We start from the raw sequence: 144,179 nt of genomic DNA, 5'->3' as shown, positions 1-144,179 counted from the left end.
TTTATCAGCATGCACAAAGAGACACAAGTTAGCCAAAAAAAACGCAACAAAAAGGCACCTAAACATGTGCTTTTGCCGCAGCTTCTTTCTTGCCAAGAAATCAGGTTTTGCTGCAGAAAAAAAATGCCCAGTGTGAACTTAACCCTTACACTTAGCTGTGGTCTCTGCAGTACAATGAGACAGCAGACAGTACGTCTCTGGGAGAAAATATGGAATATCGGAATTTCTATCCATCCGATATTAATGAGGCGTATATTGTCGGCAGCGGGATAACTAGGCAATCATACACATATTTTCTCATAATCATAGCCGCCACCAAAAGGCCCCAAATCCATTGGGGCCATATAAGAATCAGTAGCTAGGCCATGTTTGGTCTCTACAACAATGAACAGAAGTATGCGGCAACACTCACCGATCCGGATGCAAAATCTTTTATTGAAGACTCTTAGACAGACATCTCAAACGCGGTCCGGGACGGTAAACCAGGAAGGAGGTGAGCAGGATGTGACGACGGCCGTTTCGCGCTTACATCAGCGCTTCAACGGGTCCCGTTGAAGCGCTGACGTAAGCGCGAAACGGCCGTCGTCACATCCTGCTCACCTTCCTGGTTCACCGTCCCGGACCGCGTTTGAGATGTCTGTCTAAGAGTCTTCAATAAAATATTTTGCATCTGGATCGGTGAGTGTTGCCGCATACTTCTGTTCATTGTTGCTGGTTCATCCTCATTCCTGCGAGCACCTCTACCATGACCCTGGATCCTGTTTCAGCGCTGAAGGGACTGTTACCTGTGCGTGGTCCAGCAGCAGCTGTGCAGTCATAGCTTTGTTTCTTGTTTTGTGCATGTTTGGTCTCTACACCTAGATAAAATCCCGATAGAAAAGATGACATCAGTCTCGACCTTCTGCGGTCGCACTGTGAGGAGTTATTACATAAATTGGAATTTCCTAAAATTATGAAGTTAATAATTATAAAATTGTGAATGGAGTCCAGCCCACAACTGGGACCTTGTGAGGTCATCATAGAGGGGTGTGTGGGTGGGACATGTTCGTACAGAGAGTTACTTATCTTGTGTATGTAGGGACTCCGTCTTGACGGCCAAATCGAAACGCTCTCCTTTGGCTAAACTGAATCGTCTCCGCGATCGGTGTAGTAAGTTCTCCCTTTTATTTTATGCAACGGTTTATGCTGTATTGTTTTGTCCACTTTGTAAAATCTTTTGTATATTTTCATAAACACTGCCTTCTTTTGGATTAAATATAAAATTTAATAGCTCTGTTCCTTCTGTTCTATAAACTACGACTCGAAGCCATAATCTACCGTAACGGTTTCTATTCGACCGAAACAGAGTGGTGATGGTGTAGGGTAGTGCGGGGTTATCAGAGGATTAGCTGTGACTGTACCTGGGTGTGTACACATTTTACATGTGTTGAGATGTGGAAGTGTATATGCCGTACGCTCAGCGCTAATTTTCCGATAGCCGGCCTAGTGGTGCGAAAAGGCTGTGGCCGTCTCTGATGATCATTGGCCAATCGTGTAATTGTCCGGACGATAGGAGGCAGCAGAGAGCTGTTCGCTCCAAAGATCACAGCGGGTGGTACTCGTGACATTCCCGGCCTGTGATATCAGGGATTTGTGGGATTAAGAAAGTCCTGACAAATATCGGGATTCCTAACAGGACTTATTCAAAACGAAAGTTTAGGGTATGGCCAGGCACAGCTGTGCGATGGCAGCATGGAGAAACTCCCTTCACTGCAATGACTGCGCTTCGAATCTGATCACCTGCAGCTACTGTAATTGGTTGGCACGATCAACCAATTCACTATTGGTTAGTATCTTTAATTTTCTTGCTAATTGAGCATCTGCCACGCTGCCTCTGCACTGTCTGGACGCGCCCTAAGGTGATTTTTTTTTTTAATCTTGTATAGCAAAATCATGTGTTTGCGGTTGCTCATTTTAATTAGGACTGTCACACACATGATGGGTACTCTTTAATAAGGCTACTTTCACACTAGCGTCGGGAATGGCCCGTCGCTGTGCGTCGGGCCGACGTTCCCGACGCTAGCGTGGTCTCCGCCGCACAACGGGGGCAGCGGATGTATTTTTCCAACGCATCCGCTGCCCCATTGTGAGGTGCGGGGAAGTGCGGGGAGGTGGGGGCGGAGTTCCGGCCGCGCATGCGCGGTCGGAAAAAGCGGACCGTCGTGAGCAAAAAACGTTACATGTAAGGTTTTTTTCTCCCGACGGTCCGCTAACACACGCCCAAGCGCGCAAAACGGACGCGACGTTTGGCAATGCGTCGCAAATGCGTCGCTAATGTTAGTCTATGACGAAAAAACGTATCCAGCAAGAACTTTTGCTGGATGTGTATTTTCGGCAAAACAACGCATTTGCGACGTATTGCAGTTAACGCTAGTGTGAAAGTAGCCTAATAGTGTGCACTTGGCCATACTTTATAAGAATTGGAAAAATATTTTGAAGTAACAATTTTTGTCGAGGAGGGCCAATTCAGAAGACTTCATTTGGATCCATCTGCTCTCCCTGCGCACAATGAGTGATTGTCAATTCACGAGTGATTTTTCACATGTACCATAGGTAAGCGAGGGGTGAAAAATAGTCTTGTCCATTTGTGAACAATATGGTACCGAATGGCTGATGACTAATGATGCAAAGGAGCGCATGGAGCTGTACTTCGTTCCAGTCATCTGACTTACCTGAGAAATCCCACCTTCATATGAACTTGGCCTCAAAATTATCAGTAGAGCTTTAGCTCCGGTTTAGTCTGATTTCACACACAGCATTTTTTTTTACTACTTTTTTTTTAGCATCAAAATCTGTGGGGTCTATAGGAGAATAGGACTTGGGAAAACAACGTTATTGGGTTTCCTGGTGTTTTTCCTAAACGTAATGCGCTCTAGGTGTGGTGTCTTTGTCATTTTTTTCATAAACCTTTTATTGGGAAAGAAAATATGTATATATTAAAAGTACTTGAAAATGGTCTGAACAAAGCCTTAGGCCAGAGTCACACTTGCGTGTGCAATGTGAGAAACTCACGCATCAATTCCTGGCACTGCCACCGGCACTTGCGACCCGAGCGTTCGACTGCATGGAAATACATGTAGCCACACACTCCGGTCCCAAGGACAAGCGGCAGTGCCGGGTATTGATGCGAGAGACTCATGCGAGTTTCTCACATTGCAGACGCAAGTGTGACCCCGGCCTTAAAAGCAAGTACTGAAGATCGCGGTCAAAGGAGCGTTAAGAATTATCGCAGGGGGTTAATCCTTTATTCCACTACGCGTTTCGACTGTTACAACCGTCTTCATCAGGTGGCAATATAATTAAATCAAACGGAAGGAGTATTTAAAGTGACAGGAACAAAAAAAAATTAGGAATAGAACAGCCAATCAAACTCCGTTATATAAAATGGTGGTACAAATATATATATTAAAAAAAAAAACACTACAAAAATAATTAAAACAATGAGTCCATGTGTACAATGAAACAATAAAGAATAATGATTAAAATACATATAAATTTATTAAAAAATACATATAAAAATTTCACTTTTTTTTTTCTCTTCCCTCCTTCTTCCTTTTACCTTCTTGCATTTTCAATAGTGGGATTCAAACCGTCAGGGGCAAGTGTGCCTAATTTTAATATCCAGTAACTCTCTCTGTTAATTAAGCTCCTGTACCGATTGGGGACATTATCTGATATCTCCAGAATCCGACCTTTTCTCACCTTTGAAACTACTAAGACTCTTACTGTCGCTCTTATTCATTCTCATCTGGACTACTGCAACTCTCTTCTGATCGGTCTCCCTCTTACCAAACTTTCTCCTCTCCAATCCATCTTAAATGCGGCAGCCAGGGTCATTTCTGTCCAGCCGCTTACCCGATGCCTCCATCTTGTGCCAGTCATTACACTGGCTACCCATTCGCTACAGGGTCCAATATAAACTCATCTCTCTCACCCACAAAGCTCTCCACAGTTCTGCACCACCTTATATCTCATCTCTATCACCCTACACGTGCGCTCCGTTCTACAAATGACCTAAGACTAAGACCATAATCCGAACCTCGTGCCTCCGTCTCCTAGACTTCTCTTGTGCTGCGCCAGCTCTCTGGAATGCACTTCCCCCGACGATCAGGCTGATACCTAGCCCCGACCTATTCAAGCGCGCTTTGAAAACCCATCCCTTCAAACAAGCCTACCACATCAACTACTCAGTAAACTAACTTTGCCCTGTTCCCTCCTTCCAAATATTCTGAATCTGCACCATACTATTCATCTGTCTCCACACCCTCCATGCACTCGATAACTGCACTTGATACTTGGCTACGGCACTTAAACACACGGGCTGATGACCAGATCATGCAGCTTTATATGAAAATCCAATTTTCACCAATTGTATCCCCCCCCATTTCCTTGAAGATTGTAAGCTTGCGAGCTCCTAATATCACTCTTTAAATTGTCTTAACTTGTATTGAATTTGTCTGTACAGTACAGACCAAAAGTTTGGACACACCTTCTCATTTAAAGATTTTTCTGTATTTTCATGACTATGACAATTGTACTTTCACACTGAAGGCATTAAAACTATGAATTAACACATGTGGAATTATATACTTAACAAAAGAGTGTGAAACAACTGAAATTATGTCTTATATTCTAGGTTCTTCAAAGTAGCCACCTTTTGCTTTGCTGACTGCTTTGCACACTCTTGGCATTCTCTTGATGAACTTCAAGAGGTAGTCACCGGGAATGGTCTTCCAACAATCTTGAAGGAGTTCCCAGAGATGCTTAGCACTTGTTGGCCCTTTTGCCTTCACTCTGCGGTCCAGCTCACCCCAAAACATCTCGATTGGGTTCAGGTCTGGTGACTGTGGAGTCCAGGTCATCTGGCGTAGCACCCCATCACTCTCCTTCTTGGTCAAATAGCCCTTACACAGCCTGGAGGTGTGTTTGGGGTCATTGTCCTGTTGAAAAATAAATGATGGTCCAACTAAACGTAAATCGGATAGAATAGCATGCCGCTGCAAGATGCTGTGGTAGCCATGCTGGTTCAGTATGCCTTCAATTTTTAATAAATCCCCAACACTGTCACCAGCAAAGCATCCCCACACCATCACACCTCCTCCTCCATGATTCATGGTGGGAACCAGGCATGTAGAGTACATCTGTTCACCTTTTCTGCATCGTACAAAGACACGGTGGTTGGAACCAAAGATCTCAAATTTGGACTCATCAGACCAAAGCACAGATTTCCACTAGTCTAATGTCCTTTCCTTGTGTTCCTTAGCCCAAACAAGTCTCTTCTGCTTGTTGCCGGTCCTTAGCAGTGGTTTCCTAGCAGCTACTTTACCATGAAGGCCTGCTGCACAAAGTCTCCTCTTAACAGTTGTTGTAGAGATGTGTCTGCTGCTAGAACTCTGTGTGACATTGACCTGGTCTCTAATCTGAGCTGTTGTTTACCTGCTATTTCTGTGGCTGATGTCTCGGATAAACTTATCCTCAGAAGCAGAGGTGACTCTTGGTCTTCCTTTCCTGGGGCGGTCCTCATGTGAGCCAGTTTCTTTGTAGCACTTGATGGTTTTTGCCACTGCACTTGGGGACACTTTCAAAGTTTTCCCAATTTTTCGGACTGACTGACCTTCAATTCTTAAAGTAATGATGGCCACTTGTTTTTCTTTACTTAGCTGCTTTTTTCTTGCCATAATACAAATTCTAACAGTATATTCAGTAGGACTATCAGCTATGTATCCACCAGACTTCTGCACAACACAACTGATGGTCCCAACCCCATTTATAAGGCAAGAAATCCCACTTATTAAACCTGAGAGGGCACACCTGTGAAGTGAAAACCATTTCCAGTGACTACCTCTAGAAGCTATGGAAAATGGTGACCACGGCACTCAGGGTTTCTATTGGAGGTGCACAAGTTAGGAATCCAACCCGTCAAGTATAACTGAGAAATACTTGGCACTCAGGAGAAATTCGTTGCAAAATTCAGAAATATATTTTATTCGGTGCATCCGGCTCAATTACATATAAACGTTTTCGGTCTGTACAAATAAGACCTTCATCAGATACAGTTGTGAATGCTGCAATGTATATACAAAAAGATAGAAGACAAGAAAATTGCTTTTAAACAAAGATAATGATGCACAATCATATCAAACAATCAAACAAACATATCAAACAAATATCAAAAACATACGATCCATTCTGTACTGTTATGACAGTCTGCGTACAGATAAGAGGAGTGACAGGCAGCACGGGTGACGGACTAGGTGAATCCGGCCTGGAACTGCGTGACGCGTGAATCCTGTTCAGAAGGTGCTGAAAAGTGTACACGTGTTAGGGCTATAATTAATGGGAGTAAAATGAAGAAGTAAGCTGAAGACGTAACATGAGAGTTTTCAGATTTGTAACCATGTGGTGGAACTATAGAAAAATGCATCATCCTAGATAAAGGATACAAGATGTGGAGTGACCTCCCCCAATGACTGCGGGGATCTGAGAGTAGAGTGCACAGTGAGCCGCCTGTAATGGAGGACATAAACACAAATACATAAACAAATGTGATACATAGTGGTGGGAAAAAAATGCCCTGCAGGTTATATGCCAAACAACCTAAGGGGTGACCACCAGACAAACCGGATTCCCGGTATAACTTATATGTACAGCTGCAAAGTAATGGGCTACACGGGGCCCAAGGGAAATACCTGGAGACCATAGGTGGTATGTGCAAGTCACAGACTTAGTAAGATGCTAGCCAGGGTACGGGAGCGCAAGGCGCCTGCAGAGTAGAATAGGGGTACACATGAGGGCTATAAAGCTGCCGAAGATAGATCCAGTCTGACAGAAATTATCCTGGACCTAAACCTCATACCTTAGAGCGTGTGGAGAAGTACGAAGCGCTATAGGGAAGCGAGGTACTCGCAGGGGGGAGGCGCTGTAAAAGATAAGTCAAGGCAGAGGGTTACCAGGGATGGAACCAAGCTGTAGGCAGGACAGAGCCAGCGCTAGGCTGGGACCGAGTGCTGGTTTACCTGAGAATCGCCGCCGTCACGGACGCCGTGCTGTGAAGCAGGGAGGCACTCCCGGGGCTGCTTAGAGGAGCGTGGCACTTCCGGGTATAAAAGCACACAGAAGTGTGTCACCTGATCTCTGACGTCACCGGGTCACGTGACCGGGGGGACCGCGCATGCGCAGAGGGTCGGATAGGGATACAAGCCGGGGATCAGCGCTGTAGAAGCTGGCGCTTGCGCGGTGGGCCCAGGGGCAGAACAGCTGGCTAAGTGAGAGCATGGTCTGATACCTGAATGGCCAGTATGGGTCAGACCGGGAAATTGGAGCTGAAAGATCTAGCTGATGTGAGGGTGGTGGAAATACCCCATAGGTGTCTATACAGTGGTCACCCCGGCTATATAGAGAAATGATTAACCCTCTATATAGGCATATGGTGCATACTATACCGTGTGCGGTGCTCTGTGCGTGGAGTGCATTTAACGGTTCTGAAAGGAAAGACAGACATGAACATAGATTAGTTAAGAGAGTCACATGTTATATTATAGTGTGCACCTAGAAAAGGTGCTAAAATTGCATACAGTAAACAATATACATGTACAATGTTACATAAAAGCCGAGACGTCATAGTCTCTGTTGAGTCCCTTTGGCTCTAAAGTCTGCAGTGTGTAAATCCAGTAAGCTTCCCTTTTAAGGAGTAAACTGACACGACTTTGACCCCTTCTAGGAGCATCTATCTGTTCTAGGACCTGGAAGCGAAGCTGAGAAATGTTGTGATTTTGTTTGGCAAAATGGTAAGGGAGAGGTAGATGTGTTTTATTGCATCGGATCGTGGATTTATGTTGGGCCACTCTGTCTTTCACTGTCTGTGTGGTTTCCCCCACATATGCCAGCCCACAAGGGCATTTGATGACATAGATGACATGTGTTGACTCACAGGTGAAAAAACCTTTTATGGGGATGGCTTTGCCCGTTTGGGGGTGGGAGACCGAAGGACCCTTCTGGACATTACTGCACTGTAGGCAATTCAGGCAAGGGAATGTGCCTTGTCTCTGGGTCTGTAAAAAGGATTGTTTGGGGACTATACTGCTCGAGCCAATGTCCGCTTTGACTAATTTGTCCCTGAGGTTTCTAGCTCGTTTGAAACAGGACATGAAGGGCACTCTAAATTCTGGAATGTTGGGGTAGCTTTTTGTTAGAATGCCCCAGTGTCTCCTGATGGTGGACTGAACCATGTTCGAGAAGGGGTGAAATGTGGAAACAAAAGGGATTCTCTTACGGTCATCTTTGGGTCTGTTTACAGAAACGTTGCGTTTGGCCTCCGTTAAGATACGCTGCGGGTATCCCCTATTGGAGAATTTGTGTTCCATCTCACTTAGTCTGGTCTTTTTGATCTTGTCGTCCGAGACGATCCTGTCAACCCTATGGAATTGGGACTTGGGGATAGAGTTTTTGATGGAAGATGGATGGCAACTGGTGAAATGTAAGAGGCCATTGCGGTCCGTTGGCTTGGTAAATAAATCGATCAAACGAGCTAGAAACCTCAGGGACAAATTAGTCAAAGCGGACATTGGCTCGAGCAGTATAGTCCCCAAACAATCCTTTTTACAGACCCAGAGACAAGGCACATTCCCTTGCCTGAATTGCCTACAGTGCAGTAATGTCCAGAAGGGTCCTTCGGTCTCCCACCCCCAAACGGGCAAAGCCATCCCCATAAAAGGTTTTTTCACCTGTGAGTCAACACATGTCATCTATGTCATCAAATGCCCTTGTGGGCTGGCATATGTGGGGGAAACCACACAGACAGTGAAAGACAGAGTGGCCCAACATAAATCCACGATCCGATGCAATAAAACACATCTACCTCTCCCTTACCATTTTGCCAAACAAAATCACAACATTTCTCAGCTTCGCTTCCAGGTCCTAGAACAGATAGATGCTCCTAGAAGGGGTCAAAGTCGTGTCAGTTTACTCCTTAAAAGGGAAGCTTACTGGATTTACACACTGCAGACTTTAGAGCCAAAGGGACTCAACAGAGACTATGACGTCTCGGCTTTTATGTAACATTGTACATGTATATTGTTTACTGTATGCAATTTTAGCACCTTTTCTAGGTGCACACTATAATATAACATGTGACTCTCTTAACTAATCTATGTTCATGTCTGTCTTTCCTTTCAGAACCGTTAAATGCACTCCACGCACAGAGCACCGCACACGGTATAGTATGCACCATATGCCTATATAGAGGGTTAATCATTTCTCTATATAGCCGGGGTGACCACTGTATAGACACCTATGGGGTATTTCCACCACCCTCACATCAGCTAGATCTTTCAGCTCCAATTTCCCGGTCTGACCCATACTGGCCATTCAGGTATCAGACCATGCTCTCACTTAGCCAGCTGTTCTGCCCCTGGGCCCACCGCGCAAGCGCCAGCTTCTACAGCGCTGATCCCCGGCTTGCATCCCTATCCGACCCTCTGCGCATGCGCGGTCCCCCCGGTCACGTGACCCGGTGACGTCAGAGATCAGGTGACACACTTCTGTGTGCTTTTATACCCGGAAGTGCCACGCTCCTCTAAGCAGCCCCGGGAGTGCCTCCCTGCTTCACAGCACGGCGTCCGTGACGGCGGCGATTCTCAGGTAAACCAGCACTCGGTCCCAGCCTAGCGCTGGATCTGTCCTGCCTACAGCTTGGTTCCATCCCTGGTAACTCTCTGCCTTGACTTATCTTTTACAGCGCCTCCCCCCTGCGAGTACCTCGCTTCCCTATAGCGCTTCGTACTTCTCCACACGCTCTAAGGTATGAGGTTTAGGTCCAGGATAATTTCTGTCAGACTGGATCTATCTTCGGCAGCTTTATAGCCCCCATGTGTACCCCTATTCTACTCTGCAGGCGCCTTGCGCTCCCGTACCCTGGCTAGCATCCTACTAAGTGTGTGACTTGCACATACCACCTATGGTCTCCAGGTATTTCCCTTGGGCCCCGTGTAGCCCATTACTTTGCAGCTGTACATATAAGTTATACCGGGAATCCGGTTTGTCTGGTGGTCACCCCTTAGATTGTTTGGCATATAACCTGCAGGGCATTTTTTTCCCACCACTATGTATCACATTTGTTTATGTATTTGTGTTTATGTCCTCCATTACAGGCGGCTCACTGTGCACTCTACTCTCAGATCCCCGCAGTCATTGGGGGAGGTCACTCCACATCTTGTATCCTTTATCTAGGATGATGCATTTTTCTATAGTTCCACCACATGGTTACAAATCTGAAAACTCTCATGTTACGTCTTCAGCTTACTTCTTCATTTTACTCCCATTAATTATAGCCCTAACACGTGTACACTTTTCAGCACCTTCTGAACAGGATTCACGCGTCACGCAGTTCCAGGCCGGATTCACCTAGTCCGTCACCCGTGCTGCCTGTCACTCCTCTTATCTGTACGCAGACTGTCATAACAGTACAGAATGGATCGTATGTTTTTGATATTTGTTTGATTGTGCATCATTATCTTTGTTTAAAAGCAATTTTCTTGTCTTCTATCTTTTTGTATATACATTGCAGCATTCACAACTGTATCTGATGAAGGTCTTATTTGTACAGACCGAAAACGTTTATATGTGATTGAGCTGGATGCACCGAATAAAATATATTTCTGAATTTTGCAACGAATTTCTCCTGAGTGCCAAGTATTTCTCAGTTATACCTCTAGAAGCTCATCAAGAGAATGCCAAGAGTGTGCAGAGCCATCATCAAAGCAAAAGGTGGCTACTTTGAAGAACCTAGAATATAAGACCTAATTTCAGTTCTTTCATACTTCTTTGTTAAGTATATAATTCCACATGTGTTAATTCATAGTTTTGTTGCCTTCATTGTGAATGTACAATTTCCATAGTCATGAAAATACAGCAAAAGCTTTTATTGAGAAGGTGTGTCCAAACTTTTGGTCTGTACTGTACATGTCCCCACTTAATTGTAAAGTGCTTCGGAATATGTTGGCGCTATATACCGGTAAATAACATTTATTATTATTATTATTATTATTATTAATAATTGATTGTTGTAAGTAACATCATTACTGAATTAATAGATTGGTGTCTATTTGTTAAAGGGTTTATTCAACGTGTCTGGGCACAGACATCAGTTCATATGGCTGGATGCCTTTCATTATTTGCACTACAATGTGTGACGCAGGTCTATGTTGATCGTAAAAAAAAAAAAAAATAAGTTGAATACACAGATGTAAGGAGCAAGTGCAGGTATGCCTGAATGGTTGCGCAAGTGACAGGCACTTAATGAGTTAGGCAATGTAACATCTGACATGTTTGCCTGTAGTATCCTGGAAATGCCTGTATTTGCCTACCGAAACTGTCTTTGTTTCCTCCATTCTTTCTCTGCTCCCCTGGAAGATTTTTTTAGCTGATTTATGATCAGTTAACATTTGATGTAGTCATAAATCGACTTGAAGGATGGTTCAGAAGAATCAAGATAAGTGATACAAACCATGTTATCAAACAAGCTGACTTAACCCTTCCCCGACATATGACATACCTGTAATAATAATAATTAATAATTTTTTTATTTATATAGCGCCAACATATTCCGCAGCGCTTTACAACTTATAGAGGGGAATTGTACAGACAATAGACATTACAGCATAACAGAAATCACAGTTCAAAACAGATACCAGGAGGAATGAGGGCTCTGCTCGCAAGCTTACAAACTATGAGGAAAAGGGGAGACACGAGAGGTGGATGGTAACAATTGCTTTAGTTATTTGGACCAGCCATAGTGTAAGGCTCGGGTGTTCATGTAAAGCTGCATGAACCAGTTAACTGCCTAAGTATGTAGCAGTACAGACACAGAGTGCTATTAACTGCATAAAGTGTATGAGAACATGATGAGAGGAACCTGATTATGTTTTTTTTTAATTTAATGGGCCACACAGGGATGGTTAGGTTAATGCATTGAGGTGGTAGGCCAGTCTGAACAAATGAGTTTTTAGGGCACGCTTAAAACTGGGGATTGGGGATTAATCGTATTAACTTAGGTAACCCTGTAAATCATAATGGGAAAGTTGTTCCCCCAAAGTGACATACAGGTACAAGATGGTGATAACGTGGGCACAGGAGCTGTGTTCAAATTATCACTGCCGGGAGCTTGGCTTAACTAACAGGCAAGCACCTACAGCAGCAGCCAGGATCAGTGCCTTTACTGTCCCTGGCTCTTTAAGCCTAAAAATTTAGAAAGTTGTATGAGGGAGGTGATTGCCCTCCTACCTCATCCCCCCCATAACACAATTATGAGGTGTAGAAAGTCGTCAAGGGGACCAGAGGTCATACAATGGGGACATGACAGGATCCCTTGTAAAAGGTTTTGCTATTTTCAACTTTTAAATACTAGTGTGAAAAACTGGCCATGAAAAGCGAATATACTGCTAACTTGCATTACAACTACAGTAAATGTGGTTATGATCTGCAAAAGGAGAATGAAGTCTAGGCTCATAGAGCAGCACCATTTGGTTTGTGACTGCAATGTGATGAGGACTGCTGACAGAGCTATTTTTGTGGGGGCGGACAGCACAACACAACGGGATGGTAAATGGGTGAGGAAGGCCCTACCGATAGGGAAATGAGGAATGGTTACCTCTTGCTCAAACCTGAGCCTGACCCTGTGTCGGGGTCGTAAAACGACAATATACCCTTCCTTCACCAGTCATTCCAAATTAATATGTGTGCAGGGCATTTGGTACCGGATAAGAATAAATCAGACAGGTAGCTGGTTCAAACTTAGTTAATGCCCCGTGCATCCACACATGTCTGCAGCGGTCACACCAACTGGCTTTATTCTAAAATACACAATACTATATTGAGTGTTAGGGGAAGGCGTGCATTAGGCGGGGTTTAAGCTAGCATCCAGTCTTCCTGATTTGTTCTGACGTCTTCTGGTGAATCCTCCTTTTCTTCACATTCCTGAGTTTCGATTCTGAAGAAATGAATCATCCCTCCAGACACAAACCAGAAACGAAACTGAACCCTGGCGGCCATCTTTAAATACAATTACATTTGCATTAACTAGCAGATAGGAAAAACTTATTGTTTCACAGTATAAGAGTATAAAAAATACAAAAGTATATAAGAAAGTATATTTTCACCTTGACAATCCCCCCTAAACACTAAGTTTTTCCCTTAAAGGAAGATCCTTCGAGACTGTCCATGTGATGGGAAAAGGGGAGGTGGATTTCTTCATCCAGACACCTCAGAAACTCTCCCCTAGCGAGAGGCCTCCAGGCAGCTGAACCCTTCACTAACCTCACATGGAGTTCTCCCACTGTCCCTAAACTAAATCTCTTAGCATCATCTGAGAATGGGGGGTTCTGTCTACTCTCTTGAGGGGGAATGTACTTCGGGATCTCCCCTGGATCAGTACCATTGTACTCTGGTGGATCTACTTCTTGATTGAGGAAGGTGTCAGTCGGAGTTGCTTTGGCAATAACCTTTTTGTACAAGGGAATAACACAACAGAGAATTATCGATTCAATTATAAGGAGGGCAATCAGTACTAAACAAACTTATTGAAGGAATCCCTTGATCCCACCTAACCAACTGGAGAAGAAAGATGTGTCTGCTCCAGCATACCTGACACGTCGTCTTATTGTCCTAATTTGTTCAACTTCTTTAGAAACCTTCAGGTCTTTCGGATCTACATTTCGCCATTCAGGTCTGGCTGTCTATATTTCGTCTCGTAAGTCTTTGGTCATACCGTCAATGAATGTATTTACCAATACTCTGACATCAAGTGGGTTTATGGGACTGTACCTCATGTCTTCCTATTTCAGCTGTAACCGTCCAAAGTATAGCTCTACACTCTCTCCTTTGTCACTTCTGTAGAAAATCTTAATTTGCGTCCTAGCACGTCACCTGTTTTCGTGCTCACTAACTACCTAGGCCTGCCTAGGTGCACTTATACGTCCATCATATTGTCTTTATCTGAAAAATGGGAAAGGTTGGTTCTCAGGGTCAGCCAAATGTTTTTGCGTAACTAACTAGTCAGAGGGCCTCCAGGGATAATACTCCTGTATCTGTCTTACCCTACCTGATGTGGTTGGTTCTCTGGTGGTGGGGAGTGACATGACATGCTGGTCTACAGCTCCTTCCCAAAAGGATTACTGTCAGCCTACTCCTAAAAGTTAATGTCCCCACTATCCGCCAACCACAATCCTGTGTCAGCTTCTTATATCACTGCATGTGATCTTGTCTGGACAGGATTCAGTGTAATTCTCTTAGGTCGGGTTGCAGCACGGGTCATACAAGTGTTAGGGCCCAAGTCCTCAACTATACCCTAAAAGGCATCACAGCTATAATTAACAAATCTTTGTTCACTGTAATATATATATTATTTGATCCATTCAACATTTTTATTAATCTGCACCTGTGGGATTATAGAAGCAAAGCCGGCATAAATCTGGTTCTGGGCTTTAAACTGGTCAGGCACCCCCCTTGGCACTCCAATGGCATCGATATATACTAGTGGATCTTCTTCATAACTCATATGGAGCTGATCAAAACTTCTCCTCTTTCTGGTAGGTTCATCAGGTATCTTTGGTGTACATATATTGTGTATGTTTAATTAGCAAATCAGTATCTAAAGAACTGTTCTCCCTGCAGAAACCTGTCTCGAAGATCCCTACTGGTGTACCTGTAGTGTTATGGGAATTGTAGCAGGTATAATTGTCAGCTAATACGGTTACTTCTCCTGGGACCTTTAGTTTAGGTTCCTTATGAATCAGTGGGACGTAATCTGGGCAATCAGTGGACTTCAAACCTTTCAACAAATTCATGACACAGGCAGTGGTGTCATCAGGAAAAAGCAATGCATGTGTGTAGAGATGTGTATTCGCAGCAGCACAAGCAATACATCCTACAGAGATATTCTGGACTCTTACATTGTATCTCACCCATTCTAACCATAGGTTTTTCCTTGGGGCTGTTTGTGTTTCTATGGAGAAAACCTCTCGCCAACTGAGAGCTGGAATGGGGATCACTTCATTAACTATATTTTGCAAACGCTCACCTGGGCCTAAATTCCCATGGTATCCACTACTAAATACATAATTATAATATCTTCCCAGTACAAACGTCTGCAGATCAGCAGATTGGGGGCTTTCAAGATTCAGGAGGAGGGGGTGACAACTTTTACCCCATTTACAGCCCCTAAGTGGTTGCAGAAGGGCTGTTAGATGCATTCTCCCACGAAGACTCCTACCCGTCCCATCCTTGGGAACATGGCTTCACTAGGTTTATATCCCCAATCTTTCCCTGTACTCCAGGCAGCATCTGACCAATAATAACAATTATTGTTGTATTGTCTGGTAACACACATATAAAACTGGATAGTTCCCTCTACTATCCGTTCAGTCTCAAGGCACTTGACTACATCACAGAAATCAAATCGCCAGATATTCACCGGGGCTGTCAGGTTCACCCAGAGAATAATGGGACCAGAATTCTTATTTACAATAGGGGCCGAAGTGGTAGGGGCGAGGATGGCCCTCAGTTCCAGGATCAAAAACAACAGCAACATTTCCCTTCAGTCACTTCTGTGACTAAACACTGGTTCGGTCTCTTTTACAGTGTGAGGCGTGGATCCAGGTGCTCTTTCCTTCAAGTTTTACTGCAGTGGGGGTGACCAGGATCACCGTGTGGGGTCCTTCAAATCTCGGCTGGAGACAATCTCTGCGCACAAACTTTTTCACATACACCAGGTCTCCTGGCACAAAGGGATGGTGTCCAGGAACCTTGTCTGGGTCTGGAAGAGAACTGAAAACGGTTAAATACACTCTGGCAAGGTGTCCATGTAAGGCCTGCACATAGCTAGTCAAGTCCTGGTACTTGGGCTACAACTGTTGTGGAAAGAAACATTCAAAATTGGGGCTCCTGCCAAACAGAATCTCATACGGTGACAGTCCTGTCTTCCTGTTTGGGGTATATCTTACTGGAAACAAAGCTAGAGGGAGGCATTCTGTCCATGGTTTACCAGTCTCTGTCATTGCCTTCTGGATTTTAGGCTTAAGACTTCCATTTAGTCTCTCCACTTTTCCACTGCTCTGCGGATGGTATGGACTATGCAATGCTTGACTTACCCCCAGTGCTGCCATTACCTCTGACATGATCTCTCCAATAAAATGGGAACTCCGATCGCTTTCAATGACTTCAGGAACTCCATACCTGCATATGATCTCAGCCATCAGTTTCTTCGCCGTTGTCTTAGCCGTAGCTTTGGCAACTGGGTAGGCTTCTGGCCAACCTGAAAATAAATCAATGCAGACCAACACATACTCATACGTCCCTACCCTGGGTAACTGAATTTAATCAATCTGCAGTCTCTGGAATTGGTTAAAGGGGCCGGGGAGTGTGTTTGGATGGGGTTTTCACTGTCCTACCCTGATTATGTGTGGCACATATCATGCAGCTCTGTACCTGCCTTTCTGCGCAGGTGGAAAACCCGGGGGCAATCCATTGTTTCTGTAGGGTGTCACACATGGCCGTCTTCGAGTGGTGCACATTCCCGTGCAGAACCTGTGCCATCATTGGGTACAGTACCTGTGGTAGGCAGACCTTTTCACCCCTCCCCCATAGTCCGGTAACGGTATCAGAGCAAGCCCCTATCCTTTGCCACCTATTTGTCTCCTCCTTACTTGCCTGTTCTTGTAACCGGGCTAAGATGTCTTTCAACACAAGTGGAGATGGTGGGGTGTCTAGGTGATGTACTTGAGAGGCTACAGGAGTGCTTGCTGCTTTCTTGGCAGCCTGGTCTGCCAGTGTGTTACCCTTCGTCCGTCCATCAGTGCCTTTGCTATGTGCCTTTACCTTTATGATGCCTGTTTGGGTGGGAAGCTGTAGTGCATTCATAAGTTGCTGGACTGCCTCAGCACGTTTAAAGGGGTGGCCATTTGCTGTCAGGAAAGCCCTGGCTCTCCAGATAGGCCCATAACCGTGTGTAATGCCAAAAGCATACCTGGAATCAGTGTAGATATTTACAGTCTTACCTTCTGCTAGTTTGCTCTGCTTCTTGTGCAGACATATGAGCTGACATTGACTCTGCCTTGATTACCTCATGTTCTGAGACCACAGCATATCTGGTACAGAAGCGTCCTTGGTCATCTTGGTGACGGGATCCATCTACAAAAAGCTCAAAATCAGCATTAGAATAGGCACACTAGAGACCAGCCGTTTCCTGAGACATCAATTCTAGACAATCATATGGTTTGGAAACCTAATCTTGTTCCTCTGGATCCATTCTAGAAAGAAAAAGTGTCCTTGTTCATGTCACCTACTCCTCCCCCCTTTGGATCCATAGGAACTAGGGGAAAAGTAGCGGGGTTCAGGACAGTGCACCTTTTCAAAGTCTCATTAGTAGGCATGAGAATAGCACACTGAAGTCGCAGCTGTCTAGCCATGGACATGTGGCTAGGTTGTACTTGGTTAAAGATACTATATACATCGTGTGGGGTGTGGACCATCAGTGGGTAATCCAAAACAATCTCTGAAGACTTGTGTAGCAACAGCTGGACAGACAACACGGGCCGAACACAGAAGGGGCTTTGTCTTGCCACCGTATCCAGGCGGCCGCTGTAATAAGCAACAGGTCTCTATTTGTCTCCATGAAGCTGAGTCAGCACACCTGTAGCATGTCCTGCATAGGTGAGCTCTGTCTGCAAGGCAGTCTGCAATACTGTACGGCAGTGTTCGGGTGTCTTGTAATCATATACGGGGCCTGCAGTGTGTAACACTGTATCACAGGGCAAATTCCCTCTTTGGGTGGACATAGCGTCTCCTGGATGCAAGGGGCCATAAGTGGCAAGGTAGGCCTGGCACTCTTGGGCTATAACTGGGCTTCCCTTTTCTAGCTATCTGTTGGGCCAAACAACCTCTATGTGACAGGGTAGAATTATCTGGGTTCACTATAGCTCCTGCCTGGTGGGTAATTATGTCCCCATACCCTACTGAGAAAAGAACCTGGGATCCCTGAGGTGTGATGTAGCAACGTGAATGACAGGGAAACCAAACTTCAGATTCCTGGAGAGTCTAGCTGAAAATTGACATAAGGCAGCTGGGAGGGAGTTAGATTCCTATACAGGGTTAAAGGCGTATTGCAGTGTGAAGCTGGACTCACGTGTACAAAGGAGGGGGGCAGAAGCTGGAGTCTGTTACATGGAGATAAGAAACACTATGACCTCGCAGCTGCAGCGATGGGGGCCAGTGAGCAAGCAAGAATCACTACGGCTAGTGACTTAATCCTTGTCTTTCCTGCTGGGCTAAATTCTTTTGAAAAAAAAAAACTCTTTACTATTTCCAATATATCATCCGGAGTGGAAATCTCAATATCGGGTCTACTACAAAAAAGTATGAATGGGCTTTTTGTTACAGTGAGAATCCCAGATCTTCAAACACTACCATAAGACGCCCATAGAACTTCTCGGCAGTCCAGGATATATTGGTGCCTTTTACCAATCTTTCAATTACTTACAAGTTTTCATCTAAGACTAGGCAGGTCTATTTCACTTTCAATTTCATACAGTACTTAAATCTCTCAGTGTGTACTAAATCAAGGACAGAGAAAACTTTGGAATGCAATACATGGTTTCCCGTCCCTCTAGCCCGCAGCGCCGAGGGGAAAAATTGCAAGCAAATAGCGCAGGGGCTCACTCAGCCCCTCCCATCTAGTAACACGGAGATAAGAACTTCCACTGCATTCTTCAGCGCTGAAGGGAGAGCAAGAGCCCAACTCTATACCCCCCTTTCTCCAGCACGTAGCGCAGATAAGGAGAAAGAAGAAGAAGAAGTGACAAAGAAATCTCGCAGCGGTCTGCTCAGCCCCTCCCCTACAGTACACAGCACTGATACAAAGCTCCGTATCCTCTACAAAGTCACAAATTACAGCAGTTTTCAGACCTAATTTCTACAAAACTTTCCTATAATCCTCCGTGGTCTGGGCGGAGCCCCAAAGACGGTCCGTACACACACACGCGGCAGGTCTCCACCCAGGTTGGATTCTGCACAACACAAACAGGACACTCCTACGCTTCTGGAGATCTCTTTCCGCCGCCATTACAGGGCGCTGGCTGAGACTGCATTTTCATCATCAGTGGCACGGCGGCCATTTTACAATCTATAAGATCACAGTTCAAAGGCATTTTATAACCAAACACGGGCTCTGTATTGTCTGATCCTTCCTCTCCATCAACCTATTTTCATCCTTTGTTCTTTAAGCCTCGCGCAACTCGCAGATAAGCTTCTTGACTGTCTCTTGCCCTCCCGTGACCATTGTCTTGACTTCCACAGCATCCTCATCTAACTTGTGGGGCACGGACTTCTACTTTAAGATACGCAGCTTGGCTCACAGAATACTATGTCCTCCTGCAGTAGGCCACTAGCAGCGATCTTCAACACTGACGTTCTAAAAACACGGAGCCTCTCGCTCAACGTATAAGAAAAAGAGCCTCGCGCTCAATATTCTCTGTCCCTAACCTGAACACCAGTGATTAACAGACTATCCTGCTACGATATTCCAAACCGTTGGGAGGCGGTCTCCTAATGAGAGCCCTCCACAGAAATACAGGTGGTCCCCCTCCGGGACGTCTTAAATTACCTAGTTGGTACAATATCACAGAGGCTGCGTCTCCTATCCCTTTCTCTAAGCTGCCCCACAATCTACAACTAGCTCAATCTTTCACTCCACTTCACTACTAGACAATAGTCACGGGTAGGGTGGTTGAACGGAGTACAATGACCGGTGGAGGAGGTGTGGTGTACAGAGATCGCACAGGATGCGACGTCTCTCAGTTGCTGGTTCAGAGCGTGGCACAGGATCGCATTCGATCTCACCACTCGATCGGTCACCTCCCGGACCCAAGGAGGCCACAGACAAACCAATAACGGCTGAGACACTAGCAAGTGTGACATATACAGTGTACATGATCGCCACTTACCGTGTACGGAGGGTGATCAGTCCTCGAGGTCAGCCACTACGGGTATCATCCACAGACATCCAGGCATGGGTCCAGGGGGCCTCGGATCGCTGGCCATGCCTCACGTTGGTCGCGCCAAATTGTCGGGGTCGTAAAACGACAATATACCCTTCCTTCACCAGTCATTCCAAATTAATATGTGTGCAGGGCATTTGGTACCGGATAAGAATAAATCAGACAGGTAGCTGGTTCAAACTTAGTTAATGCCCCGTGCATCCACACATGTCTGCAACGGTCACACCAACTGGCTTTATTCTAAAATACACAATACTATATTGAGTGTTAGGGGAAGGCGTGCATTAGGCGGGGTTTAAGCTAGCATCCAGTCTTCCTGATTTGTTCTGACGTCTTCTGGTGAATCCTCCCTTTCTTCACATTCCTGAGTTTCGATTCTGAAGAAATGAATCATCCCTCCAGACACAAACCAGAAACGAAACTGAACCCTGGCGGCCATCTTTAAATACAATTACATTTGCATTAACTAGCAGATAGGAAAAACTTATTGTTTCACAGTATAAGAGTATAAAAAATACAAAAGTATATAAGAAAGTATATTTTCACCTTGACACCTGCACTCCCCTAATGTCCTAAGTGGGTCCTTCTTCCCCCCCACTGCCGTCAGGAACCTCGTCCCTCGCTGTCACCTCACCACTGCAGATAGTACAACACAGGGGACAGTGACAAACATGAGACTGACGGTGTAATAACACAACTTGGCTTTAAAGCTTCCTCTGCTGCAAAGCACCGCACAGCCGAATAAAGGCACCAGGATCACAAACTCACGAAACCAGCTGATACACCAGAGCAGCCCTTGAGCTCCTTACTCCAGGTTTGGTCACTGTAGATTGCTCTATCACCGACAGTCAGCTGATGCATCAGGTGACTATTTAAAAGATGGTGGAAGTGGTCACCTCCCACATCAGCTGACTTGGCAACTCTGCAGTTGCAGCAAGGGAAATTGACATCAACCCCTGCTGGCCTGAAGGGAAAAAAGCTACATTTAAATCATAGTGGAACCAGAGCCGCCATGAATCCAAAATGGATTGTGACATAGGAAACACAAAGAGGTCAAATAGCCCCTCCCACATCATCTCTCCAGTGTTTTTCCCTGTCCCTATTGGAATGAAGAGGTCATCCTGTGGTGCTCTGTGCTGGCAGCAGACACTGGGAAAAAGATTAGCTAGCCAGGCAGCAGGAGAACGATTGAGCTTACCTCTCCTGTCCAAACACTTCTCCTGTCTCCTAGACGGACTCAGGACTCCCCTTCCAGTCCGCGCCTTCAGGTAAAGTCAGGGGAGTTCTTCAGGCTGGAGGCCTCTCTGAGATCTCCAGCCCATCTCCTCCCCCCCTCCTTACTATCTTCACCGGACCTGGAAAGAGTGGGACACTGGGCTCCTCTGATACTTTAGGCTTGTCCCATGCTGAAGGGCATCTGACACAGCCTGGTCGCCGGAAGTTACAATAGACTTGGGCACCTTTTTATGATGTGACATCCAGTGGAACGCAAAGGTGGTAATGCATCATGAAGGCGGATGGCAGGAATGACCACTTGTGATTGCATGGGCCTCCTTGCTCTCACACCTGGATGTTGGGGGTGGGAGTCCCTCTAATGAAGAGAAAGGCGATGGGTCCGGTCACCCATATAAGAGCCCCGGATAGAAAACACTTTAAGGTAGGACCAATCCTGTTGTGATTAACATGGGAGTTTTAGGTTCTTCCCGATCCGCATCTACAGAGCTCAGTGCTGTTCCAGTCCCAGTAAGTATTCTGACATTGAGAGTCCTTCTCGATGTTGCAGATATGGTGCATGATAGCTTTATTTCTTCTATCATCTCTTTCAGGGGGACAAGGAACCTGCACAATGGGGCAAATCTAAGGCATCAAGCTGTAAGCAATAGTCCTTAATGGAGGAGATTAAATAGATAGTCCGCCAGGAAATCTAATCTTCCCTGGCATCTTTCTCTCAGCCCACACCCACTCCTAGTATCCATTTGGCGCCTAAGCTGCGGAAGCTTAGCCAGGAAGAAAGAAACTTTGACTCTCAAGAAGGGATGTCTATGCCAGAGGAACTTCTGGATGAAGGCAAACTAAGCCCAAGCGCAGAAGCTTTAAAATATAGAAAATACTATTTCTCTTCTGATAATATGGAGGAACTCCTTAAGGCAGTGAGGAGAATCATGGAGGTAGAAGAGAAGAAAACTACCTGTACTATAAAAGAAGAGATGTTCGGCGGTCTCTAGTCAAGGAGGAAACTGGTATTTCCCATACACGGAAACATCCAGGATCTAGTCTTGGATGAATGGGAATCTCCAGAAAAAAGGTTAAGCACTCCCGCCAAACTGAGATGTTTCCAGTGGATGAGGAAACTGTGGAATGCTGGTCATAAGTACTGAAAATAGACATTCAGGTTGCACGAGTGGCCAAAAAAAACAACCCTCCTAACTAAAGGATTTCCTATAATGGAAAATAGAGCGCCTTTTAAGGAATTCTTGGGAGATTTCAGCAGCTTTGCTGAACACAATCTATATGTGAGTACCACAATCAATGTTCTGCTGGCTTATTTAACTAGCAGGACATCTTTCTACGGGTACTCCCAGAGAAGATATTCTAGCATCTCTACCTCTCCTCCAGAAAGCCATGGAATTTCTGGCAGACGCGTCATCAGAATCGGTAAGCAAGAACGTCAGTTTTATCAAATTCTGTGAGATGCGTGGTTAAAATCATGGAGTGGTGATGTGACTTCATCTATCACTGGGTGTCTAGACTCTGTGCAGGGTGCAATGAAATCTCAAGACTATCAAGGGATTCTAGAGAGAAATGTGCTGCCCAGTGTCAGAAAGCTTGGTCTCAGTCGCAGGTCATGGGTCTTGCAATGGGAACATGTCCCAAAACACACAGCTAAAACCACCCAAAAATGTCTGAGAGGAAAACATTGGACTATTCTGAAGTGGCCTTCTATGATCCCTGACCTAAATCCTATTGAGCATCTTTGGAAAGAGCTGAAACATACAGTCTGGAAAATGCAACCTTCAAACACGAGACAACTGGAGCAGTTTGCTCTTGAGGAGTGGGCCAAAATACCTGTCGAGAGGTGCAGAAGTCTCATTGACAGTTACAGGAATCGTTTGATTGCCGTGATTGCCTCAAAAGGTTGTGCAAAAAAATATTAAGTTAAGGGTACCATCATTTCTGTTCAGGCCTATTTGATGAGTTTTATTTTAAAAAATAATTCTGTGGAAGCATGGTTGAACAGCAATGTCTGACTTTCATTTGTTCACTTTCATAGATTTTTTTATTATTACTTTTGTCAGACTCAAGTTATTTCTGTGACCATTGTGGGTTTTTCTGTCATTAAAAGAGAGGTACCAGCAGTTTTGACCACGTGTGTACATGTTTGGACCAGCTCTCGTTGACCTATTAGGCCTCAGACAAGAAAATGTCACTGCCTGAGCCTAGAAGCTCTAGGAAAATAGAGTTTTTCTCCTATCCTCCACAGAGAGTGAAGATAACCCAACTCTCCTCTCCATGACTTCAGGGCGCCTTAATATCCGGCCTAAAAAGTCTGCTCTCCTTGGGGGTAATCTCTTTAGTTTCGGAAGTAGAAAAAAGTAGGGGACACTATTCCCGACTTTTTCTTACAAAAACAAAAAACAAGTGGGGTTCACCTGATAATAATCCTGAAACCCCTGAACTATTACATTGTATACAAGAGGTTCAAGATGGAGTCCATCAGATCGATGGTACCCCTGATAGGACAAGACTTTGCAATGGCAACAATCGATTTACAAGAAACGTATAATCATGTCCCCATTCACCCACCCTATTGGAAATTTTTGAAGTTCGCGGTTGCCCAAGGAAGACAGTTCAGTATCAATTCAATATTCTTACAGTCAGGAAATCATCGGCGATGCAAATCTTCACGAAGTCTTGGCTTACATCAGAGGACAGAATATTTGCATAATACCATATCTTGACAATTTCCTGCTTGTGGACCCCTCTATACCATTACTTCAGGAGCATCTATAAACAGCAACCCAGATTCTAGTATCCCTGGGATAGCTGGTGAACCACCAAAAATCAGACATAGTTCCCTCCACGACAAAGAAGTTCCTCCGAGTTTTACTAGATTCTCACAGACATCTTTCTTACCCAAAGTAAAACAGATCCAGTTAAGATCAAAAATAGGCATCCTCCGAACCAAGAAATTGATGTCGGTGAGGTTTTCTATGTCGGTTTTTGGCTCCATGACATCTTGCATTCAAACGGTAACTTGTGCCCATGCACATACCAGAGCCTTACAGACCGATATTCTTGCAAGGTGGGATGGGTCCCTGGAATCCCTGGACAAGAAAATCCCAATATCTGATCGGGTAAAAGCCTCTCTATCCTGGTGACTCAGACCAAGGAACCTAAAGAGGGGCCCCAACTGAATCCAGGACCCTCTGGTGATTATAAAAGTAGACTCCAGCAAAAAAGGATGGGGAGCTGTGATCTCCCAAACCTCTTTCGTGGGATTCTGGTCAAGAGAGATCAGTCAGCAATCCTTCACTTTCAGAGAACTAAAGACTGAGGAGGAAGTACTCAAATCAGCAGCATCTCTTATCCGGACCACCCACATAAAGGTCTACTCACACAACATAACTATGGTCACTCACTTCTGCCATCATGGAAGTACGAGATCTGAAGACAATCTCTGCAGGGATATTTTCCTGGGCCGAAGAACACCTTCTCTTCCTATTGGCTTTCCATATAAAAGGATCAGTCAACATCCAGGCCGATTTCATAAGCAGGAGAGATATTATTCCTGTAGAATGGAGTCTAAATCCAGAAGTCTTCCAAATATTGACCAGGAGGTGGGGTTGCCCAGAAGTACAGTATAGACCAAAAGTTTGGACACACCTTCTCATTTAAAGATTTTTCTGTATTTTCATGACTATGAAAATTGTAAATTCACACTGAAGGCATCAAAACTATGAATTAACACATGTGGAATTATATACTTAATAAAAAAGTGTGAAACAACTGAAATTATGTCTTATATTCTAGGTTCTTCAAAGTAGCCACCTTTTGCTTTGATGACTGCTTTGCACACTCTTGGCATTCTTTTGTTGAGCGTCAAGAGGTAGTCACTGGGAATGGTCTTCCAACAATCTTGAAGGAGTTCCCAGAGATGCTTAGCACTTGTTGGCCCTTTTTCCTTCACTCTGCAGTCCAGCTCACCCAAAACCATCTCGATTGGGTTCAGGTCTGACAGTGGAGGCCAGGTCATCTGGCGTAGTACCCCATCACTCTCCTTCTTGGTCAAATAGCCCTTACACAGCCTGGAGGTGTGTTTGGGGTCATTGTCCTGTTGAAAAATAAATGATGGTCCAACTAAACGTAAATCAGATGGAATAGCATGCCGCTGCATGATGCTGTGGTAGCCATGCTGATTCAGTGTGCCTTCAATTTTGAATAAATCCCCAACAGTGTTATCAGCAAAGCACCCCCACACCATCACACCTCCTCATCCATGCTTCACGGTGGGAACCAGGCATGTAGAGTCCATCTGTTCACCTTTTCTGCATCGCACAAAGACACGGTGGTTGGAACCAAAGATCTCAAATTTGGACTCATCAGACCAAGTGTCCATTCCTTGTGTTCTTTAGCCCAAACAAGTCTTTTCTGCTTGTTGCCTGTCCTTAGCAATGGTTTCCTAGCAGCTATTTTACCATGAAGGCCTGCTGCACAAAGTCTCCTAACAGTTGTTGTAGAGACGTGTTTGCTGCTAGAACTCTGTGTGGCATTGACCTGGTCTCTAATCTGAGCTGCTTTTAACTTGCAATTTCTGAGGCTGGTGACTCGGATAAATGTCATGATCTCCATGGCCAGAGAACTAGCATAAGCCTCAATAGGAACAAGCTCTTGGAAGATGTAACTGTACTGACCATGAACTAAACCTACCGCATCATCTAGAAGTAGCCAGGTAGCATGTCCTACTTTTTATCCCTATATGCCCAGCGCCGGCCGGAGAACTAAATAATGCTAGCAGAGGGAAATATAAGACCTGACTCACCTCTAGAGAAATGCCCAAAAAGGAGACAGAAGCCCCCCACATATATTGGCGGTGATATGAGATGAAACAACAAACGCAGCAGGAAAATAGTTTTAGCAAATTTGAGGTCCGCTTTCTAGATAGCAGAAGACAGAAAGCATACTTTCATGGTCAGTAGAAAACCCTAACAAAACACATCCAGAAATTACTTTAGGACTCTGGCATTAACTCATAATACCAGAGTGGCAATTCCTGATCAACAAGAGCTTTCCAGACACAGTAACGAAACTGCAGCTGTGAACTGGAACCAAAATACAAAAACAAAACATGGACGAATGTCCAACTTATCTAGTAGATGTCTGGGAGCAGGAACAAGCACAGAGAGGCTTCTGATAACATTGTTGACCGGCAAGCATCTAACAGAGAAGCCAGGTTATATAGCGACACCCAGATCTAATCAGAACAGGTGAACAGGGAAGATGATGTCACAAGTTCAATTCCACCAGTAGCCACCGGGGGAGCCCAGAATCCAAATTCACAACAGTACCCCCCCCTCAAGGAGGGGGCACCGAACCCTCACCAGAACCACCAGGGCGATCAGGATGGGCCCTATGAAAGGCACGAACCAGATCAGAGGCATGAACATCAGATGCAGTGACCCAAGAATTATCCTCCTGGCCGTATCCCTTCCACTTGACCAGATACTGGAGTCTCCGTCTGGAAACACGGGAGTCTAGGATTTTTTCCACAACGTACTCCAACTCACCCTCAACCAACACCGGAGCAGGAGGCTCAACGGAAGGCACAACCGGTGCCTCATACCTGCGCAATAACGACCGATGAAAAACGTTATGAATAGAAAAGGATGCAGGGAGGTCCAAACGGAAGGAAACAGGGTTAAGAATCTCCAATATTTTATACGGACCGATGAACCGAGGCTTAAACTTAGGAGATGAGACCCTCATAGGGACAAAACGAGAAGACAACCACACCAAATCTCCAACACAAAGCCGAGGACCAACACGACGGTGACGGTTGGCAAAAAGCTGAGTCTTCTCCTGGGACAACTTTAAATTGTCCATCACCTGCCCCCAGATATGATGCAATCTCTCCACCACCGCATCCACTCCAGGACAATCCGAGGATTCCATCTGACCGGAGGAAAATCGAGGGTGGAACCCCGAATTACAGAAAAACGGGGACACCAAAGTGGCAGAGCTGGCCCGATTATTGAGGGCGAACTCCGCCAATGGCAAAAAAGCAACCCAATCATCCTGGTCAGCAGACACAAAACACCTCAGATATGTCTCCAGGGTCTGATTAGTCCGCTCGGTCTGGCCATTAGTCTGAGGGTGAAAAGCAGACGAAAAAGACAAATCTATGCCCATCCTAGCACAGAATGCCCGCCAAAATCTAGACACAAATTGGGTTCCTCTGTCAGAAACGATATTCTCAGGAATACCATGCAAACGAACAACATTTTGAAAAAACAGGGGCACCAACTCGGAAGAAGAAGGCAATTTGGGCAGGGGAACCAAATGGACCATCTTAGAAAAACGGTCACACACCACCCAGATGACAGACATCTTCTGAGAAACAGGCAGATCTGAAATAAAATCCATCGAGATGTGTGTCCAAGGCCTCTTAGGAATAGGCAAGGGCAACAATAATCCACTAGCCCGAGAACAACAAGGCTTGGCCCGAGCACAAACGTCACAAGACTGCACAAAGCCTCGCACATCTCGTGACAGGGAAGGCCACCAGAAGGATCTTGCCACCAAATCCCTGGTACCAAAAATTCCAGGATGACCTGCCAATGCAGAAGAATGTACCTCAGAGATGACTCTACTGGTCCAATCATCAGGAACAAACAACCTATCAGGCGGACAACGATCCGGTCTATCCGCCTGAAACTCCTGCAAGGCCCGCCGCAGGTCTGGAGAAACGGCTGACAAGATAACTCCCTCCTTAAGAATACCTGTGGGGTCAGAGTTGCCGGGTGAATCAGGCTCAAAACTCCTAGAAAGGGCATCCGCCTTAACATTCTTAGAACCCGGTAGGTACGATACCACAAAATTAAACCGAGAGAAAAATAATGACCAGCGCGCCTGTCTAGGATTCAGGCGCCTGGCGGTCTCAAGATAGATCAAATTTTTGTGGTCAGTCAATACCACCACCTGATGTCTGGCCCCCTCGAGCCAATGGCGCCACTCCTCAAACGCCCACTTCATGGCCAAAAGCTCCCGATTCCCAACATCATAATTCCGCTCAGCGGGCGAAAATTTACGGGAAAAGAAGGCACAAGGCCTCATCACGGCGCAGTCAGAACTTTTCTGCGACAACACTGCCCCAGCCCCGATCTCAGAAGCGTCGACCTCAACCTGAAAAGGAAGAGTCACATCAGGCTGACGCAACACAGGGGCAGAAGAAAAACGGCGCTTAAGCTCCTGAAAGGCCTCCACAGCATCAGGGGACCAATTAGCAACATCAGCACCCTGTCTAGTCAAATCGGTCAATGGCTTAACGACATCCGAAAAACCAGAAATAAATCGACGATAAAAGTTGGCAAAGCCCAAAAATTTCTGAAGACTTTTAAGAGAAGAGGGCTGCGTCCAATCACAAATAGCTTGAACCTTGACAGGATCCATCTCAATGGAAGAGGGAGAAAAAATATATCCCAAAAAGGAAATTCTCTGAACCCCAAAAACGCACTTAGAACCCTTGACACACAGAGAATTAGACCGCAAAACCTGAAAAACCCTCTTAACTTGCCGGACATGAGAGTCCCAATCATCCGAAAAAATCAGAATATCATCCAGATACACTATCATAAATTTATCCAAAAAATCGCGGAAAATATCATGCATAAAGGACTGGAAGACTGAAGGGGCATTAGAAAGACCAAAAGGCATCACCAAATACTCAAAGTGGCCCTCGGGCGTATTAAATGCGGTTTTCCACTCATCCCCCTGCCTGATCCGCACCAAATTATACGCCCCACGGAGATCAATCTTAGAGAACCACTTGGCCCCCTTTATGCGAGCAAACAAATCAGTCAGCAACGGCAATGGGTATTGATATTTAACCGTGATTTTATTCAAAAGCCGATAATCAATACATGGTCTCAAAGAGCCGTCTTTTTTTGACACAAAGAAAAAACCGGCTCCTAAGGGAGATGACGATGGACGAATATGTCCCTTTTCCAAGGACTCCTTTATATATTCTCGCATAGCAGTATGTTCAGGCACAGACAGATTAAATAAACGACCCTTTGGGTATTTACTACCCGGAATTAAATCTATAGCACAATCGCACTCACGGTGCGGAGGTAGCGAACCCAGCTTGGGTTCTTCAAAGACGTCACGATAATCAGACAGGAACTCAGGGATTTCAGAGGGAATAGATGATGAAATGGAAACCAAAGGTACGTCCCCATGAGTCCCCTTACATCCCCAGCTCAACACAGACATAGCTCTCCAGTCAAGGACTGGGTTGTGAGACTGCAGCCATGGCAATCCTAGCACCAAATCATCATGTAGATTATACAGCACCAGAAAACGAATAGTCTCCTGGTGATCCGGATTAATACACATAGTCACTTGTGTCCAGTATTGTGGTTTATTATTAGCCAATGGGGTGGAGTCAATCCCCTTCAGAGGAATAAGAGTCTCCAAAGGCTCTAAATCATACCCACAACGATTGGCAAAGGACCAATCCATAAGACTCAAAGCGGCGCCAGAGTCGATATAGGCGTTCGTAGTAATAGATGACAAAGAGCAAATCAGGGTCACAGACAAAATAAATTTAGACTGTAAAGTGCCAATGGGAACGGATTTATCAAGCTTTTTAGTACGCTTAGAGCATGCTGATATAACATGAGTAGAATCCCCACAATAGAAACACAACCCATTTTTCCGTCTAAAATTCTGCCGCTCGCTTCTGGACAGAATTCTATCACACTGCATGCTTTCTGGCGTCTTCTCAGTGGACACCGCCAGATGGTGCACTGGTTTGCGCTCCCGCAGACGCCTATCGATCTGAATGGCCATCGTCATGGACTCATTCAGACTTGCAGGCACAGGGAACCCCACCATAACATCCTTAATGGCATCAGAAAGACCCTCTCTGAAAGTAGCCGCCAAGGCACACTCATTCCACTGAGTAAGCACAGACCATTTACGGAATCTTTGGCAGTAAATTTCAGCTTCATCTTGCCCCTGCGATAGGGACATCAAAGTTTTTTCTGCCTGAAGTTCCAAATGAGGTTCCTCATAAAGCAAGCCCAAGGCCAGAAAAAACGCATCCACATTGCGCAACGCAGGATCCCCTGGTGCCAATGCAAAAGCCCAATCTTGAGGGTCGCCGCGGAGCAAGGAAATCACAATCCCAACCTGCTGTGCAGGGTCTCCAGCAGAACGAGATTTCAGGGACAAAAATAACTTACAATTATTTCTAAAATTCTGAAAGCTAGATCTATTCCCTGAGAAGAATTCCGGCAAAGGAATTCTCGGCTCTGATACCGGAGCATGAACAACAAAATCTTGCAAACTTTGTACTTTCGTGGCGAGATTATTCAAACCTGCAGTTACACTCTGTAGATCCATTATAGACAGGTGAACATAGAGCCATTCAAAGATTAGAAGGAGAGAGAAAAAAAAGAAAGACTGCAGCATAGACAGACTGGCAAGTGATCCAATTAAGAGCACACTAACTACTAGAGAAAAAAAAAAAAAAAAAAAAAATTTTCAGCAGACTTCTTATTTCTCTCCTTTCTCAGCCAAGGATTTTAACCCTTTAGTGGGCCGGTCAAACTATCATGATCTCCATGGCCAGAGAACTAGCATAAGCCTCAATAGGAACAAGCTCTTGGAAGATGTAACTGTACTGACCATGAACTAAACCTACCGCATCATCTAGAAGTAGCCAGGTAGCATGTCCTACTTTTTATCCCTATATGCCCAGCGCCGGCCGGAGAACTAAATAATGCTAGCAGAGGGAAATATAAGACCTGACTCACCTCTAGAGAAATGCCCAAAAAGGAGACAGAAGCCCCCCACATATATTGGCGGTGATATGAGATGAAACAACAAACGCAGCAGGAAAATAGTTTTAGCAAATTTGAGGTCCGCTTTCTAGATAGCAGAAGACAGAAAGCATACTTTCATGGTCAGTAGAAAACCCTAACAAAACACATCCAGAAATTACTTTAGGACTCTGGCATTAACTCATAATACCAGAGTGGCAATTCCTGATCAACAAGAGCTTTCCAGACACAGTAACGAAACTGCAGCTGTGAACTGGAACCAAAATACAAAAACAAAACATGGACGAATGTCCAACTTATCTAGTAGATGTCTGGGAGCAGGAACAAGCACAGAGAGGCTTCTGATAACATTGTTGACCGGCAAGCATCTAACAGAGAAGCCAGGTTATATAGCGACACCCAGATCTAATCAGAACAGGTGAACAGGGAAGATGATGTCACAAGTTCAATTCCACCAGTAGCCACCGGGGGAGCCCAGAATCCAAATTCACAACAGATAAACTTATCCTCCGAAGCGAAGGTGACTCTTGGTCTTCCTTTCCTGGGGCGGTCCTCATGTGAGCCAGTTTCTTTGTAGCACTTGATGGTTTTTGGCACTGCACTTGGGAATACTGGCAAAGTTTTCCCAATTTTTCAGACTGACTAACCTTCATTTCTTAAAGTAATGATAGCCACTCATTTTTCTTTACTTAGCTGATTTTTTTCTTGCCATAGTACAAATTCTAACAGTCTATTCAGTAGGACTATCAGCTGTGTATCCACCAGACTTCTGCACAACACAACTGATGGTCCCAACCCCATTTATAAGGCAAGAAATCCCACTTATTAAACCTGATAGGGAACACCTGTGAAGTGAAAACCATTCCTGGTGACAACCTCTTGAAGCTCATCAAGAGAATGCCAAGAGTGTGCAAAGCAGTCATCAAAGCAAAAGGTGGCTACCTTGAAGAACCTAGAATATAAGACATAATTTCAGTTGTTTCACCCTTTTTTGTTAAGTATATAATTCCACATGTGTTAATTCATAGTTTTGATGCCTTCAGTGTGAATGTACCTAGAATATAAGACATAATTTCAGTTGTTTCACCCTTTTTTGTTAAGTATATAATTCCATATGTGTTAATTCATAGTTTTGATGCCTTCAGTGTGAATGTACAATTTTCATAGTCATGAAAATACAGAAAAATCTTTAAATGAGAAGGTGTGTCCAAACTTTTGGTCTGTACTGTAGATCTTTTCGCAAGACACCAGAACGCAAAAGTATGTTGGTACTTCTCCTTGAGCCCAGACAATACCTGCCTAGGCGTAGATGAGTTTGCTCAACAATGGAGATTTCTCCAGTTCTGATCCTACCAAGAACGCTGCAGTAAATAAGAACCCAAAGGGCCAAAGTAATCCTAATAGCACCGTTCTGACCGAAAAGAAGCTGGTTTGGCACCCTAAGCAAGCTGAGAATAGATGGTCCCCTGTTCCTTCCACCAATCAGAGACCTCCTTCACCAGGAGCCAAATTACCATTTAAGCCCAGAGAGTCTACCCCTGGCTTCCGAATTCTTAATTTTAAAAACCAAGGGCCTCTCAGAGTCATTAGAACTCTCTAAAAATGTAGGAAGCTAATAACAAATGCCATATATCGCAAAATATGGAAGACTTTCATGGTGTGCGCTCAAGCATCCAGATCCCTCACAACCGAACATTGCACAAATCCTTGATTTTCTGCAAGAAAGGCTGGAAAAGGGTCTCAAACCCAGTACCCTCAAGGTTCAGATGGCGGCATAGAGTGCCTATTTTGATCAGATCCTGGCCAATTATCGTTGGGTGAAGAGATTCATAACGGCAGCTTCCTGCCTTCGTCCTAGAGGGATCAACCTAGTCCCTTCCTTTGACCTTAAAATTGTCCTTTAAAAGACTGACGCTTCCACCATTTGAGCCCTTTAAGAAGATCTGTCCTGGAAGACAGCCTTCTTTGTAGCAATCACTACAGCCAAAAGAATGGTTGAACTGCAGGACCTCTCAATTAACAAACTATACTTGAGAATCCTAGAAGACTGACTCATTCTTAATAATAATAATAATAATAATCTTTATTTATATAGCGCCAACATATTCCGCAGCGCTTTACAGTTTAACAGTTTTAAACACAACAGTCATAGGTAACAATGTTAACAATACAGTAATAAAGCAAAATAAGACGACCCTGCTCGTGAGAGCTTACAATGTACAATGAGGTGGGGAGATACAAAGTACAGGTGTGTATTTACAATGATGCATGTACAATGATGGTCCAGCCATCTTCAGGGGGTGGGGGGGGGGGGTAGATGGAGATAGTGAATGGGCTACACACACACACAAACATAAAATAACTGATTAGGGAACGTGATAGGCCACTCTGAACAAATGAGTTTTGAGCGAGCGCCTAAAACTATGCAAGTTGTGGATGGTCCTAATATCTTGGGGTAGAGCATTCCAGAGGATTGGCGCAGCACGGGAGAAGTCTTGGAGTCGGGAGTGGGAGGTACGGATTAGTGCAGAGGTTAGTCGAAAGTCGTTTGCAGAGCGCAGCGGTGGGCTAGGCCGATAGACAGAAATGAGGGAGGAGATATAAGGGGGTGCCGCACTGTGGAGAGCTTTGTGGGTGAGAACAAGCACTTTGAATTGTATCCTGTAATGAATGGGCAGCCAGTGTAACGACTGGCGAAGAGCGGACACGTCCGAGTAACGATTAGCCAGATGGACGCTGCTGCATTAAGGATAGACTGGAGAGTGGAAAGTCGCGTGAGGGGGAGGCCAATTAATAGAGAGTTGCAGTAGTCCAGACGGGAGTGGATTAGGGCGACAGTGAGAGTTTTTGTTGTCTCCATGGTGAGAAAAGGGCGGATTCTAGAGATGTTCTTTAGGTGTAAGCGGCACGAGCGGGCAAGAGATTGTATGTGGGAGGTGAAGGAGAGATCGGAGTCAAACATAACACCCAGACAGCGTGCCTGCTGCCTAGGCGTTATTATGGTGCCACCCACGGAGAGGGAAATGTCAGATTTAGGGAGGCTAGTAGAAGGCGGGAGCAGAAGAAGTTCAGTTTTGGAGAGGTTGAGTTTCAGATAGAGAGCGGACATGATGTTAGAGACTGCAGACAGACAGTCAGTGGCGTTCTGTAGTACAGCGGGGGTAAGGTCAGGGGCTGACGTGTATAGTTGTGTGTCATCAGCATAAAGATGGTACTGAAAGCCAAATCTGCTGATGGTTTGTCCAATTGGGGCCATGTAGAGGGAGAAGAGAAAGGGGCCAAGGACTGAGCCCTGAGGTACCCCGACAGTGAGAGGAAGAGGAGATGAAGTGGAGCTGGAGAACAGAACACTGAAGGAGCGTTCAGAAAGATAGGAAGAGAACCAGGAGAGAGCAGTATCCTTAATGCCTAGTGACTGGAGCCTAGAGAGTAGGAGAGGGTGGTCAACAGTGTCGAAAGCTGCAGAAAGATCGAGGAGAATGAGCAGAGAGTGGTCACCATTACATTTTGCTGTCATTCTTTGTCTTGACCCATCATTTCTACCCAAAGTGGTCTCAGATGTCCACAGATCTCAAGAGATAATTCTCCCTTCCTTTTCCCAGAATCCCGCAAACAAGAGGGAAGAAGAATTCCATACACTGGATGTACGAAGAGTGGTCCTTCATTATCTCCAACAAACGCAGATGTGGAGAAAAGACCAGAATCTATTTATCCAGCTTTATGGCCAGAATAAAGGGAAGAAGTCTTTCAAAAGCACAATTGCCAACTGGATCAAAAGAGTGATTATTGATGCATATGAAATCCAGAACCTCTCGCCTCCGGAGAAACTCATGGCTCACTCCACTAGAGCGGTATTTGTTTCCTGGGCTGAGAAAGCCAGTGCCTTCATCGAACAGATTTGCAGAGCTGCTACCTGGTACTCAGTTCATACCTTCTTCAGACATTACAGACTTGACTTAAAAATAAAGATTACGATTTGTCCTTTGGGAGAAAAGTTGTCCAAGCAATTTTCCCTCCCTAAACATTATTCTTTGGTATTCCTCCTATGGTGCTGTTGTGGGAGGTTATTGGAGAAAAAAAAGTTATACTTACCTGTAATTTTGTTTCTAATAACCCATCATGACAGCATGGGTAATTCCCTCCCTTTGCTCAATTATTTCTTAATTTATTTGAATAGAGTGATGATAAATATAATTTGAAGCATTCATACTCTTGTGGTCCTTTGCAGTAACATTGGAGAGAGGTTGTGGGAAGGGCTAATTGAACTCTTTGTGTTTCCTGTCCCTATTAGGAAAGGGGTTACATCCTCCTGTGGTGCTGTTGTGTTGGGTTATTAGAAACCGAATGACCAGTAAGTCTAAAGGTACCGTCACACTAGGCGATATCGCCAGCGATCCGTGACGTTGCAGCGTCCTGCATAGCGATATCGCTATGTTTGGCACGCAGCAGCGATCTGGATCCTGCTGGGATATCGCTGGTTGCAGGGAGAATGGACGAACTTTCTTTCGTCGCAACTCTCCCGCTGACACCGCTGGATCGCCGTGTGTGACGCCGATCCAGCGATGTCTTCACTGGTATCCATGGTAAACATCGGGTTACTAAGCGCAGGGCCGCGCTTAGTAACCCGATATTTACCATGGATACCATGGTAAAAGTAAAAAAAAAAACACTACATACTCACCGTCTGTTGTCCGTCACGTCCCCTGGAGCTTGCCGTACTGACTGTCTCAGCGCCGTCCGGCCGTAAAGCAGAGCCCAGCGGTGAACCTGCAGTAACAGCGGTTCACCGCTGGGCACCGCTGTAACGGCCGGCCGGCGCTGAGACACAGTCAGTGCGGCAAGCGCCGAGGGACATGAAGGACGACAGAAGGTGCGTATGTAGTGTTTTTTTTTTTTTTTACATGGGGACTTCGGCATCGCTGAAGACAGTTTCAGCGATGCCGAAGTCGCTTGGTCGCTGGAGAGAGCTGTCTGTGTGACAGCTCCCCAGCGACCACACAGCAACTTACCAGCGATCACGTCGCTGGTCGCGATCGCTGGTAAGTTGCTTAGTGTAACGGCACCTTAATTCTATTTTTTTTATCGTAGACACACTTTAACTGTGAGACAGAATCAAAAAATAAAAACCAGAAAATCACATTGTATAACTTTTACATAACTAATTTTCATTTTATTGCATGTAATAGGTATTAGATACAATAGAAAAACAGAACTTGATATTTGGTACAGAAACCTGTGTTTACAATTACAAAGGTCAGATGTGTTTTGTAGTTCTTGACCAAGATTGCACACACAGCAGCAGGGATTATGGCCCACTCCTCCATATGGATTTTCCCCAGATCTTTCAGGTTTTGGGGCTGTTGCTGAGCAACATTGAGTTTCCACGCTATCCAAAGATTTTCTATTGGGTGCAGATCTGGAGCTAGGTCACTCCAGGACCTTGAAATGCTTCTGACTGAGCCACTCCTTAATTGACCTGGCTGTATGTTACAGGTCATTGTTATTCTGGAAGACCCAGCCATGACCTATCTTCAATTCTCTTACTGAGGGAAGAAGTTTGTTGGCCAAAATCTTGTGATACATACATCTATCCTCCCTTCAATATGGTGCAGTCGTCCTGTCCCCTTTGCAGAAAAGCACCCCCAAAGTATTATGCTTCCCCCACCATGCTTCATGGTTGGGATGGTGTTCTTGAGGTTGTACTCATCCTTCTTCCTCCTCCAGACATGACAAGTGAAGTTGATACCAAAAAGTTCTATTTTGGTCTCATCTAACCCCATAACCTTCTCCCATGCCTCCCTCTGGATCATTCAGATGGTCATTGGTGAACTTAAAACAGACCTGGACATGTGCTGTCATGATTAGGGGGATCTTTGCGTGCCATGCATGATTTTAATCCATGACGGCGTAGGGTGTTATTAACGATAATGTTTGAGACTGTGGTCCCAGCTCTCATCAGGTCATTAACCAGGTCCTCCCTTGTAGTTCTGGGCTGATTCCTGACCTTTCACAGAATCATCCTTACCCCCACAAGGCAAGATGTTGCATGGAGCCCCAGACTGAGGAAGATTGACAGTCATCTTGTGTTTCTTCCATTTTCTAATAATTGTGCAAACAGTTATTGCCTTCTCACCAAGCTGCTTGCCTATTTTCCTGTAGCTCATCCCAGCCTTGTGCAGGTCTATAATTTTGTCCTTGGTGTCCTTAGACATCTCTTTGGTCTTGGCCATGGTGGAGAGCTTGGAGTGTGATTGATTGTGTGTGAACAGGTGTCTTTTATACAGATAACAAGTTCAAACAGGTGCAATTAATACAGGTAATGAGTGCACAATAGGAGGCTTCTTAAAGAAAAACTAACAGGTCTGTGAGAGACAGAATTCTTGCTGGATGGTAGGTGATCCTATTTTCATAGCTCAACATTATAATTTTCTGTGAGCACCTAGGGGTTCAGGGCGTTCTCCACATATCTAAATCAATTCCTTGGGATGGGGGGGTCTAGTTTACAAAAGGGGTCATGTATGAGTTTTTCCACTATTTAGGCACATTAGAGGCTCTGCTAACAGAACGTGACGCCCGCAGACCATTCTATCAAAGTCTGCATTTCAAAACATCAATCCTTCACTTCCAAACCCTGACGTGCGCCCAGACAGTGGTTTTCTTCCACATATGAGGTATCAGCGTACTCATGAGAAATTGTACAACAAATTTTGGGGTCCATTTTCTCCTGTTATGGTTGTGAAAATAAAAAAATGGGGCTAAAAGATAATTTTTGTGGAAAATAAATGTTGTTTTTTTATTTCAATGGCTTTCCTTTTTAAACTTCTGTGAAGCACCTGGTGGTTCAATGTTCTCACCACACATCTAGATAAGTTCCTTGAGGGGTCTAGTGTCCAAAATGGGATCAATTGTGGGGGTTTCCACTGTTTCGGCACATTAGGGCTTTCCAAATGCGACATGGCATCCACTCTCGATTCCAGCAAATTTTGCATTCAAAAATTAAAATGGTGATCCTTTCCTTATGAGCCCTGCGCCCAAACAGTGGTTTTCTCCCACATATAGGGTATCATGTATACTCAGAAACAACAATTTTGGGGTCCATTTTCTCCTGTTACCCTTGTGAAAATAAAAAAAAAGGGGTCTAAATGAAAATTTTTGTTTAAAAAAAAAAAGTTACCGTAAATGTTAATTTTTTTCATCCACATTTCATTAATTCCTGTGAAGCACCTGAAGGGTTAATAAACTTTTTGAATGTGGTTTTAAGCACTTTGAGGGGTGACGTTTTTAGAATGGTGTCACTTCTGGGTATTTTCTGTCATATAGGCCCCTCAAAGACACTCCAAATGTGAGGTTGCCCCTAAAAAAAAAATGGTTTTGTAAATTTTTTGTTAGAAATTGCTGGTCAACTTTTAACCCTTATATCTTCCTAATAAAATAAAATTGTTTTTAAAAATTGTGCCTATGGAAAGTAATGAAATTACTGAGAAAGGTAATTTATTAACTATTTTGTATGACATATCTCTGATTTAACCCCCTTACCCCCAAGAGTGGTTTGCATGTTAATGACCAGGCCAATTTTTACAATTCTGACCACTGACCTTTTATGAGGTTATAACTATGGAACGCTTCAACGGATTCCGGTGATTCTGACATTTTTTTCTTGCGACATGTTGTACTTCATGATAGTGGCAAAATTTCTTTGATATGACTTGCGTTTATTTGTGAAAAAAAACAGAAATTTGGCAAAAATGTTGAAAATCTTGCAATTTTCCAACTTTGAATTTTCAGGCCCTTAAATCACACAGATATGTCACACAAAATACTTAATAAGTAACATTTCCCACATGTCTTCTTTACATCAGCACAGTTTTGGAATTTTTTTTTTGTTAGGAAGTTATAAGGGTTAAAAGTTAAACAGCGATTTCTCATTTTTACAACACCATTTTTTTTAGGGACCACATCACATTTGAAGTCGCTTTGAGAGGTCTTTATGATAGAAAATACCCCAAAGTAACACCATTCTAAAAACTACACCCTTTTTCACAAAAAAATTATTTCAGGTCCAATTTTTTTTATTTTCCCCAAGGTAACAGGAGAACTTGGACCCCAAAAGTTATCGTGCAATTTGTCCTGAGTACGCTGATACCCAATATGTGGGGGTAAACCACTGTTTGGGTGCATGGCAGAGCTCAGAAGGGAAGGAGCGTCGTTTGACTTTTCAATGCAAAATTGGCTGGAATTGATCAGATGCCATGTCGCATTTGGAGAGCCCCTGATGTGCTTAAACAGTGGGAACCCCATGGAACTTATCTAGATGTGTTGTGAGAACTTTGAACCCCCAAGTGTTTCGCTAAAGTTTATAACGCAGAGCCTTGAAAATAAAAAATATATTTTTTTCCACAAAAATGATATTTTAGCCCCCAAATTTTTATTTCCCCAAGGGTAATAGGACAGATTGGACCCCAAAAGTTGTTGTCCAATTTGTCCTGAGTACGCTGATACCCCATATGTGGGGGGGGAACCACTGCTTGGGCGCACGGCAGAGCTCGGAAGGGAAGGAGCGCCGTTTGGAATGCAGACTTAGATGGATTGGTCTGCAGGCGTCACGTTGCATTTGCAGAGCCCTTGATGTACCTAAACAGTAGAAACCCCCCACAATTGACCCCATATTGGAAACTAGACCCTCCAAGGAACTTATCTAGATGTGTTGTGAGAACTTTGAACGCCCAAGTGTTTCACTACAGTTTATAACGCAGAGCCGTGAAAATAAAAAATCCTTTTTTTTCACAAAAATTATTTTTTAGCCCCCAGATTTTGTATTTTCCCAAGGGTAACAGCGGAAATTGGACCCTAAAATTTGTTGTCCAATTTGTCCTGAGTACGCTGATACTCCATATGTTGGTATAAACCCTTGTTTGGGCGCACGGGAGAGCACGGAAGGGAAGGAGCACTGTTTTAGTTTTTCAACGCAAAATTGGCTGGAATAGAGATCGTATGCCATGTCATGTTTGGAGAGCCTCTGATGTGTCTAAACAGTGGAAACCCCCCAATTCTAACTGAAACCCTAACCCTAACCACACCCCTAACCCTAATCCCAACCCTAATCCCAACCATAAATATAATCCAAACCCTAACTTTAGCCCGAACTCTAGCCCCAACCCTAACCCTTAGCCCTAGCCCCAACCCTAGCCCCAACCCTAACCCTAGCCCTTACCCTAACCCTAATGGGAAAATGGAAATAAATACATTTTTTTAAATTTTATTATTTTTCCCTAACTAAGGGGTTGATGAAGGGGGATTTGATTTACTCTTATAGCGTTTTTTGGCGGATTTTTATGATTGGCAGCCGTCACACAGTAAAATATGCTTTTTAGTAGTTTTTAGTTTTTGCATCACCAAATTTTGAGAGTGATAATTTATCCATATTTTGGCCCACAGAGTCATGTGAGATCTTGTTTTTTGCGGGACGAGTTGACGTTTTTATTGGTACCATTTTTGGGCACATAACATTTTTTGATCACTTTTTATTCCGATTTTTGGGAGGCAGAATGAACAAAAAACAGCAATTTCTGAATTTCTTTTAGGGGGGCCTTGATACCGTTCCACGTGTGGTAAAATTGATAAAGCAGCTTTATTCTTCAGGTCAGTACGATTACAGCGATACCTCAGTTATATCATTTTTTATGTTTTGGCGCTTTTACACAATAAAAACTATTTTATATAAAAAATAATTGTTTTTGCATCGCTTTATTCTGAGAGCTATAACTTCTTTATTTCTCTGCTGATTATGCTGCATGGTGGCTTTTTTTTTTGCAGGACAAGATGACATTCTCAGCGGTACCATGGTTATTTATATCCGTCATTTTGATCGCCTGTTATTCCACTTTTTGTTTGCCGGTATGATAATAAAGCATTGTTTTTTGCCTCGTTTTTTTTTTTTTTTTTGCGGTGATCACTGAAGGGGTTAACTACTGGGATAGTTTTATAGAGCGGGTCGTTACGGACGCAGCGATACCAAATATGTGTACTTTTACTGTTTTTTATTTATTTACATAAATAAATGGATTTATTGGGAAATTTTTTTTTTTCCTTATTTGGGGATTTTTTTTATTTTTATTTTTTATACATTTTATTTTCACTTTCTAACGTTGTCCCAGGGTGGGACATCACTATATTAGATCAGATCGCTGATCTGGCACTTTGCATAGCACTGTGTCAGATCAGCGATCTGACAGGCAGTGCAGGAGGCTTTCCGACGCCTGCTCTGAGCAGGCGCCGGCTAGCCACCTCATTCAGGACTCGGAAGGAGCCCCGTGGCCATCTTGGATCCGGGGACTCCTTCCAGGACACCGGAACAATGCGATCGCTTCGCGTTGTTCCGGTGGGAGAGCGCAGGGAGCCCCCGTCCCTGCGCGATGCCCCTCTATGTCGCTGTCACTACTGACAGCGGCATCAGAGGGGTTAAATGCCCAATCGTGGGCATTGCTGCGGGGTGTCAGCTGTCATATAAAGCTGACATCTGCAAGCGATCCCATGGCGCTCAGCGTGAGGCCGCGCGATCGTGCCGCCGTACTAGTACTGCGGTTTGCGGGAACTCAGTTCCCGCATAGCAGTACTAGTACGGCGCATGTCAGGAAGGGGTTAACTAGTGGAATAGTTTTATAGGTCGGGTCATTAGACGCAGGGATACCAAATATGTGTACTTTCATTGTTTATATATTTTTTTCATTTAAATATTTATTTAGTGATAGAATAAATATTGATTTTTTTTATTTTTAAATATTTTTTAAAATATTTTTGCAATTATTATTATTTTTTTTTAATTTATTTCATTCTTACTTTTAAACTTTGTCCCACTATGGAACAATCATTTTGTGCAGGCTGATCGCTTCTATAGCATGCAGATCTGCATGCTATAGAAGCTGTCAGCGCTGCAGCTTCTGTACACTAACCTTAGAGTCTTCCTAACATGCACTGTGCATGACAGGAAGTCTCTCAGCTCAGGAGAACCGGATGTCGCCATGACGACATCGGGTCTCCATGGCAGCGATCGGGACCCCTGTGCCTGTTCTGGAACACCTCGATCATGTTTGATCACAGTGTTACGGGGGGTTAAAGTGCCAGGAGCAGGCTAGTGATGAGCGAATATACTCGGTACTTGAGATTTCCTGAGCACACTTGGGTGTCCTTCGAGTATTTGTAAGCACTCGGAGATTTAGTTTTCAGCGCCGCAGCTGAATGATTTACATCTGTTAGCCAGCATAAGTACATGTGGGGGTTTCCTGGTTGTTAGGGAATCCCCTCATGTAATCAAGCTGGCTAACAGATGTAAATCATTCAGCTGCGGCGCTGAAAACTAAGTCTCCGAGTACTTACAAATACTCGGAGGACACCCGAGCGTGCTCTGGAAATCTCGAGTATCGAGTATATTCGCTCCTCCCTACTCCTGGCACTTAGTGCCGGGTGTCAGTCAGCTGTGAGAATCAGCTGACAAGCGGCCGATCGGGTATGACGTACTATCCCGTCCATGGTCAGGGCACATGGACGGGATTGTACATTTGCTGTCAGAAAGGGGTTAAGGGCATAAAAATTAAAAGTTTGAAAATTGCAAAATTATCAACAATTTTTCCAAATTTCCAATGTTTTCACAAATAAGCGCAAGTCATATCAAATAAATTTTTATCACCATCATGAAGTACAATATGTCACGAAAAAACAATCTCCGAATCAGTGGTGTCCGTTGAAGCATTCCAGAGTTATTACCTCATAAAGGGACGCTCGTCAGAATTGTAAAATTTGGCCTGGTCAGGAAGATGAAATCAGGCTCGGGTGAAGAGGTTAAAAAGTGTATAAAATGAAGTCCAAACACTGAAAAATAATTAACACATTCCTTTTAAAAGGCCTTGATAAAAGTGACATGGCCCCTCAATGCTCTTCAAAAATGTGGCATGGCACCCGCTAAACTCACAAATTACGATCTTTACCTTTGGAGACTTTATGTGTTTTGACGTACTCAGGAGAAATTTACAAACTGCATAGTTCTTTTTCTTCTCTTCCGCCGATGAAAATCTTTAGACTAAAATAACATTTCTCTAGTCACCTTCCACGACAGTCACCTTGGAGCATGTCTCCCCGCCCTAATGGGGGACAGGAAACACAAAGAGGTTAAATAACCCTCCCCTTTCTGTCCCCCAGTGGGGCATGAAGAGGTTCCTACTCAGGTGCTGCCATGGCCAGCGAACTGAGCCCTTGGAATTTCTACCATGCTGGGCAGCTGAGGTCGGGTGGTTCTCCTCTCCTCCTCCATACGGCTGCTCCCGTCTCCATTTTCCATTGACTTGGGACCCCCTTCCCGCCCCTCCCGAGCCTCCTCGGGAGGTAAAGTGGGGCAGTGATGTGCTGCCGGGGTCCTCCCGAAGCTGTGCGGCTGAAGTTCTGTAGTCCGCGCGTGCCGGATGTGACGTCAGAGGCGCACTTCCGGTTCGCGTCCTGGGGCTCAACGCTGGAACGCACTCGCCGCTTCCTGCGTTCCAGGTGCTCTTATGCCTGGATCACTGCTAGGGTCGTTCATAAGATCCTCCCTATGGACCAATGAGGAGGAGCACACAACTGACGCTGGACCTCGATGCCTTCATATCCTCCTTCGGAGTATTCGGGTCACGTGTCCAGTACGTCACGTGGTGCCCTTGTTTGAAGGTACGGAGCACAATAGGAGCCAAAATTAACCAACGCGTTTCGGAATAAACACGGATTCCTTCTTCAGGGTAACCCTGAAGAAGGAATTGGTTAATTTTGGCTCCTATTGTGCTCCGTACCTTCAAACAAGGGCACCACGTGACGTACTGGACACGTGACCCGAATACTCCGAAGGTCCTGTCAGCTGCAACGTTACCGAGCGCTTACTTCATATCTGCTTCTTCCCGTACGGGCGGCTGCCACCGGCCGGGACAGCACGCCGAGGGATTACCATCTCGTCAGATCGCTGACCAACAAAAAGGAAAGTAACCTAGTCACCGCAATATTTGATAAAAGCACCCTTGTTTTCGCTACTGGATTTTCTTCAGCATCAGGTGTCTGCACGCCGAATAGTATGTAACACGTTCTCTTTTCTCTTTGGTTACTATCGCGTGCAATCTAGTTCCGCAAAACTTAGTTTTTAATTCACCTTGAATTGTTTTTTAAAAGTACAGCTGTTGTAAAAATTCCATATTCTTGCTTACCAATCTATGCTTGTTTGTTCTCAGAAAGTGTAGGTCCAGCTGGACTTATATGAGGATTATCTTACTATTTTCAGCGTCGCTCCCCCCCTTTGATAGGTAATTATTATGGTTTTCTGTGTATGCATATTATAGCGCAGGTATATATATATATATATATTTTTATGTATATATTTTTTCTGTATAATATTATTTTGACTTTGTTGGGCTGTGCTTGTCCACGTCCTCCGGTTAATCTGCGCTCACTTCTCAAAACGTTGCCAGAGATGGAATAAAAACAGCCAACGTTGCAAAGATTTTTTGCCCAATTATGAATTATGCAAAAAAATTTCAACATTTCAAATAGTTGTTTTCCAGATTTGTGGACAAAGTATTTAATGAGTCGACGCCTAAGTCTTCAGAGCATCCAGTAAAGAAACTACAGTGACCGTCAACTCCAGACTTATGTCTATAAAAATTTTCTAAATCTGTAGATTCCTTACCACCAGCAGCAGTAACTGTTCTCTTATTTCACAAAAGACGGAGGTGCTCTCTTCTCAAAGCCGTCTATATTTGTAACGGGATAGGGTCCAGATCCTCCATGGAATGTACATACTGCTCTATTGGCAGCCGATCAATACCAGTAGTCTAACCACTAAGAAACCGTTTAATGACAGTCATAATTTATTCCAAATAATTGGATTATCCATAAAATGACTTTGATCTGTGTCCAGATTCGGGGGAAGCAATTGTGAATGTGGAATTTGAGATACATAGGTTAAAACAGTAATCCAAAAAGTCTGAATGAATACTGAATGGGACCACTCATAACCTTGAATGATACCAGTGACAACAAGAAAAGGCTATTCAATCACCTTTTCATTTGCTTAGGAATTTGTTATTTTTATTTCCATACCATATACGCAGATAAGGCCTATTTAAATGATTTACACAAATGTAATTTTACTTCTACCACTTTATTAAAAATGTCATTCTTATTAAATTAATATCACCTAAAGCAAAAGAAAGTGAATGTAGTAAGCTATTAGCGGCATTGTATACCTATGGCGGCTTCTGCAGTGGTAGATTTCCTGCACCTCTATAGGGATGACACAAGAATGGACACATTATATTCTATGGTGCTATTTACTGTTTTCTTTTGCTGATTAATGCGGTGGTCCGAAACAAACATCGATTTAATCCTAAATGTCTATTTAATGTAATAAGCAATTAGATTATCTAATACATCTTAGTTAAAAAGTCCCTATCATCCCCTCTCTACTCTCTCTAAGGGTGGTTTCACATTTGCGTCTCTGTGCGCAGCGTATCATCCGCACAGATCTGCCTGCGTCATGCGTACCTATCTTTAACATGGCGTACGCAGGGACATGAGTTTGTATGCTTTCGCATGCGTCTGCATACGCATGCGTCGCTTCTCAGTGTGCGACGGGTTTCGGTGAATGCAACATGTTGCATTTTTTGAGGCATCAATTATGCGCAGTCATCCGCATGCGGATGACTGTGGATGGAGTGCGTCAAAACAACGCATTTCTGTCTTTGGGAACGCATTGGTACGCAAGGACATGCGTACGCATGCGTTCGATATGCATGCATACTTCACACTAATTATGTCCAGGAAATGATGTAACCACCTGCCAAACCCCAGATGTATAAAAGGGGGTCTGGAGACAAGGTAGTCCATTACTCTTAAGTCTCTGCGCGGAAGCACAAGACTCTGCGCGGAAGCACAAGACTCTGCGCGGAAGCACAAAACTCTGCACGGAAGCAGAAGACTGGTTGTCTCCTGGTGCTGCCATCTCTCTTGGTGCTGCCATCTGTCTCTAGTGCTGGCGTGTCTACTGGAGTAAAGACGGAGTGTAAGTAGTCTTTTCAGCTGAGTTGTAATATAATTTGTTTTCAATTTTACTTAAAAATGTATTGTTGTTCTATTTGATCTATAGGTTCCACAATGGGAAGAAGCCAATCAAGATATTGACAATGAGGAACTCATCAACCTTGCCTAAGAGCAAATACCATTGTGGGACACCCGTGACCGTCATCACTCCGACAATGTGGTCATTTGACGACTCTGGGAAAAAGTGTCAACATCGCTGCTGGCTGATTGGGACCATGCCATTCCACGTGCCAGAAATTATTTTGGTAAGTATTGCAAGGCCTGCGCTTGCTACGCGAACGAAAGTATATATGTATATTTTTTTTAATGTTTTTAAAATGTTTGAATTTCTTTTCCAAACACAACCTGGATCATCTTCTGTTGAGGCGGACCCTCATCGACCAGCCACTGAACAGACACAGTCCCAATCATCCACCAGCGATGGAGCAACCTGGCGGGCTTCACAGGCTGGGGAACAGGCAGCCGGTCCATCTGGTTTTACCCTCTCCCAGCCCTCTTCCTCTGCTGGGTCTTCTCATCAGCGGCAGAGGGCCTGGGAGAGGATAGGCATACCCGAGTTTTTGGAGTTAAGCTCGGTCTTCCAGGTTGGGATTAGGTTGCTTGGTGATAGACTGAAGAGTGTGTTCACCCATGTGAACACACTTTTACAGGATGTCAACAAACCCCTTGACCGCCTGGAAGCCGACCTTGAGAGACCGGCGCAACATTTGTTTTTCAGCCGTTGAGTGGAGCGTGTCAGAAAACCTTACGCCTCAACTCCAGCTGGACATCATGCAGTCCTGCCAGGCTGCTTAAAGCCACGCATTGCAGCAGCAGCAGCAGTCCCAGCAGCAGTCCCAGCAGCAGTCCCAGCAGCAGTCCCAAAGCTTCCATACATAGGCCGGAGGATATTACCAGCAGCCGATCATCTTTCCAACTTCCACAGCACCGAACTATCCTCCTTCACCACCACCACCTTCAGTTCACCGATCCTCCACGCTGCCAAGTCCAGCACCCCCTTCCCACTCCAGCACCCCCTTCCCACTCCAGCACCCCTTCCCACTCCAGCACCCCTGCCAGCACCCCTGCCCACTCCAGCACCATGGCCAATGACTTCAACAGAGGCAACCACTCCCACTGGGCCAACAAAAAAGAGGACCAAAACGCATCATCTCAGGACCAGGACAAAGACCCGGAGACAGAAATCCCTCCCAAAATTGGACCCACTACCTCCACCCTCACCTACAAATATTTCCCTATCTTGCTTCCCCAATGTGTCCACTTCCATCCCTGATCCAATCCTTCAAATTGTTTCCCCTTCCCCTGTAACCCCTTCCTCAACTACCACCCAATCCTCACAGCTCCAGACCCCCAAGGTCCACCACATTTCACTCTCTGATACACCCCGACCCTAAACCCAATCACCACCCTGAATCTTACCACACTTTTTTGTATTATTGTAAATAAAAAATTTTTTGTTTCCACAATATCTGTTTTCTTTTATCGCGCCGCCGCTGCAAACACATACATGTGTCTATTGTATTTTTGAGAGAACTTGTCATTACAGAATGCTGTAGATAAGCCCCTGATGCCGGTGGCCTTAGCTCATATACGATTTTTGGAGTGACAGATTCCCTTTAAGGACCAGGGATATTTCTGGTTTGCATCTCTGTTTTTTTGCTCCCCTTCTTCCCAGAGTCATAACTTTTTTATTTTTCTGTCAATATGGGCATGTGAGGGCTTGTTTTTTTATGGGACGAGTTGTACTTTTGAACGACACCATTGGTTTTGCCATATCGTGTACTGGAAAACGGAAAAAAAAATCAAAATGAAGTGAAATTGCAAAAAAATTTAATCCCACAATTGTTGTTTTTTTTTTTTTTTTTTTTTTTACCATGTTCACTAAATGCTAAAACTGACCTGTCATTATGAGTTCGTAGATACAAAACATGTATAGGCTCTTTTTTAATTTAAGTGGTGAAAAAAAAAATTCAAAGTTTCTAAAATAAAAAGTCACCATGTTCCAAGACCCGTAGTGTCTCCATTTTTTGTGATCTGGGGCTGAGTGAGGGCTTATTTTTTGCGCACCGAGTTGAAGTTTTTATTGATAACATTGGTGCAGATATTTGTTCGGGTATGCACTGATTACACTGGTCAACGCAATTTTTCTGGCAAAAGGTTTTAAAACATTTTAAGTCAATTTTGGCTGCTGATTATGAATATGAACTCCGTTTTTGGCTATCACATCAGGATTTCGAGATATTTTCAATTTTTGATGAAAATTACTCCTAATGTTTTATGATAAAAACACATGATTTTCGGTACTACATTTTGTATATTTTTAATCAAGGAATAACAAAGATTACAAAGTCTATGTACAGCAAATCAAATATACTTACAGAATTAAACTACGAAATATAAAAACACATATACAGTGGGGCAAAAAAGTATTTAGTCAGTCAGCAATAGTGCAAGTTCCACCACTTAAAAAGATGAGAGGCATCTGTAATTTACATCATAGGTAGACCTCAACTATGGGAGACAAACTGAGACAAAAAAATCCAGAAAATCACATTGTCTGTTTTTTAATCATTTTATTTGCATATTATGGTGGAAAATAAGTATTTGGTCAGAAACAAACAATCAAGATTTCTGGCTCTCACAAACCTGTAACTTCTTCTTTAAGAGTCTCCTCTTTCCTCCACTCATTACCTGTAGTAATGGCACCTGTTTAAACTTGTTATCAGTATAAAAAGACACCTGTGCACACCCTCAAACAGTCTGACTCCAAACTCCACTATGGTGAAGACCAAAGAGCTGTCAAAGGACACCAGAAACAAAATTGTAGCCCTGCACCAGGCTGGGAAGACTGAATCTGCAATAGCCAACCAGCTTGGAGTGAAGAAATCAACAGTGGGAGCAATAATTAGAAAATGGAAGACATTCAAGACCACTGATAATCTCCCTCGATCTGGGGCTCCACGCAAAATCCCACCCTGTGGGGTCAGAATGATCACAAGAACGGTGAGCAAAAATCCCAGAACCACGTGGGGGGACCTAGTGAATGAACTGCAGAGAGCTGGGACCAATGTAACAAGGCCTACCATAAGTAACACACTACGCCACCATGGACTCAGATCCTGCGGTGCCAGACGTGTCCAACTGCTTAAGCCAGTACATGTCTGGGCCCGTCTGAAGTTTGCTAGAGAGCATTTGGATGATCCAGAGGAGTTTTGGGAGAATGTCCTATGGTCTGATGAAACCAAACTGGAACTGTTTGGTAGAAACACAACTTGTCGTGTTTGGAGGAAAAAGAATACTGAGTTGCATCCATCAAACACCATACCTACTGTAAAGCATGGTGGTGGAAACATCATGCTTTGGGGCTGTTTCTCTGCAAAGGGGCCAGGACGACTGATCCGGGTACATGAAAGAATGAATGGGGCTATGTATCGTGAGATTTTGAGTGCAAACCTCCTTCCATCAGCAAGGGCATTGAAGATGAAACGTGGCTGGGTCTTTCAACATGACAATGATCCAAAGCACACCACCAGGGCAACGAAGGAGTGGCTTCGAAAGAAGCATTTCAAGGTCCTTGAGTGGCCTAGCCAGTCTCCAGATCTCAACCCTATAGAAAACCTTTGGAGGGAGTTGAAAGTCCGTGTTGCCAAGCGAAAAGCCAAAAACATCACTGCTCTAGAGGAGATCTGCATGGAGGAATGGGCCAACATACCAACAACAGTGTGTGGCAACCTTGTGAAGACTTACAGAAAACGTTTGACCTCTGTCATTGCCAACAAAGGATATTTTACAAAGTATTGAGATGAAATTTTGTTTCTGACCAAATACTTATTTTCCACCAGAATATGCAAATAAAATGATAAAAAAACAGACAATGTGATTTTCTGGATTTTTTTGTCTCAGTTTGTCTCCCATAGTTGAGGTCTACCTATGATGTAAATTACAGACGCCTCTCATCTTTTTAAGTGGTGGAACTTGCACTATTGCTGACTGACTAAATACTTTTTTGCCCCACTGTATATGGCACACAGATGAATGACAAATGGCAGTTATTTGAACTTTCTTTTCTTGGCTGATCTGTGATGTACAGCTTCTGGGTTGTCTCTCATCAAGCTCCAGCAATAGTCAGCCATCATATGTGAGTCCCACCGGCCTTGATACTGTTCTTCCATTGTTTTAATGTCCTGATGAAAACGCTCCCCTTGTTCCTCACTCACATCCCCAAGGTTCTCTGGAAAAAAGTCCAAATGGCTGCGTAAATAGTGAATCTTGATACTCATTCTACATCCAAGATTTCGCAGACTCATTAGTAGCTCTTCCACAATCTCTTCATAGTTGTCTGCTTTCTTATTCCCTAGAAAATTCTGCACCACATTACAAAATGCATTCCAAGCTCTTTCTTCTGTCTCATTCATTGATGTGATAAAATTTGGGTCTCTCATAAGTGTTCTTATTTGAGGTCCATCAAATATTCTAGCCTTTTTCTTCTCTTCACTAAGACCAGGAAAAGTTGAACATATATAGTTAAAGCATTCTCCACTGTGATTGAGAGCTTTGACGAACTGCTTCATCAATCCAAGTTTTATGTGTAAGGGAGGAAAGACAATGTTCTTCCTATCCACTAGAGGATCATGGATAACATTCTTATCGCCAGATGCCAAACTCTGTCACTGAGGCCATTCAGTTTTCATCCAATGCTCTGCTGTAGCTCTACTGTCCCAGTAGCACAGAAAACAAGGGTGTTATCATAACAAATGGGAATTATGCATGTACAAAGAAAACAAATATATTCTCACATTTATTGGGAGACTAAATGAAAACTAAATTTACCTTAGTGAACCGTATAAACCGGCACTTTTCATACACTACTTATATTTATCATGGAATTCATGAAAATGGGCTATATACCTAGAGCGCAAAAACGTGATGTGATAGAGAAATTATAAGATCAGATTTGAATTCAGCACCCTCAAATTAGTTCTTAAAGTCCATGCCAGAAAATGTTTTATTTTTTTTTGTAGACCAGTGTTATCGTTGATGCTCGAGTCTCCGCCCCGCATGTCTCGCAGCTGTTAGCCAACAAATAAAATGTGGTGATAGCCTGCCATACTCGAGCAATCCATGCATTTATTTTTTTTGGGTGTCTAACAGCTGCGACACGAGGAGCGAAGACCCGAGCATGTCACTCGAGCACTCGTGATACTCGGTGCATACCCAAAACTCTGATGCAAACTCTGGAAGCATGCGCTTGTGCTCAAAACTAATGACAACATGTTTAATGACGAGCTAATGTTATCAAATTCTGTGTGGTACCTTTTGGGTTCAAAATACTATACCGCTGGATAAAATCCTTGTGGGGTTTAGTTTCCAAGATGGGGTCGCATTTGTGGGGTTCCACTGTATAGCCACCTCAGGGGCTCTCCAGACGTGACATGGCGTCCGCTCTTTATTCCTGCTATTTTTGTGTTCAAAAAGTCAAATGGTGCTGCTTCCCTTCCGAGACCTGTGGTGTTTTATTTCATTAAAAGACTTTATTCTGGCTGTGTCTTTATTTACCATGTAACAACTATAGGATTAGTAATGGATAGATGTTTTATAGACACCTCTCCATTACTAAATGGGCTTGATGTCACCTTACATTACAAAGGTGGCATTAACCCCCAAACTATTACCCCACTTGCCACCGCTACAGGGCAAGTGAGAAGAGCGAGGCTAAGTGCCAGAATTGGTGCATCTTAAAATGTGCCATTTCTGGGGTGGCTGAGAGCTGGTGTTTGTAGCTGTGGGGGTGCCAATATCCATGGTCCCTTCCTAGGCTATTAATATCAGCCTACAGCTGTCTGCCTAGCCTTTGCTGGTTATTAGCTATAGGGGGAACCCACGTCATTTTTTCTGGGGGGGTCCCCCTATTTTAATAGCCAGTAAAGGCTAAGTATACAGCTGTGAGCTGATATTAATAGCCTGGGAAGCTCCATGGGTATTATCCCCTTCCCAAGCTATAAACATCGGCCCCCAGTCGCTGGCTTTCCCTCTGCTGGTTTTGAAAATTGCCCAGGAGCCCATGCCATTTTTTTTTTTTTTTTTAATTATTTAGCATCAACACCCGTCACTCAGGACTGGAGTGTGTGGCTGTATGTATTTCTATGCAGCTGCACATGCCGGTCCGAGTGCCAGGTGTTGATGCGAGACAATCGCAAGTGTGACACCGGCCCGTCACGTACTTTCGGATGTGACACAAGATTCAACATATGTAAATTAGTATGCATGCGTAGTAAGCTGCGTTCTCGCAGTTATGCATGTGACTAAGGCCGGGTTCACATCACTGTTTGAGTCCGCAGCGTGGTGCTGCGGACTTCTTTCCTTAAGCTCTGCCTACTTCTGCATGCGTCCTGCGTGCCTATCTTTAAGATTGGGTACGCAGGGACATGCGTTGTATGCGGATGTGTCTGCGTGAGTCATTTTGATGCGCCCACCAAACGCAACATGTTGCATGTTTACTGACTGTGTGCACATACCCTATCTGCAAATAGGAAATCACTTTTTATTTCCTTCCCAGAAGCCAACTTTTAATAAGCTTTATTTCAAGTGATAAAAAAAAGCACGTAATGAAAAAAACACATCAAAATGCATGTAAAAAATGCAGGTGACATGCCAGTGACCTCAGATGCAGATTTCACATGCGTCAAATCCTGAGTAAATATTGAGCCACTCCTGACCAAGGAAACATACCCTAAGGCTGTGTGCACACGATGCGGAATTAGTGTGGATCTGCAGCGGATTTTTCCGTGCAGAAACACTGCAGTTCCGCAAAGTGATTCACAGTACAATGTAGATCAATAGAAAAAAAAACGCTGTGCTAATGGTGCGGAAAAATCCGCATGAAAACAGCTGCGGATCAAAAGACGTAGCATGCTACTTCTTTTGTGCGGAACTGCAGCGTTTCTGACCCCTCCATTCTAGAAATCCGCAGGGGTAAAAAATGCAGAAAATCCGCATCAATTCCGCAACAAAAACGCAGAATATCGGCGGCAAATCTGCACCTGCGTTTTCTGCCAGGAGATGCAGATTTTGTGCAGAAAATTCTGCACCCCAATCCGCAACGTGTGCACATAGCCTTAAATTAAAAAATCCATTCTTGAGACCGGAGAGGATTTTTACTAAGGAGTAAATTGCAAAGCTGTTTGTTTCCAGGAGCTCTTTGCAATTTTACCTATTTAATAAGATGAGAAAACCCCTTGAAGTATGGGTTAAATATAAATACATTTAAAAGCAATGTATGAACACAAGGAAGAAGGTAGAAGAAGACTACTGTTCCAACCTGAGTGATTTGGATATCACTCTTATAATAGAGCAAGGATCACCATATAGCCTGTATATTCCACATAGATACATGCAGTAAGGATGACTCTTACATTTGGCTGAATATATGCATCATTATTAAATATAAATACAAAATAAAATATAGCAACATCGCCAGCTCATCCGTACATGGACACAGCCTTGAGCTAAGGAGCAGTGCAAGTCAGAAACAATTCACATCCCCCCCTCAGTTACTAGATTAGCTCACTGCGCATGTGTGCTGCGAGACTACAACTCCCGGCGTGCCCCTCGACTTGTCGCACAGTATGACGCACTATATATAGGGCATGCTGGTTGGCTGTTGCGGTAGATTTGAAAATAGTGCAGGCGGGATCCCGGGACGGAAGTCAATACGACACGTACTAGTGAGCTGCGGCGGAGATCAGCGCCTGCTAACCGGAGACGAGAGCGGTATGGGTACGGGAGAGGCGGCGTGTCCCGTCATGGCTGGGTGTAACTGCCAGTGCGGCACGTCACTGTGACCGAGAAGCCAGGATGTTATATATATATATTTCTATCCTGTATTGTGGGGTCTCTGGTTTTTGTAACACTAGAAAATGAATGCAGCTCGGATGGTGACATGGACCAATAATGCAATGATACCGATAGACACTCGCACTAGTGTTTGTGTACGCAGTGTAGGGCTGTGTACTTAAATGTCAATAAACACCATTGAAGTCTGAGCGAGGCCTAATCTCCGGCCTCTGTCACACACTGTTCTCTATGGAGGAGCCTCAGCTTATTTTTAAGGAGCACAAGAAAAAGCCGTCATTGAGTTTCATCAGAGCGGTTCCTGTTTCCCCTAACATTACCCGTTGTGGAGAGTCTAGAGGCCGCCATTCACATTGTGCGGTTGTGGTGTCAGGTGTGTGGCGGCTTGTAGGGACATGGCGGAGGCGACATGACGTTACGCCTCCGTGTGGCGCTGAGCTTTGTAACATCGGGTTCCCTTAACTGTCACTGGATTCCGCTGCAGATCTCCTTCATGCACATCCGCACCTAAAGGTACCTTCACACTAAACGATATCGCTAGCGATCCGTGACGTTGCAGCGTCCTGGATAGCGATATCGTTGAGTGTGACAGGCAGCAGCGATCAGGATCCTGCTGTGATATCGCTGGTCGTTGCTGAAAGTTCAGAACTTTATTTGGTCGTCAGATCGGCGTGTATCGTTGTGTTTGACAGCAAAAGCAACGATGCCAGCGATGTTTTACAATGGTAACCAGGGTAAATATCGGGTTACTAAGCGCAGGGCCGCGCTTAGTAACCCGATGTTTACCCTGGTTACCATCGTAAATGTAAAAAAAACAAACAGTACATACTCACCTTCTGATGTCTGTCACACGTCCCTCACTGTCCGCTTCCTGCACTGACTGAGCGCACACAGTGCAGGGAAGCGGACGCCGGGGGACGTGAAGGTGAGTATGTACTATTTGGTTTTTTTTACATTTTACACTGGTAACCAGGGTACACATCGGGTTACTAAGCGCGGCCCTGCACTTAGCAACCCGATGTTTACCCTGGTTACCCGGGGACTTCGGCATCGTTGGTCGCTGGAGAGCGGTCTGTGTGACAGCTCTCCAGCGACCAAACAGCGACGCTGCAGCGATCGGCATCGTTGTCTGTATCGCTGCAGCGTCGCTTAATGTGAAGGTACCTTAATCCGCGCCATGTGCCTTTACCCACAGACTGTACATAGTGTTTTTGTTTTTTTGAGGTTGTCAAAAATGTTGAGATTTCCAGTGCGAAGAGCTTCCGTTTCAGATCTTGTCCTCTGCAGGCGTCACCTTTCTCTGTATCGGTGCTTGTTAACCCTCTGCTTCCTCTCCTCCTTGCAGGTAAGATGAAGGCCTATAAAGGATCAGACTTTACAAAGTTGACCTCCTCACTGGAAGCTGTAGTGAAGCTACAAGCAGAGCTAAAGGTAAAGATTCAGGATGGCCGGCGCCGTCCAGAGGATCTTGTGTCCCTCTCGGCCGGTGCTGTCTTGTAATCTCACTCATTTTCTCAGGAGACAGATGATATATTGACACATACGCTACATCTTGTCTAGACCAAAGCATCATTGTAAACAGGTTGTCCAGCACGGCCCGTACACTGTTGGGTATCTACTGCTGTTACTGCAGGGCAGCTAATATTCTTTTCAGTAAGAGCTGATCCACAGTACCTGGCAGCCAGTGTCCAGCGTTTCACTCCATTTACAACCAGACGCGATCGGAGTTAACAACTGACAGTGGGATTGCCAGGTGTCAGACCCCTAACGATCTCCATTTTATAACCTATCCAGACGATGGCTAATTAATAAAAAAAATTACTGGGAAACCTGTGCACAGCTGGCCATTCCCACCATGGGCGCCCACTACTCTACAAATGACTGGTTCTCCTGAGCATGTATGCGAGCTACTCGGGCTAAGCCGCTGTCCAGTACCTTAGTGGGTTAAACTATTCTCACTGGATATCGCCTATCTGCAGGATGGCTGATGCTTTACTGATCTGTGGGTGTCCAATCACTGATCCTTTTATCCTTTTAGGCTGTGTGTGTGTGTGTGTGTATGTATGTGTGTGTGTGTGTGTTTGTATGTATGTATGTGTGTGTGTGTGTGTGTGTGTATGTATATATATGTATATATATGTATATATGTATGTATATGTATATATATATATATATATATACACACACACACACACACACACACACACACACACACACACACACACACACACACACACACACACACACACACACACACACACACACACACACACACACACACATATATATATATATATATATATATATATATATATATATATATATATACACGCAGCCCACGTAGTATATAGCAGTGTGGGCACTATATCCCTGTTTAAAAAAAAAAAGAAAAATAATTAAAATAAAAAAGTTATATACTCACCCGCCGGTGTCCAGTGAAGCTGTCCCGATGCGCGTGCTGCTGCCGCCAGCTTCCGTTCCCAGAGATGCATTGCGAAATTACCCAGATGACTTAGTGGTCTCGCAAGACTGCTAAGTCTTCTGGGTAATTTCGCAATGCATCTCTGGGAACGGAAGCTGGCGGTAGCCGCGCGCGCATTGGCGGACGACGGAAGGTGAGAATAGCAGGTTTTGTTTTTTGGTTTTTTTTTTCTTATTTTTAACATTAGATCTTTTTACTATTGATGCTGCATAGGCAGCATCAATAGTAAAAAGTTGGTCACACAGGGTTAATAGCAGCTTTAACGGAGTGCGTTACACCGCGGTATAATGCAGTCCGTAATGCTGCCATTAACTCTGTGAGCGCTGACTGGGGGGTATGCAGTGCGCCGGGAACTGACTGGACGAAAGTAAGGAGGGGCTAATTCTCGGCCGGACTGTGCCCTTCGCTGATTGGTCACGGCCTGGTGGCCGTGACAAATCAGCGACGCAGGATTTCTGTTAGACAGACAGAAGTACCCCTTAAGCAAAAAAATATATATGTATGTATGTATGTACCAACACACATCACAGCAGTTACTAATTCAGAAAGGACATTTTCAAAAAACGCCACATTAGGCCAGTTGATTTCCTATCTTTAACATTGTAGATGCAGGTGCATGCGTTCGCCCGTGTTTGCTTACGCATGCGTATTTTCGCGGCTGGGCGTGGCTGACGCACCATGTTAGAATTTTTTTTAGCGTCAAATTTCTGCCACCATACGCATATGGACGCTTGCGGAAGGGGTGCGTCAAAACAATGCATTAGTCTATAGGAACGCAAGGACATACGGACGCTTGCGTTTGCACAAGGGTCTATGTACTGAAATCCCGTGAGTCACACCCATTGGGCGTGGCTTGTCAAGGAAATTCTCCTTGAAAAATGTTTTCATAACATGCGTGCACATAACGCAAACGTTGCTTTATCTGTCATGTCTAAGTTGATGCGGATAAAAAAACACAGCGTTATTTTGTGTTGCGGTTGCGTCCGAAACGCTGCGGACTCAACTGCAGATGCGAACCTAGCCTTAGAGATGAATACAGGTTAAGACTACAACCGAGTAGCAGGGCCCTGTTCACAAGAGCTTATGCTCTGTGGAAACAGCAGTGCTATAAACAAGTCTTTCCTGCTTCACTTATACAGGTGTATAATGAGACTCTCACTTTACAGGCAAAGACCTGGAACGATGACTGTGTAAAACGTATTGCTATTGTAATAAAGCTGTTTTGTGAGCCCAAGGAGCCGGATCACCAAAAAGAGCCGGACTGCCCATCTCTCATGAGAAAATCGGATCCATTATTCTGATCTGTGTGGTATAGGCGTCATCCAATTTTTCTCATACATGGAGAAATTTAACAAAAAAACAATTTCTCCAACTTCTCCATTCTGACAGTCCCTGAGAATTTGGACTGCACTCAATGTAATTCGCGTGCCGTCTCTTTTCACGGAACCATTGACTTGAATTGCTGACTTTTGATCCAACCCTTGGATCAAAATCTGACATGTCCACCGATATTTTCCGCTGACCATAAATTCTGATGAAAAAAAATCGGACATGTGAATGGCCCAATCGACTATCACAGGTGTGAGCGCCATCTGTGAAAATCCCGGATTGCATTCGTATGCAAAAACCAGACATCTGAATGAGGCCTTATCCTCGTTACATAACGGAGCAGCAGATCCGACAACCAACCGCTGCTCCATTCATTGTCTATGGAGCTGCAGAAGAAAGCCAAGTGTAGCGCTCGGCAGCCCCATAGACAATGGATGGAGCAGCGGTCGAGCACTTCTGCTCCATTCTGCAGGTTGGTGACGCTTCCACAAGGATAGCATATGGTTCGCGCATGGATTGTAATACCCGGACTGACCGCCTGTCTCACGAAGCTGTTGGGTCAGTACAGAAGAATTGCAGTCGATTCTGGCATTGTGCAACAGCCAAATGTGAATGTAGCCTTGGGGTGTATTTACACGTGGCATTTTCATGCGTTTTTTTTTTGTTTTGTTTTTTTTTCCGCTAATTTCAGCAATCAATTGTAATGAAGGTAGAAGTGTATATACGGGAGATCCTCTCTCTCTACCTGTAGAATAACAGTCCTGTTGCCCTAATCACACACAAAATTAAAACCACATTGCTGCATGTGTCAGTCTAGTATGTCCAGGAGCTGTGATAATTCTCATGCTCTTTAACTTCTAACTTTGAGTGGTTTATCTATATCTGCATTCTCACAGCACTATAAGTGCTGGAACTTCCTTACACTCACGTCTCAGAATATATATTGCACTTGACATTGTCCTATAGATAAGCAAAGTGCTATGCAGATAGTCTGTCACATTATATATTTGAGGGGTTGTCCGGCCTTGGGGTACCATTCTGCAGTAACTGCTCTGTAAGGATTCTGGGAGACGCGGGGCATGACCGCAAGTACGGTATGTGCTTTGCATACATGCAGACCTGCTAACTAGACATGTCACTTCACTCAATGCCGGGAGTATGCAAATTGCACTTGTGGTCATATGACCGTCTGCTCCTGGAGCTGGAGAACTGTGTGCACTGTAAGGATTCACATTTACCCCAAGGCCGGACCAACCCTTTAAATGAGATCAAGTTGTCTGACAGCAAAACAACCATTTGGATTCTCTGCAAAAGCTGCTTCAGTGGTGCCGGGGTAATGTGGCATCCTCTGCTTTAATATGTTGTCCTGACTCTTGGTCATCATTTTATAGCAGGCAGCAGTGTAGGTTTGGGTTCTGGCCGCAGGTCACATCCCAGGAGACAGAAACCCCTGCACATGGAAGTTTTCTACTAGTGACTATCATTTTGGGGAATTTTCCATTCATGTCAGATCTGCTCTGGCAACGACAGTCTGGCACCTTAGCGGTTAATTCACTCATCACAAAGTTTGGTTTAGTAATTTCTGTGACGGTCCCACTGGTCTGTATGGGGTTTCCAAGACTCCATGCGCTCCAGATCCGGTCTACAGGGCCATTCTGTGCGCTCCCACCATATGGACACACATGCCTGTTCTGTGGTGGCTGCGCATGTTTTCCATGACATAGAGATGAGTAACAAGCAATGGTGCATCGTGTGGCCATCTCGGAGCCCTTATACATCTATATAATGTCTCCTGACACCTATGGAGATGTGGGGGAAGCAACCAACATAAACGATATTATTTAACTTCCTTCAGCTCGATCTTGAGCCATGGCAACTTGATGGATGAACACTGTTGGAAGATCGATGTTCAAGCTTGTATATCTCCATCAGGGTCTTCTCCACCGTTGATAGTATCAAGCCGTCGGGTTGCAGGTCTTCCTCTTTGCCTCCCATAATAGTCACTTGTTGCTTCTGCTAAGGTTCTGTCCAGAGCTGCTGCCATTTGTTACCTGATGAGTCTCATTCATTAGTTTTCTTCCTTTTTGCCTCTGGTTCTTTGTACATGGATGGTAACACTAATCTGTCATGTCTTGTTTTTCAGTCATATCTAAAAGATGTTCACTGCCATCAGTCACGTCCAGATCAGTTATTTGATGAGCGCTTTGTCTGCGATCGTCTCCTGCGGGCCTGTAACCACTGGGCTGCAGAGTCCACCTGCAATGGAGAACATCTACAAAGCTTGGTGCCCTTGGTAGAGCTGGCAAGTCGGGGCTTTTGTGTGTCGAGTCTGGAGCGGATACCTTTCTATTTGGAGAAGATACTATTTCACATTCTGAAGAATATGTCCGTACACGATTCTTCATACCAGGCCTGCTCTCAACTCTCGGACCTCCTATATTCTTACCTCAGTGATTGTCCTTCAGAGCAGCAAGCCGCGTATGACTTTGGTGCCATCACTAAAAGCTGCTTTCAGTGTCTGTGGAATCTGGCCGGAGAGCAGAAGCCGGGCGCCGCTCCGTGTACCCGGGAGGCACTAGGTCTTCGATTACATGCCTTGCGGTTCCTCATGTTGGAGGAAATGTCCAGTTCCCATGCTGACGCTCCCATCACCATATCTCGGCACGCCAAATCTGCAGCTTTGGCGTTTGATGCCAAAGGAAAATCTTCCAGCCGAAGTGACGCCTGTTTCCTTAGTGAATCCTTCGAGAACTTGTTGATTAAACCTTTACAGACTTACAAGAAATTAACCCATTCATGGGCTTGTTCCCTGGTGGAAATGACATTACAGAGGATTCGAGTGCTTTGTAAAAGCGGCTGCTTCCGCCAGGCAAAAGAGGTGGCACATGGAGTCGTTACATGTCTGAGCGAGGCCGAGGGGTGCTGCCAGTCTGCGCTAGCAATTTTAAGCTTTGCCATTGAAATTCATGAGGACAGGAAGACTTTTGACACTGGAAAGCGTTTGATGCAGATGGCAGAGACTATTGATGGGGCCTCGTCCCTGGGCCATGGTTGGCAGTGCCAGGCTGTAAGTGAATGCTGTCAGTTTACAGTTTCGTGTTTGGATGGCTGCCTCAAGGATTCTTCAGACTCGGCGCCGCACGGAGCAGATGCTGTTCTCAGTCTGGACAAGTTTCTGGAGGCGCACTTCAATCTTGTGGAGAAGCAAGTTTCTTTGGTATGTACTTTAATCATGTGTGTAGTAGTGAGTTTCTTTTTCATTATTTATCAGTAGAAATGCTGGATATGCTTTTTGATATTACAACCATTTATTTTTATTTAATTTATCTAAAGTAAAACATGAAGCAATATTGCAGATAGTCTTGATTTACACAATGTTGATGGGGGGGGTCCACAGCTCCAGTGAAGATTACGGTCCCCCCTTGGTACCTCTGTGTACTCCAATCTGCAGGCATTAATGGATTATTCTCAGAAAACCAAATTTTCCCCTATCCATAGGATCGGATTACTGATCACTGGATATCTGACCACTTGGCCCTCCCAGTGATCCTGAGATCGGGACTCCAAAACCCCAAGACTGGGTTTCTACAGACCCATCCAGAATACTTTCTCCAGATGTATGTGATTTGCCCAAAGGAGGGGAGAGTGAAAGCGGCTCTTATTGACCACTGGGATCGGGTGACCATGCCATGCAATATCCGGGAGAGCTAGTGCCAACAGCTCTGGAATCGCACAGATATCAGAGTGGTGTTTTGCTGGGTGAAATATAGGCATCAAGAAGGTGTTGACCAAGTATTGGACACCTCATTTAATGGTGACTTTTGGGTCCCCTGCAGATTAATAAAATGGTCGATTAAACAAATCTTAATTTTTTTGATGTGTGTCGTACTTCATTTTTAACACTAATGTGTTTTTCCCTCAGGTCCCTGAAGACGAGACTCGCCAACTCCGATCCTTAAAACTGCAGCAGATTTGTGCCTTCCAGCAATTTACAGACGTCGCCTGCTCGTTTCTCCAACGCTCCAAGGTACCAGAAATAAGGTTTTCGTTGGTTGTCATGACTTGTATGTTGAGGTCTACGATTGTACCCGCTGGTGTGAACTCTGCCATGTAAGCGGTCTGATCTGTGGCGGCGGTTATTAGTACCTTTCTTTGTTAATCTGCCTCTTCCAGAGTCCTGGATAACATATGTAGACTTTTCATGGGCTAGCTTCTGTCCATAATGACAAGATGGCAGAAAGGCTCAGGTGTCCTGACCACAGATGTCGCGATATTATGGAACACACGGTGGTGCCATCAGGGTTGAGCTTGTGGAGTAGTGTAGGATTCAGGACTATAGATGGGCTCCAGTGGGCAGGAATATAGTAGCTGAAACTAATGGGGTCTTGGAATAGACACAATCAAGCTGGTCATACACTTTAGGCTGCTGTGGCGCAAATAATGGTTATACAGAAATCTCTCCTGACTTCCTCCATTTAGGGATGCATGGATTTTATTTATTTATTTTTTTTAAATAAACCATGGCACAGTCCACCAGATGGTGCGATAGTTGTGCCGAGGTCTTTGGAATTACCATCCACTAAATGGAGGAAAGCTCGGCCTGACTGAGCGATCATGTGCTGTATGAGCCACCTCTGGCAGCAGCTTATGTCTGAGCCAAACCACCAGATCGGTGATCTTTCTCTCCCTCTACATCTGTCAGCTAAGTGTCAGGAGGCCCCCATACATATTGATGGTTGGCCGATCCCACCAATATCGGTGGATTTGGAAGCCTTCTATCTAATGTGTATTTAAGCCTTAAGGCAGGAATTGGACAAGACGCTGGACCCCCAAACTTGGCTCAACATGGAGACCTGTATTAATCCAAGTTCAGAACGGCGTCATGCTCCAATATGTACGTGACACTGGATGGTACCGTGAAGCATTCCTCCGTAAGGCAGTGTAGTGATCATGCATTAACCGGCCCAGTTTCCTATGTGTAAGTCACAGTTGAGGTTCTGCAGCAGCGCTATCAGTACTGGTTTTCTTTGTAGGATATGAAATGTGCTGCGTTGCAGCGACTGCTAGGAGCCTGCAAGGACTGGGTGTCCCGAATGCTGATCTCCATGCACGGCCTCTCTGCTCCAGATTCCACCGAGTTCCTAACTATTACAGGTTTGTTACTCACCACCTCCTTAATTCTGTTTTATATTGGCAAAAAGAGGGACACGTTCCAGTTCATAAAAATTGTCACTTTTAGATTAACAGCTGTATGTATGTATGTATGTTTTTATTTTGCATTGATCTGAAGTTGCGTTCAGGGATGTCTAGGGACACTCGTGTGTGGGTATGTGGCAGGCTCTGCTCTCCACTGCCCATGGTCCTCACCACAGATGATGGGCTCAGACATTGATGCAAATACAGGTATCTTTAGAGGTGTAAGTGGCCATCCCCGGCTGATGGCAGCGCCAGCTCTCATTTCCAGGCTTCCATAATGATTTTATTCATATCTGTCAATATTTTTTCCAATAACAGCCAGTGAAGATCTGTATTTCTGGTTTTCCCTCTTGTATCTCTTTCCAAGTGGTAACGTTGTGCTTGCGTCTGTCTCTCCTCAGCTACCCGGGTCCATAATATGGCTTATTGGTTCTATTGCCAGAGAAAATATAAAGAAGCGTCAGATCTGATGGCTCCGCTTTGTGAGAGGCTTGCAGCCGGAGGTCCTGGGGGTGATCCTGATCTGGCTGTGGAAAGGGTAAAGCTTTGCTTTCATCCAACCGTTTAACGGGATTGTCCTATAATGTAGAATGTGACTGACTAACATGAACACGTAGCGCTCACATTAGTGATTCGCTCATACGTAAAAACACAATTGTCTTTACCATTGATGTTTCATCGGTGATTTTGTATGTGAGAAGCAGAAGTCTGGATGAGGTGTAAGGCCGTATTCACACCTCAGTGTCTTGTGGTCAGAGTATATGTGCCTGTGAGTTTGGATGCAGAGTCCCGTGGCGGATTTGTGTATCTTGATCCATGAGCTCGACCTCCATTGGAGACGCACGTGCGCACATCGGTGGGCATCACAAGTGGGTTTAGGTGTCAAATGCCCGTCTCCCTTTTCTTCTGACTCCTCTGGAACTCACATAAGTAATACGTTTACTATGTGTAATATAAATCTTGAGAAAGTGGAAGTTTCTTACGAATGGAAGGCTAGAACTGAAATAGAATTGTTATTAAAGGGAACCTGCAGCGAAGTGCTGAGCGATCCAGGGGCAGCATGCATCAGGCACTGGCTCTGATTTCCGTCATATGTTTGACTCTAAAACACTGTGATGTTTCAGAGAACGTACCGTATTTATTTAGATTATAAAACGCAATTTTTTTTCTTTTTTTTTTTTTTCTTTTTACCCACATTTGTGGATAAAATGGGGGTGCGTCTTATAATGCAGATATACCTTATCGGCGTGCTGCTGTGCTGCAGGGAAGGGGGGGTTCTCTGCCCCCATTTTGTGAAAGGCCGGAGCCCCCAGCAGTCCTTCCATGGTTTCCTGTGTGTCTGACTCTGGGGAAAATCGCCGCCGGCGGAGCATGCGCAGATGGAGATCTCCCCGGGGCCCTTTAAACTGTTTCTCTGAAACACCGCAGCATTTGGGTGAAACCTATATGGCTGAAATCCTGCAGCCAGCGTCTGATGTGTGCTGTCCCTGGAGCGGGAAGCATGTCTCCGCTGTCAGGGTCCCTTTCAGTATATATGCAGCGCCCCAGAGTCCTGGTCGTTGCAGTACTGATGCTCCGCCGCTAAGGGGGGTGTTGGTACGTCTGATGGCACTTAAGGAGTTCACCTGACCAGGTATCACAGACACCAATACACTTCACAGTCTGGCCTCCAGGGGGAGCAAAGGGTTCTATGCATTAGGCCACTCCTCACAATTTGGTAAAACTGGGGGTTAGATAGGAAGTTAGTCAGAAGCTGACTGGGTTGGAACCAGCAACATCCTGTGGCAGAGGGTGTTGCAGGGGAAGATTCAGGGGGGTCTCTGTCAGGGGTGGGATCCTGACAGTGGCCTAGCGAACAGAACGTTACGGAGCCACGCCTGCACCCGTTGCAGTGGCATCCTAAGAAAGGAAACGAAGCGAGGTTTATTGTGGAGAAGTGAGAAACGAGATCACAGCAAAAAGGAGATAACACCAGTAGGAGTCGTGCCGTAAGATCGAGGCAACATCCTACTGAGGCGCGTGGCCGGAACGCCGAGTAAGTATTGGGCTCCAAGCATTACTTCAAACCAACGGCAGGACAGTTAATTTTAGGTTGGCTGTCTCACCTAAGCAGACATAGGGGGCAATTGTGGGAGAGGGGCGACGCTAGGGTCCCGGAAGAACTCCAGGCCTACCCGACATACGGGTGCGTCCTATCCATATCATCTGGGGGACGGAGAAGAACATCAGAATAGAGTTGAGAAAGAACATCAGAAACAGACACAACAGTTGTGAGGACTATCCCGTGGTGCTCAGCAGGGAGGACTACAACACACAGGCGCTAGAAGGTAGGCACAGATTTCCACCTGCAAAGGGAACTCTGGATGTGCCTTCGGACCGGCCGGTCTCAGCCAGCCTGTTAGCAGTGCTCTGGATTGCGGATCCTGAAGCCTTCAGTAAAGAGGTAAAGAGACTGCAATCCTGTGTCCTCGTTATTCATAGCCCCTTGCACCACCATCACACCTTTCATTGGACGCCCCTTAGCAGGGTCACGGACCGGGTCTAGCCACCGTGACAACCCCAGAACCGAGACTGAGAGGCCCGGTACCGAGTACCCCGCAGCCCTGCGTCTGGGGGCGCTCCATCTACATGCCTTGTTTACACTTTCTGTTAATAAGTGAAGATTTTCTGCATATGCCGCTGTGTTTTCCCAGGTTCACCGCTGCTTTAAGCTGCATGTGGAGAGCTGCAGGAAGGCTGGGCACGCTGCCCTCGGACTGGAAGCTGTGACTCTCTGGATACGAGCTTTGCGATCTCAAGTCACCCAGCAGATGACGGAGCCGGTCACCCAGTGGGTCAAGATTAAAATTGATGGTGCGAGGAATGGAGATGAAGATCTGCATTTGCAGTGAGTGAGACCATTAAGCAATTTGGACTTTGGAAGACATTCACGAAAATGTGCCCATATTCTGCACATTTTAGAGATTTTTTCCAATGGGAATTAGTTGTGGGGTGTCCAATATTTTTTGCTACAAGTGTTTAAAAAAAAAAAAAAAAAAAAAAATGTAAGGAAAAGTATTCAACGTGTCTAATTCAGATTTTTCCGTGTGCTATTCTGATCTGGTGCAGTTTTCATCCATCACTATTAATCCAAAATAACTTTTTTTTTTTTTAAATAAATTTTTTTTACTAGAACCTGTGGCTACAACTGATTTCTTATGAAGCTTGTTTTGTTTCCTTATTGACAGTACCCTGAAAGACGGACTTTCGGATAATCCTTTGGACCCTGAATTGATGATTTCTCTCCTGGCAACAGAATTGAAGGGTTATAAATCTGTCCATGGTGACACCGGACAGGAGCGCTACAATACAATCTGTGACCTCCTTGAACTTTGCGCTGAAGAGAGCAGCCTCGCCGATCACCGGCCGCCTTTCCTTCTTGAGCTTGCTCAAGTTCTCTGTTATCATGACTACTCTGGGCAGACTGAATGGTAAAGTGGATCACGTGAAGTGCGGCTTTCATTGTCCTGATCAAATCTATGAATTTGCTGTTAGGGATGAACGATCGTGCTGCGATAAGGCGTTATATGAGCATGCTCGGGTGCTAACCGAGTGTCTTCGAAGTGCTCAAATATATTCAAGTCCCCGTGGCTGCATATCTTGCTGCTGTTCGACAGCCACAACACATGCAGTGATTTAGGATGTAGGATTTAACAGCCATGAGACATGCAGCCGTGGGGACTCGAATGTATTATTCGAGCACCCTAAAGGCCCTTGGTTGGCACCTGAGCATGCTCAGATAACACCTTATCCCAGCACGTTTGCTCACCACTAATAGTGATTGTAGAATATAGAACTGATGCCAGGTTAGCAAGGCATCAGTCCTAACTACTACACCGCCAATAAATGAGTATTGAAGTTGTGTATATGATGGAGATGACTCCAACAAAGTGTTAATCCGCACAGCGGGGAAGCCCACTCAGTGCACAGGTAATTGCATGAACTGATGCTGCAAGCATGTATATAGCAGTAAGTGCTCTGTGAGCCGGGGTGCCACTCCAAAGAAAATAGCCACAATGGATACAAAAATTGAAAGGAACAGATGGCACTCACCGGTTAAAAAACTTCTTTATTCCAATACTTTAAGAATGTTCACACGCTTCGGATTTTGCTGCGGAACCGCAGCTTTTCTGCAGCTGCGGGTCTGCAGTAGTTTCCCATGCGTTTTACAGTACAATGTAAACATATGGGAAACGCAATCCGCAGTGCCCCATGCTGCGGAAAAAAACACGTGGAAACGCAGCGGTTTACATTCTGCAGCATGTCAATTCTTTGTGCGGAATCCGCAGCGGTTTTACACCTGCTCCATAATAGAAAACCGCAGGTGTAAAACCGCAGTGGAATCCGCACAAAAACCACGGTAATGCCGCAGGAAATCCGCAGGTAAAAGGCAGTTCTTTTTACCTGCGGTTTTCACAAATCTGCAGAAAAATCCGCAGTTCTGAAGAATACGTGTGCACATACCCTAAAACATCGGCGTCGGGAGGATGGGAGCAGGAGTGGAATGGACGACAGCCGTTTCGCGCTGCAGTGGCACTTCTACTGGTCACTGGAGAGAAGCGCCACTGCAGCGCGAAACGGCTGTCGTCCATTCCGCTCCTGCTCCCATCCTCCTGACGCCGATGTTTTAAAGTATTGGAATAAAGAAGTTTTTTAACCGGTGAGTGCCATCCGTTCCTTTCAATTTTTGTATATATGATGGAGATGACTCTTTAAACTTATAAAATCGTGTTGAAATGCAATCATTGATGTGTCAATATTCCAATTTCTTCTCCCCAGTACGGCCTTGGATGCTGTGCAAAATTGCCTCAGACTTCTTGATTCTGCTTTGCAAGGTTTAGAAAACCAAAAGCATTTACTGGATATAAAGGCGCAGGCGCTGCTGTGGCACTATATCTGCACGTTGGAAGCGAACATGCGTGAGGTGCGTGCAAAGAGCAGCCCATAAGTGAGCGGTAGACTGTGATCATGGGAGGTCCAGAAACAAGGACCGTAGAGCTTTTGTTAGATACTTTTTCCTACATGACTGTTACATGTACAGCTGAGCTGTAATGTAAAGGTTCCTTGTTCTTCTTATTTTCTTCAATCCTTTTTTTTTTTTTTTTTTTTTTCTTGCTGCACAATGTACAGGGTTTGGAGGAGGAACAAAGGAAAGAAAAGCTAGACTCCCAACGCCAGTGGTTGGGTATAGAATATGAGCCCAATGACCTCAACTATGAAGACAAACTCCTGGATGACGTGTCTGCCAGGGATGGCATCTGTTTCACACTGGCCGGGGAAGCGGGTAAGAAATCGCTTTGCATTTTAATAAAAAAATATACACCCCTGTGTTTATATAGCTTTCTTTTTTTGTGGGGAGTAGGACCCATGAAAGGCCTGAATGAAGCGCTGGACTTGTGGAGATCACTCCTCTCGGGCCCCGAAGTTCCATCTCTCCATAGCAGTGAACAGACTGTTTTCTCGCTGCATCTGTTGGGATCTCTGTTTCGACTCATGGGAAAGGTGAATCCTAACTATTCTTGCCATTTGCTGTTATTTTTATCAATTAAAGGGAAGATTACTGATCCTCTCCACCCAGTGCATAACCTCACGGATTGTGTTTTTTCAGCCTTTGCAGGCTATACAGAGCTTTCTGCTTGTGAGACATCTATGCAGTTCCCTCGGTGATCACATCCGGGCGGCCGGAGCCCTGTGTCATTTAACCAAACTTCTGTTTTATCTGGAGGGTCCAGAGTATGCAAAGGTACGTCTGTTTGCACATTTTGGATCTGGGGGGGTGGGAGAGAGACAAAAAATTTAAAAATGTAATAATCAATCATCCATTTTAAAGGGATTCTCAGCAGGTTTTTGCTATGTAATCTGAGGACAGCAGGAGATAGAGGCTGAGATATGGAATTCAGAGATGTGTCACTTGTCACCGTGCAGCTGTTGGTTACTAACTGTGAAGGATTTATCACAAAGAAATTAATTTTGCTGGACTACACTAGTCCAGCAACGCCCCCTCCTGTGATGAGCAGCTCACTGGGTATTCACTGTACACGGAGAGACTGGCGGGGGCAGGGTTACTCATTCCTGAGTATTGTATATGAGAGGAGAGCTCTGGTAATGTTACCTGGGAGGGCAGGCTTACTGGCTCTCCTGCTGAAAGGTGCCATGCTGTCCATGGTCAGTCCTGCATGTCGTTCTTTTCTGGTTGATGTATCTAGCTCTTTACCTGCTCTTATATCTGGTAATCTTATTTTCTTAGGTCACCCTTCAGGAGGCAGAAGCAGCTCTGCTGCAAGCGGACACCTCCTCTGAAATCTACGTATTGACTAACTGCTGGTTTCAACTTCATCAGAGCCATCTTTTCAGGGTGACGGACCAGGTACATTGAGTGATTGCTATCCTCCATACTAGTATAGTGTGCTGGTAATCACATCTCACCTTTTACGGCTTTTCAGTAAAGATCTTAAAACTGTAATTAATGTCCTTCAGCACAATTAAAGTATTTGTCACCAGGGTTTTGCGGTTATCTAAGAGTAGCATGTTGTAGAGTCCGAGACCCTGAGTACAGTGATGTCACTTACTGGACTATGTTTTGCTGTTTCAGTACAAATCGGTGTAATTTTATCAGCAGGAGATTATCAGTACAGGACAACTGGCCTGGTTCCTCCTAGTCCAGCCACACCCCCAGCACTGATTAGCAGCTCTCTGTCACCATACAATGTACACAAAGCTGTACTGTGTGTACACTGCTCAACAATGGAGCTCTGCAGCAGAGTGTACTGTGATTTTAAGGCTATGTGCCCACGTCCAGGATTTTTTGCTTCCCCCCCAGCGGTTTTCCACTCAAAACGCTTGCATTAAGCATCCCATTTTAATGCATTCTGCAATTTTTTTTAAAAAAAAATATTTTTTTTTTGTGGGAAAAAAACACAGCATGTTCATTAATTTTGTGGAAAATCTGCGGATTTGCCACTATATTATTGTATTGGGAACCTCCGGAAAAAAACGCTAAAAAAAAAGCACGAGTGGCTTTCCTGCAAAAGGAGTCCGGATTTGCTCAGGAAAATTCTGCATACGTTCCTGAACGTGGGCACTTAGCCTTAGTGATAGATCGCTGGTATTGGGATTACTCTCTCCCTACCTCATGCTGCTGTCAGATTTCTAAGCAACAACCTGATGACAGATTCCCTTTAACTCTGACTTTCCTTTCTGCATTGTACATAGGTTGATAAAGGAGTACAGCTCCTTGTAAGTCTCCTCCAACACCCATCTCTGCAGAAGTCTTCCAAATCTTGGTACCTCCTGAAAGTTCAAATTTTGCAGGAACTTTCCCTGTTTCTTCAGCTTCCACCTTCAATTCTGCTCCCGGATCTCTACAGGCAGCTCTGTTCGCTCGGTAATGTTATTTACAGCTTTTTTTTGCAGATTTATTGTATGTACATAAGCTGACATTGCCAGACCTGGCACAGACTAGTGTACCTAAAGTTGTGTGTTCTCAACCCCTCCGCACAAGGCACAGATTCGGCTCAACTAAAATCTGAGATCCTTGGATCAGGAACAGTACAGACATTTATAGGACACTTCATAACTTTCCCAAATTATTACCTATTTTAGGAGTCGGTCCATTTTATTCAGACTCCACGTCTGACTATACAGCCCTGGCCTGCATGGTGTGGGCTCAGGAACTGTCCGACCGTAATACATAGCTATATATCTCTTATATATCAATCTCTGGCTAAGTGTTAGGCTCACCATGACTGTACTGACTTGGAGAATCATGTTGCCGGGTCAGTCTTCTGCACAACGAGCTCTTTAAAACAAAACCCCAAAAAAACCATAGTGGAATTGAACAATTTTTTTATTTTTATTTTTTTCACAATTTCACCTTTACATGAATAGTGTCATAAAAACTACGACCTGGTCCTCATGCGGCTAGAACAAGAGAGGAATTAAAAACTATATGCATCTTGGTGGAAGAAAAACAAAAGCTCAAAAAAGGAAAAGTCAACCTGTTCTGAAGGGGTTAAATTATTAGATTATTCGCTGTATAATGAAGTTTTGCCGTTTTTGAAAGTGGGCCGAAGATGAACAATACTTTGTATATTCGGACATTTTCGTTAATATTTCTGTTGGTTTTTGAGGTTACTCTTATCTCAAGTCGTAGGCTACATCCGCACGGGATGATTTTGCTGTGCGTTTCCTGCACTTACCCTTAATGTTTGGGTTTTGGATTTCCAGGATGGCATAACCCAGAAACTGCTCTAACAGAGGCCCATAAGCTGCTCAGGAGCATTGTTCTGCTCTTACTTGGAAGTGATGCTCTGACCTCTCCGAAGGCCTCCTCTGATGCCTGCTTCGTGGATAATGGTAATGACGGATAATGGGGGATGTGGATAAGTAATAGTCACTCTGCCCTGACACCAATGCTCCAAACTTATCATTCACTATACTTTTTCTCATTCTGATTAGGAGAGAACCTCCTCCAGAAGTGGCAAGTTCTTTCTGACCTGCTGAGTTGCTCCCAGGATCTCATCACCACGCTGAGCCATCTTGGCAGTGTTTCCGAGGCCAAGTCTTTTTGTCTAGAGGGACTAAGATTAGCGAAGAGTCTTAATAGCACGTGGCAGTAAGTAACCATTCCCAGCTCACCTCTGTACAAAGCTTTGGGGGGAACTTGTCATATTTGGCCAATAATCTACATCTCATCCTCATCTAGCCACTTTTGAAATGTTGCAGGAAAAAAAGACAAAATGCTTGGATAAGCTGAACGGGATGGAAGTACAATTGGGCCAACACTTATGCCAAAAATTTTGGAATTATTTATAGTGCAGATCTATAGATATTACTTTTATCACAGGAAAAATCTATATTTTTGTACAGTGTTAGCCAGTAGATAGAAAAATATTACAATTTGAGTCCTCAGTGATATCAACCACTGAGGACTCTTAAACTTTAATTGTCATAAAGACCAGTAGCAATGGGCCCCATTTATGAAGAGGCAATGTTCATTAGAGTACCTAATCTCATGTGAACCTCTATGGACTTCTGCTGATCAGCTTATGCCTTTTTATCAGAGCATTACTTAAGCTTCAGACTTGGGTGATAACTTACAAATTTCTCCTACGCCTCATTGGGGGACACAGGACCATGGGTGTTATGCTGCTGCCACTAGGAGGACACTAAGTAAACACAGAAGGAATAGCTCCTCCCCTGCAGTATACACCCTCCTGCTGGCTCTCAGTGAACCAGTTCTTGCTTAGTGTCTGTAGGAGGCACTTGGGTCTGCTTTCAGACCCCACCGTTTTTATTTTAGCTTTTTACTTTTTATTCTATTTTTCCTTAACGGAGCGAATGGGGGCGACAGATCCTTTCTAGGTTCCGATCTCCCCTGAACCATCAACAGGCAAGTACGTGGAGCGTCCCTCCCGTATCCTTTCATGCAACGTTGGATGCCAGCCCTGAGCTCACATTACGGGCGACGGTTCCTTCGCGTTCCGATCTCCCCCCTCCATAGCAGGCGACCACATGGAGTAGCCCTCCATCTACCTCTCCTGGAGCCAGGTGCATAGCCGGACATGAGATATATATGGCGTCCGTGCAGCCCCCCTCTGCATCATCACTGATATAGCGGATGACGCATGGCGGCAGAAGCTCTCCCTGACTATGGTGACGGTGGATTGAGCACCAGCCCACCGCATCTACCGTGAGTACACTGCGGGGGCCGAGGCGCTGGGGGGTCCTGGTCCCCGGGGTATGGGAGGTCCTCACCTTAAGCCTGTGCCCATGGGTGGTCCGTAGTGCCGCAACCCCACGAAGGAATGCAGCTAATGTTGGCGCCAATAGCGGTCGCGGCGCTGCAGGCCGCAACCACAGAGGTAAAAAAAAATAAAAATTCCCTCAATACAGGCCAGCGTTTTGGCCACGCCCACTGGCAGTTAGCCCCACCCACTTTCCCTGGCTCTTCTCGTTCCCTGTGATGAGCTCCCACTTCCTGGTCTCGGCGGCCATCTTGGGACACCCACAGCGCTGATGCTGCAGCACTGCTCCAGCGTTTCCTATCACAGCCCTCAGGACTAGCGTTTTTCTCTGCCAACACTGCGGACCTGCCCTGGGGACTCAAGACACAGGACCCTGGGTAAGCTGCAGACACATAGCTTAACCCTTCCCCTGCTAGTAAGCGCTTTCCTCCAGGCTTTACTATGTCTCAACCAAAGCCTCACAAAGTCTGGGAAAACCCACACTGTATTTTTCACTGCATGTACCTCTTGTAAGGTATCATTACCCCGGGGTCACAATACTGCATTGTGCACAGCTTGTGAACCGGTGACTGCTCAGGAACCACCTGTTGCTGATACTGAACCCAGTGAGCCTAGTCCCCCTGAGTGGGCTACCTCCCTTACCCAGTCTATGGCATCCCTGGCAAAAGCGTTAGACTCGTTCCGAGACCCTTCCTCTAACCAGGGCACTAATACGGACGACGCTTCCGATGGTCAGAACCCCTCGTACTCCAGGGGTCGTACCTTGCCAAGGAGTTCTCACTCTTCTAGGAAAAGGACTCATGCTATATCCCCAGACCATCCCCGGGATTTGGGTTCTGAGAGCTCCATTTCTCGCTCCCCTTCCATTGGGGCTAGTAGAGAACCTGTTTCAGAGGATGATTCTGACACGTCCCTAGATCAGGAATTTCATCACGATCAGGAGACTCTCTACTCTCTAATTGAGTCAGTGAATAAGGCTTTGAGACTTGAGGAGGAACCTTTATCTAAAACGGATCAGGCCGTGTCCTTTAAGAGGACCAAACGAGTGTTCGCCACTCATCCCGAGTTTAAGCAAATTGTTGAATCTCACAGGATCCGTCCAGATAAACGATTCACAGGGCAGAAGCCCATGGAGTCCAAATATCCCTTTGCCCAGGATCTAAGAAAAGATTGGTCACAATCTCCCCCAGTAGATCCTCCGGTATCACGCCTGGCTACGAAATCAGTTTTATCCTCCTCGGAGGGCGCCTCTATCAAAAATCCAACCGATCGTCAGATCGACAATATGGCGCGTTCAGCCTTTGGAGCCTCAGCGGCCGCACTCTTTCCATCTTTTGCCGCTACGTGGGTGGCTAAGGCTGTGACCCACTGGGCTGAGGTCTTGTCTTCACCAGTACTGGATACCAATCTTCTCCCCCCCCCCCCCCCCCCCCCGAGATGGCAGACCTCGCTACTCAGATAGCCAGAGCTGGAGATTTTGTAGTGACCGCATCCCTGGATGCCGCTGACTGCGCTTCTCAAGCAGCAGCCAATGCCATCACCATCCGGAGGTCCTTATGGCTCAGGGACTGGCGTGCGGATTCTACTTCTAAAAAGTCATTGACTTCTCTCCCATATCAGAGCGGTCGCTTTTTTGGCGAAAAGCTCGACCAGATAATTTGACGCCACTGGAGGGAAGAGTAAATTTCTTCCACAACACAGACCCTCTTGGCCCTTTCGGAACCCGCAACCACAGGCTCGGTCCTGATTTTTATTTATTTTTTTTTTTTTTGGTTACAACTCAAACTGGTCCTCTACTTCCACATCTCCCGGTTCCGGCCGGGCACAACGTGGAGACAGAGGTTCACAGACCTCTTTTAAGCCTTCCCCTTCATGGAGAGGCAGGCCAAGGCAGCCGGGATCCAGAGGCGCCAGAACGGGCAGACCTTCCACACAATGACTCACTGCGGTAACCGCAAAGTAGGCGGCCGCCTGCTTTCCTTCAGTGCCGCGTGGCTCTCGGTCGTTCACGACGAGTGGGTCCGCGGTCTGGTGTCCTCTGAACACGAGAGATCTCTTAACTCGTCCTCCAAACCGTTTTTTCCTGTCTTCTCCTCCCAGGGCAAAAGCATCAGAGTTCTTCAAAGCTATAAGCTCTCTGACAAAAGACGGAGTTATTATTCCGGTCCCTCAAAGCGAAAGGTTTCAAGGTTTTTATTCAAATCTCTTCATTGTTCCAAAGAAGGACGGTACAGTACGGCCCATACTGGACCTAAAACTGCTGAACAGGTTCGTCAGGGTGCGACGGTTCCGGATGGAATCGCTTCGTTCTGTCATCGCCTCCATGGAAATAGGCGAGTACCTGGCGTCTATAGACATCCAGGATGCATACCTCCACATTCCTATTTTACCTTCTCACCAAAGGTTTCTTCGTTTTGCAGTTCAGGAAGATCACTTCCAATTCGTTGCTCTGCCCTTTGGCCTCGCCACCGCTCCCAGGGTTTTCACCAAGGTCATGGTGGCTGCCGTGGCCATACTTCACACCTGAGGTGTGGTGGCGCTCCCGTATTTAGACGATATCCTCATCAAAGACCCCTCTTTCTGCTCCTGCAAGGAAGCCGTGGCCATCACAATAGATACCTTTTCTCGCCTGGGTTGGAAGATAAACTTCAAAAAATCTTCACCAGTTCCGGCTCAGCGAATTTCCTTTCTAGGAATGATGCTCAACTCATCCCGGGGGTCGGTTCTTCTTCCCCCGGAAAAGATCTGTCTTGCAGCGAGAAGCTCAGAAACTCTCTCAGCCTCGCTCTCACTCTCTGCGCTTCAGTATGAGAGTCCTCGGCAGGATAGTAGCAGCTATGGAGGCAGTTCCATTTGGCCAACTACACCTCCGTCCTCTACAGCATGCCCTCCTGGCTGTTTGGGACAGGAACCCGTTCTCCCTAGACCGTCGGTTCCTCCTTCCTCAGTGAGTCAGACAGTCTCTCAGGTGGTGGACATTGAAATCCTCCCTGAATCAAGGGAAGTATTTTCTTCGAGTACACTGGCTGGTTGTGACGACAGACGCCAGTCTCCTAGGCTGGGGAGCGGTGTTCCTTCATCACACTACTCAGGGCCGCCGGTCCCCCCCAGGAATCACGCCCTCCAATCAACATCTTGGAAATCCGGGCGATCAGGCTGGCACGTCTCCAGTTCCATCCCTTCCTAGCAGGTCGCCCAATACGGATTCAGTCCGACAACGCCACTGCAGTGGCATACATCAACCGCCAAGGGGGAACCCGCAGCAGGGCGGCCATGACAGAGGTAGGCCACATTCTCCGATGGGCCGAGGAAAACCGTTCAATGATCTCTGCGGCTCACATCCCGGGAGTGGACAATTGGGAGGCAGACTTCAGTCGGCAATGCCTCGACTCCGGGGAGTGGTCTCTCCATCCGGAGATCTTCCACCAGATCTGCTGTCGTTGGGGAACCCCGGACGTGGATCTGATGGCCTCACGGCTGAACTCCAAGGTTCCCGACTTTATGGTTCGGTCCCAGGATCCGGCAGTCATCGGGGCAAACACTCTTGTACTCCCATGGAATCATTTTCGGCTTCCGTACAGATTTTCCCCGCTTACTCTCCTGCCGAGAGTCATCAAGAAAATCAGAGCGGAGAGGGTACCGGTAATCCTGATTGTGCCAGAATGGCCGCGCCGGGTGTGGTACGCGGAACTAGTTCAACTAGTTGCCGACGTTCCCTGGCGATTACCGAATCGCACAGATCTGCTATCTCAAGGCCCCTTTTACCACCAGAACTCAGAGGCCCTGTGTTTGATGGCATGGCCGTTGAGTCCTGGGTCCTAACCCAGGCAGGTTTCTCTCCAAAAGTCATAGCTACCATGATCAGCGCTAGAAAGCCTACGTCTATGCGTATCTATCATCGCACTTGGAAGACTCTTTTCTTGGTGTAGCGACCGAGGACGTTCTCCTCTACATTTTTCCATCCCTTCCATTCTCGAGTTCTTACAAACGGGTTTGGACTTGGGTCTCGCCCTTAGTTCTCTCAAGGGGCAGATCTCAGCTCTGTCTGTTCTCTTCCAACGCAGGATTGCCAACAGATTACGGGTCAAGACGTTTATTTAGGGAGTCTCCCATCGGTGCCCCCCCCCATAGGATGCCGCTGGAACCATGGGATCTTAATCTGGTCCTCGGAGTTTTGCAACAGGCTCCTTTCGAACCTCTACAGGAGGTTTCCCTGTCTCTTCTTTCATGGAAAGTTGCTTTTCTAGTTGCGGTCACCTCTATTAGACGAGTCTCTGAGCTGGCGGCTCTGTCCTCTCAAGTTCCGTTCCTGAATTTTCATCAGGATAAGGTGGTTTTGAGGACATCCCCGTCTTTTCTACTGAAAGTTGTATCCTCTTTTCATCTCAATGAGGAGATTGTCTTACCTTCATTCTGTCCGGCACCAGTCCATCGCATCGAGAACGCCCTTCACACACTGGATTTAGTGAGAGCTCTTATAAGATACATCTCGCGGACAGCGTCTTTCCGCAGGTCAGATGCCCTATTCGTGCTCCCGGAAGGACCGAGGAAAAGGGTTTCCCGCTTCCAAGGCGACAATAGCCAAATGGATTCGTTCAGCTATTCAAGAGTCCTACCGAGTCAGAGGTCTTCCTGTCCCAGCAGGGATTAAGGCTCACTCCACTCGGTCAGTGGGTGCGTCTTGGGCCATCCGGCACCAAGCTTCGGCAGCACAAGTTTCTAAGGCTGCGACTTGGTCCAGTCTGCATACCTTTACAAAACATTACCATATTCACTCTCAGGCCCAGGCAGATGCGACCGTCGGCAGACGAATTTTGCAGGCGGCTGTGCCGCATCTGTAACTTGTGGGTACAAGCAGCAATTGCAGTTAATTGTTTCCCACCCAGGGACTGCTTTAGGACGTCCCATGGTCCTGTGTCCCCCAATGAGGCGTAGGAGAAAAGGAGATTTCTTTATCGCTTCATTGGGGGACACAGGACAACCATGGGGTGTATGCTGCTGCTGCTGCTAGGAGGCTGACACTATGCGAAAAAGGAAAAAAGGCGTAGCTCCTCCCCGGCAGTATACACCCACCGACTGGCACCAAGCACCCCAGTTTGTGCTTAGTGTCTGTAGGAGGCAGACCTGGATCTTCAGATCCCCTGCTAATCTTGATTCCGTTACAGGTTTTGTTGTTTTTATTAACATTTTGGCTTTTCTTTTTCAGATACAGCATTCAGGGATTCAGGGTGCAATCTTTCACCCTGCCTCCCCAGGAGGGCGGCTGAGCGAGCAGTGTGGTGTCATCCGCATCGCAGCTCTCAGACCGCCGGCAGGACATTATCCCCTGTCACCCTCCCAGGTGCTCTAGGGTCTTTATGGTGGCGGTCCTTGCCAAACAGTCCCCCTCACCCCTCTCCTCGGAGAGGGCTGAGAGGAAGACGGTGGTCACCAGCGGTGACCCTCCCCCTTGTTTTGGGGTCGAGGTCGTCTTCTGGACGAAGGATTCTGTTCCAGCGACCCCCTCTCTCATCGGGCCCCTGGTCGATCCTCTCTCCCTCTACCTGTGGAACCAGAACATGCAGGTACCAGCGCTTCAGCAGCCGCTCCCCGCAGAAGTATTTCCCTGTCTAAATGTACAGTGCTTTCACACAGTCTCGGCCGTTTTTTTAGTTTCACTTTCACGCTGCGGCCGGCCACGCCCGCTCCGATAGGCCACGCCCCCTCCTTTTCGGCGCTCTTTTCCTCCTCCACTCAGAGGAGGTTTTACATCCCGGGCACACCCTTCCCTTTCAGTGCGGCCCTATCAGGAGCCTTGGCTTATTCCTCTCAGTACAGCACCGCCCCTTCTCTGCTGGCACTTCCTGCTTCAGCAGCTCTGTGCACAGGAGACATCGTGTGTTGGGGGACACAGACAACTCTGCTCTGCGGTGCGCTAGGATTGCGACGCTATATTGGGCCCTCCCTGGTATTATCCATACCACTGTAGGCCCTTTAGCCTTTTCTGTAGTATAGTGCTGCAGAATATCCTTATGTCCAACTCTTCTGGAGCTTTCCTTACCAAACCTACCATAACTCACTACGCCTGTGCTCGTTGTAAGATAGTGGTCTGTAGGCCAATCGTCACCTCTCTGCCAGTCCTGCAGTCCTCCTGCCATGTCTGCCCCACAGGAAGCTTCTGAATCTCGGGATGGGGGCGCTCTCCCTCCCCCTGAGTGGGCCGTTGCTATCTCGCAGTCAGTCTCTGATTTGACTAAGGTATCTCAGTCCCTGGTCCAGGCGCTTGAACGTCTTCCACAACCTTCAGCCACCAGCGCTCCGACCGTCTTCCATGGCGAGTCGGCCACACCTGACCCTGAACCACTGGGAGACAAATCAGCCAGCCGCTGTAGAAAGAGGACTCTGTCTGGCTCTTCGTCTGGTTCTCCAGGTCCCTCCGCAGCGCTCAAGCTGCTCTCCTCCTCCCAATTCCCCTCTTCGGAGGAGGACATTGGGTCTGATGTGGATTCCCAGTCCGGTTCTGACTCCGATTCAGACCAGACTTCTAGCATGCATGCTGTCGTAGATAGTCTTATTTCGGCTATATCGCTAACCCTCAAACTAAAACAAGACGAGGTTTCCCCCCAGGATTCCTCTGTCTCCTTTAAGCGGGTGAAGCGTCCCTCTCGCTCCTTTCCTACCCATGAGGAGTTTGAGTCTACCCTGTCTGAACACTGGGAACATCCTGAAAAACGTTTTTCGGGTAGAAAACATCTGAATGTGCTCTATCCCTTTAGCGCCGATCTTCTCTCCAAGTGGGCTGAATCTCCCAAGGTCGATCCACCGATCTCCCATCTTTCCTCCAAGACTGTTCTCTCCTTACCAGACGGCGCGTCGCTTAAGGACGCATCGGACAGGCAAATTGAGGCGCTGGCCAAATCAGCTTTTGAGGCAACGGGTGCTTCCCTCTGCCCCAGCTTTGCTTCCACATGGGTGGCTAAGGCCATATCTGCCTGGGCCAAGATTCTCCGCCGAGGCATTTTGGCTTCAGCCTCCCCTACCGAGCTGGCTGAACTCGCCGACCAGATTAACCACGCAGGGAAATACCTTCTCACTGCCTCCTTAGATGCAGCAGCCTGTTCAGCCAGGGCAAGCAGCAACATTGTCGCTATGTGCCGCATTCTTTGGCTCAAAGCATGGACTGCAGATGCTACTTCCAAAAAGTCTCTCACCAACTTGGCGTTTCAAGGTTCCAGGCTTTTTGGCGCTCGTCTGGATCAAATTATCTCAGACGCGACTGGGGACAAGAGTACCTCTCTCCCCCAGTCCAAGCCAAAACGCTTCTTTAACCCAAAGGCTCCTCGAACATTTCGCCCCTTTCGTCCGTTTGCAGCCTCAGATTCCTCTTCGCAACAAGAGCGACCCGCTACCACGGGTGAACGTAGAAAACCCTCTTACAAGCCAGCTCCCATGTGGAGATCCAGGGCTCCACCTCCCAGGTCTTCCGGACCTCGTTCCAACAGATACCGTTCCAAGTGACGGGTCGCCCCCACCTGGGAGTCTTTCCAGGGTGGGAGGCAGGCTTCTTCTCTTCAAAGACACCTGGCTCTCAGTGATCAGCGACGCCTGGGTCAGAGAGATTATCACCTCCGGGTACAAGATGAATTTTCTACCCTCCCGGAAAATCGCTTCTTTCTCTCTCGCCCCCCAAAGCAACCGTCCCATTTACCCGGCTTGCTTCGAGCCGTTACATCTCTGGTCGCCACCGGAGTCGTAATTCCCGTTCCTTCCGAAGACCGTTTTTGCAGGTTCTACTCGAACCTTTTTGTAGTCCCAAAGAAGGACGGGTTTCTTCGCCCTATCCTGGATTTGAAGCTTCTGAACCGCCACGTCCGACCTCGCCACTTCAGAATGGAGTTCCTCTGCACATCCAAGATGCGTTCCTTCATGTCGCCATCTGCGTACGGCATCAGAGATTCCTTCGGTTTGCTGTCGGGGACAATCACTACCAGTTCACGGCTCTCCCCTTCGGTTTAGTGTCTGCCCCCAGGGTCTTCACCAAAATCATGGCGGCGGTCATGGCCCTCCTTCGTTCCAGGGGGATCCTCGTTATCCCCTACCTGGACGATCTGTTGATCAAGGGGTCCTCTCATCTAGACTGTGCCCACAGTCTCCAGGTCTCCCTGGACACCCTGACCCGTCTCTGCTGGATTATCAACCGGACCAAATCCTCTCTGATTCCATCCCAACGACTGTCCTTCCTGGGCATGGTGTTCGACACGAACTTAGCTCGGGTCTTCCTCCCAGAGGACAAGTTCTCAGTACTCCTCAAGGCGGTCCGCCTTCTCAAACTCCCAGCCCCTCAGTCACTTCGTTTCTGCATGGGAGTCCTGGGAAAGATGGTGGCCTCCATGGAGGCTGTTCCTTTCGCCCAGTTCCACACCCGCCCCCTCCAACTATTCCTCCTATCCACCTGGAACAGGTCCTTGGACTCCCTGGACCGTCCCGTCCACCTTCCTCTCCAGGTCCGTCAGTCCCTAACCTGGTGGACGTTATCCTCCTCTCTCCTGAGAGGAAGATCATTTCTTCCCCTTCAGTGGCAGGTCATCACCACCGATGCCAGCCTTCTCGGGTGGGGAGCAGTCTTCCGACAACACACGGCTCAGGGCCGTTGGACCACCCAGGAAGCTCTCCTTCCCATCAACCTTCTGGAGATCAGGGCAATCTTCCTTGCTTTAATCCGCTGGCAGTCTCTTCTGTCGAATCTTCCCGTCTGCATCCAGTCGGACAACGCCACGGCCGTGGCGTACTTAAACCACCAGGACTCGCAGCGGCCAAGTAATGGCAGAAGTGGCAAAGATTCTTCGGTGGGCGGAACGCCACTTTCCGGCCATATCAGCCGTTCATATCCCCGGGGTCGAAAACTGGGCAGCCGACTTTCTCAGTCGCCAGGGCCTAGCAGCAGGCGAGTGGTCTCTCCACCCCGCAGTCTTCAATCAAATTTGCCTCCTCTGGGGTACGCCAGACGTCGATCTTATGGCGTCCCGGATGAAACACAAGGTCCCTCAGTTTGTCTCCAGGTCCCGGGATCCTCTTGCCGTCGGCCACGACGCTCTGGTAATTCCATGGTCCCAGTTTCAGTTTCCCTACCTGTTCCCACCCTTCCCCTTGATTCCAAGGGTGGTAAAGAAGATCAAGTTGGAAGGGATTCCAGTCATACTGATAGCGCCGGACTGGCAAAGGCGGCTGTGGTACGCCGAGCTCGTAAACATGCTCGCGGACACTCCTTGGAGACTCCCGGATCGGCCAGATCTCCTCTCGCAGGGACCTCTCTGCCACCAGAGTTCTCAGTCGCTGAGTTTAATGGCATGGCTGTTGAGGCCGCAGTCTTGAAAAACTCTGGTCTCTCTTCCCAGGTCATACAGACCATGATCAGAGCCAGAAAACCGGCTTCTTCCCGTATCTACCATAGGTACTGGAAAGCGTTCTTTCGCTAGTGCGAAACCAATGAAGTTTTTCCAATGTCCTTTTCTCTTCCGGATCTTCTCGGTTTCCTCCAGTCTGGTCTCGATTCGGGCTTATCCCTCAGCACACTCAAGGGACAAGTGTCCGCTCTGTCGATTCTCTTCCAGAGTGACCTTTCCTCCATTCACCAGGTTCGGACTTTTCTACAGGGAGTTGCGCATATCGCCCCTCCTTTCCGTCCTCCCTTGGAACCTTGGGACCTTAACCTGGTCCTTGGCGCTCTTCAGGCTGCTCCCTTTGAGCCTCTTCATGACGTGCCCTTTTCCCTTCTCTCTTGGAAGGTCGCCTTCCTCATTGCCATTACATCCATCAGGAGGGTCTCCCAGTTGGCAGCCCTGTCATGTCGTTCCCCTTTCCTGATTCTTCATCAGGATAAGGTCGTTCTTAGACCGGTTCCTGAATTCCTTCCCAAGGTGGTCTCGGCTTTCCACATCAACGAAGACATTGTCCTTCCATCATTTTGCCCTTCTCCGGCTCATCCTTTGGAGAAGTCTCTTCACAAGCTTGACGTGGTCAGGCCCATTCGGGTCTATCTTTCTAGAACCGCTCCCTTCCGTCAATCCGATTCTCTCCTTGTCGTTTCTGAAGGTTGTCGGAAGGGCTTTCAAGCGTCTAAATCCACCATTTCGCGCTGGATTCGCTCGGCAATTTCAGAATCGTCCCGTGTTCATGAGGCACGTCCTCCCCCCGGGGGTGTGAACTCACTCCACCAGAGCTGTCGGAGCTTCTTGGCTGTTCGCCACCAGGCCTCCGCCTTACAAGTTTGCAAGGCCGCAAGCTGGTCGTCTTTGCACACGTTTACGAGGTTCTATCGGGTTCATACCCAAGCCTCGTCCGATGCAGGTCTTGGTAGGAAGGTACTGCAGGCGGCAGTCACACACCGGTCGACCTGAGACCTTTTCTCTTTTCCTTTCTACCCACCCTTTTCCGGGACTGCTTTTGGACGTCCCATGGTTGTCCTGTGTTCCCCAATGAAGGGAAGAAAGAGGGATTTTTGGTACTTACCGTAAAATCTTTCTTGGAGCCTTCATTGGGGGACACAGCACCCTCCCTACTGGTTTGTTCTGGTACCGTGTTTGGGGCCTGGAGACCCTAGTTGAGTTGGTACTTTTACTGTTATGAGTTCTGTCGCTTCTCCTACTGCTTTTTGCACTAACTGAGGTGCTTGGTGCCTGTCGGTGGGTGTATACTGCCGGGGAGGAGCTACACCTTTTTTCCTTTTTTGCATAGTGTCAGCCTCCTAGCAGCAGCAGCAGCAGCAGCAGCATACACCCCTTGGTTGTCCTGTGTCCCCCAATGAAGGCTCCAAGAAAGATTTTACGGTAAGTACCAAAAATCCCTCTTTTTGTGTACTCACCGTAAAATCCTTTTCTCCGAGCGAATCATTGGGGAACACCGCACCCACCCTGTTAGCCTATTGGCTTTGGTTTTTTGAGTTAACTTGGTTTTGGCATAGTTCATCCTTGTTAAATATTAAGCTCCTACAGCTTTGTTACCGAACTGGTTCACTGAGAGCCAGCAGGAGGGTGTATACTACAGGGGAGGAGCTATTCTTTCTGTGTTTACCTATTGTCCTCCTAGTGGCAGCAGCATAACACCCATGGTCCTGTGTCCCCCAATGATTGGCTCGGAGAAAAGGATTTTACGGTGAGTACACAAAAATCTCCTTTTGGTACGAACCCTATGTATGGCGCTTGGCTGTCTGCGGCAGTCCCAGAGAGAATGAATGGGGCAGTGACGTGCATGCCTGATCACCACTGTATACAGACCCAGCTTGATAGGACCCTGTTCTGGGGATCAGCAGGGGTCCCAGCAGTCGAATCCCCAGTAATCAGCAAGTTATTATCCATGCTTAGGTGAAACCTTACACTTGGCACAAGCTCCTGTAAAAAAAAATAAAATATAGATATAGATATATAGTGGCAACAGCATCCAAAGAATAGTGGAACTTTATTAATACATCACAGAATACAGACAGCCATGTTTTCAAGCCATATCCAGAGAACTGTATACCCACATCTTTAGAGTGCCAATCACCAATAAAAATCATCCAACCAAACTAACAGTAATTACACTTAAAGAAATTTTGGCTACACTCAAATACTGAACTAAACCAGTTAGTGGGAAAGTCATAGGAGAACTGATACAACTAAGATGGGTAAAGTAAAACCGCAACAAGTCATAGACCACAATGGAAACCAAACCTCCTAAAGAGCCATAAAGGTGGGTGCAGTATCCCTCAATGGAGGCCATGATGGGTTTTATGGTGAGTACCAAAAATCTCCTTTTCTCAATCGCTTCATTGAGGGACACAGGAGCCATAGTATGGCCTTAAGCAGTCCTCTTGCGTGAGTAATAAGATGTATATGGTAAAAAGGAAAAAAACCAGCCAGGAGACAGCAGGCATACCCAAAGCTTACTGGTAGAGCCGCTCTGCTCAGACTTGCACCTGTTAATGCAAAAAACATACAGCATGAAGACTGAGACTGTATGAAAGGAATAGCAAGAAGTGGACTCAAACGACTGGCAATGGGGGATTATCCCCTGGGATTGGATGGAGACAAGCAAGGGATAATTGGGCTAACCTCTACATAAAGGGGAGAAAGAACACCACCTTGAGGGGAAAAAAAAGAAGCCATAAGCCTCCTTGAAACACATAGGTGTAAACTTCTCATGCCATGTTCGTTGGGGTTGAAACATTGCGCTCTCAAGATATTGTGTGATATACTAATAAAGGCGTTCCAATCTTTTACATTGAATGTTGTTGCTTCGTTTTGATCTTTTATTATTATTATTATTATTTATTTATATAACACCATTGATTCCATGGTGCTGTACATGAGAAGGGGTTACATACAAATTACAGATATCACTTACAGTAAGCAAACTAACAATTACAGACTGATACAAAGGGGTTATATCTTTAACCCGTTTCTGACATTGGATGTACTATCCCGTCGAGGTGGGGTGGGCCCGTATGACCACCGACGGGATAGTACGTCCAGCGCGATCGGCTAAGCTCACGGGGGGAGCGTGGCCGATCGCGGCCGGGAGTCAGCTGACTATTGCAGCTGACATCCAGCACTATGTGCCAGGAGCGGTCGCGGACCGCCCCCGGCACATTAACCCCCGGCACACTGCGGTCAAACATGAAGTGTTCCGGCGGTATAGGGAAGCATCTCGCAGGGAGGGGGCTCCCTGTGTGCTTCCCTGAGACCCTCGGAGCAACGCGATGTGATCGCGTTGCTCCGAGCGTCTCTTACCTCCTATCCCTGCAGGCCCCGGATCCAAAATGGCCGGGGGCTGCATCCGGGTCCTGCAGGGACTATTTCCAAGTCCAGAGCAGGCGCTGGTAAGCCTGCAGTGCTGTCAGTCAGATTGCTGATCTGACAGAGTGCTGTGCAAACTGTCAGATCAGTGATCTGTGATGTCCCCCCGGGACAAAGTAAAAAAAAAAAAAAAATTCCAAATGTGTTTAAAAAAAAAAAAAAAAATTCCTAAATAAAGAGAAAAAAATATTATTCCCATAAATACATTTCTTTATCTAAATTAAAAAAAATAAAAGTACACATTTAGTATCGCCGCGTCCGTAACGACCCAACCTATAAAACTGTCCCACTAGTTAACCCCTTCAGTGAACACCGTAAGAAGAAGAAAAAAAGAGGCAAAAAACAACGCTTTATTATCATACCGCCAAACAAAAAGTGGAATAGCACGCAATCAAAAAGACGGATATAAATAACCATGGTACCGCTGAAAACGTCATCTTGTCCTGCAAAAAACGAGCCGCCATACAGCATCATAAGCAAAAAATAAAAAAGTTATAGTCCTCAGAATAAAGCGATGCCAAAATAATTATTTTTTCTATAAAATAGCTTTTATCGTATAAAAGCGCCAAAACATAAAAAAATGAGGTATCGCTGTAATCGTACTGACCCGAAGAATAAAACTGCTTTACAATTTTACCAAACGTGGAACGGTATAAACGCCTCCCCCAAAAGAAATTCATGAATAGCTGGTTTTTGGTCATTCTGCCTCACAAAAATTGGAATAAAAAGCGATCAAAAACGGTCACGTGTCTGAAAATGTTACCAATAAAAACGTCAACTTGTCCCGCAAAAAAACAAGACCTCACATGACTCTGGACCAAAATATGGAAAAATTATAGGTCTCAAAATGTGGAGACGCAAAAACTTTTTTGCTATAAAAAGCGTCTTTTAGTGTGTGACAGCTGCCAATCATAAAAATCCGCTATAAAAAAAAGCTATAAAAGTAAATCAAACCCCCCTTAGTTAGGGAAAAATAATAAAATTAAAAAAATGTATTTATTTCCATGCTAGGGTTAGGGTTGAGGCTAGGTTTGGGGCTAAAGTTAGGGTTAGGGTTTGGATTACATTTACGGTTGGGAATAGGGTTGGGATTAGAGTTAGGGGTGTGGTTAGGGTTACCGTTGGGATTGGGGTTAGGGTTGTGTTTGGATTAGGGTTTCAGTTAGAATTGGGGAGTTTCCACTGTTCAGGCACATCAGGGGCTCTCCAAACGCGACATGGCGTCCGATCTCAATTCCAGCCAATTCTGCATTGAAAAAGTAAAACCGTGCTCCTTCCCTTCCGAGCTCTCCCGTGCGCCAAAACAGGGGTTTACCCCAACATATGGGGTATCGGCGTACTCTGGACAAATTGGACAACAACTTTTGGGGTCCAAGTTCTCTTGTTATCCTTGGGAAAACAAAAATTTGGGGGGCTAAAAATCATTTTTGTGGGGAAAAAAAGATTTTTTATTTTCACGGCTCTGCGTTGTAAACTGTAGTGAAACACTTGGGGGTTCAACGTTCTCAACACATCTAGATAAGTTCCTTGGGAGGTCTAGTTTCCAATATGGGGTCACTTGTGGTGGGTCTCTACTGTTTGGGTACATCAGGGGCTCTGCAAATGCAACGTGACGCCTGCAGACCAATCCATCTAAGTCTGCATTCCAAATGGCGCTCCTTCCCTTCCGAGCTCTGCCATGCGCCCAAACAGTGGTTCCCCCCCACATATGGGGTATCAGCGTACTCAGGACAAATTGGACAACAACTTTTGGGGTCCAATTTCTCCTGTTACCCTTGTGAAAATACAAAACTGGGGGCTAAAAAATCATTTTTGTGAAGAAAAAAAAAAGAATTTTTATTTTCACAGCTCTGCGTTATAAACTGTAGTGAAACACTTGGGGGTTCAAAGCTCTCAAAACACATCTAGATAAGATCCTTAGGGGGTCTACTTTCCAAAATGGTGTCACTTGTGGGGGGGTTTTAATGTTTAGGCACATCAGGGGCTCTCCAAATGCGACATGGTGTCCCATCTCAATTCCAGTCAATTTTGCATTGAAAAGTCAAATGGCGCTCCTTCCCTTCCAAGCTCTGCCATGCGCCCAAACAGTGCTTTACACCCACATATGGGGTATCAGCGTACTCAGGACAAATTGCACAACAATTTTTGGGGTCCAATTTCTTGTCTTACACTTGGGAAAATAAAAAATTGGGGGCGAAAATATCATTTTTGTGAAAAAATATGATTTTTTTATTTTTACGGCTCTGCATTATAAACTTCTGTGAAGCACTTGGTGGGTCAAAGTGCTCACCACACATCTAGATAAGTTCCTTAGGGGGTCTACTTTCCAAAATGGTGTCACTTGTGGGGGGGTTTTAATGTTTAGGCACATCAGGGGCTCTCCAAACGCAACATGGCGTCCCATCTCAATTCCAGTCAATTTTGCATTGAAAAGTAAAATGGCGCTCCTTTCCTTCCGAGCTCTGCCATGCGCCCAAACAGTGGTTTACCCCCACATATGGGGTATCAGCGTACTCAGGACAAATTGTACAACAAGTTGGGGTCCATTTTCTCCTGTTACCCTTGGTAAAATAAAACAAATTGGAGCTGAAATAAATTGTGTGAAAAAAAGTTAAATGTTCATTTTTATTTAAATATTCCAAAAATTCCTTTGAAACACCTGAAGGGTTAATAAACTTCTTAAATGTGGTTTTGAGCACCTTGAGGGGTGCAGTTTTTAGAATGGTGTCACACTTGGGTATTTTCTATCATATAGACCCCTCAAAATGACTTCAAATGAGATGTGGTCCCTAAAAAAAAAAAAAAAAAAAAAATAAAAAAAATGGTGGTGTAAAAATGAGAAATTTCTGGTCAACTTTTAACCCTTATAACTCCCTAACAAAAAAAATGTTGGCTCCAAAATTGTGCTGATGTAAAGTAGACATGTGGGAAATGTTACTTATTAAGTATTTTGCGTGACATATCTCTGTGATTTAAGGGCATAAGAATTCAAAGTTGGAAAATTGCAAAATTTTCAACATTTTCGACAAATTTCCATTTTTTTCACAAGTAAACGCAGGTAATATTTTACCACTATCATGAAGTACAATATGTCACGAGAAAACAATGTCAGAATCACCTGGATCCGTTGAAGCGTTCCAGAGTTATAACCTCATAAAGGGACAGTGGTCAGAATTGTAAAAATTGGCTTGGTCATTAACGTGCAAACCACCCTTGGGGGTAAAGGGGTTAACAAACCGCAGCCAGGACTGATCATTGTATGAAAGGAAGACAATCCTTTTAAGATGCAATATTCATTGGGATTTTGCTTTTTCTAGCAAGATTTATTTTTCCTTTTTATTAATGGAAAGTTTTTACATCCCGCTAAATTTCTAAAATCTGTTAAACATTCCTGTTGCAGCTGTGCCGACTTCTTGGTGAGGAAGGCAGAACTAGAGACTTTACGCGCTGAGCCTCAGCAGTGTGAGGATGACTTGCAGTATGTGGCTTTCCTTATGGAGTCTTGTACAGGTAAGTTGGCCTGTAGGCTTGGACTATATGGAGGCTGGTCGTACAGTCGTCCTTTGAGTTTCACGTACCCACTTCTCAGCACATGACTTGGGGTTGTGCCTGTAATGGTTAATCTATCTCTGTTCAGCATTCAACATCGCTTCTATGCTGCAATGGGAGCCACACCCCTGCTCATACACGCTGCCACCACTCACCAAACACACGGGCGATGAGGCCCGGAAATATTACTACTACTGTCTGCCAATCACCAGGCGCACACACTCTAAGGCTATGGATTCTTTAGAGCATACAAGGTTCAGACTTATTAAAGTTGTTAGTTTATATTTTACAATCTAACTGAAGATTAAATCTTTCTTTTTGATAGATTTCACTTCAAAATCTCGACAAAAAGAAGTAAAAATAAAAGTTTCCAAAGGGAAGCAGTCAAATAAAAAAGTGAAGGCTCCTGAGATCACACCGAGCCCTCCAACAGATGACTTTCTGAAGGGTGTTCAGTTTAAATTTGTGGAAACCAGAGACTTGGCGAAACCTCCAGAATCTCCAACCATTGCTCCTTCATCTCTGAAGAGCCTTCCTCAGTTTGTGTCGCATCCACTAGAGTGCACATGTGCCTTGTGCTCAGACCTTGTCCTCTCTCTGCTTTGCACAAGATGGCAGGTTGCTCATGCAGAAAATGATCCCCAGAACCGAGCCTTGTTACGATCAGCTCTAAATCGTTGTCAGTCCATAACACTCAGATTTTCTAAAATTTTGAATGGTCTCCTATGTGCAAAGTATACAGAGTTGGGAATTGCTGATACGCTCACTGCTCGGGTGTATCAGGATCTAGTGTCGCCTCCTAATCTTCCCGAGAAGATGTTAGAAGACGGTCTACGCTTTGTCTCTTCTCGTCCAGCTACTTTTCCCAAGCACTGGATGGCGAGTCTTCTACTAGTGAAAGCGTTGGACTCGATTTATAAGCTGACAATCAAACATGGTGGAAGCATTGCAGATCTCTTCATGCAGGTATGGGGCTGGAAACCTCAGCAAGAGGCAAAAAAAGCTGCAAGTCTCAAGAGCAACATCACCTCTTCTATATCCTCTACCAATAAAGGGAAGGGACCTCGCCTGCTTTCAGCAGATTTTAATGATATATTTTCTCAGGAGGAATCTGATTCCTCTATTCCTTCTGCACTTAGCAAGGCTCAAACTCCGATGCGAAAGGACCGTCTGAACTCCCAAACCAAGCCTGTGATCTCAACCACCTCCAAAAAGAGTTCTGTCACCATCTATAATGAAGAGTCTCCCCAGCCAGAATTGGAGCCGAGAGCTCCAAGAAGACGTAAAACAAGAGCAGTGATCAAGGTGAGGCCTAATCGTCACACTGGGTCCTACTCACCGTGTAACAATAATGTTCATGTATCTGGGTAACAAGGGACTAGTGTTGGAGGCTTTTCTAAACGTTTGCACATTTTTCAGGTTGATTTCAGCGACAGTGATTTGGAAATGCCAGATGACACTGACGATGATCCAACTTGGAATAATAAGCCAATGAATCGCGCCAAGCCTGGTACCCGGGGAAGAACCAGGAGCTCTGTAACACAGGCTGCTTCAGAGTCTGAGGATGACATGACCACAAAGAGCCGTGCCAGAAAAGGAAGAGGAAGCACCAAAAAGGCTCCAAAAGAGTGCAGCTCTCCTGGCATGCAACAGCGGCGTCCGCAAGGAAAATTAGATGCTGCTCCCATGGAAGTATTACGATCCATAGAGGAAGAACCAGAGTTGTTAGATCTTGGCATTGATGAACTGCGGGCATCTGATACTGAGGATCCCAAACCATCCAAAGGTAAAGGGCTGGTACTTGAAATTTTTGGTATCGTCTGAAGTTAAAGCTTGCATTGTAGAACATGAAAATCTCTGTTCTGAACACTAATTTTTGGTAAGTGGACAATATAGATAAGTTAAGGGAGTTGGTTGTACACTACTCAGACAACCATTCTCAATCACGATGTTCCCCCTTATAAAATGACAGCTATACTCCACTCTTGTGTTGGCGCCGCCACTCCCAGGGAGTCGCGTAACAGGTCGCGTAAACCATGCATCCAATCAGTGCTGGCTTCACTCTCCCCTATTTCTGACTTAGTTGACCTCTGGTGGAAGTCAGAGGGGCGGCTGCTATCAGTTTCTCTAGATATCTGATTTGTCGGAAGGAAGAGTGAAGCGGCCCCCGATTGGCTGCAGGTATTGCGTCACATAACTGGCGTCCACTGCACACTGCCATCCATTGGACAAATCGGACGTCCGAAGGAAGTGAGAGCAGCCGAAGGTCTGACTACCTCCAGATGTCAGTTACTTCCACAGAATGGGAGAGTGAAATGGCTGCTGTATGGATCGTGTGACATAATGTCACACAAGCGCTGGGAGAGCCGACACCACAGGAAGAACACCCACATCAGAAGGGAGTATAGTTGCTATGATTTACCTTAATTAGTGGGAAAACGTGTGATTGAGAATAGTTTGTCAGAGTAGTGTAGAACCCTGCAGACTTATCCACTCCTCCAGTACTCGCACTGTGCAATGCCGGGATTCGCTGGTTTCTGAACTGGGAACAATGGTTATGTATTCACTATACATACTCCCGGCAGGAACCCGACTAGTGACCACGGCCTCGTTCTGTACACTTGTATGCAGCAAAGCCACAGCCTCGCTCAATACAAGTGTATGGAGCAAGGCTGCACCCTGTAGTTGGATTCTGGCCTGGAGGATGTATAAGGCATACATGACCATTGTTCCAGGCTCAGAAACTGGCAGATCCTCGCAACACCGTGTGTTTGGCGGAATTCGTAAGTATGTAGTCAGTGACTGCAGACTTATCATTTTAGACCGGACAACCTCTTTAAGCATGCACTATTGTGAATATTTGTTTGCTACATGTATATTTGGATAACCATGAAAGCAGAGTAAGGCTGGGTGTACAAATAACCAGATGGAAACCTATGCATTGCCGGTGTTTTAACCAAAAATGCCGGCTGGAAACTGATTATGGTGCTGATTCCATTGTTTGTAATGTGGTTCCAACCTGTTTGCAAATCTGTATTTGCACTGGATAAGTGCAGGTTTAACCCAGACTGATCACAACCGGTCCTATAAGGCCATGTTCACACGTTCAGTAGTTGGTCAGTTTTTTTTCACTCTGTATTTGTAAGCCAATACTGAATGTGTGATCGTGGCCTTATAGGAATGGTTGTGATCAGTCTCTGCATTATACCTGCACTTATCCAGTGCAATGACAGAGGAGGTCAAATTTTGACCAAATGCTGAACGAGGCCTAAAACGGAAACTAAGGGTTAATGTGGACCAGCCTAGTGGATCCCTGAAGTATAATAGAGCCCCGTCCCCCAGTGTGAGCTGTGATTTGCTTCACGCTCATTGTACGCACGTTACCAACAACTGTTTCTCTGATGTTTTTACTCCTTTTCTCAATTCTGCAGAAATGGCCAATATGTTGTACCCTGTGCAGGTAAAGATCCGGAGGTTCCCTTCTCTGGACCATATTCAATTTCTGTGCTGGGATAGGACCCAGGCCTCTTTATTCAGCTAGAAAGATGGCTGCCTTCAATAAAACACTGGATTATGAGAGCCACTTGTTTAGGATTACCTAATTAATATTTAATATCTGTAAGATATTTGTATGATTAAATATCCCAAAGGTCACAAGGGGCAAAAATCCACAAAAAAGAAGGCGGCAGAGTGTGAAATTCTTAGAAGAGACATTGGACGGGATCTCCAGACCTGGACGTCAGGAACGCAACAGCGGGAAACACACGCAGATATTTTCACTTTTTCCGGACTTTCTTCTTCTCTACCAGATACATTCAGTAAGTAAAAATCACCTTAAGTGGGAACTAGTGGAGAATTTTGCAGTGGTACAAGTGTCCTGAATCTTACACATGTAGTGGACCCAGTTTTCCTTTTGTGATGGCCTGTTCTTGTTTTCAGGTACCTCTGATCTGAGCTCCGTCTCGTCTCTTCTTTGCGAGGCTTTGGAGGCTGTAGCCCACTTTCCTCCTTGTGCCTTATACTCCAGATTATGCCAACTTCTCGCCCTTTGCTCGGGAGGACAAGACCCGTACATGACTGCTCTGCTAGTTAGTGAATCTGTTTCTGTCACGTTACGACATCAGTTACTCAGTAACATTTATCGGAAGCTAAGGTAACAAACGTTGGTAAATTGTGTAGCTTTGGATAGCTTTTGCTGTGAAATTGGGAAATTATGTTAATAACCCTTCCTCAAAGCAGGACTAATCCTCTTATTTATAAATAACCAATACATGGCTCCATAATGATTATCTTTTAATAAAAAAAAAAAAAAAGGGGGGGGGGGGTTTTAATGGAATAAAAAGAAACCTCCAGAAAGACGACAAATGTAAGGACGTGCAATCACTTTCTGACCAGTGGGGGTCTGACTGCCAGTCTCCCAACCGTCCCCCCCGACGGTGGCACTCCCTGCTGTGCTAAACCAGTGCTGCCGGGCTTCATTCCTGCCATTGTTGGCTCCTGCTGTGCTTAACCAGTACTGCCGAGCTTCATTCCTGCCATTGCGGGCTCCTGCTGTGCTAAACCAGTGCTACCGAGCTTCATTCCTGCCATTGCGGGCTCCTGTGCTAAACCAGTGCTGCTGAGCTTCATTCCTGCCATTGTGGGCTCATGCTGTGCTTAACTAGTACTGCCGAGCTTCATTCCTGCCATTGCGGGCTCCTGCTGTGCTAAACCAGTGCTGCCGAGCTTCATTCCTGGCATTGCGGGCTCATGCTGTGCTTAACCAGTACTGCCGAGCTTCATTCCTGCCATTGCGGGCTCCTGCTGTGCTAAACCAGTGCTGCCGAGCTTCATTCCTGTCATTGCGGGCTCATGCTGTGCTTAACCAGTACTGCCGAGCTTCATTCCTGCCATTGCGGGCTCCTGCTGTGCTAAACCAGTGCTACCGAGCTTCATTCCTGCCATTGCGGGCTCCTGTGCTAAACCAGTGCTGCTGAGCTTCATTCCTGCCATTGTGGGCTCATGCTGTGCTTAACTAGTACTGCCGAGCTTCATTCCTGCCATTGCGGGCTCCTGCTGTGCTAAACCAGTGCTGCCGAGCTTCATTCCTGGCATTGCGGGCTCATGCTGTGCTTAACCAGTACTGCCGAGCTTCATTCCTGCCATTGCGGGCTCCTGCTGTGCTAAACCAGTGCTGCCGAGCTTCATTCCTGCCATTGCGGGCTCCTGCTGTGCTAAACCAGTGCTGCCGAGCTTCATTCCTTTCATTGCGGGCTCCCATGTTCAGTAGGTGAAGGTATATCCTAGTAATATGCAATCCCTTTCCGGTATGAGGTTTTCCCCTCTGCCATCATAACTATTACAATAAATAGTTGATTTTCTCATATTTTTTCCACCACTTTCCTTAACTCTACATTGTGCCGTTCCTGTTATACCTTCTAAAATAAGCGTATGAATAAACTATGAACTGGATGTTACCATTTGTTGTCTATACAGCCAGCACGATAGGGCCGTGTTCCCACACTGACCATGTACAAAAGGGTAACACTCCGCTGTCAGCTCACTCATACACTTCATGGAGGAACATCACAGAGTTCTATGATGTTTCAGAAACTTTGTCATTTAATAATAATATTTTGTAAAGCAAACCTATCAGGAGGGCAGATAGGGGATCCGTCAGGTTCACTTTAAAGACCATCTATCTGTCTCCAACATCTACTGCACCAATATGCACTCATTTCTTCCAAGGCAATCTGTCCGCAGGATTTCACCCACCAAACTACAGTATTTAAATGCACATGTAGCTCTTTCAATGAAGTCCAGCAATTTCTTTATATGGCCAAACCCGTTCCTGCATTACTGAGAAATCAGCGTTGTAATTGATATGCACATGAGGTTGAAAAGGTTTTTGCAGATCTGAAGCCTCTGTCACTCCAGCTCTATCCCCCACCCAGTTCCGCTGCCTTATGGTAGACTGGCAGCCTCTATGCCAGAGGTGTCAAACTGCATTCCTCGAGGGCCGCCAACAGGTCGTTTTCAGGATTTCCTTAGCATTCCACAAGGTGCTGGAATCATTCTGTACAGGTGATTAAATTATCACCTGTGCAATACAAGGAAATCCTGAAAACATGACCTGTTGGCGGCCCTCGAGGAATGCAGTTTGACACCTCTACTCTATGCTGTGACTTCAGGAAAGAGTCATTGGTGAAACAGTAGGCAGTGGTGAATAGAGCTGGAGTGACTGGGGCATCAGGGCTACAATCAGCTCTTCAGTCTCATTTGCATACCAATTCAAATTGATTTCCCCGTAATGGAAGAACGGACTGGCCAGTTAACAGTATTGCTGGACTTGACTTTGAGCTACATACCCATATAGATAGTATGGATGATAGTGGGAGGTGAAATCTTCCAACCAAGTGAGTGATGTGGATTACAAAAGCCGCTATAATGTACTGTTAAACTGCAGCTTTGCATATGCTAATGAGGCAGGACTAGCCTTTTGCTTCAGATCTCTAGTCACACCTCTTTGGACATGATTGACAGTTTACATAGAATCCCTGTTAAGCAGGGACCATTCTGTAGGCTGTCAATCACGCTTAGGGAGAGCTTTAAAAAGATCTGCGGCAGGACTAATCAGTCTTTATTACCATATGCAAATCTGCAAGATAAAAGTACAGGCTTGAGAATGCAGCATTAGTAATCCACATCCAACACCTTATGAGATTAAATGATCTCCTCTTATAGTTTAATTAGATTTCAAAAACAAAGTTGCATGTTTTTTGGAGCGTCACTCTTGTCCATGCCCCATGCATGATAATGGAAACAAGCCACAATACTGCTCACCGCCCATGGACCGTAGTGACACCGTTACCAAAATAAAGCAGCCATAATATTATACAGGTCCTTCTCAAAAAATTAGCATATAGTGTTAAATTTCATTATTTACCATAATGTAATGATTACAATTAAACTTTCATATATTATAGATTCATTATCCACCAACTGAAATTTGTCAGGTCTTTTATTGTTTTAATACTGATGATTTTGGCCTACAACTCCTGATAACCCAAAAAACCTGTCTCAATAAATTAGCATATCAAGAAAAGGTTCTCTAAACGACCTATTACCCTAATCTTCTGAATCAACTAATTAACTCTAAACACATGCAAAAGATACCTGAGGCTTTTAAAAACTCCCTGCCTGGTTCATTACTCAAAACCCCCATCATGGGTAAGACTAGCGACCTGACAGATGTCAAGAAGGCCATCATTGACACCCTCAAGCAAGAGGGTAAGACCCAGAAAGAAATTTCTCAACAAATAGGCTGTTCCCAGAGTGCTGTATCAAGGCACCTCAATGGTAAGTCTGTTGGAAGGAAACAATGTGGCAGAAAACGCTGTACAACGAGAAGAGGTGACCGGACCCTGAGGAAGATTGTGGAGAAGGACCGATTCCAGACCTTGGGGAACCTGAGGAAGCAGTGGACTGAGTCTGGTGTGGAAACATCCAGAGCCACCGTGCACAGGCGTGTGCAGGAAATGGGCTACAGGTGCCGCATTCCCCAGGTAAAGCCACTTTTGAACCAGAAACAGCGGCAGAAGCGCCTGACCTGGGCTACAGAGAAGCAGCACTGGACTGTTGCTAAGTGGTCCCAAGTACTTTTTTCTGATGAAAGCAAATTTTGCATGTCATTCGGAAATCAAGGTGCCAGAGTCTGGAGGAAGACTGGGGAGAAGGAATTGCCAAAATGCCTGAAGTCCAGTGTCAAGTACCCACAGTCAGTGATGGTGTGGGGTGCCATGTCAGCTGCTGGTGTTGGTCCACTGTGTTTCATCAAGGGCAGGGTCAATGCAGCTAGCTATCAGGAGATTTTGGAGCACTTCATGCTTCCATCGGCTGAAATGCTTTATGGAGATGAAGATTTCATTTTTCAGCACGACCTGGCACCTGCTCACAGTGCCAAAACCACTGGTAAATGGTTTACTGACCATGGTATTACTGTGCTCAATTGGCCTGCCAACTCTCCTGACCTGAACCCCATAGAGAATCTGTGGGATATTGTGAAGAGAAAGTTGAGAGACGCAAGACCCAACACTCTGGATGAGCTTAAGGCCGCTATTGAAGCATCCTGGGCCTCCATAACATCTCAGCAGTGTCACAGGCTGATTGCCTCCATGCCACGCCGCATTGAAGCAGTCATTTCTGCCAAAGGATTCCCGACCAAGTATTGAGTGCATAACTGAACATTATTATTTGATGGTTTTTTTGTTTGTTATTAAAAAACACTTTTATTTGATTGGACGGGTGAAATATGCTAATTTATTGAGACAGGTTTTTTGGGTTTTCAGGAGTTGTATGCCAAAATCATCAGTATTAAAACAATAAAAGACCTGACAAATTTCAGTTGGTGGATAATGAATCTATAATATATGAAAGTTTAATTGTAATCATTACATTATGGTAAATAATGAAATTTAACACTATATGCTAATTTTTTGAGAAGGACCTGTATATTGGCAACTTAATGTGTTTAGGATATTTATCATTAAATGTTTTTATCTCTTAGGAAATTAAAAAAGGATGGCTTAGGCGATGTGACTGAGAAGTTACAGTGCCTGTCTCTAGATGATCACAAGGACCCCAAGGTTCAGTATCTCGCACAACTTGAGGCTCTTTTCCAGTTCCCAAAACAGTCCATACAAGCACACTCACTCAAGGAGCAGATCGCCCAGATCCCAACAAGTATGTCTGATTACTCCGGAGCCTGAATTGTCTTCTCACCATTTGTGGCATAAGTGCTAACCTGGATCTGTTACCTTACAGACACCGCAGTGTGCATACTGACATTAGCGGACTTTCAGACCAGGAATCCTGGAGATACCCTGCTACTTTGTAGGCTCGAACAGGGGAATGCTCCCGTTACTGTACAAATACCTACATCACATCTGAAGGTAACGATCACGTCTCTGAATAGTACATGATTATGCCCATATTGGAAAACTAAATACCAGGGAATAGGACATGCATGAGATTATTCAGGGGACTGACATTCTACTCTTATGTGCTCATATCGCAGGCAAACTTAAAAAGGTACTCCTACCTGGTACACTTATGCCATAGCTAATATCACTGGTGGATGTAGGTTCCAGCCATCAATCTTAAGAGGCCCCGCTGCTCACGGTCAGTGAACAGGTGGTTGGAAATCCCATACAAATAAATGGAAAGAGCCACGCATGTACAGTATATCACAAGTGTGTACACCCCTCACGTCTTTGTAAATATTTTGTCTAATGAAAAATGGCACTTTGATCAAATGTAAAGTAGTCAGTGTACAGCTTGTGTAACAGTGTAAATGTGGTGTGCACGCTAATAACCATATATATTCGAGTATAAGCCAACACCCCCCCCCCCCCCCCCCACCCCACCCCTCCCTAATTTTGCCACTGAAAACTGGGAAAACTTAATGACTCGAGTATAAGCCTAGGGCGGGAAATGCAGCAGCTACTGATAACTTTCAAAAAAAAAATAGATACCAATAAAAGTAAAATGAATTAAGACATCGGTAGGTTACGTGTTTTTGAATATCCATATTGAATCAGGAGCCCCATATAATGCTCCATACAGTTCATGATGGGCCCCATAAGATGCTCCATATTAAAATTCGCCCCATATAATGCTCCATATACAAATGTGCCACATATAATGCTCCATGCAGTTCATTATGGCCCCATAGATGCTCCATATACAAATATGCCCCATATTATTATTATTCATTTTTATAGCGCCATTTATTCCATGGCGCTTTACATGTGAAATACGGGGCAAATATAGACAAATACATTAAACATGAGCAAAATCAAGGCACACGGGTACATAAGGAGGGAGGACGCTGCCCGCGAGGGCTCACAGTCTACAGGGGATGGGTGAGGATACACTAGGAGAGGGTAGAGCTGGTTGTGCGGCGGTTCAGTAGGTTCAGGATCACTGCAGGCTGTAGGCTTGTCGGAAGAGGTGAGTCTTCAGGTTCTTTTTGAAAGTTTCTATGGTAGGCGAGAGTCTGATGTGCTGGGGTAGAGAGTTCCAGAGTATGGGGGAAGCACGGGAGAAGTCTTGGATGCGGTTGTGGGAAGAAGAGATGAGAGGGGAGTAGAGAAGGAGGTCTTGAGAGGATCGGAGGTTGCGTGTTGGTAGGTACCGGGAGATCATGTCACAGATGTATGAAGGAGACAGGTTGTGGATGGCTTTGTAGGTCATTGTGAGGGTTTTGAACTGGAGTCTCTGGGCGATAGGAAGCCAGTGAAGGGCTTGGCATAGGGGAGAGGCTGGGGAATAGCGGGGGGACAGGTGGATTAGTCGAGCAGCAGAGTGTAGGATGGATTGGAGTGGTGCCAGAGTGCTAGAGGGGAGGCCAGAGAGTAGGAGGTTGCAGTAGTCGAGGCGGGAGATAAGGGCATGCACTAGTGTTTTTGCGGTGTCGCGGTCAAGGAATGCGCGGATCCGGGAAATGTTTTTGAGTTTGAGGCGGCAGGAGGAGGCAAGGGCTTGGATATGTGGCTTGAAAGAGAGGGCAGAGTCGAGGATCACCCCGAGGCACCGGGCGTGTGGGACTGGGGAAAGTGAGCAGCCATTGACATTGATGGATAGGTCTGGTGGAGGGGTAGAGTGAGATGGGGGAAAGACGATGAATTCTGTTTTGTCCATGTTCAGTTGTAGAAAGCGAGCAGAAAAGAAGGCTGAAATAGCAGACAGACAGTGCGGGATTTTGGTAAGTAAGGAGGTGAGGTCAGGTCCGGATAGGTAAATCTGTGTGTCATCAGCATAGAGATGGTACTGCATACCGTGGGATTCTATGAGCTGTCCCAGACCAAAGGTGTAGATGGAGAAGAGCAGGGGTCCTAGAACAGAGCCTTGAGGAACACCGACTGACAAGGGGCGAGGTGAGGAGGTGGTGTGGCGGAGTGAGACACTGAATGTCCGATCTGTCAGATATGATGAGATCCAGGAAAGGGCCAAGTCTGTGATGCCAAGTGATGAGAGGATTTGTAGCAGAAGGGAGTGGTCCACAGTGTCAAAGGCAGAAGACAGGTCCAGGAGAAGGAGGACAGAGTAGTGTCGCTTGCTCCTGGCAGTTAGAAGGTCATTGGTGACTTTAGTTAGGGCAGTTTCAGTTGAGTGATGGGAACGGAAGCCAGATTGTAATCGATCAAAGAGGGAGGAGAGGTGAGAGGACAGTTCAAGATGGATGTGTTGCTCCAGCAATTTGGAGGCATAAGGAAGAAGAGATATCGGGCGATAGCTAGACACAGAGGATGGGTCGAGGGAGGGCTTTTTGAGGATGGGTGTGATCTTGGCATGCTTGAAGGATGAGGGGAACACACCTGTTGTGAGTGAGAGGTTGAAAAGGTGCGTTAGGGTTGGGATGAAGACCGTGGAAAGGTTAGAGATGAGGTGGGATGGGAGCGGGTCGAGCGTGCAGGTGGTGAGGTGTGATCTTGACAGGAGGGTGGAGAGCTGATCTTCTGTCATGGTGGAGAAGCTGGTTTTGGAGGAGCAGGGGTGAGCAGCTAAGAGGGGCAGTGGGCGCTGTGGGCCAAAGCTTTCTCTGATCGTATCGATCTTCTGTTTAAAGAAAGAGGCAAAGTCTTCAGCAGAAATGAGAGGGGAGGGAGGGGGGTGCAGGGGGACGGAGTAGAGAATTGAAAGTGTTGAAAAGCTGTTTAGGGTTGTGAGACAGGGCGGTTATGAGAGATGAGAAGTAAGTTTGTTTTGCGGCAGTGAGCGCGGACTTGAAGCTGGCGAGGGACTGCTTGTATACAGTGAAGTGGTCAGCAGAGCGGGATCGCTTCCATCTCCGCTCAGCGATCCTGGAAGCCCGTCTCAGTTCTTTAGTCAGGCTGGTCAGCCAGGGCTGCCTGTTGATTGTACGAGTTTTGCTATGCATGAGCGGGGCGGCCGAATCGAGTGTTGCTGTTATTGTAGCGTTATAAAAAGCAGCGGCAGCATCTGTGTCATGAAGGGAGGCTATATCGGTAAGAGGGAGAAGGGACTCAGAGAGTGATTGTAAGTTGAGATGTTTGAGATTTCTGCGAGGGAGTTCGTGGAGTGGGGGTTGCACACTAGGAGAGGAGAGGGAAGAGAATGTCAGTAGGTTGTGGTCAGACAGGGGGAGGGGTGAGTTAGTGAGATTAGTAAGGGAGCAGAGGCGGGTGAATATGAGGTCCAGCGTGTGGCCATCTTTGTGAGTGGCCTCAGAGGACCATTGAGTGAGGCCAAAGGAGGCAGTCAGTGATAAAAGTTTAGAGGCAGCTGAGGTGAAAGTGTCAATCGGGATGTTGAAATCACCCATGATGATAGTGGGGATGTCAACAGAGAGGAAATGAAGTAGCCATGTGGTGAAGTGGTCGAGAAAGGTGGAGATGGCTAGTTCTGGGGGGCGGTAGATGACAGCCAGCTGGAGGTTGGAGGGGGAATAGATGCGGATGGAGTGCACCTCAAATGAGGGAAGAGTAGCGGAGGGGGGTAGCGGGATTGGAGTGAAGGAGCAGGTGTCAGACAGGAGCAAGCCAACTCCTCCACCACGTTTGTTGGTGGAGCGAGAGGTGTGAGAGAGGTGGAGACCGCCGTAGGAAAGCGCAGCTGGAGAGGCTGAGTCAGAGGGGGTGAGCCAGGTTTCCGTGATGCCAAGGAAGGAGAGTTTGTTGGTGATGAAGAGGTCATGGATAAATGGCAGTTTGTTGCAGACGGAGCGTGCGTTCCATAGTGCTCCAGGTAAGGGGACCGGGGCAGTGGGGGCTGGATGAATGGGTATGAGGTTGTCATGGTTGGGAAAACGTGTGGAGGATCGAGGTAGGGGGTTAGAAATGAGTGTGGGGATGTGTTGAGGTGGGCCGGGATTTGGGGATACATCACCAGCAATGAGGAGTAGCAGAGAGAGCGTTAGAAGGTGGGCGCAGGATAGGACATGATGCGGCCGTGTGTGTCTGGAGAAAAAGGATTGTATGTGGAGGAACAGTTCTGAGGAGAAGGTGAGATGGCTGGGGAGGATGGAGGAAGAAATGACTAGTTCCTTACTAGGTGGAGGGATTGCAGGAGATTGTAAGAAGGAAAGTAGTATAGGGGTGAAAGAGCAAAGAAACCGAAACATTGTAGTGGTTGGTACTCTGTTACCTTCCAGTCAATTCCAGTCCAATTCAGTCTAATTCAAATTCATAATTAAAAAGATGTAATTTAAAAGATGGAAGTTAAGAGATGAAATGCAGCAGACTGCGTCTGTAGCAGACGCCTGCATGTGAATATATCCCCAGTTAAGGGCAATCAGGTGTGAATGAGGAGGTGGCTGGGTATGGGAGACCAGATGTAGAGAGTTAAGGCCCCGTCTCACATAGCGAGATCGCTAGCGAGATCGCTGCTGAGTCACAAGTTTTGTGACGCAACAGCGACCTCAGTAGCGATCTCGCTATGTGTGACACGTACCAGCGATCAGGCCCCTGCTGCGAGATCGCTGGTCGTGTCGGAATGGCCTGGACCTTTTTTTGGTCGCTGAGGTCCCACTGACATCGCTGAATCGGTGTGTGTGACACCGATCCAGCGATGTCTTCACTGGTAACCAGGGTAAACATCGGGTTACTAAGCGCAGGGCCGCGCTTAGTAACCCGATGTTTACCCTGGTTACCAGCGTAAATGTAAAAAAAAAAAACACTACATACTCACCATCTGATGTCCGTCAGGTCCCTTGCCGTCTACTTCCTGCTCTGACTGAGATCCGGCCGTACAGCGAGAGCGCAGCACGGCAGTGACGTCACCGCTGCGCTCTGCTCTCACTGTACGGCCGGATCTCAGTCAGAGCAGGAAGTAGACAGCAAGGGACCTGACGGACACCGAAAGGCGAGTATGTAGTGTTTGTTTTTTTTGGTAACCAGGGTAAACATCGGGTTACTAAGCGCGGCCCTGCGCTTAGTAACCCGATGTTTACCCTGGTTACCAAAAAAACAATCGGGTTACTAAGCGCGGCCCTGCGCTTAGTAACCCGATGTTTACCCTGGTTACCAAAAAAAACAATCGGGTTACTAAGCGCGGCCCTGCGCTTAGTAACCCGATGTTTACCCTGGTTACCCGGGTGCTGCAGGGGGACTTCGGCATCGTTGAAGACAGTTTCAACGATGCCGAAGTCGTTCCCCTGATCGTTGGTCGCTGGAGAGAGCTGTCTGTGTGACAGCTCCCCAGCGACCACACAACGACTTACCAACGATCACGGCCAGGTCGTATCGCTGGTCGTGATCGTTGGTAAATCGCTATGTGAGACGGGGCCTTTAGGCAGAGGTCATAAAGACAGGGAGGGGTTGGAGTGACCACTCAGAGAGATGCCAGAATAACACAATGAGATACATGAAACAGGTCATGGAAACAGGCTGATAGGTAAGAAGCATACTAAAAAGGATTATATGTGCTGCACCCAGACACTCAGATCCAGGGAAGGCATAGTAAATTCAATGCAATATACAGAGACATTCAGGAGCCGGGGAAAGCTGGGGAAAGTCAATGCATACCATGGAAATTCAATGCAATATACAGAGACATTCAGGAGCTGGGGAAAGTCAATGCATACCATGGAAATTCAATGCAATATACAGAGACATTCAGGAGCCGGGGAAAGCTGGGGAAAGTCAATGCATACCATGGAAATTCAATGCAATATACAGAGACATTCAGGAGCCGGGGAAAGCTGGGGAAAGTCAATGCATACCATGGAAATTCAATGCAATATACAGAGACATTCAGGAGCCGGGGAAAGCTGGGGAAAGTCAATGCATACCATGGAAATTCAATGCAATATACAGAGACATTCAGGAGCCGGGGAAAGCTGGGGAAAGTCAATGCATACCTGTGGGAAGAGGAGAACAGCTTGATTAGATGGTGCAGATGATGATAATGTAGTAGTGATGAGTAGCCAAATGCATTCTAGAATTCAGTCTAATTCAAATTCATAATTAAAAAGATGTAATTTAAAAGATGGAAGTTAAGAGATGAAATGCAGCAGACTGCGTCTGTAGCAGACGCCTGCATGTGAATATATCCCCAGTTAAGGGCAATCAGGTGTGAATGCATATAATGCTCCATGCAGTTCATTATGGCCCCATATAATGCTCCATATACAAATGTGCCACATATAATGCCCCATGCAGTTCATTATGGCCCCATAGATGCTCCATATACAAATATGCCCCGTATAATGCTCCATGCAGTTCATTATGGCCCCATAGACGCTCCATATACAAATATGCCCCGTATAATGCTCCATGCAGTTCTTTATGGCCCCATAAGATGCTCCATATACAAATATGCCCCATATAATGCTCCATACAGTTCAGTATGGCCCCATAGATGCTCCATATAACAATGTGCCACATATAATGCTGCTGCTGCAATAATAAAAAAAAAAGACATACTCACCTCTCGTTGCTGCCTGCTGCTCCTCAGCGTCCTGTCTCTCCGCACTGACTGTTCAGGCAGAGGGCGGTGTGCACACTAATACGGCATCGCGCCCTCTGACCTGAACAGTCATTGCAGAGGACACGGAAGATGGAGCGGCGCCGACTCTGGAACGAGGGACAGGTGAATATGAAATACTCACTTGCTCCTGGCGTGGTCCCTGCTTCTCCTGGACAGATGGCCTCCGGGCGTGGCAGCTTCTTCCTCTGTCAGCAGTCAGTGGTACCGCTCATTACAGGAATGAATATGCGGCTCCACCCCTATGGGAGTGGAGTCCATATTCATTACTTTAATGAGCGGTACTACGTGACCGCTGAACGGAGGAAGAAGGCGCCGGAGACCATGAGACATGCAGGCACCGCGTCAGGAACGCCAGGAGCAGGTGAGTATGTGACAGTCGTTGCTCCCCCCTGCCTTCCATGACTCGAGTATAAGCCAAGAGGGGCACTTTCAGCCCATTTTTTTTGGCTGAAAATCTCGGCTTATACTCGAGTATATACAGTAACTCACCACACAGCCATTAATGTCTAAACTGCTGGCAACAAAAGTAAGTACACCCCTAAGGTGTCATGTACCTCATTAGTGTTACAAGGTATCAGATGTGAATGGGTAAGCAGGTGTCTAAAGTTTGGTGTTATCACTTTCATACTGGTCACTGGAAATTCAACATGGCACCTCATGGCAAAGAACTCACTGAGGATCTGAAAAAAAGAATTCTTACTCTACATAAAGATGGCCTAGGCTATAAGATCGCCAACACCCTGAAACTGGGTTGCAGCACGGTGGCCAAGACAGGTTCCACTCAGAACAGGCCTTGTCATAGTCGACCACAGGGGTTGAGTGCGCGTGCTCAGCGTCGTATCCAGAGGTTGTTTTTTCAGAATAGATGTACGAGTGCTGCAGAGGTTACAGGGGTGTGGGGTCAGCTTGTCAGTGCTCAGACCATACATTGCACACTGCATCAAATTGGTCTGCATGGCTGTCATCCCAGAAGGAGGCCTCTTCTAAAGATAATGCACAAGAAAGTCCGCAAACAGTTTGCTGAAGACAAGCAGACTGAGGACATGGATTACTGGAACCCGCTCCTGTGGTCTGAGGAGACCAAGATAAACTTGTGGGTTAGATGGTGTCAAGTGAGTGTCAAGTAGGTGAGGACAAGTACAAAGACAAGTGTCCTGCCTACAGTCAAGCATGGTGGTGGCAGTGTCATGGTCACAGTGACATGAGTGCAACCAGCTCCAGGGAGCTACATTTCATTGAGGGAAACATGAATGCTAACATGTACTGAAGCAGAACATGATTCCCCTTCTTTTAGAAACTGGGCCGCAGGGCAGTATTCCAACATAACCCCCAAACACACCTCCAAGACGACCACTGCCTTTCTAAAGAAACTGAGGGTAAAGGTACTAAACTGGCCAAGCATGTCTCCTGACCTAAAGCCTGTTTGGCATCTGTGAAGCATCCTCAAACAGATGGTGGAGGAGCGCAAGGTATCTAACATCCACCACCGCTGTGATGTCCTCATGGAGGAGTGGAAGAGGATGCCAGTGGCAACCTGGGAAGGTCTAATTACCTCCATGCCCAAGAGAGAGAAGGCAGTGCTTGAAAATGTTTGCACACACAATATTTACACTTTGGTCACAATTTGGCTATTTCACTTAGGGGTGTACTCCCTTTTGTTGCCAACGGTTTAGAAATTTATAGCTGTGAGTTGTTTAGAGGGCACACCACATATTATAATAAATAATAATAATTATTATACCATTTAATTCCATGGTGCTGTACATTAGACGGGGTTACATCAAAATACAAATATCACAGTAAACTAACAATGACAGACTGATACAGAGGGGCGAGGGCCCTGCCCTTGCGGGCTTACATTCTACAGGATGGTGGGGAAGGAGACAGCAGGTCGGGGATTGCAGTAGCTCCAATCGTGTTGAGGTGGCCGTGTGGTCATTACAGGTTGTAAGCTTTCTTGAAGAGATGGGTTTACAGGTTTGTTTGGAAGGATCCAAATGTGGTTGGTAGTCGGACATGTTGGGGCACAGAATTCCAGATTATGGGGGATATTTGGGAGAAGTCTTGGAGGCGATAACATTTACACTGTTATACAAGCTGCACACTGACTACTTTACACTGTATCAAAGTGTCAGATCTTCAGTGATGTCCCATGAAAAGATATAATAAAATTTTTCCAAAAATGTTGAGGGGTATACTTTTTTTATATATTGTATGTGGGACCTCTGTCAAGAGCTTGGGAAGGGGCCCCCGATTGTGAGAAATTGCCGGGACCCAGATTTACCATATCTCTATAGCATGTCCTATGCATATGCCATAAATATGTGATATGGGACTACCCCTGAAAACTGATGCTGTGGATGCGAATCCTAACAGCTCTCCACAACATGGTGCAATTTGGCAAATAAGGCTATGGCCATGGAACTTAAGCCTAAAAAGTGGTCCCATCTGGAACCACATGGCCCCTCTTGTTCATTGAGTGTTACGGGGCTGTGTTTCAGGCTTTTGATAAAACTACCTTTTACCTATTTTCACATATAAATATACCACTACTGTTTTTCCAATAGGTTCCTCTGAGCTCTGTACTGCAAGAGTTTGATGAAATTCAGAAACTGCAGAAAACTGTCAACTATCTGACTGATAAAAAGGAATGGTGGGAAGGACGCACGGCTCTCGACAGCCGCATGAAGGTACACACTTCTGCTGTGGATTTATTTTTTTAAGTTGTGTAAACGATCTTTGGAAAAATGGTGAGTGTGAGAAATATGGGAGATATAATTTCACATGGGATTCTAAAACACCCCTGTATGAGAACACCCAGCTCAGTGTGGGGGTGGGGGGGGGGGGTCAAGCCTCAAAAGGCTGAGACTGACAAATCTCACACCTTCAGCTAGACAGCTCAGAGCAAGAAAAATGTTTGCTTGCAATAGTCATGCTGAAGCTACCAAGGAACATTCTAGAAACATAATTAGAGATGCCATATGTCCTAGCCGTACATCATGTACTGTACATTATCGAGATCCCTGAAGCAGACCGAATGCCTCCCACGGTCTTGATTCATTCTAACATACCAGGGGGAGGGGAGATAAGTAGAATGGCTAATGGGAACCAAATAGCAAAGATGTGTTTAGTCTCAACGCGTAGCAGGGACCTGGCTGGATCCGATGGTGCTAAAACCGCCTCCCTAGGACCGTCCATTAAAGAAACGACTCCTCTTAAGTTATGGAGGTTTTTAGCTGCTACAGGCAAGGGGTGGGGATTTAGGTTCAGCCCAGAGAGTAATGACCCAAAGTGGATAAAGGCTAGTGTAAGACCATGTGGTCTGTTATGCATACGGTGCACTTCAAAAGGGGGGGTCATGTTGAGTAACGTGCTGTGAAGGACCGAGGAGACAGCTGGCAGCCCAAGCCCCTGCGGCCCAGCACACAACTGGTCGGACATCAACCTGATAATTGACATGATCCATCTGCTTATCTTTTGTCCTACCACCATTGTATTTGCACATCTGACCATTGTATATGTATAACTGTCCTGTGTATAGTGTCTTGTCTAGTGTTCCCTTAAGGTGATTAAATACATAATTTAATCTTGGGCTGCTCTTTTATCTCAATCCACATGTCTGTTTCCATGTTACCAGGGCTGGTTTCTGGCCCGATATAATGCTGTTAAGAGACCGGGCTTATATCCAACAAGGAACTGGTGGCAGTCCTACCGGGCTGACAGTGCTCCTTCACTGGTGCTATTGAAAAGGGCCTCTCAGCCTGTGAGAAAGTGTGGTGCCACATCAGTGACTGTGTGGGTCACAGCCTTCCTGGGCCTGTGTGGACAGGGGGCGTCTGGCCAAAACTGTACCAAGCTGACATCCCCAAGGGGTGCGGAACGTCGCGTTGGTGAAAGTTGGGAGTCCGCATTACGTGATTTGTTTGACATAATGGTTACTTCAGGCGGCGTGGCAAGGTGCGGGATCATCATTGTTCTCTGGTTTTAATTGCTTCCATTGTAGCACCGCAGTCTGTGATTGCAGCTAGACGCACTTCATTCTTAATATTGTTTAGTCTTTTGGTGAATGTCTTGTCTCCGTTGAGATCCCTGTGCTGAGGGTAATGTTCTTATGTTCACACTGCTTTTCCATGTAGGCTTTAATACAGTCACTAGATGATCATGTGCTCGGATGTTGGAAGAGTCTGCTGTCCCCACCATGCTCCATGGCAGCATTAGAAGATGAAGCTAAAGGACTCTCCAAGGCCCTCACCCTCTGTGGCTGGAGGAGACCAGAAACTGCACTTCTCAAGGTAACTATTTGTGAAAAGGTTATTGCTCATAACTTAGTTATGCATTATTCAGTGTTAGGGATCTGACCATTGAGCCTCTGGAACCTGTCTCTGTGGCGCCTCTTTAGGGGGGCACATGTTTGATCTCTGCTCCCTTTATTGCCTATGGGACTGTCAGAAATGGCTGCTTTGCTTTCTTCATCCCTCCCATAAATGATGAATATAGCTGTGGTCAAGCACGTGCACAGTCACTATAGTCAAGACAAGACTGCAGAGCTGGGTTCCAGAGCTTGGGATTAAGGATCACTTGGGGTCTTGGCAGTCAGAGACCCCCAGTCATCAGTAAGTTATTCTCTATTCTAAAGTGAGGAGGTTACTTACTATCTTGGGCAGGGGTGGGCAATTAATTTTGCCATGGGGCCGCATGAGAAATTGGGATGGTTTTAGAGGGCCGGACTAATATACCGTATTTTCCGGCGTATAAGACGACTTTTTAACCCCCGAAAATCTTCTTAAAAGTCGGGGGTCGTCTTATACGCCGGGAATCGACTTGTACGCCGGTGTATATGGTGGGTGGGGAGGGGGAGTGATCCTGATGACGAGGGGGCGTCTCACAGGAAAGTGAGTAATCCCCATTACCTTATCCTAGCGGTGCAGCGTGGGGGTGTCAGTGCTGGGAGCGGCGGCGGCTGCTGTGTTCTGGTGCGGCGGCTCCTCTTCTGTGTGGGGCCTCTGTGCTGTGAGGTGGCGGCGGCAGCGGCGTATCTTTATCCAGTTGGGGCTCCTCCGGCATCTCCTTAGCCCTGGAGGCCCCGCCGCAACTCCATCGGTGCAATGTGGTGGCCTCCGGGAAAATGGCCGCTGCTCAGATTCAGATCTCGTGTCCCGAGATTTCGGGACGAGATCTGAATCTGAGCAGCGGCCATTTTCCCGGAGGCCACCGCATCGCACCTATTGAGCTGCCTCCGGGAAAATGGCCGCTGCATTGCACTCATGGAGTTGCGGCGGGGCCTCCAGGGCTAAGGAGATGCCGGAGGAGCCCCAACTGGATAAAGATATGCCGCCGCCACCGCCACCGCACAGCACAGAGGCCCCGCACAGCAGCCGCCGCACCAGAGCACAGCAGCCGCCGCACCAGAGCACAGCAGCCGCCGCCGCCACTCCCAGCACTGAGACCCCCACGCTGCACCGCTACGATAAGGTAATGGGGGATACTCACTTTCCTGTGAGACGCCCCCTCGTCATCAGGATCACTCCCCCCCCCCCCAAAAAGGCACATATTCACCGGCCCTATAAGACGACATAGGGTGTATAAGAAGACCCCCGACTTTTAAGAAGATTTTATATTTTAACTGGTAAAGTTGGGGGGTCGTCTTATACGCCCAGTCGTCTTATACGCCGGAAAATACGGTAATTAACTCATTTTTACCCAATACTATTGTACATTGTACATATGTCTGATTATTTTCTTGGTCAGAGCCGATTCAGGGAAAAAAAATAAAAAATTAAGTTCGGACAGATCTTCAGATCACGTTCGGCCTGCAGGTCAATGAGTCAGTGAAAAACATCAGACATGACACCTGAGTGTGGTCCCATTTCTATGAACTGACACAATGGAGAAGATGGAGACATTTCTGTCTCCATCTACTTATTTGAGAGAATCGAAGCACACTATGATCACACTCTGATCAGGTTGTGATTTGCATAATTGACCCAATTTTCCTGGATGAGAAAACATACGTGACAGAGCCTCAGCGGAGCACTGATTGGTGGAGAGCCCTTTGACACGACGCAGAGTTCTGATACTAGATCTGATGGGATGACCATAGGTGAAGGATGAGTGAAACCAATGGAAAATGTCTCAATGACAGCCACTTACTGTGGGAGACTGGCCGAGGTCAGATTGGATCCAGGGAATATAAACCAGAAGGATATATTTATGTCCAGTCTTATAAGGGCGACGGAGAATAAACATCCGTGAGATGTCAGCAGGAACAAGGACACTGCTACACGCCATTTACCTGCGCACCAAATATGTACTTTTCCTGCAAAGCAATGAATCACGTCTGACCCCCAAATCCTCTTGTAACCATTACTCAGCACTGCAGTGGTCTTCAATCATGTCTAATGCACTACTACTCCCAGCACACCCCACACATGCTGAGAGGAGTAGTTGTCACCACATGACACTGCATTCTATTATTCCAAAAAGAATGGACTCCCCGGCATGAGCCTACGGGGGGTGAGAAGCGTGCCCCAGTGGAGGAGGGGACCACAAAGGATGGGATAGCAGCGCGGCGGGAGCAGGGGGCGAACAAGGAGCTCTGCAAGTCCTGCTGCCACCATTGCAGGCGCCGACATCTGCTGCAGCGGGACCTGCACGGAATGTGGCCACATGTGACATCGGCGCCCGGGGAGGGGAGCCCGCACATAAGTCCTCTATTACCACACAGTGATGGCCCCCGTACACCCCCCACCCCACGTGTGAGCAGGAGCCTTACCGGAGCGGCTGCAGCGTGGCCCGGACTACACAGACAGGACACGGGCTCCTTCCCTTCACCCCATGCGATCCGCTGCTGCTGCCAGTACTACGGCTCCGGCTGCTGTGTCCTCCCCCGGAAGTGGAAGCTGAGCTCAGCCCCGCACTCATCCTCACACGCTGCAGCCTGGCGGGCACCGTGCATGCCGCACAGTGTCAGTGTGCCGCCTCCTCACACCCGCTAGCTGTGTGGTCACATGTGCTGCCTGCAGCTGTCTGCACACCGTGTCCGAGCACAGACTGCTAACCATGCTCAGCTGGCCGAGCGGTGTCGGGGGCGGCTGTCAGAAGTGACTGCTAGCTGGCGGGCCGTTTAAAATCATCAGGCGGGCCGGGCCGCATTTTGCCCAGGTCTGATCTTGGGGAAACCCCTTCAAAATCTTAAAATGGATTAACGGCTGTATCAAACTAAATATTGGGCATGGTCCCATTATTCCCCATTTAAATTTTGTTTCGATAACCGTGAAATGCATTAAGCATCTCATGAATTTCTGGAAAGGATATAAGACAGCAGTGTCGGAAAGCCGGTGGATGGTTTGTTTATTTATATATATATATTTTTTTTTTTCTGGCCTCAATTGTGTTATAATTTTAAATGGGTTTATAGTTATTACATTACAATGAAAAAGATTAGCAGGCCCCGGCCTTGTGGAGACATTGGTAATCTGTGGCTGCTGGACTAAAGCCCTGCGAGCCTCTTCCTACCCACGTGCATCCCCAGCCCTGCTTCCGATTAGGTAGTCCCAACGTTGTGACTTGTGCATGGCTTCTCACCAAGCCTACTAATCAGAAGAGGTGCCAGGGATGCCCACAGGTAAGTAGGAGGCTCGCAGGGCTCTGGTCCAAAGGCCAGACTACCAATGTGGCTGCTGGACCAAGCTTCTTTTGATTCTTAATCAGCTCTGCTGGTTGTATATAGAGCTAGCTTAGTGTAAAGGTACCTTCACACTCAGCAACTTTACAATGAGAACGACAGCGATCCGTGACGTTGCAGCGTCCTGGATAGCGATCTCGTTGTGTTTGACACGCAGCAGCGATCTGGATCCCGCTGTGATATCGCTGGTCGGAGCTAGAAGTCCAGAACTTTATTTCGTCGCTGATGACCCGCCGTCATCGCTGGATCGGTGTGTGTGACGCCGATCCAGCGATGTGTTCACTTGTAACCAGGGTAAATATCGGGTTACTAAGCGCAGGGCCGCGCTTAGTAACCCGATATTTACCCTGGTTACCATTGTAAAAGTTTAAAAAAAAACAAAAAAAAAAACAGTACATACTCACATTCTGATGTCTGTCACGTCCCCCAGCGTCCACAGGGTTAAAACTGCTGTCGGCAGGAGCGCTGCTAATGCTGCGCTGCTGCCGAGAGCTTCCCTGCACTGACTGTCAGCGCCGGCCGTAAAGCAGAGCACAGCGGTGACGTCACCGCTGTTACTGCCGGCACTGACACATTCAGTGCAGGGAAGCTCTCGGCAGCAGCGCGTGCATTAGCAACGCTCTTGCCGAAAGCAGTTTTAACCCTGTGGACGTCGGCGGGGGACGTGACAGACATCAGAATGTGAGTATGTAGTGTTTTTTTACTTTTACAATGGTAACCAGGGTAAATATCGGGTTACTAAGCGCGGCCCTGCACTTAGTAACCCGATATTTACCCTGGTTACCCGGGTGCTGCAGGGGGACTTCGGCATCGTTGAAGACAGTTTCAACGATGCCGAAGTCGTTCCCCTGATCGTTGGTCGCTGGAGAGAGCTGTCTGTGTGACAGCTCCCCAGCGACCACACAACGACTTACCAACGATCACGGCCAGGTCGTATCGCTGGTCATGATCGTTGGTAAGTCGTTTAGTGTAACGGTACCTTAAGAGAAGTTCTACAGCTATTGAAGCTTTGTCTGTCTTTGTTAATTTGTTGTGTTTGCTTTCAGAGAATGAGAATAGTCTTGTTTACCTTCAGAGGCTGCAAACCCCCTACGTGGCTCGTCCTTCCCTCTGCTGAGGTGTTCATGCTGTTGGTTCCTGTGTATAACAATGCTCTGTGAGCTATATACATCAGCAGTAACTGTCCCAAGCCCGGGCAGTGCAGATCACCGATGAGTGCCTAGCCTGAGTACAGTAGTATCCCCTCCTTTGCTGATGGCTGTACAAGTGTGTGACCACTGAATGTGCACAAGTGATCACTGACAGCAAACCATAGCGCCAAGTGTATTCAATAATTGTATATCTGTTCCTTTACACAGTAGTGAAGCCTTACTGACCCCTACAACGTACACACTGTTGAGGTACAATTGATGCTTTCTCATTACAGGCCATTTTAGGAGGAGGCCAAAACTTAACCCCACAGCACATCCGTTCCTTTGTCCAGGGATTTTGCACCTCAGGCCATGAACATGCGGAGGAGCTTCTTCAGAAAGCTGTGGACAGGCTGAAGTTGAAAATTCAACCTACTGTTGGCCATCTAGTTCTCATACTGGATAAGGTGAGCTGCGACACTTTCTTCAGTAGAGCAATCTTTAGGACCGGCTCCCTTCCACTGTGGCTATAGAAGGCTAGGTTCACATGGGTTAGGTGCATGTTTTGTTTTTTTTTCTAGTAAAATTAAGAAAATTGGCTGAAATCTGGGGCCTTCTGACTCCATTGATTTGTCACGTGACATGTTGGTCCCCGGCACATGTTCCTGTTTTGTATCCATTATTGAATAAGGGGATTGATATCACAGATGTGGACCCAGCCCGAGTATGTCTAGAACCAGCCACCCTGCTCCCCTACCCCTAAAGGAAAAAAACATAAATACCCTGTACAGACACAAAGTTTGTATTCACCTGACAACCAAGTTATCACCTGCACATAAAATAGGTGACTGCTTATTGATCGGTGGGACCCGCACCACTCGGAAGAATGAGGTAGCTTTCACACATCAGTATTTTTGAAGAGTATTTCATCGGTATGTATAGGCCAAAACCAGGAGAGTCTCCAAAACACAGAATGGGTGACAATCTTTCAATTAAAGTTTTTCTTTGTAAGTTTCACACAAATAAGAACTACTGAGGTGTGAACGAGCTTTCAGAATGTAGCACCAATGCACGTTTGATCACTGCTCCATCATTCTTATGGAGCTGCCCAGCTTTGCTCTGCTTTTTCCAGAAGCCCCATAGAGAATTAATGGACCAGGGGTCGTTAATCCAACCCGCTGATCTATTTTGTAACTGTTAACACAACTTGTTTTCACTGGGCATCTCCCTTTTTAAAGTGGTTGTCTGGCTTTGGGGTACAAGTCTGTGGTCACTCTACTTGACTGCAGACTTGCGAATCCTCACATCGTTCACTGTGTGCCGTGAGGATTCCCAAGCGCTGAGAGCAATATGCGCGTAACCGCAATTGTGCTATTTGCATACATGTGGTCACATGCTGACTAGATGGCCGCGGCCTCAATGCATGTGTATTGAGCAAGGCCAGACAAAGTCTAGTCGGAATGTGGCCAGAAGTATGCAAATCAGTTTTGTGGTCACATGCTCCTGGCGCCGCCACTGGAGAATGCTCACAGTGTGCGATGTGAGGATTCGCAAGTCTGCAGTCACATAGTGATGGCATACTTGTAGCCTAAGTTCGGACGACCCCTTTAATCAATAATCGCCTGCTCACCTACAGCCACCACTAGTGAGCGCTTATTGCAAACTGTTCCAGCAAGGAACTCAATAGGAACAATCTGCCCTGAGCTAGGCTCCCTGCAGTGACCACCACATGAGTTGGAGGTCAATCTGTGTATGCAACACTACCATTTATAGTATATAATAATAAAAAAAAAAAACCCTGATGACATATTGATATTATTGTGAATCTTATGTAAAATAATTGGGCATAAAGTCAAATCTATTTCTTACTTTGCAACTAAATGGTAGATCATCACTGCGCTTCCCCTCTTTGTCTAACCCTCCGACAGCACCTTCAGAAGCTGCCTTGGGAAAGCATGCCGTGCCTGTTGACCAGATCAGTGACTCGCCTCCCATCTCTGCATTTTCTCCTGAACTATGGCTTGCTAAAAAAGGTACATTGCTGCTGCTCTTTCTTGTTTAGATTTTATTAGGATTTTAAAAATGGAAATCTGGCGGAGCCCCCTAGTGTCGCTCACATTGGCAGCACTTTGGGAACACCATGTCCTCAGCCTGCCCCCAGACACTCCTCATATTATTGCTAGAACATATTTGTGGCTCCTATAAAATAGACGTTGGCATCGTTGTCCTCTGATGGTGGTGTGTTTTGGTCTGGCGTCTTTGCTTCTGTTTAGCCATCTTTGTTCTTCCTGCAGCACCAGCCGCACAGCACCCTGGTTCGTGGGGTCGATCCTAAGAAAACCTTCTATGTCCTCAATCCTCACTCCAACCTACCTGGCACAGAGGACTGCTTCAGGGATTGGTTCAAGAAGTAAGTTTTTGGTTTTTTGTTTTTTTTTACTGTTCCACCACATTCACTAATTTACCACAAATGTCTATATAAATCCTGCTCGTTGTAGACAGAAGTCTGCCGGATTCATTTACCATTTCTTCTGCAATCCTTTTCAGCTCAGTCTAGTTTGTTACAAACATCCATTCCACTCAATCTGTTTAGGCTTTAACCCCTTAGCCCTTCACCCCCCTCACCCCACCCCCCCAAACTTGTCTTCACCTTCATGACCAGGCCAAATTTTACAATTCTGACCACTGTCACTTTGTGGTAACAACGGTGTGTCTTTTTTTTTTTTTTTTTTGTGTGTGGGCCATATTGTACTTCATGATGGTGGTTAAAATGTCTTTGATATTACTTGTCATTTGTGAAAATATCAAATCTGGAGACAATTTAGCAATGAGTAAACTGTTATATCCTTGAACCAGTTAGTCATGCTGTACAAAATAATTAATAAATAACATAGACTCCCTTTAAAGTGGTAAATCGGCACATTTTTGCTACCTCCTCTGAGGGCAGCCGGATGTAATCAAGAAGCTGAATCCAACATTGTATCACTTAGATTACTGGGTGCAGCCCTTTATAGATCTAATACAGCAGAGCTGAGAAAGCTGCCCCCGCCCACAAGGCTCTCCATATACAGTGTCTATAGACAGTGAGCTGCTTATCACAGGAGGGGGCGTGTAGGACTATCATGCACTGCTGCTGTGTCCAGCAAGAAGCTCCTGGTGCGAAAACAATCATTACAACCAAACAAAACCACTGAGCTTGATAAGAGAGGCATTGCTGAAATCTGTGTTTTAAACCCTACAGCATGCTGTCTTCAGATTACATAGCAAAAACCTGCTGACAGATTCCCTTTAAGGTATATATTACAGCAACATCCCTCAGTAACCTTGTGAATTGTTTTTATAGTGAGCCTGGATGGAAAGGAGTGATCAGATCTACTCCAAAGTCTGAGGAGCTCCAGTCTGCCCTGACTAATCAGGATCTCTATATGTGAGTATATGATGTAGAACTTGTGATCCTGATGAGACCAGACAAGCCCATGACTAATGTGTCCTCTGTACAGTTACGTGGGACATGGCGCAGGCGTACACTTCTTGGACGCTCAGACACTGCAGCGATTGGATTGTAATGCGGTGGTGTTGCTGTTTGGATGTAGCAGTGCTGCCTTAGCGGTACGAGGAGACCTGGAAGGGACTGGCATAGTCTTGAAGTACTTGATGGCTGGATGGTAAGGGTTCAGTCCATTATATTCTATAGATATATGGGTATAGGTAGCTATATGGGTATAGATATATTATATTTACACTGTATGAAGTTGTGATATACTGCCAAAGATTATTCCAATGTGTGGTAAGTTGTGTTTTGCATAGTGGCTACACTTCAATCGGTATTCGACCAAAATATGGGGGTCATTTCAGGGTTTTCCACCTTTTTATGGCACTGTTTTCATGATTGAATGTATTTTTGTCTTTTGTAATTTGGTTTCCTTATAAATGTCGCACGGTTGGCCTTCTATAGCCTCTCTACTGCATGGTCTATTGCTGGCTGCAGAATGGTTAAACTGAGAATCGGTTAGTGAGCTCATTCTACCGGTCAGATAGTTGAAGTCTTTTTCTGAGCTTCTCTCAGCTGATTTATGACCACAGACCATGTCGAAGTTGAATATGCAGGGAAACACAGTCTCTAAAACCAAACTGTGCAATTCTTCTTTTTTTTTTTTTTTTAAATGGCAAAATTATCTATTCATTCACCTCTGGGACACCAACAATCCCAAGAAAGAGCAAAAAAAAAAAGTCAGCTCGTCCATATGAAGGCCCGAAGACCAGCGGTGCCGCAGGGGAAACAGAGTCGAAAAGGAATGGATTCCAGCGTCACGTATTTTTATCAAAGATCCTAAAATGACCTCCCCCTTGTAGGGAAATCTCGTTTTCAGACTTACAATAACTAAATAAATGTGAAAGTCTGAAACGCGTCTGCCAGATATCCCTACACGGATGTGAATTTAAATGCTTTCATAAAAAATATTTTTAGCTGAAGATCCTGACACTGGAATCCATGAACTTTCAATCCCAAGAATGAGGCTGCGAAATGCCCCATTAGATTTGTCTGTTGGACTGTCAGACGGCAGAGCAGCGTTCACAAGCGCGGCCTCCATTTTAGCAGGGCATATTGAGACCCATTCTCCGGATCTGTGGGACCCCCAGCGATCGGTGGGTGATTAAGGATTCTTCACACCTTAACAAGTTTACTGTTCTGAACAGACTTATTTTATATTTCACTGTTCAAGGGGATTTTACAAGAGATCTTCCCTTTTTGGTGGGTGTGAATTTAACTGTGGGACCTCCATAGTCTTCAGACTGAAGGGTGCTGAAGTCGTGGCATGTCTTGGGGGATATGCCAGATAAATCCTTTTGAAGGGAACAGAACGCTACAAATTACATAGAAACAAATAAAGAACGTTGCCTACAGGATTCTGAAAGAAATGGCTGTGTAGAAACGGGGCCAAGAATGTCTGTCCTCCTGGTACCCCTCATTCTTCAGCTAGAGGATGGGACCTGACTAAGGGTGACCGCATCTTAAAATGGTGATAAGTTAATTACACATCACCCCAATACTGGTAATATGAGAACATAATCTTTAGCCGACCTTTTACTGCTTTGTGCCCCCCCAACTCTTGCCAGTGGTCTCTGGTGTAAACTGCCTGCAGACGTCATCACCTGTTTACCTTACGTGACCGCTGCAGTCAGTTGTTTCCCTCATTCTCGTGCTGTATACCCCTTGAGGCCAGTGACTGGCTGCAGTGCTCATATGTGATTGGCTGCTGACAACCCGTATATATAAAGAGGGAAAGAAGAGGAGAGATTTGGGCTGCAGCCCTGGAACAGTAGGGACCATGTATCTAAAATCACCCCCCAAGCAGGAATACCACTGAGGTGCAGAACCTGCTAACATACCCAATCTTGAAGGCTTTTTTGGCGTTCTTCCCACATTGGGAGGTGACCGGTGCCTGGCGCCATCTCCACATGTACGATACCTGCTGATTGTCCACTTCACGGCAGGTTGTGGGTGACACAACGTCATTGGCGTCTCCCGATGGGGGAAGTGAGCAGCACTGAACAGCCTCATTATGTTCCCCTCACTTTAGGACTTGCAGATGGTGAACACATAGTAATATTTTGGGGAAAGGGACTCTGCTTAGAATGATTGTATATTCAGTTCTTATAATATTTATTTATTTATTTTTTATAACAGCCCTCTGGTTGTCGGGAACTTGTGGGACGTCACAGACCGGGAGATTGACCGCTACACGGTGGCTTTCTTGCAAGGCTGGTTGAAGGCCGGGCCTGGTGCTACAATTCTGAAATACTTGTACAAGTCTCGCCAGGCTCCCAAACTGAAGTACATGATTGGCGCAGCTCCCGTGGCGTATGGGTTACCAGTGGCCCTTCAGTGACGCCCACCGCTCCGTCGCTTACAATCAATTGCGTGTTTATTTAAATTCAGATATTTATTACTCTTTTTATGTATTGAAACATGTGGTTTCATTTTTAGAATTCAAAGTGTAACTGTGATTTTAAGTATTTTTGTTGTAGCCCCTTAAATGTGCTGTAGACGGGCAGGGTCCGCCTTCTGAGACCCTCACTGATCACATAATAGACTGCTCGGTGTTGTACAGACCTTAATAGAAAGTCTAGGGGTCTGTACACCGCTGTGCAGTGTTCGGGGTCCAGACCCTTGTTGATCTGCAGCATGTTCAACGGGCTACAATATATAAAAAAGATTTTAAATGACAGTTACGTAAAGATTATATTTCTAATGGATGAACATGTTCAGGGAAATTTATAAACTTGCATAATAAAGACATTCTTTTGTATTTACTTCTTATGCTTTGTTTTCATTTTCAGTATTCTGGACTCTGCATCTAGTCTAGCTTTGGATGATCAGATGGCTACAAAAAAATACAAAAATGATCCAGCTTGTAGTCATTTATACCATGCTAAGACTCACTATTGAGCCGGTGCACTTCTTATACAGCATCGGTATACTCAAGAGGTGTTTAGACTTTTGGGGGTCTCCGGCTCCAACCACCCACTCGTCAGCAGTACATAACGGCTCTTTATATGCTTCTGGGAAAAAAAAATATTAAAGGGTAGTTTTCAGTTAAAGGGATTGTCTGGACCTTTTCATAAGTCTTTAGTCACTCTGACTGCAAACTTCTGAATTACAGAATGTTCCATGCTGTTGAGATTCTGGGATATTGCTGGCAGGGGGGCAGGCGATCTGTGACCATAACTGCGATTTGCATATTTCTACCAAATTTTGATTAGATCTGCTCTGCTTCCCTCAGTTGACTTGTATAGAAAACCTCTAGTCAGAATATGGACGGACGTGTGCATATGGCATACATGTTGTCATGTGACTGCCCGCTCTCACCGGCCACACCAGAGGATCGTGTGTAATGTGCACGCAGTAAGGATTCAGAGTAACTGCAGTTAGACTGGACAACCGCATTAATGACAGCCAGTGTGCCGGCTTATGGCTGTGCTGTAGAATAATATCACATTGCTAGGAGCACCAAAGCCTCTGTGCTCTGGCTGTTCTAACTTACAGGCAGAAGATGAAGGAAATCTGTGATGGCCGATCTCGCCACTCACAGTAAGGCCGGCGTCACACTCAGCGTATGAAAATATTGTCCATTTTTTACGGCCGTAATACGCAGAAATGTTCCCAAAATAGTGGTCCGTATGTCATCCGTAGGCAGGGTGTGGCAGGTATTTTGCGCATGGCATCCTCCGTATGTAATCCGTATGGCATCCGTACAGCGAGATTTTCTCGCAGGCTTGCAAAACCGACATCTAATGGATTTATGGGCTCAAATGTTCGTTAAAACATATACCGTATATACTCGAGTATAAGCCGACCCCCCTAATTTTGCCACAAAAAACTGGGAAAACTTATTGACTCGAGTATAAGCCTAGGGTGGAAAATACAGCAGCTACCGGTGAATTTAAAAAATAAAAATAGATGCTCCATACCGTTCATTATTGCCCCAAAGGAGGTTCCATATAAAGCTGTGCCATATATAATGCTCCATACCGTTGATTATTGCCCCATAGATGCTCCATATATAGCTGTGCCATATATAATGCTCTGCACCGTTCATTATGGCCCCATAGATGCCCCATATACAATGCTCTGCACCGTTCATTATGGCCCCATAGATGCTCTGCACTGTTCATTGTTGCCCCATAGATGCTCCATATATAGCTGTGCCATATACAGGTCCTTCTCAAAAAATTAGCATATAGTGTTAAATTTCATTATTTACCATAATGTAATGATTACAATTAAACTTTCATATATTATAGATTCATTATCCACCAACTGAAATTTGTCAGGTCTTTTATTGTTTTAATACTGATGATTTTGGCATACAACTCCTGATAACCCAAAAAACCTGTCTCAATAAATTAGCATATTTCACCCGTCCAATCAAATAAAAGTGTTTTTTAATACCAAACAAAAAAACCATCAAATAATAATGTTCAGTTATGCACTCAATACTTGGTCCCGACCAAGTATTGAGTGCATAACTGAACATTATTATTTGGCAGAAATGACTGCTTCAATGCGGCGTGGCATGGAGGCAATCAGCCTGTGACACTGCTGAGATGTTATGGAGGCCCAGGATGCTTCAATAGCGGCCTTAAGCTCATCCAGAGTGTTGGGTCTTGCGTCTCTCAACTTTCTCTTCACAATATCCCACAGATTCTCTATGGGGTTCAGGTCAGGAGAGTTGGCAGGCCAATTGAGCACAGTAATACCATGGTCAGTAAACCATTTACCAGTGGTTTTGGCACTGTGAGCAGGTGCCAGGTCGTGCTGAAAAATGAAATCTTCATCTCCATAAAGCATGTCAGCCGATGGAAGCATGAAGTGCTCCAAAATCTCCTGATAGCTAGCTGCATTGACCCTGCCCTTGATGAAACACAGTGGACCAACACCAGCAGCTGACATGGCACCCCACACCATCACTGACTGTGGGTACTTGACACTGGACTTCAGGCATTTTGGCATTTCCTTCTCCCCAGTCTTCTCCAGACTCTGGCACCTTGATTTCCGAATGACATGCAAAATTTGCTTTCATCAGAAAAAAGTACTTGGGACCACTTAGCAACAGTCCAGTGCTGCTTCTCTGTAGCCCAGGTCAGGCGCTTCTGCCGCTGTTTATGTACATAAGCAAGGTAGAGCAGTAGTTAAAATTTAAAAATTAACCTTTAATTTAATCCATTAAAAGAGCCCGCTGGCTCCACCCACAAGAAAATAACCCACAATGTGCAAATACTACAAACAGCGCTATCAGCGCAAAAAAGTCACCCCGCCCTCCCCAATGACTGGATTGTGTTCTAGTCTCTATGACATCCCCCTACAGATTTGATTTCTTTTTTCTTTTCTTTTGTTTGGAACTTTTTGTGATATTTTTGATTTCCTGGATCTGCAGTGATTATACGTATATGTGATAGAGAAAAGAGTATAATCTATGGAATAATTATCCGTTTACAAAAGAGTGATACATGGGATCACTGTTTTACGCCCCAGTTTATAAGTATGACCTCCTCCTAGTCTTGAGACCACCAATCCCCTTGTTTCTGTTGTATCCTCCCCCAAAAAATCGGAGGTTGTAGGATTTATATAGAAAATACCCCCTTCTGTAAGGTTGGTAAGATTCTTATGAGGACACCTTAAGGGGTAAAAATATGAAATGATGACTATTTTCAGATATTTGCATTGCACACTTTGTCTTTTACTAAGTCTGGAGTAGGAGTATTTCTCCCCCCCCGGACCGGAAGTGACATCTGCGTGTCATGATGCGGTTCACGCCGCCATGATATGGGTGTTCTTTCCTTGCCGGACCGTAAATGACATCTGCGTGTCATGGTGCGTTTCATTCCGCTATGACACCGGTGTCCTCTCCAATAGGTCACATGACCGCCAGAAGACCGGATATTGCGTCTGACGTGAGGCGGTGCTTGTGGATGATTTCAGGCAATAAGCGCCCTATTTAAAAAGGTATGTTTAGGCGCGGGCTAATACTCCCTTTCCGGTGTTGCTGGATGTACGGCATACACCTTACTTTACGATAGTGGCCTCTCCCCTGATGACCGGGCCACGGGAAACGCGTCGGGAGAAATCTACCATAAGGGAGGACATGATGACTGTCTGAAAAAAAGAAAAAAAACCCGGAGAAGTGAGGCTAGGAATGAGCACGCAGAGGGCTCCCTCATGTATACGGGCACCGGCTTTCTACTACAAGCTGTGATTTAGAGGACGCACAACTCTGGTGAGGTCGTTCCTTTTTATTAGTAAAAAATACCTGAAGGTATTGTTTGTAATGGTTAGAGCCCTTAAGAGAAAAGAGTTATAGTGGCTCACCGTTACAGTGACTTTTTTGCGCTGATAGCGCTGTTTGTAGTATTTGCACATTATGGGTTATTTTCTTGTGGGTGGAGCCAGCGGGCTCTTTTAATGGATTAAATTAAAGGTTAATTTTTAAATTTTAACTACTGCTCTACCTTGCTTATGTACTTATTTAACTGATTGGTGGTACCAGACTAACGAGTTTTTGCCGCTGTTTATGGTTCAAAAGTGGCTTTACCTGGGGAATGCGGCGCCTGTGCACGGTGGCTCTGGATGTTTCCACACCAGACTCAGTCCACTGCTTCCTCAGGTTCCCCAAGGTCTGGAATCGGTCCTTCTCCACAATCTTCCTCAGGGTCCGGTCACCTCTTCTCGTTGTACAGCGTTTTCTGCCACATTGTTTCCTTCCAACAGACTTACCATTGAGGTGCCTTGATACAGCACTCTGGGAACAGCCTATTTGTTGAGAAATTTCTTTCTGGGTCTTACCCTCTTGCTTGAGGGTGTCAATGATGGCCTTCTTGACATCTGTCACGTCGCTAGTCTTACCCATGATGGGGGTTTTGAGTAATGAACCAGGCAGGGAGTTTTTAAAAGCCTCGGGTATCTTTTGCATGTGTTTAGAGTTAATTAGTTGATTCAGAAGATTAGGGTAATAGGTCGTTTAGAGAACCTTTTCTTGATATGCTAATTTATTGAGACAGGTTTTTTGGGTTATCAGGAGTTGTATGCCAAAATCATCAGTATTAAAACAATAAAAGACCTGACAAATTTCAGTTGGTGGATAATGAATCTATAATATATGAAAGTTTAATTGTAATCATTACATTATGGTAAATAATGAAATTTAACACTATATGCTAATTTTTTTGAGAAGGACCTGTACAATGCTCTGCACCGTTCATTATGGCCCCATAGATGCTCCTTATAAAGCAGTGCCATATATGCTCTGCACTGTTCATTGTTGCCCCATAGATGTGCCATATAAATCTGTGCCATATATAGTGCTCTGCACCGTTGCCCCATAGATGTGCCATATAAATCTGTGCCATATATAATGCTCTGCACCGTTGCCCCATAGATGTGCCATATAAATCTGTGCCATATATAGTGCTCTGCACCGTTGCCCCATAGATGTGCCATATAAATCTGTGCCATATATAATGCTCTGCACCGTTGCCCCATAGATGTGCCATATAAATCTGTGCCATATATAATGCTCTGCACCGTTGCCCCATAGATGTGCCATATAAATCTGTGCCATATATAATGCTCTGCACCGTTGCCCCATAGATGTGCCATATAAATCTGTGCCATATATAGTGCTCTGCACCGTTGCCCCATAGATGTGCCATATAAATCTGTGCCATATATAATGCTCTGCACCGTTGCCCCATAGATGTGCCATATAAATCTGTGCCATATATAGTGCTCTGCACCGTTGCCCCATAGATGTGCCATATAAATCTGTGCCATATATAATGCTCTGCACCGTTGCCCCATAGATGTGCCATATAAATCTGTGCCATATATAATGCTCTGCACCGTTGCCCCATAGATGTGCCATATAAATCTGTGCCATATATAGTGCTCTGCACCGTTGCCCCATAGATGTGCCATATAAATCTGTGCCATATATAATGCTCTGCACCGTTGCCCCATAGATGTGCCATATAAATCTGTGCCATATATAGTGCTCTGCACCGTTGCCCCATAGATGTGCCATATAAATATGTGCCATATATAGTGCTCTGCACCGTTGCCCCATAGATGTGCCATATAAATGTGCCATATATAGTGCTCTGCACCGTTGCCCCATAGATGTGTCATATAAATCTGTGCCATATATAATGCTCTGCACCGTTGCCCCATAGATGTGCCATATATAATGCTCTGCACCGTTGCCCCATAGATGTGCCATATAAATCTGTGCCATATATAGTGCTCTGCACCGTTGCCCCATAGATGTGCCATATAAATCTGTGCCATATATAGTGCTCTGCACCGTTGCCCCATAGATGTGCCATATAAATCTGTGCCATATATAGTGCTCTGCACCGTTGCCCCATAGATGTGCCATATAAATCTGTGCCATATATATAATGCTCTGCACCGTTGCCCCATAGATACTCCACATAAATCTGTGCTATATATAACGCTGCTGCTGCAATAAAAAAAAAAAAAACACATACTCACCTCTCTTGCTTGCAGCTCCTCAGCGTCCCGTCCCGGCGTCTCTCTGCACTGACTGATCAGGCAGAGGGCGGCGCGCACACTATATGCGTCATCGCGCCCTCTGACCTGAACAGTCAGAACAAGAGGACGCGAAGACAGAGCGGCGCCCGGCGGGTGGAACGTGGACAGGTGAATATAAAATACTCACCTAGTCCCGGCGATCCTGACGCTCCCCCTGCCCGTCACACTGTCTTCGGGTGCCGCAGCTCTTCCTCTGTCAGCGGTCACTGGCACCGCTGATTAGAGAAATGAATAGGCGGCTCCGCCCCTATGGGAGTGGAGTCCATAATCATTTCTCTAATGAGCGGTCCCACGTGACCGCTGAACAGGGGAAGAGCTGCGGCACCCGAAGACAGTGTGACAGGCAGGGGGAGCGCCGGGACTAGGTGAGTATGCCTCAGCGCCCTCACCTGCCGACCCCACCGCCGACCGTGACTCGAGTATAAGCCGAGAGGGGCACTTTCAGCCCAAAAATTTGGGCTGAAAATCTCGGCTTATACTCAAGTATATACGGTATACAGTGTATATATTTATATGTATTTATATTTAATTCAGCGCGAGATAGCTTAAAAGCCGGTAATTCAATTGCGGGAGTCTAATATTCTTATTGTCCCCTACCTTGATGATTTCCTCATTGCAGGGAATTCGATGGATCACTATTTGTCTCAATTAGAAACAGTGAGACTTAGATTGCAACACCTGGGTTGGATAATTAATTATGAGAAATCTCGGTTGCAGCCCCTAAAAATTCAAAAGTTTTTAGGATTGTTATTAGATTCAGCTACACAACAGTGTCTTCACCCTACTGAAAAATCAGATTAAATTCAGCGCCAGGTATTAAGGGCAATCAATACACCCTCCATGACCCTTCGACAGGCTATGTACCTGCTAGGATCCCTCACGTCATGCATCCCAGTGGTCAGATGGGCTCAATTTCATACTAGAACCCTACAGAAAGATGTTTTGATTAACGATAAAATCTTGGGGGGAGCCTTACGGGAAAAAATAACCTTGAGGCCAGTAACTCTTGAATCCCTAAAAATGGTGGCTAGATGGAGAGAATTTATCGACAGGGGTTCCCTGGATGACAGACATAACCCGGGTGATGACTACGGATGCCAGCCCCTCAGGGTGGGGGCCCACATGGGTGACATTGTGGTTCAGGGACAATGGGAACCATATACAACATCTTCATCCAACCAGAGAGAATTAATGGCGATAGAATTAGCAGTTTAAAAATTCCTCATATATCTGCAGGGACACCACATCAGGATCCTCTCGAACAACCAGGTGGCAGTGGCCTATATAAATCATCAAGGTGGAACTCATTCCGAGGCTCTGATGCAGGTCACAAATCGCTTATTCCAGACTGCGGAGACAAATTTTCAATCTTTGACTGCTCTTCACATTAAGGGGAAAGAAAACGTAAAGGCAGACTTTCTCAGCCGCAATATACTAAGACACGGAGAATGGTCTCTAAATGGAGACGTCTTCAGTCAGATTGTCCGCCGATGGGGTCAGCTAGTGGTGGACCTATTCGCCACAAGAGACAACAAAAAAGTGAAAAAATTTTGTTCTTTAAATCCCAGGGAGAATTCTCTGGCGGTGGATGACTTCCTAATAAAATGGGATTTTCCTTTGGCTTGCGCCTTCCCACCATTGAACCTGTTACCTCTAGTGGTGAGGAAAATCAGGGAAGATCGTGCGAAGGTCATTCTGATTGCTCCTTTCTGGCCCAGGAGAACCTGGTTCGCATGGCTCAGGACAATGTCTGTAGGCGATCCCTGGGTTCTACCAGATATCCCGAATTTACTTTTCCAAGGGCCATCCACAAGTGAAGGGACTCCATTTAACGGCTTGGAGTTTGAGCGGTCACTATTAAAAGACAAAGGTTTCTGCCCAAATTTGGTAGACAACCTTCTAAAAAGTAGAAAACAAATGACGACAAAAATCTACTCGAGAACCTGGAGAAAGTTCTTGGCCTTCTCAGATTTTAACATCGAAGAAGGGGTACTAATACGCCAGATATTAGAATTTCTGCAAAAGGGATTAGAATTAAATCTTTCTGCAAGTACACTGAGAGTACAGGTATCAGCCCTTGGTGCCCTGTTCTCTTGTAATATTGCCAATAATTATTGGGTGTCGAGGTTCATTAAGGCTGTCGGTAGAGCTAGACCTTTGTATAAAAACAAGGCGGTACCGTGGGACCTAAATCTAGTCCTTTCATCTCTAATGAGAGACCCATTTGAGCCCTTGCATGAAGCCTCTATCAAAATGTTGTCCCTTAAAACCGCTTTTCTGGTAGGTAGCTAGAACATCAGCTCGCAGAACAGGAGACATCCAGGCACTTTCAAGACTTCCCATGTATACAGAGTTCTTACAGGATAGGGTGATTCTCAGGCTGGACCCAGCTTACTTACCAAAAGTAGCTTCCCAATTTCACAGATCACAGGAGATGGTTCTACCATCCTTTACCCCTAAGGCTTCTTGCACACGATGCGGTTTTTGCTGCGGATCCGCAGCGGATTTGATGCTGCGGATCCACAGCAGTTTTCCATGCGGGGTACAGTACAATGTTACCCTATGGAAAACAAAAACCGCTGTGCCCACGATGTGGAAAAATCCGTGCGGATTCGCTGCGGAAAAAAAGGAGCATGTCACTTCTTTCTGCGGATTCCGCAGCGGTTTTCAACATGCACCAATAGGAAAGTGCTGTTGAAAACCCGCAGAGGAATCCGCAGAAGAAACTGCAGGGAAAACCGCAGAGGTTTTGCACTGCGGATTTTCCAAATCCGCAGCGGAAAAATCCGCAGCAGAATCCGCATCGTGTGCACATACTCTTATCCTTCTAAACCTAAGGCCATGTGCACACGTTCAGTATTTTTTGCGTTTTTTTCGCTATAAAAACGTGATAAAAACGCGAAAAAAACGCTAACATATGCCTCCTATTATTTACAGTGTATTCCGCATTTTTTGTGCAAATGTTGCATTTTTTTCCGCGAAAAAATCGCATCGCGGAAAAAAAAGCAACATGTTCATTAAAAATGCGGAATTTCGGGGATTCCGCACACCTAGGAGTGCATTGATCTGCTTACTTCCCGCACGGGGCTGTGCACACCATGCAGGAAGTAAGCAGATTATATGCGGTTGGTACCCAGGGTGGAAGAGAGGAGACTCTCCTCCACGGACTGGGCACCATATAATTGGTAAAAAAAAAAAGAATTAAAATAAAAAATAGTCACATACTCACCTTCGATGGCCCCTGGAGTGTTCCCGCCTCTCACCGCTGTATGCTGCCGCTTCGGTTCCTAAAGATGGTGTGGTTCAGGAACTGCGATGACGTCGCTGTCTTGTGATTGGTCGCGAGACCGGTCATGTGACCGCTCACGTGACCGCGACGTCATCGAAGGTCCTGAACCACACCATCTATAGGAACGGACGCCGCTGAGGATATCGTCTGTCTGCCGAGGGTGAGTATAACCATTTTTTTATTTTTTTTATTATTTTTAGACATTGTATCTTTTACTATAGATGCTGCATAAGCGGCATCTATAGTAAAAAGTTGGTCACACTTGTCAAACACTATGTTTGACAAGTGTGACCAACCTGTCAGTCAGTTTTCCAAGCGATGCTACAGATCGCTTGAAAAACTTTAGCATTCTGCAAGATAATTACGCTTGCAAAATGCTAAAAAAACGGGAAAAAAAACGCAAAAAAAAAAATACGGATTTCTTGCAGAAAATTTCCAGTTTTCTTCAGGAAATTTCTGCAAGAAATCCTGACGTGTGCACATGGCCTAAAGAAAAAGAACTCCATACATTAGATGTTAGGAGATGCCTTACAATATATCTGTCACTAATGATTAAAAGAAAGATAATGCACTATTCTTATCCTTCCAAGGTCCTAGGAAAGGGGTTAGAGCATCAAAATACACGCTAGCTAAATGGATTAGGGAGGCTATCTCTCTGGCTTATACAGCAGGTGGGGGTCCGGCTCTGCAGAATCTGAGGGCGCATTCTACCCGAGCCATGGGATCATCCTGGGCGGAAAGGTCTGGAGTGTCAATTGACCAGATATGTAAGGCGGCCACATGGTCATCCCCTTCCACCTTTTTCAAACACTATCGGTTGGACTTGGGGTTCTCCTCAGATCTCACCTTCGGGTTAAAGGTGCTGCAGACTATAGTCCCTCCCTAAGGTAGCTTACATCTCTGTTAATCTCTCGTGGTGCTGTCATGGGAGTCCGAATAAGGCATTAAGCTACTTACCGGTAGCAGCATTTTTCGGAGGCCCATGACAGCACCCATAGTTCCCTCCCTAATCACGTGGGGGTTGCACTTCCTTAAAATGTAAAAAAAAAAAAAAAATGTTCTCACTGGTGATTTCTGGATTGTTACTTTATTGAAGATATTGTATTTAATTGTATATAATATTTGTGTGTGCTTGTCATTAACCGCAGTAGTCCTCTCAGGCTCTGTAATACAACTGATACGTGGGAGAGGTGCTGCCCTTTTGTATCTGTAGGTTTCCTGTTCCTAATGGGCGGATCCCCTCTCTCGTGGTGCTGTCATGGGCCTCCGAAAAATGCTGCTACCGGTAAGTAGCTTAATGCCTTCCAGCTGCAAAGGCAAAAGGTTAACTTCTTAAAGGGAATCTGTCACCCCAACATTGGCCTATAAGCTAAGGCCACCAGCATCAGGGGCTTATCTACAGCATTCTATAATGCTGTAGATAAGCCCCCCCGATGTAACCCGAAAGACAAGAAAAAGCTAGATTATACTCACCTGGGGGGGGTCCGATGGGCATCACGGTCTGGGTCCAGCGACTCCCATCTTCATACCATGACGTCTTCTTTTCTTCCTGCCATGGCTTCTGCACAGGCGTACTGATTTGCCCTGTTGAGGGCAGGGCAGAGCAAAGTACCGCAGTGCGCAGGTGCCAGGAAAGGTCAGAGAGGCCCGACGCCTGCGCACTGCAGTACTTTGCTCATATGAAGATGGGAGGCACCGGACTGCGACGCCCATCGGACCGGACCTAACCAGGACCGTCCCTGGGTGAGTATAATCTAACTTGTTCTTATCTTTCAGGTTACATCAGGGGCTTATCTACAACATTCTGCAATGCTGTAGATATGCCCCTGATGGCGGTGGCCTTAGCTTATAGGCCAGTTTTGGGGTGACAAATTCCCTTTAAATGCCACTGGCAACCGGACAGTAGCATTTAGAAGGCTTCTATATGGCGACAGTGAGTTCTGCAGGTGTTGACATGTAGAAGTCCTCGGACGCCCAGCCTGTGATTGGTCTGTATGGGAGATAGTCAGGTCTGCACTACACTACGATGGGGACACAGTAATTAATAAAATAATAGCAATCCTGCTTCCCAATTAATAGAGTATGTGTATCCACTTGGGATTATACTAAAAGAAAAAAAACAAAAAAAAAAAATATATATATAGATTATAAAATACACCTTTATTATATTTGGCAAAACATAGCACTAACTGTGCACGTACTTCGAAATATTACAGAAACAGTTAAATAGAAATAGTTAGAAATAAGTAAAAAAAAAACAGGAAAAGGGAATATTATACAATCATCAGATTTATACAGTGGTGTGTGCATGTATTGCACGTACATAACAATTGAAACTATCTGAATAAGATAACTTGTGTATATATGACAAGTGATATATAATATATAATCATGTATTAGTAACTTCAAGTGCATGTGTAAGAGGTGAATAATTAAGTAGTGAAAACACCAAGAATTTGTAAAGAATAATAAATACATGTGTAAAAAAATATATTGTCTGTATAAAAATATATTAAAGGAAAGAGCGGCCTTGTTAGATCACAGGTGAAGAAATCTAGTACGGGGTGGACTGTGGGGCAGGGAAGGATGACAGGGCACCTAGTGAGAGGAAACACGGAGGGGCAAAGGAGTCTTTTGTAGGACGATCTACTGAGGTGACCTAGACCTAGTGAAGCGTCCGTCAGATGGAAGCCGCCGTCCTCCATGCGACCCGCTTTCCTATTTTAATGTGCCTAAGGCTACTTTCACACTAACGTCGAATTGTGACGTACCAACGCTGGCAGTGAATGCGCCGCACAACGGGGGCAGCGGATGCTGTTTTTCAACGCATCCGCTGCCCCATTGTGAGGTGTGGGGAGGCGGGGGTGGAGTTCCGGCCGCGCATGCGTGGTCCAAAAAGACGGGAACGACTCACCAAAAAACGTTACAAGCAATGTTTTTTGGTGGCGACGGTCTGACGCAACTGTCGCACGACGATTGCTACGTGTGGCAATGCGTCGCTAATGCAAGTCAATGGAGAAAAAAACGCATCCTGCAAGCACTTTTGCAGGATGCGTTTTTTCTACAAAACGACGCATAGCGACGTGCAGTGCAAGACCCTAGTGTGAAAGTAGCCTAACAGAAGACGTTTTCAGTGGACAGAGAGTGCCAGCTTTCATCCTTCTTGCGTTTTCATGCAGCACGGTGGCTCAGTGGTTAGTATTCTTGCTTTGCACTAGCGCTGGGGTCCTGGTTCACAACCCAACGACCATCATCTGCTGCAGCCTTGTGCGCATGTTCTGGTGTGCGCGCGCAGCACAGCTGAGAAAGGCACCAACCCCGCGCGGCTGCTCGAGAATAACCGCTCACGTGATCAGACTGTACTATATAAGGGGGGGATGCGCGCTCACTGACTGTCTCTGCTGGAGACCGCGCCCCCTCAGCGCTGGACGGAGCCTCCTAGCCGCCCACTACTTTCTAGGCTTCATGGCAGTCACGTGACATAAACGTCTGCGCCGCTGACCTGACGTCATCACTCCGCGCCCCAGCTCCTGCTCTCTGCCCTCAGTCAGTTCTGATTCGTCGGTCCGGAGAGGCGCGGGTTCTGAATATTCCCTCCTCGGGTCGGTGCAGTGTGGCGTGGGGTTGTATCGTGATTGTGCGCGCGATACATGATTACTGTACAACTGCAGGAAACGGCTGGTCCTGTCAGCGGTGATTATACTTCTATATTACACACCCGCCCGGGTCACTTCTACCTCATGACTTTCTGTCTTCTCTCTCTCATGGCGCTGCAGGGTGCTGTCGATAGACAGAAGCAATGGCTCGGTTTCTATGCCCATTACTAGCATACTAGAGGCGGATTTCTATAACTATTTACCTCTATACCCTCACTTGTTCAGGTATTAAATATAAGTGAAGTCTTGTGGCCTGATAGTGAGGGGCACCTAGTGGGGGTCTCCCCGTTTGTACTCTACTACTCTTTTTACATCTCATTATTGGTCTAGGTTCTGAACTCTAAGATATATTTACACCATGCTGTATTCTTCCACCGCTATATATTCAATGCCCTGCAGTGTGGCCACTATGAACGCTAAGCCTCCTAGCAGTGTAAAGCTGACAGGGCCTTCTTGGCAGCCCACAGTCGTGTTACCTTCCCCACAGTCGTGTTACCTTCCCCACAGTCGTGTTACCTTCCCCACAGTCGTGTTACCTTCCCCACAGTCGTGTTACCTTCCCCACAGTCGTGTTACCTTCCCCACAGTCGTGTTACCTTCCCCACAGTCGTGTTACCTTCCCCACAGTCGTGTTACCTTCCCCACAGTCGTGTTACCTTCCCCGCAGTCGTGTTACCTTCCCCGCAGTCGTGTTACCTTCCCCGCAGTCGTGTTACCTTCCCCGCAGTCGTGTTACCTTCCCCGCAGTCGTGTTACCTTCCCCGCAGTCGTGTTACCTTCCCCGCAGTCGTGTTACCTTCCCCGCAGTCGTGTTACCTTCCCCGCAGTCGTGTTACCTTCCCCGCAGTCGTGTTACCTTCCCCGCAGTCGTGTTACCTTCCCCGCAGTCGTGTTACCTTCCCCGCAGTCGTGTTACCTTCCCCGCAGTCGTGTTACCTTCCCCGCAGTCGTGTTACCTTCCCCGCAGTCGTGTTACCTTCCCCGCAGTCGTGTTACCTTCCCCGCAGTCGTGTTACCTTCCCCGCAGTCGTGTTACCTTCCCCGCAGTCGTGTTACCTTCCCCGCAGTCGTGTTACCTTCCCCGCAGTCGTGTTACCTTCCCCGCAGTCGTGTTACCTTCCCCGCAGTCGTGTTACCTTCCCCGCAGTCGTGTTACCTTCCCCGCAGTCGTGTTACCTTCCCCGCAGTCGTGTTACCTTCCCCGCAGTCGTGTTACCTTCCCCGCAGTCGTGTTACCTTCCCCGCAGTCGTGTTACCTTCCCCGCAGTCGTGTTACCTTCCCCGCAGTCGTGTTACCTTCCCCGCAGTCGTGTTACCTTCCCCGCAGTCGTGTTACCTTCCCCGCAGTCGTGTTACCTTCCCCGCAGTCGTGTTACCTTCCCCGCAGTCGTGTTACCTTCCCCGCAGTCGTGTTACCTTCCCCGCAGTCGTGTTACCTTCCCCGCAGTCGTGTTACCTTCCCCGCAGTCGTGTTACCTTCCCCGCAGTCGTGTTACCTTCCCCGCAGTCGTGTTACCTTCCCCGCAGTCGTGTTACCTTCCCCGCAGTCGTGTTACCTTCCCCGCAGTCGTGTTACCTTCCCCGCAGTCGTGTTACCTTCCCCGCAGTCGTGTTACCTTCCCCGCAGTCGTGTTACCTTCCCCGCAGTCGTGTTACCTTCCCCGCAGTCGTGTTACCTTCCCCGCAGTCGTGTTACCTTCCCCGCAGTCGTGTTACCTTCCCCGCAGTCGTGTTACCTTCCCCGCAGTCGTGTTACCTTCCCCGCAGTCGTGTTACCTTCCCCGCAGTCGTGTTACCTTCCCCGCAGTCGTGTTACCTTCCCCGCAGTCGTGTTACCTTCCCCGCAGTCGTGTTACCTTCCCCGCAGTCGTGTTACCTTCCCCGCAGTCGTGTTACCTTCCCCGCAGTCGTGTTACCTTCCCCGCAGTCGTGTTACCTTCCCCGCAGTCGTGTTACCTTCCCCGCAGTCGTGTTACCTTCCCCGCAGTCGTGTTACCTTCCCCGCAGTCGTGTTACCTTCCCCGCAGTCGTGTTACCTTCCCCGCAGTCGTGTTACCTTCCCCGCAGTCGTGTTACCTTCCCCGCAGTCGTGTTACCTTCCCCGCAGTCGTGTTACCTTCCCCGCAGTCGTGTTACCTTCCCCGCAGTCGTGTTACCTTCCCCGCAGTCGTGTTACCTTCCCCGCAGTCGTGTTACCTTCCCCGCAGTCGTGTTACCTTCCCCGCAGTCGTGTTACCTTCCCCGCAGTCGTGTTACCTTCCCCGCAGTCGTGTTACCTTCCCCGCAGTCGTGTTACCTTCCCCGCAGTCGTGTTACCTTCCCCGCAGTCGTGTTACCTTCCCCGCAGTCGTGTTACCTTCCCCGCAGTCGTGTTACCTTCCCCGCAGTCGTGTTACCTTCCCCGCAGTCGTGTTACCTTCCCCGCAGTCGTGTTACCTTCCCCGCAGTCGTGTTACCTTCCCCGCAGTCGTGTTACCTTCCCCGCAGTCGTGTTACCTTCCCCGCAGTCGTGTTACCTTCCCCGCAGTCGTGTTACCTTCCCCGCAGTCGTGTTACCTTCCCCGCAGTCGTGTTACCTTCCCCGCAGTCGTGTTACCTTCCCCGCAGTCGTGTTACCTTCCCCGCAGTCGTGTTACCTTCCCCGCAGTCGTGTTACCTTCCCCGCAGTCGTGTTACCTTCCCCGCAGTCGTGTTACCTTCCCCGCAGTCGTGTTACCTTCCCCGCAGTCGTGTTACCTTCCCCGCAGTCGTGTTACCTTCCCCGCAGTCGTGTTACCTTCCCCGCAGTCGTGTTACCTTCCCCGCAGTCGTGTTACCTTCCCCGCAGTCGTGTTACCTTCCCCGCAGCCGTGTTACCTTCCCCGCAGCCGTGTTACCTTCCCCGCAGCCGTGTTACCTTCCCCGCAGCCGTGTTACCTTCCCCGCAGCCGTGTTACCTTCCCCGCAGCCGTGTTACCTTCCCCGCAGCCGTGTTACCTTCCCCGCAGCCGTGTTACCTTCCCCGCAGCCGTGTTACCTTCCCCGCAGCCGTGTTACCTTCCCCGCAGCCGTGTTACCTTCCCCGCAGCCCACAGTCGTGTTACCTTCCCACAGACTGAACAAATAACAGCAGCATCTACAGTGATTAAACAGCATTGATCAGAGCCAGCTCTGATTGCTGCCAGTTATGGCAGATGCAGACTGTCAAGTACAGCCAGTATCCGTCGTTTTTGGATTGGACTCGGGAGCGTTGCTTGTTCCATACAGTCCTTGTATGCATACGTATTTACGTTCTATGGTTGAGAAGGGGTTAAAACAGTTCTTTTAATGGCATTCTAAGAAAAAACAAACACGAATAAGAGATGGCTGCCTCAATCATCCGTTTCTCCTGCTCCTATTTCATTGCTTCCATGAACCCACTGGTGACTGCTAAGCCATTTGCTGTCCGTAGCTATAACCCACCTCAGCCAATGATTGATGAAAAAGAAATAGAAAAATGCCTGCCAGAGGGTACATAAAATATAATAAGCCATTAAAAGCATGGACTAAAAAATGTATTATGTTTTTTAATGGTTTTTCAATAAAGATTTATTATATTTTTATATACCCGTGTGATATTTTAATTTTTTTTTATTGAATTGAAGCCTTTAGACCACATTTGGCTGCTTGTTTGCGCTATAGGTTTTGCTCAGTCATTGATTGGCTGCAGCAGTCACTTGTCCTTGTATTCGATCCATTGCAGCAACAGGAATTAAAAACTGGTCGGGTGTCAGGAGCAGTGGGAGCTGCGGATTTGTGTGTGGATTTTTCCGCACCGTTTTTTAAAAAAACGCACTGCCTTTTACCTGTGGATTTCCTGGTTTTTTTTTTTGCGGATTTCACCTGCGGATTCCTATTGCGGAGCAGGTGTAAAACGCTGCGGAATCCGCACAAAGAATTGACTTGCTGCGGAAAATACAACTCAGCGTTTCCTGCACGGTATTTTCCGCCTCATGGGCACAGCGGATTTGGTTTTCCATAGGTTTACATGGTACTGTACACTGCATGGAAAACTGCTGCGGATCCTCAGCCAAATCTGCAAAGTGTGCACATAGCCTAACTCTTTTGCTCTACATTTTGTGTTGGCTTAATATGATGTCCATGGGGGACATGCTCAATCATTTCTTCCCAGCAGTTATGGATAACACCCGATGTTACCGCTGGCATGATACAAGACAGGTGTGCTATTTTCTAGCTAATTATGCGCTTTGCTCCATGTGTTCCCCTCTGTCATACACAGATCAAGATGTGCTCCCTGGACCTGTTCCCTCCACCTCTGCCTCGTGGCAGTGTCACAATGTATGAATACAACAATTCAATGGTTCCCTGGCTGGCGGATAAGAGCCCACCTTCCTCCTTCCACACTGCGGTAAGAAGTTGTGTTACAAGAACGGGTCATGTGAGGATAGTCTGCTAGATGGTGGGCAATATCAGACATTGTCAGACCTCTGTAATGTTTCCTTGGATCTCTAGATGCTAAGGCTAGGTTCACATTGCGTTAGGGCAATCCGTTTAGTTCTAGCGGATTGCGCTAACGCAATGTTTTTTTAGGGGCCGCGTTAGGGGTCGCGTTAACGTCCCCGCTCTCGCAGATCCCCGATCTGCGAGAGCGGGGAACGGACCTCGGGCGCGCCGCGGACGCAGCAAGCAGCGTCCGAGGCGCGCCACAGAAGAACAGCACATCGCTAGCGCGAGCCGAAAAAGGCACGCGCTAGCGATGCGCTACAGGGAAACTTCACATTGCTGTCAATGGGTGCGCTAACGGACCCGTTGCACGGCGTTAATTGCGACATTTTCGCCGTGCAACGCTGTCTGTTAGCGTGCACACATTAACGCAATGTGAACCTAGCCTAACGCATGCACCCAAACTAAAGATTGGTGGGTGAACACTACTACTGCTCTGTCAGGGCTCATGAAGATTTCCTCGTTATCCGCCACTGACAAGGCACTGATTCTCCAAAAGTTGGACGATGGGCAATGGTTACACTATACTTGCTATGCATGTCACCAGATGTCATTTTACAGTGGTTTCCAGTTCTACAGCCAAAAGATTGGATATCTGACCAAATGGACCCACACTGATCTCCAGATCAGAGGCTTCTTGTCTCCCATTTGAATCAAGCTGGGGTTTTGCACGTACAATACTACACTAAAGTCTATGGGACTGATGGAAATACCCAAGTGCAGTACTCTCATCTTCATTTAGTCCTCTTAACTTTGGCCTATCTGAAGAATAGATAGTAACTTGTTAAAACTGGAAAACCCTTTTAACCTCCTCTCTGATGTCAGTGTATTGAAATCTGCACAAACGAACATTATCTGGCAATTCGGGCACACAGTGGCAATGATTAAGCAGCACTTTGGTGGCATGGGCGTGTAAATACATTGATGACAGCTCGGTGAAGTGCCTTTTCAGACTTACCCTGTTTCTTAGTGGGTTAAGAATAACATTTTTGTGGTCTCTTGGAGCCAGCACACCTCCTCTTGGGGTTCAAAGAATTGGGGGTTTTCTCATGGTTCCAGTAGACATCCATTGTTTTCTGTAGATGCCGTTGATCCTTTATAGCTGAGATCCAAGAAACCTGACGACCTTATAAAAGGGGCAAATCAAAGACCCCTACTTACCATAGCTAGAATTAACTAGTACAGTAGCAGCTCATAAGAAAACGGACACCCTTTAGGACGATCAGCACTTGAATGTGTGAGAAATATTAATACTGAAGAATAAATCACCGTGATGGAAAGGATTCTGCTTCCAGTATTTCCTGGTGGGCTGCTGTCACTGAAGAGGAAGCTCCTTGCCATGTTGTTACAAAAAAAATTAAATAAATAAAATAAAATGATTGGCAGATTAAAATAAAGCAAAAAAACACCCAGTGGCTTCCTTTAGTCATGAACCCCATAGAATGTGTCTGAGCTGTGCTCGATCATGCAGTGATAGCGTCACACCCATAGCAGGTTGGAATCCTTGTGCTCAGATGAGATGATACAGACACATAGCTGTTGCTGATTTTGCTGTCATCCTGTTGCCCGGTGTTTGTCCCAGCAGATGGTCCATGTTTCTGAACTCATGATCCCTCTCGACGCCCTGAAGGCTCCTGGCCGGATGGAGCTAGGCAGTAACTCAGCGTTTATACATCACAAGGAGACCGTCTGGAATCGCTGCCTAAATGCATGGTGTGTGCCCACCTCATTCTTTATCTTGTGCCAGTCCAGTACTTATTGGTATATGGATGATTCTCAGACTGGTCTTTGTGGATCATGTAGATCCTCTGTTTTCTTCTTCAGGCACCAAATGGGACTTGCTGGACTGCTGGAGGAGATATCCAATTCTGAGGAAGAAGGTAATATCTGCATGCCAGCTGGCCAGGATGCTAAAGCGAGTCATTCTCTATTTCACCATGAAGTGGGTACAGATTTTACCTTCTAGGCAGCCGGTATAGTTCCTTGATTACGTGTGATTGTTCCTTGCAGTGCTCCCTTTACTGAGACGCTTGTCATGCTGTTTTCTTGCTGCATGCCGTTGGGTCTCTTCGTTCCATGGATCACTGTTTCCACACCTTTTAGTAAGTTGCCTCTAATGTATTTGTGAATAAATGCTTAAAGGCCACCTGCTAGGAGTATCTAACCTCTGAAACTAGTGGTATGGTTCTGTTCTAGTACAACTATAAAAACATGTCTGCCTCCTAGTATTCCAGTGATTCACAACTGAGAAGTCATTCATTGAAGCCACTTGCAAATTAGCCTGGAAGTTCATTGTGGGCCTGGTAGTTCACTTAGAATCCATGGACACCCCCCTTCTCCCCCCCCCCCCAACACACTCCTAGGTTAATTTGCATGTTCCTCTGTCTTATCAGATAACTACAAGACAGGTAACATTTTTATTGTTATACTACGACGTCTATAGTCTTACCACTAGTTTCCGTAGTAAAATCATCCTTACAGGATCCATTTAGGAAAAGTAATAATGTCACAAAATTGAGTTCTTGCTTGTTGACACGAGGGTTTCTGGCAGTTTCAGCCCAGGGCCGTGTAATAGTGGGGTTTTTGTTGGTGGGTTTACACTATAATTACCTATAAATTCGAATACCCTAAATATCTGATCAGTGGGTAGAAGTGATGGGACCCCACCGATCCTAAGAATGGGGATTCCAAGTCCTACTTTCCTCAGGAAGAGGTGGCACACATGGGTGTTGTCTGTTACAATGGAAGCTATAGAATGATTAAGTGCTTTTTCTTTTGTCTGTGTCCACAGATGAAGAGTGAGGATCTTACAGCGGAATTCTCTCAGGCTTGTGACTGGTGAGTAGCTGCGCATTTATAGTGACCCTCCACCTCGCAGTATAAATTTCATAAGAAATGCCTTAATTAAATGGCCAGTTTCGCCCTTCTTCTGGTGCAGCGCCTGATTCCCAGTCCCCTCTCCATGTACATTACATGGCTCCCAGACACTTCCTCAGCTCTGGGGTGGTCCATATTAGAGTAGGGGGAGTGTCTGAGAGTACCAAAGCACCATGTGCATGGTGTGACCTGAGACACATCATGAGGAGAGTCTCAGACTACCCATGATCACTGGCCATAGAAGAAGCCATGTAGTGTACCTGAAAAACGGACTGGGAATCAGGAGCTGCACCAGAAAAAAAAATTAAGCACCAGGTATTTTAACTGTATTATAAATTTATTTTGAAATTTGTATTGTGATGTGGATTATTTTAGGTTTTGTCAAATATTGCTTATTAGCAGGCCCAAATTTGATTTACACTGATTTTTTTTTTCTTTTGTGGATTAGGACTGGTTGTTCCCTCCGAGCTTTTGCTTGGCATCCCCACACCAACAAGTTTGCCCTGGCACTTGTAGATGACTCCATCAGAATATATACCACAGGAAGGTAAGATGTGTGGGCACGATTAGTCTCCTTTAGACAATTAACTGCTCAAAATCAAAATGGTCTTAATTTTTAGCTTTAACCCATTTTGCGACTTTAGCCTAAAAAAAAAGTTACCGTATTTTTCGGACTATAAGACGCACTTGACTATAAGGCGCACCCAGGTTTTAGAGGTGGAAAATAGGGAAAAAAATATTTGAAGCGAAAAAATGTGGTAAAATATTTAATAACATACTATTATATGTGGTGTTATTATATATAATAGTATGTTATTATGTTGGAAGCTGCGGGACCAGTGTGGTGGCTGTGAAGTACTATATGAAGATGCTGGAGGGTGAGTATAAGAATGGGGGCACAGGGCTTATATTGAAAGCACCACTCCAGCACTGCAAAATAACACTGGAGTGCTGCTTTAAAATCCCATGGGAGAACTATAACTCCCAGCATGTCCTGCAGATCCTATGACATGCTGGGAGTTATAGTTCACTAAAGGAGTGGCAGAGTGCTTTATTGTGTTTTGGAAAGACTAACCTCTTAATTGTAGCAGCCAGCCTGTAGTGAGGTAAAAGCATCCCATGACTGCACACACAGAGCCCTCCCTCTTGTTGCCTTTCCACAGCACAGGTAATGGAAGCCAGCAGATTCTAGTGTTGGAGTCTGAAGGACCTGTGATGATGTCAAGAAGAGGAAGGGCTCTGTGCTGCCATGTGATGCTCCAGCCCGCCCACTTCTGACATCATCACAGGTCCTCCTTGTGCACACTGCACAGCACTCAGCTCCAGCCCAGGAAGGTACCAGCGATCTCCTCTCCCCCGGACCCTGCTGCTGCTGCTGCCTCCTCCTCCCCCGGACACACGGATCTCCCCAGCTGCTGCAGGAATCAGCGCTGAGGAAACCATGTGTGTCGCTGCTTAAGTGCAGTATTCATTTGCTGCTCACAGCTCAGCTGATAGGTGGGCGGGGAGTAGCTAATGAATATTCACTGCACTTAATCATCGGGACCACATGGTTTCCCTAGCCCTGATTCCCAGCAGTGGGGACATTTTTCTGCCTCCTGAAGTGGGATAACAGTGCGATCCCACTCGCTGCTGCCCCCCTCCCCACATGCTACATCCCTACCATAAGACGCACCCACACTTTCCTCCCAAATTTGGAGGAAAAAAAGTGCGTCTTATGGTCAGAAAAATACGGTACTTGTTTTCACTAAATGGTGAAAAATGTATGCAAAAAATACAGAAAATCACTCCTGGGGTAGAACAGGAGGACATTTGTGGAAAAGTTTTGTGACTTTTTAAAAAGTTGCAATTGAGGAATCACAAAAACGTCTAGAAACCCCCAAACTCTTCCAACAACAATGAACTTAAAATAGAAAAAACAGGCAAAGATGTATAACATGAACATGGAAAAATAGGCCAAATCTAGACCAAAAAAACCCAGGCAATTTTAGTAAAGAAACAAGTGCTTACAGGTCTTGTATTTGAGCAGACAACCCCCTTAAACTGTCTTTTATGCAATACAATGTTACCTATATCCCTACTTTATGTCTCTAGCCCAACAATACCAACATTAAAGCACCGTCTGCAGAAGGATGTGGCGAGTATGGCATGGAAACCGTTTTGTGCCTCCATCTTAGCTGTGGCATGTCAGAGCTGTGTCCTGGTGTGGCACATTGACCCCACCTCTCTGTCCACAAGGTAACAATTCTTACATTGAAAGATGCATTATCTTACCCTCTTGGTATCCTGAAAAGCAAGGTAGTCCAGTGATTATTCATGTAGGTCACTACGTGTCACACACCCATAGTCCGCCAGAACAGGCACCAGTCTCATTCATCAGATAAAATGATTTCTAAGCTTCCTTAAAAATCATCATTTTTGGCATCACATCGACTGTCCTCGGCAGCACAAGTCTGGTTTATACAATCTATCAGCGATCATTCTCTGCACATCAGAAGCTGTCAGGCTACACAGGTTATTAAACAACTGCTGGATGTCTTGTCTGTTACCGAACGACCATTGTGTATGGCGACAGTGTGTCCAGTGTAAACCAGCCTTTATCGGCTCTCTGCTCTGACTACTGGGGGGAGCGACAATAGGATTTATGGATGGGCATTTCTCAATATCTTAAACCAAAGTTAGAAGAATTGAAGGCGGAGAGGTTTGCTGTGACAGAGAAACGTGTCTCGCATTCTCTGCTGCATACCTTTCTACCCTAATTGCATATGATCGTTGTTAATGTGCTTCTTTATGTCTGCCGTTGCCAGGCCTTCATCCGGCTGCGCTCAGATCCTTGCACATCCAGGTCACAGTCCAGTCACTAGCGTCATTTGGTGTCCTAAAGGTGGAGTGCTCCTGTCTGCATCTCCTGTGGACACCGCTATGTTGGTGAGTAATCCAGGCAGTACTGGACATCCACTGTTGTGTCCACCTTGTTCTCAGTATCCGCTAATATTAATTGACAATTTAATTTGACATCATCAAGAGTTGAAGGATTCCAAATAATTCAGAATATTGGTCAACCAGATGATTGTAGACACTTTTGTGGACTTGTATATTGTGTTCAGCAGCCACATAGGCAGTGATAGATTGACTCTGACCCTAATCCATTGTACACAAGGATCTTCTGCCCTTGCTGTGATCTGGTCATTGGGAGGGTGGGAGAAGAGCCGTCATCGCTTGCTGTCAGTGATGCATCCTACTGGGGCTTTATCTGTCATTCTAACCCTGCCTGTGACGATAATGAATGAGACTGCTGTAAAGTATTATGTAATTGTAATATTTAAATTTTCTTTTTTCTACCAGTACGTCAATGTGATTGGGTTTTGGGGTATGAAGTGGGTTCAGGAGCAGAGTCTGCAACCTTTAGGGCAGGTGTCAGCTGTTTTTTTTTTTTTTAAGGCTCCGCTCTCTGCTGATTAACCCATTAAATAGCACATTATCAAAGAAAGGCAATGGGTTGCCATGGTAACTGGAGCCTCCAAAAAGGTCCTTACCCCGTCACTGCTATGCTGGTAGTCAGGAGAAGCCCAGCTGTAGGCTTTTTTTTTTTTTTTTTAAGTTGACTCTAACTTTTCATATATACTGAAGTATTGCGTAATAATATAGTAGACTATATCATTTTCTGCAGGAAAAAAAATAAAAATTACATATACAGATCTGGTGGAGGCCAATAAGACACTATTTAGGCATTGGACAGATGGTTGGATACTTTTGACTTATATCGGGAGCTTTCATATATGCTTGAAATGCCATGTAAATGCACTCTAACTCCAATGTGGCCCAGTGTATGATGTCTCATACTTAGCTTCCAATCTTACCAGGTTATCTTTCTTCCTAATGCTGCAGACATGACATGGGTTTTCTTTGTGTTTTCAGGTGTGGGATGTCGCTACCGAGAGCTGCGCACCCCTACAGAGAGTAGGAGGGGGTGGTGTCACTTTCCTGTCTTGGTCTCCAGACGGCAGTAAGGTGCTGTCTGCCACCCCATCTGCGGTGTTTCGGTGAGCTGAAATTACTGTGAAATTAATGTTTCCATTAGTGATTTATCGATATATCAATATTGGCATCTTCCAGGGTATGGGAGACATACATGTGGACGTGTGAGCGCTGGCCAACACTCAACGGCCGCTGTCAGGTCTGTTTGAGGGGGGGACCTGCA

General features: G+C 46.0%; 2 protein-coding genes across 4 annotated transcripts in view; both read left to right on the top strand.

Annotated features, from left to right (window-relative positions):
• Window positions 1–53,886: 53,886 nt before the first annotated feature.
• On the top strand, window positions 53,887–119,879 carry ESPL1 (extra spindle pole bodies like 1, separase). 2 transcript variants are annotated; one of them, XM_077297999.1, is made up of 31 exons: window positions 53,887–54,025; window positions 55,452–55,537; window positions 60,061–61,134; window positions 61,840–61,944; window positions 62,951–63,071; window positions 63,515–63,651; window positions 65,807–66,000; window positions 66,341–66,583; window positions 67,932–68,076; window positions 68,283–68,436; window positions 68,515–68,654; window positions 68,761–68,895; window positions 69,400–69,519; window positions 70,365–70,536; window positions 71,379–71,507; window positions 71,610–71,766; window positions 89,111–89,220; window positions 89,585–90,564; window positions 90,679–91,045; window positions 92,910–93,077; window positions 93,199–93,412; window positions 97,805–97,980; window positions 98,062–98,189; window positions 107,316–107,438; window positions 108,885–109,040; window positions 113,859–114,029; window positions 115,491–115,595; window positions 115,857–115,972; window positions 116,906–116,989; window positions 117,063–117,227; window positions 119,252–119,879. In XM_077297999.1, the coding sequence occupies exons 1-31, from the start codon at window positions 53,902–53,904 to the stop codon at window positions 119,451–119,453; spliced, it is 6,501 nt and encodes a 2,166-aa protein (XP_077154114.1). In that variant the 5' UTR covers window positions 53,887–53,901; the 3' UTR covers window positions 119,454–119,879. The 2 variants fall into 2 exon arrangements, with proteins under 2 accessions (XP_077154114.1, XP_077154113.1); XM_077297998.1 differs by having other exon boundaries at window positions 53,894–54,031.
• Window positions 119,880–132,357: 12,478 nt separating this feature from the next.
• AAAS (aladin WD repeat nucleoporin) overlaps window positions 132,358–144,179 on the top strand; it is a 20,513-nt gene continuing 8,691 nt past the window's right edge. The window contains exons 1-12 of one of the 2 annotated variants that reach the window (XM_077297997.1): window positions 132,524–132,656; window positions 132,740–132,844; window positions 136,878–137,006; window positions 138,687–138,814; window positions 138,926–138,981; window positions 139,112–139,203; window positions 139,893–139,939; window positions 140,427–140,525; window positions 142,073–142,216; window positions 142,786–142,906; window positions 143,897–144,021; window positions 144,095–144,155. In XM_077297997.1, the coding sequence (XP_077154112.1) occupies window positions 136,884–137,006; window positions 138,687–138,814; window positions 138,926–138,981; window positions 139,112–139,203; window positions 139,893–139,939; window positions 140,427–140,525; window positions 142,073–142,216; window positions 142,786–142,906; window positions 143,897–144,021; window positions 144,095–144,155 (996 nt within the window). In that variant the 5' untranslated portion in view covers window positions 132,524–132,656; window positions 132,740–132,844; window positions 136,878–136,883. Of the gene's footprint in view, window positions 132,657–132,739; window positions 132,845–136,877; window positions 137,007–138,686; window positions 138,815–138,925; window positions 138,982–139,111; window positions 139,204–139,892; window positions 139,940–140,426; window positions 140,526–142,072; window positions 142,217–142,785; window positions 142,907–143,896; window positions 144,022–144,094; window positions 144,156–144,179 lie in introns of both variants that reach the window. The other variant, XM_077297996.1, reaches the window with a different exon arrangement.

Source organism: Ranitomeya variabilis, chromosome 3, assembly GCF_051348905.1.
Source record: "Ranitomeya variabilis isolate aRanVar5 chromosome 3, aRanVar5.hap1, whole genome shotgun sequence".
In the NCBI taxonomy this organism is placed as follows: domain Eukaryota; kingdom Metazoa; phylum Chordata; class Amphibia; order Anura; family Dendrobatidae; genus Ranitomeya; species Ranitomeya variabilis.
Note: the sequence above shows the minus strand (reverse complement) of the source record. Positions and strands in the feature narration are given on the sequence as shown.

Coding starts and splice junctions, on each gene's coding strand:
- ESPL1 (XM_077297998.1), top strand. CDS start 53,902: ATGCTGGTTGGCTGTTGCGGTAGATTTGAAAATAGTGCAGGCGGGATC. Junction 91,046..92,909: donor GGATCCCAAACCATCCAAAG/GTAAAGGGCTGG, acceptor AATATCCCAAAG/GTCACAAGGGGCAAAAATCC. Junction 115,596..115,856: donor ACTATGGCTTGCTAAAAAAG/GTACATTGCTGC, acceptor TTCTTCCTGCAG/CACCAGCCGCACAGCACCCT.